Consider the following 144,179-nt stretch of genomic DNA (forward strand, 5'->3'; position numbering starts at 1 on the left):
CAGCCACTTTGTGCTCTCAGCTTCATGGTTGGGCAGGCATGAAATGAATTATTTGTTTCAGGTTTTCTAAATCTATTTTAATTTAGACAAGTCTGGCTTTGATGCTGATGCTCAGTTTGAAGATACTTTATTGAACATCTGATGAAAACACGCCAAAATGTGACCTTTGTGCAGCCCAGGAGTGTTTAATCTACTTGACAAGAGGAAAGGAGGCCTGCAGAGTGTAAGCTCTGGCTGATGGTGCCTCATCAGGATAGTAGGAGCAAGTAGATAAAAAGTAAACCAAAGAGAGACTTTTCAGCTACTCAGGAAAGTAAATTTGGAAACCTGTACAGTCACTAATACCATCAGGAGACTCGGAACGATGGTTAAAGAGACGCAAGCGAGGGGATGCACACTACTGGCTAGTATTCAAAGTAAAACTTGCACCAAGCTGTCAACTAACCTTTACTATGTTGTCTCAAGCGGTGTGCAACTAAAATAGTAATATATTTGAAGATTCTTATCTCCCTGCCAAACTGAATAATGATTTCTAACTTGGACACAAAAAAAGTTTGCCAGAGTCGAGACAGACAGCTCCCCGAGCCTGTCCCCAGTCCAAGAGAAGCATCCTTTATTGTCACTGGAGACCTGGTCTCTAAGAGGGGGCATAATGTGTCAGCAGCTCTTCAAACTTCAGACCATTTTCTTAGGAGAATCAGGGATCAGAAACTTTTTGGCATAAGGGGCAAGAGATGGAACAAAAGAGCGACAGACTCAAAAGAACCCAGCCTCCTTACGATGAATAAATAAGAAAAATAGGGACAGGAATTTTGCCAGAAGGGGACGATGAAGACTGACCCAAAAATCAAAATGGCGCAGAAGGAAGACCTGCTCAACAAAAGGCTTGGTGTATGACCACCTACCTCTAGCTGCCCCTCATCTGCAGCCTCATCCCCCCTTTTTTTTTTTTAAAAGACAAGGAGAAGAAATTCTAATCTTTGGATAGAAGATCAAGCCTAGTCGAAGTGCGATTGTGGCAGGAAAGGGTTGGCCACAGGAACGGTATTTAAATTAGAAGGCGAAAGGGTAATTTAGGCTTCTGGAAACAGAAAGTTAGGGAAACTTCTACCAGTCAGGGTGCTAGCACTCTGACGCTCAGTTGTACTGGCAAGAGGAAGGTGAGGAATTGCGCCCAAACAAATGCACTCAGACTTGTTAGTGTACAGTGAAACACTTGACCTGGGACAATGGAGGACCACGATAGAGTAGCCTTGACTAGAATCACCCGTCCCAAAAAAAAGTAAGCTTCCCCAAGGCAACCGAAAGTTAAGAAATTCCAATTGGGAAGACATAGGGAATCCCACACACAGTGTTGCTGTGGGCGTTCCACCACAACACCCACTGCTTTTTGACATTGCCCCAGATTTACAAGGCTTGGGCAGTGCCAAAATCTAAGGCCAGTGAAACCTGGTCTTAGTCTGGCAATAAGAGGAGAAATTATTAATTTTGCCTTGTATTTTCGTCTCAGTGTCCTGCATTCTGCAGCACACATAGGACCAGCAAATCGCCTTTAAAGATTGTTTATGTGCAGGAAGATGTCCCTTCCTGCACATAAACATTTCCCCCTGCAGCGCAGGCACTATGCAGGTTTTCGTTTTTTTAGCACCAGCGCTAGGGGAAATGGAGGGGTGCGCCGTATTTTTGCAAATACGGCACATCCTAGTGTTCTGAAAATGTCAGAGTGGTTCATTGTCAAATTTGGTGTTACATCGCGCTCTGACATTTTCTTGTACATATCCCCCCCAAGTCTCTGCAAAGAAGGCCTTTAAGGAGCTATGCTTAGAGGAATAGCAAGACGAGATCTTAGCCATCTTGCAATAAAAGAACATTTAGTCAGTGGATGCTCAGAGATTTTGACAATTAAAATGGAACCCAATGGGATATAGCACAGTTATGGAAGGGAACTTCTCCACCAACAATAGGAAAGTGGCGAAGAGAGCTAGACAAATGCATGGGCGCAGAGATGGCGGTATTTCAAGCGAGGGGCTTCCCCCCCCCCAAAACATAGAAAAATATGATCTTGATGGGCTACATACCGGGGCATCGACCTCCCTCCTCTTCCTTTGCAATCCCCGTAAAAGTAGCTCCTTGGTAGGTTTGGCGGGCCACAATGTATGATGTATTGTTTTATCTCTTTGGGTATTCATGTGTATTGAAATTTGCTTGCCAATGCAGGTGGGGTGGGAAAGTCTGCGTAAAGTTTTCAGTTCTTTCATTGTTATATATACGAATTGTACCCATTGCGATTTCCACGTCTGGTAACTGTTCAATATCTTGTCCCCATGTGGACTGTCGGGCTCTTGCCCAAGTGGTACTATAAAAACCTAATAAAATATGTTTAAAGTATCCAAAAAGCAATCAGATGGAGTAGAATCAAGCTTAACGTGAAACAGGCACTGCCAGCAGCTTAACCCTGGTTGCAGTATTCACGCGGTCTACTGGCGGGATGACTGAAAAAAACACACCAGGGATGCACCTGAAAAGTCCCTGAGAATGCCAGAATGTTTCAGGAACGAGGTCCTAGATATCACATTCTCAGCCGAAATTTCAAATTTGCTGCTGCGAAACGTGCCTCTGCATTGGCTTTTCAGAGGTGCAGAGTAGCAATCATTTCCTTAATCTGCCAAGATGGACGACCTCTTTCCTAATCTCGGGGTGGATCTGTGTGTGAAGTTGCAAAACCCACAGTAGTCTGAGCATCATCCACTTAATTTCCAAAGCTTTGTGCATGACTGACCTTGGGAAAAAAAAGGGTTGTCCAAATTGTAATGAGTGTAATCAATCCCTCCTGCATAAGAAGCTTCAGAGTGGGGCTGTAATCAACCTATGCCTTCTCCTTGTCCAGGAGAGACTGGTTGATCACTATTCTCCAAGCGTGGTCTACGTTGATCTCTAAGGCCATACAGAGGGAAAAGAAAGCGAGTGGAAAATAGGTGAGAGGGAGCTGGCACGCAAGAAAAATATCCTTCTTCACACAAGGGAATAGGAGCAGGTTACAAGGGCTCAGTTACCGAGTGGCAGCCCGGAGTTAAAATTGGAATAGGCATAACTGCTGAATACAGTCTTTAAAACATACTGATCGAAGGATACTCTGATGAGAATGGGGGCGCATCCATCCTCATCTGCGATAAAGAGGTGACCCGTGACCCAGACACCTCTAAGGAAGGAACTAACAGAGGAGAATAGACCAGTCTCGGAACAAAATCACCCAACCCATGGGCCTTTGGGGCAGATGCAGTTGCTCTAAGATTTAAATAAGAAGTTGGGCAATCTCATCTTACTACATTTCAAGCCGAATTATTCGATGTTCAGGGGGAGAAATTCATATTTTCCTCCCACCAAGAGTTATGGTAACAATGACCTAACGAAACGTTGTTCTTTCTGAAATGTCCCCTTCACCCACTCATAAGCTTTTAAAGTAGCCTGACCCAGAATAGCCTTTCTTAGCCACAGATTCAGAGCTTTCAGGAACATCCTTGTGGTTGTGAGAAAAGAGGACCCCGCAAACGGTATTCTTTGTACCTCTGGACTTGTCCTCATATTGACCTGCTGCGAATTTTGCGGAGCAGGTCCCTCTTTCCCTCAGGCCCTTCAGAAACCCACTCAGATTGGACACTTGTAGTTTTAGGACTTTGGAACACCTTAGCCCCAGAAAGAGGGTCAAGAGCTTTTCAGGCTAGCTTCAGGACTCATGTACCTTTTAGAGGGAGCCTCGGAGTCATCACCTCACCGTGGACTATACGATATGCCTACTATTCCTTTAGGGATATTACAGAACAAAGCCAAGGAGGCACACTTGACCTTGTTTGAGATGTCTGCCTCTCAGGGTCTATAGATAGTCCTTCTATAGTTACTCTGGCCACTCAAGCACTGTTTAGTGAGAAACAGTGTGAATGTGTGAGCTCAGAGAGCTCAATTCTTCTAAAGCCTGGTGTAAGGCCATATTCAAGTTCACAAAACAACCCCAGAGTTATTTTACAAGGACACCTAGTGAATAAGCCTGGAGTATGTGCAATGGACACTTAATTGGACCAAACTGATCTTCTGAGCTAAAAGCTGAGACACTGTAAAGACCTAGCCCAGTATCTTTAAATTAACCAAGTGGGAAAGCCTGGTGCAAAGCTAAGAGCACAGGTGGCAAAATAAGTACGATAAAGCAGTTTAAAGGTGTCCCTCAGTAGCCAAGCTGATGTAATGCTGCTTTGGGGACCTCCGGCAACAGCCCAGGGTAATGTTCTCAAAGGGCCATTAGGACTCAAGGAGGCTGACCCAAAAAAAATGATGGTGGAAAGTGGTAATTAATTCCTTTTGGAATGCTTTTAAGAAGACCGGAAAAGCGAAAGAACTTAAAAAACAGAATCCAAGAAATGAGACTGTATATTCAAAATGGAATGTCCAGCTGTGGAGCCTCAGAAGTATTCTGGCATATGCTTCTAACTCCACTCCTTATGACAAGTTTGTGACTTTTATAAATACTGATTATCCTGTGAGCCTTTCATGTTTGTTGCTCGAAAAATGGAAAGCGGGTAGATTCCGCCTTTCACTGTACTGACTGATTTTCATGCTTTGTCAGGGAGACAATTATCCAACCTTTTTATGCGTCAAAGAATAATAAAAATATAAGAGAACACAATGGACGTTTTAGACCTGGAAATTTATGACATTTGCTCAGAGGGTGAACTGCAGATTTTTGCAGGCGTTTGACACCCCAAAAGAGGTGCCCAGAAGAGGAAAATGCAACTCGCTGGGCAGGAGAGAAGCAAAGGCCAGAGGAAACAGTAGCCCCAAGATTTGCAACAAATCCTTAAACACAGGCTTTAATTGGGGAAAACCACAATAGGAAAATAAGCCAAACTAGTTGCACTCACTCAACAGAAACCCCCTACTCTCCATCAGCAGAGGGCTTTGAATGGGAGGAAGCTGTCAGGAAAATGAGCACAGGGACTGGGCATACTGAGGCTATGTCTGTGCCCAGACTTAAAAAGTTATACAATGTTAGGCCAAGCAAAAATGTTCTCCGGGCAAGAACTTGCAGTACAGACATCTTTAGGACGCAGGATGGACACATCAGTAGTGGTCTCTCTACACGCCACAAAACTTAACATTTCGTCCACAACATCGTTTGAATCTCCCATCTATAAAACAACCTACTTGAACATTATCCACCCCGGTCCAATGAGAAGGAACGGCTTTTAAAGATGGATGGTGTTGTAATTATGGAGGTGGAATAAAGACATTTCTTACCTGAACCTGGCGTCTTCATGATCTTTGTAACAGATGGTTTCCCTGTGGAGTTAACTACTCTGTGTGTGTTTGGTGCACAACTGATGTCTGTCAATGGGAACACATACAACCTTAACAATGAAAGATATTGCAGAATAATGCACGACAAACTCCAAAATGTTCAAACATATATTATCTTCCATGGACCACAGGACACTGACTAAAGAGTCACCAAGGCTGCACATCACATCGAAGTGTAATGTTCGAGGCATATGAGCTGCAGATTGCACACTTTTGCATAGATCGCCATATGGTGTTGGGCCCGGATGTTTGCAGTTGGTTTTTCCTCTTGGAAAGTCTTTGGAAGTCACGAGTTCGGTGACTCCTCCTTTGGATCGTATTGCGCATGGGCTTCGGCTCCATCCTCCGATTGTTTTTTCCCGCCATCGGGCTCGGATGTAATCTTCGCGCTCGGGTTCCGAACTGTTTCCAGTTCAACGATCGAAGCGGAATCCTCACCCCAAATCGCGGTATTGTTTCGATCGCGATCTCCTCAATCAATGCACCTTCTCATCGGCAAACCTTCGGTTCCAGTCGTCGACGGCGGCCTTCGGGCCTACCCAAGCTCTGGTCCGGGCTGATGGAAAGGACTCCATTCAAGAAGTGCCCTCGATGTGGGTCCAAATTCCCCCACACCGATCTTCATGGTATGCAACCTCTGCCTCTCCCCTGAACAAGAGGCTCGAGACTGTCCGGCCTGTAAGTCTTTCCGATCGAAAAAGACTATTCGGGACCGAAGAGCCAGAAGAAACATGCACACTCCTCGACCTCCGTTCCAGTCGATATCTTCGTAGACGACATCGAAGATCCGGGACAGCAGCGCACCGAAGAGGACCTCGTCAGTGCTTCCGAGGCCGACGAGTCAGATGTGGAAGACATCATTTCGGCGCAGAGGGTCGTGAGTACTATACCCCCCACCCCCCACACCCGCGCCAACACCCAAAAAGCCTTCGGTCACGCCTTCGCCTCCGGGCCTAGGCAAGACCAGAGACACTGCTTCACACACCCCACCTTCGGGCCCGGTGAAGAAGCCAAGTAAGCCTTCCTGCGGCTCGGGCTCGAGCCAGCCTACCAGCGGTGCCGAGAAACACACATCGGCACCGAAAAAGAAACCGGCCTCTACCTCGACACCGAAGCCCACGGGGTCGAAACCCAGCTCTTCCGTACCAACACCATCTTCGGTACCGACCAAACCCCATAAGGCCCTCGGCACCGACACTTCCAAGCCGAAGCCCATCTCGGCGCCGACCAAGAAATCGGAGGTTCCCAAGCCCGGCGCTAAGCAAACTGGCATGGAAAAGCATAAAAAGACATCGGCCCAGACGCCTTCGGCGCCGACGGACCAAACACTTTCACAGGAACTATTTACACCGGATCCCTTGCAAAAAACTCTCACCAAGGATCCAAAAACTGGATATCTGGCACTCTCTTCCAAAAAGAGACATTTGGATAAACCGGCTCCGCTTCCACCTCCAAAGAGGAAGGACTCTGCTACCTCTCCTTTCCGAATACCTTCCCCACCTCCTCCACCTCCGCCCCCTCCGCCTTCTCCACCCCCGCCTCATCGCTCTCCGACCCCGTCTCCAGACGACGATGATCAGGGGGACCCATATCAGGATATAGGGGATGTGCCCCAAGACCCCACCCCTACAGGATCCCCAGACCCATGGGACGACTACAATAACCCAGATATCCCCGACGTCCCACAAGATGACCTTTACACCCTTCCAGGCCATCTCCACCGGAAGACTCATTAGGGTTCCACCATCTACTTCAAAGGGCGGCACACTATCACGGGGTAGACTTGCACACTGACCCAGTGGAGGAGGATTTCCTCCTCGACACATTTGATACCACACATAGGTCTACCTCCATATTACCTATGCTTAAGGGGGTGGTAAAGCATGCGCCAGAGGTTTTTAAAGACCCAGTTAGGGCCAGGGTCATTAACCCACGCATAGACGAAAAAATACAAAGCTGCCCCCACAGATCCCTCCTATATCAAAGGGCCAGCGCCACTAGATTCCCTAGTGGTTTCCACTGCACGAAAAAGAACAAATTCCCAGGCGTCAGGCGAAGCACCACCACCTGACAGAGTCAAATCTACTGGACGCATCAGGAAAGCGCACTGCGTCACAGGCAGCCAATATATGGCGTATCGCCAACACCCAAGCGCTATTGGCCAGATATGATAGGGCACATTATGATGAATTAGAAAACATAATGCACCATCTCCCTGAAAAGTATAAAACTAGGGCCAATGAATTAATTCAAGAGGGTAAGACAATCACTAACACCTCTATACGCTGTGCCTTAGATGCAGCAGACACAGCCTCCAGGGCCATTAATACTAGCGTCCTCCTCCGTCGCCATGCTTGGCTAAGATTATCAGGATTTAAACCAGAGGTACGAGCCTCCATCCTTAATCATCCCTTTGACCAGGAACACCTATTTGGCCCAAAGGTAGATGAGGCCCTCGAAAAAATGAAGAAGGACACGGATACGGCGAAGTCCATGGGAGCCCTACAGTCGCACCCTCCTAGGCGCTCTTTTCGCCGCTCTTCCTTTCAGAGTACATCTAGAGGCTACTCCTCAGATAACGCGTCCACTTCTACAAATCCCCCACTCAGTCCACCTTCACAAGGGGCTATCAAAGAGGCGGCTATAGGGGCAACAATAATAAAGGCAGAGGCAAAACAAATACCGCCCGCCTTGCCACACCGCCTACCCAATGACTTTCCCCCGCTCTCTCCAGACCATCCCACTCCGGTCAGGGGCAGACTTCAAAATTTCCTTCATGTCTGGGAGATCATCACCTCAGACAAATGGGTGACCCAAATAATTCGGTCAGGATACTGCCTGGAATTAACATCTACCCCCCCCCCCAAACATTCCACCCAGGCAACGCCCAATGTCACAAGAACATTCCACATTACTAAAGCAGGAGGTAATCTCCCTCTTACAAAAACCGGCAATAGAACACGTTCCTGTCAATCAACAAAATTTAGGGGTCTGCTCCCTATATTTTCTAATACCAAAAAGGGACGAGACTCTACGACCTATTCTAGATCTCCGGCCCCTAAACACATACATACACTCAGACCATTTTCACATGGTAACGCTTCAGCAGGTACTTCCGCTCCTCTCCCAGAACGACTTTCTCACCACACTGGACTTGAAAGACGCATACTTCCACATTCCAGTACACCATGCTCACAGAAAGTACCTCAGATTTGTAGTGAACGGACAACACTACCAGTTCAAGGTGCTCCCATTCGGAGTCACAACAGCATCACGGGTATTCACCAAGTGCCTAGCGGTAGTGGCGGCACACCTCAGAAGACAGCACATTCACGTCTTCCCATACTTGGACGACAGGCTGATAAAAGCCACTTCATACAACCAATGTGTACACCACACCGCCACCACAATCCAACTACTTCACCAACTAGGCTTCACGGTGAACCACCAAAAGTCCCAGCTAACACCATCCCACATAAAACAATACCTCGGTGCCACCATAGACACCTCAAAAGCAATAGCCTACCCCAATCCGGCCAGGATTGCAAGCATTCAGGCTTTGCGACAAAAATTTGTACTTCAACACTCCCTTCCAACTGATGGGGATGATGGCCTCTTGCGTTTTCATAGTGCCTCACGCAAGACTCCAGATGCGTCCACTCCAAGAGTGCTTAGCGCGCCAATGGAACCAGGCCCAGGGGCAACTGACAGATCTGGTGTTGGTAGACGGCCGCACCCATCGCTCTCTGCAGTGGTGGAACACCACAAACCTTTCCAAAGGTCGACCGTTCCTGGACCCGGTTCCCCAAATAATACTAACAACGGACGCATCGCTCTCTGGCTGGGGAGCTCACCTATTACACCTCGCAGTGCAGGGCACATGGACGCCTCAACAAAAGTTACTCCATATCAACCATCTGGAGTTACTAGCAATCTTTCTAGCCCTAAAATCCTTTCAACCTCGGATTTCAGGCAAGGCAGTCCTCATTCGCACAGACAACATGACGGCCATGTATTATATTCAAAAACAAGGCGGCACACACTCTCCACAGCTCTCTCAATTAGCACAGAGCACATGGAGATGGGCAATTCCACACAAAATCTTTCTCCTAGCTCAACATGTCCCAGGAGTCCAAAACACCGTGGCAGATCTGCTCAGCAGACAGAAACAACAGATCCACGAGTGGGAACTTCACCCGCAGGTTCTTCATCCGTTCTTTCAAATGTGGGGGCATACACAGATAGACCTCGTCGCCACCCACGAAAACACAAAATGCCCAAGCTTCGCCGCCAGATACCCACACCCATTGTCCAAAGGAAATGCGATATGGATGAACTGGTCAGGCAAATTTGCGTACGCTTTTCCACCTCTCCCACTCATTCCATTAGTGGTGTGAAAGCTACAACAGCATTCCCTCACACTGATCCTAGTAGCTCCAACGTGGGCCAGACAACCGTGGTACACCACGCTGCTGGAACTCTCGGTAGTACCACACCAAAAGCTACACCTCTCACCATGCCTCCTAACCCAGAACCATGGAGAGATCAGGCACCCGGACCCAGCTCAGCTCAACCTTGCGATCTAGCTCCTGAAATCCTAGAATTCAGATACCTAAACCTTCCCCCTGACTGTATGAACGTCATCAAAGAAGCTAGACACCCTACCACTAGAGCCTGCTACGCTGCCAAGTGGAAAAGATTGGTTATTTATTGCCATAACAACACAATCAATCCTCTAGACGTGTCTATACAACACATCATATGCTACTTACTCCACCTAAAGGTGTAATCTAGCCTATACCTCCATTCAGCTACACCTCGCAGCAATTGCAGCTTACCTACAAAACAGGCAGCACCCATCACTTTTCACAGCACCTGCCATTAAAGCCTTCATGGAAGGCCTCAAAAGAATAATTCCCCCCAGAGTACCACCCTCACCTGTGTGGAACTTAAATATCGTTCTCACAAGGCTGATGGGGCCTCCCTTCGAACCTTTGCATAAATGCGAACTGCAATTCCTCACATGGAAAACAGCTTTCCTTGTAGCCATCACTTCCCTTAGAAGGGTCAGTGAGATACAAGCACTTACCATACAAGAACCTTTTCTTCAAATGCACCAGAACAAGGTTGTTCTCCGTACCAACCCAAAATTCCTACCTAAAGTAATTTCCCCTTTTCACCTAAACCAATCTGTAGAATTATCAATATTTTTCTCGCAACCTCAGACTGTTGCAGAAAGGGCTCTGCACACGCTAGATGTCAAACGAGCCTTACTTTACTATATCCAAAGAAAACAACCTTTCAGAAAGACCAAACACCTGTTTGTCTCTTTCTCCCCACCACACAACGGCAACCCCATCTCAAAATCAGGGATAGCTAGGTGGATTGTAAAATGCATCCAGATTTGCTACCACAAAGCAAAACGAACGCTATCCGTTCCCCCTAAAGCCCATTCTACACGAAAGATAGGAGCTTCCATGGCTTTCCTAGGGAACAAACCATTAGATGATATCTGCAAAGCAGCTACATGGTGAACACCGCACACTTTCACGAAACACTATTGTGTAGATGTGCAAACCAAGCAACAAGCTAGTGTGGGCCAGGCTGTACTAAAAACATTATTCCAAACCACTGCAACAGATACCGGTGGTCGCCGCTAAGGTTGGAAACTGCTGTATAGTCTATGCAAAAGTGTGTAATCTGCAGCTCATATGCCTCGAACGGAATATGCTACTTACCAGTATGCATCTGTTCTTGGCATGTAGAGCTGCAGATCTACACACGCCCACCCGCCTCCCCGGCTACCTGTATCTGTTCCAGTCTATCTTATTTAGATACAACACACATGGGTTTCTTCACTGTTGTTACTACGCTCCATCTTTCCCTGCTGGCGAAAAACAATCTGAGGATGGAGCCGAAGCCCATGCGCAATACGATCCAAAGGAGGAGTCACCGACCTCGTGACTTCCAAAGACTTTCCAAGAGGAAAAACAAACTGCAAACATCCGGGCCCAACACCAGATGGCGATCTATGCAAAAGTGTGTAGATCTGCAGCTCTACATGCCAAGAACAGATGCATACTGGTAAGAAGCATATTCCATATGACGAGCGATGAGAATTCTAACCATCATGTGCTGTGAAAGAAGAGCACTAAGACGAATATGATTCTGAGGCAACAGGTGCAAGCTTGGTGGTGAAATTAGGGTTGCGTTCCATGGCATAAGGTGCTGGCCTATAACCCAAATCCCTCCAGGTTTGTATGGCAATGCTATCAGTCCCAGGGCCCATGTTCCAGGATGGCAGGCATGCTGAAGGGTAGAATTCCACTGCAAAGCTCAGACCAGCACAAGGAAGGAGAGAATCACACCATAACAATGAGGGCAACAAAGGTGTAGGTTCATCTGGTTAGGGAAGGTGCTTGCCTGCTCTGTACCATACTTTTATTTAGAGAGTTTTATATATCGCTGACAAGACCCGAGGGTATCTGAGCGCTTTACAACATGTACACAGGTAAATAAGAAAGGGCAGACAGACAGAACATAATGGAGAGTCTTTTGTAAGGCACTACGGAGTATTGGTCCGAAGGTTAAAGGTGTTGAGCGAGGAGGAGATCCTTTAGTTTTTTTTTGTGAAGGTCACAAACAAGGGGTTAGTTCTGCGATCTGCTGGTAGGGAGTTCCAGATTTTAGGGGCATTTCCCGAAAAGGAGAGCACCAGGGCTTTTTGTTTGTGTCTCTTTGGGGGAATGAGAAGTAGGTTGTTGGTGCGCCTCAGGTTTTTTGCCTGGCCTGCCTTGGTGAGCTTGGCTGCCAGGTAGACTGGTTTACCAATGTGAAGGACTTTGTGGTGAGACAAGCTGTTTTGAATTGGCAGCGAGCTTCAATGGGGAGCCATTTGAGTTTTTTCGGGGAGGGTGGAGATATGATTGTGCCTTTTTGCTCCAGTGACCATCCTTACTGCTGCGCTTAAATTTGTTCTCATGTGGGCTAGGTGGCATTTTGCTGTGCCTGTGAGGGTAGTGTTTCCGTAGTCTAGTCTGGATAGAACCAAGGCTTGCGTTGTGGTCTTGAGATCCTTAGGCTGGAGGAGGGGCTTAATATTGTTGAATAGTTTTAATTTATAGTGGGCATTCCTTGCGGTAGCAAAGCCAAAGCACAGGTGCACCACTTAAGAACAACTTATATCACAAAGAAAAAGAGCAAATTTCACTTTCAAATCACGTTGATGAAGCACAGAGTTTAACACATAGAACAGCCGACGCGTTTCGTCCCCTTGCAGGACTTGTTCAGGGCGAATAGAGTAATTTGATTCAAGTTCTCTTCACGATGTATTATTTTAGTTAGGGGGTTTCCTTAGGGATAATGCTTCCCCATCCAATGGAGTTTTATGATAGATAGGGGCGATGTCGAAGTCACGACAACAGTTACTGAGTAAATGGAGCAAGCGAGTCCCCCTTTGATGTAAACACGCTCTATCACTATTTTTGCTATGTAGGTGCAGTATAAGACCTTTCCACAGTATTCAAACACCGGTATATATGATCTTGTTTATAATGATTCTATGCCAAGCAGACGTTCAAATGTGAACATGTTAAACATAGCACCCCAGTAAGGCAGAAAAACGACAACCACAATAAGGCTGTGACTGCTGGCATGTATTCAACAGTGCTTGTCAATAAACGAAACTGCAATGTGTCAATAATACTGCACCTACATAGCACAAATAGTGATAGAGCGTGTTTACATCAAAGGGGGACTAGCTTGCTCCATTTACTCAGTAACTGTTGTCGTGACTTCGACATCGCCCCTATTTATCATAAAACTCTATTGGATGGGGAAGCATTATCCTTAAGGAAACCCCCTAACTAAAATAATACATCGTGGAGAGAACTTGAATCAAATTACTCTATTCGCCCTGAAGAAGTCCTGCAAGGGGACGAAACGCGTCGGCTGTTCTATGTGTTAAAAGCTGTGCTTCATCAACGTGATTTGAAAGTGAAACATTAAAAGATAAAAAGAAAAATAAGAACAAGCTTAAGAACTTTCTTTGATTGACTTGGATGTACAACATTTGCTCTTTTTCTTTGTGATATAAATTGTTCTTAAGTGGTGCTTTATATCGTTGTAGTTTCTTGAGGAACAAGTACTGTGATGGTGGGTACTATCCAGTGTGCACACAAAGCCCATAGAGTATAGAGGGGACATTACATGAGGAGTGTTTAAAACAGGTTAGGTGCTGTAAGTTGAAGGTTCCACTATCAGTCTTGTTTTTTGTTATGTATTCCTTGCAGTAGCCTTTATGTGTGAGCTCATGTTCAGGTTAGGGTCCAGTAAGATGCCCAGTGACTTGGCGTAGCCGGTCAGGGTACGATGGAAGTTTAGGGAGTCCATAAGCGGAATACATTTTTGGACCTGGTGGGTTTGTCCGTCGTTAGAGAGGAGAAGGATTTCAGTCTTATCTTGGTTAAGTTTTAGGTGGTTGTGTGATAGCCAGTTTTGATTTTCTTTTAGAGTATCGTTGAGACAGCGCATGTCTTTTGGGGAGGAGCCTTCCAGGTAGAGCTGGGTGTCATCTGCGTATAAGTGCTAGGTGGTGATGGCTTGGTTGATTATGGTAGTGAGGGGCTCCATGTAGATATTGAAGAGAGTAGGTGAGAGGACTGAGCCCCGAGGGACACCTCTGGTTATGGTTGAGGTATCAGAGATTGCGTTGTTTATTTTGATTTGTTGAGAACGGTTGTGAAAGAAAGAGGTGAACCATTTCAGCACCATGCCGTCTGCTCCGATCCGTTGTTTTAGAGTGTTGAGAAGTTTATGGTCCACCGTGTCGAAGGCTGCAGATAGGTCTAGGAGGATGAGCAGGTAGCAGCACCCGGCATCCACACATTTGTAGATGTCGTCTGCTATATTTAGTAAGGCTGTTTCTGTGCTGCAGCCCTTTCAAAGCCTGATTGCCGAGAGTCCAAAGATTGTTGGTGTCGATGTGCTGGTTGAGTTGGAGTAGGACACCTTCCTCGAGGATTTTGGCCAGGAAGGGCAGGTTTGAGATTGGCCTGAAGTTGTTAAGGTCCTCAGCGTCTAAGCCTGGTTTTTTTTTTAGTAGTGGAGAGACTTGGCCAAGTTTTAGGCAGTCTGGTATGACCCCCTCGTTTAGCGAGCTGTTTATTATCATCGTCCAAAGGGGTGAAATGACGTGACTGATGTTTTTTGCCATGGAGGCCAAGAGCGGGTCTGTTAAGTGGGAGGAGGGTTTTGAATTCGCAATTAGTTTGGAGATGTCCATTTCTGAGAGTGGGTTAAATGCTTTCCAGCAATTAAGGGTAGAGGGGGATCCTAGGGTTTTGTTTCCCACCTTTGTCTCAAGGAGGGGGGAATCCCTACTTCGGAGTCAGGCGCTTGTGTGTGGCTTTCAAGGGAGGACTCGATCAACGTGATTTTCTCATCAAAGAATTTGGCAAATTTATCGCAGCGTTCTTTAGAGCCTTGGGGGGGGGCTTTAGCAGGAGGTTTCGAAGTCTGTTTTTTTATGATGTTGAAAATGTTTTTGGGACAATTTATTGCATTGTCAAGGGCGCTGCGGAAAAAGGCTGCTTTTTCTTTGATGATGTGATTTTTGTATGTTCTGCTCTGAGTCGATGGAGGGGAGTTGAGGAAGGGTTTACTCGCCAGAGTCTTTCTGCAGCTCTGAGTTGTCATCTTTCTGTGTTGAGGTCCTTGGTGAACCAGGATCTCAAAGAGGCGTCTCTAATTTGTTTTAGTTTGAGGGGCTACTTGGTCTAGGACGGCTGTCATCACAGAGTTAAAGTGGGTTATGAGTTTGATCGTTGAGCATTTGCCTGATTGTGGGGAAAGGCTAGAGATCATTTTTTTCCAGCTCAGCTAGGGGAACTTGGCTTAGGTTTCTGGACCACTAAAGGGTTTTCCTAGAATGGATGGGGTATGATTCTTCCAGGTGTAAGTGGAACAGGATGATGCGGTGGTCTGACCAATCAACTGGGAGGATGTTGTTGATGGTTATCGCCTTCTCCTGGGCTATGATGGCATCAAGGGTTGAGCCTCTGTTGTGGGCTTGTTCTTTGCTGTGTTGGACAAGGTTGTGCTCAAGTAAGAGTTCTTTTAAGGATTGGATTTGAGTGCTTTACTCGTCATTCCAGTAGAGGTTGAAGTCACCTAGGATTATGTTGTTGGCATCTGAGAGTGAGCAGTGTGTTACCAGGTCTGATAGGTGTTTGAGGAAGGGGTGAATGTTGCCTGGGGGTGGCAGTTTGTTGACTTATTATTTTTCAACCGTATAGAAGTGTTGAGATATTTAAAGGTCCTGTAAGTGGAGGAGACAGATTCCACCATCATGATGTTATTCTTGTGGATAATGGCTACGCCCCCGCTTTTTTGGTCGAATTTGTCTTTTTTGATGATTGAGAACTCAGGAGGAACTAGTAAGTCGAGGATCGGGTAGGATGATTCATTAAGCCAAGTCTCTGTGATGAATGCAATATCAATGTCATAGTTAAGGATGGTTTGCGCCAGTTCTGTAGCATGCTTGGAGGCAGATCTACAGTTTATAAGTAGACAGTTGGTATTACTAGAGTTGTTGTTGTGTTTCTGAGAGGTGGGTGCCCTGGGGATATCCGAGAGGTGTGCTGGCCGTTATCCTGGGTGGAACAGGGTTTCTCCCGATATCAGTGATCACCTGGATCTTGGAGGTGGGTTCTCTTTTTCTGGTTGGTGTCCATTTGTATGCTTTGGCCAGCTCTATCGCTTCGCTGTGTGACATCTTAGGAGTAGATCGGATCGGTCTGTGAGCGCCATCACTCATAGTGGTTTTCGTGTTGGTGGAGAGGTCACTATAGGTGCAAAATCACACCACGAGTCAGAGACATGATCCACACCCAAGCACTATAGCTTTTTGCACTATTTAAACATGCAGAGCCAAGCAAAGTTCGCCTGAAGGTAATTCAAACGAATCAGGCTAGGAAGGCAAAAATAGAGCAGATGACAAAAAAAAAAAAAAGACTTGCTCACCCTTTAAGAAGTTGAGTTTGAATGGTAAAAAAGTTCCTCTTTTGAAATTAATAACCCAAAATTGCTAGTTAAGATTTTCGATGCATGATTTGATTACAGTACACTTTCAGAAGGCCTCCCAATAACGCTCAAAAATAAAAGAAAAAATGTGCCAATGAAGACAGCCAAGGGTTGTAAGAGATTTAGCTCCACAGACAACACCTGGCATTCAATTAAAAGATCTGTTAGAGAGAAGAAAAATAATACTGATGAATTGGGCAGATTTCATTTCCCAAAGCAATAGCTTTTGAGGCAACAACCTAAAAAATAGCAGTGGATCAATACTCCAGGAATATCTGAGGAGAGTCAAAATACAAGACGCAAAATCTAAGCAGCAGTCTGAAATGGACTAAAAGAGAAGTTACTTAATTGTAAACCTAGTTCTCATTGATGTGAATCTATAAAGCATGCTGGCACATCTGGTAAGGGTAGACTAAAAGGAATAGCTAAATAAACCTCTGGAGGCAGCTGAATAATAAACTCTACTGTACCTTAAGTCAGGCAGATGTCCAATCTGAGAGTGTACTGCATTGGCAGTTCATAAACACGTGCCTATCCTAATGTTTTACTTGTAGATGGTTATTTTATTAATGCATTCCTTTATCCTCTTAGTTCACGTATATTCATGAACAATATGTAAAATAGCAAGATGAATCCCATTGTCTCAAGTAGAACAGAAAACCAGTTTAGTAGAAATAAAACAGGTGGCTAAATAGAAACAAGGTCTATTTGTGCATCCGTTCTGGAGACCAAATCTAGGCTTTCGGCAGCAAGTTATTACACAAGATTGAATTCAGCAGGTGACATACAACTTGTATTTCTCTAATCCTATACAATTGTACACCACAGTTAAACAACGGTTTACTTTTATGCACCTTCGCTTTACCCAGATAACATTGGTGAGTCAGCGGAATGATCTTTTTGCAAGCACCTGATGGAAGATATCTTACACTTGCATGCATGGGATGTCTAAAGAGGGAGCTTCAGAATGAGAATGTGATTGCCATGTGGAGGCAGTTCTGAATGTCCATAGAGGAGGAATTCACGAGTTAAGCTCAGCTACTGTAAATCATGGTGCAGGATTTTGGCTTGTGCTCTTGACAGATGTTTGTCTGAACAGCAGTCTCCTGTATGGTTACTCTCTATTCGATGCATAGCTGTGAACCCCCAGTAGAAAAGAAATTCTGGCACCATTAAGATCAGTTAAGTCTTGTGCAGTCTCGGCCCCATGATAACCCGTGACATCAAGGATATCAGTGGGAAAGCACAGAGAAACATTCAGTTCATCAAAATGCATCAATTCTGAATCTGTTCTCCAAACACCTGCACATAACAGGTATTATTTACAATGGTTGAACACAGGCTCTCACATGGTACTAAGTGATACACAGCATTGACTGAATTTACTACCATAAAATCCTGGAGCAGTGCAAAATTATACGGCGCCGCACAACGCTTAGTAAATCTAGTGGAAAGTCTTATAATTTTTCATTTTTGACCATGGCAAAAGTCCACCTGACATGTTTCTCTGTGATGGAAGACCTCACAAAGAGCCCCCTTGCAAATAACCCAACTGTGACTTTCTTTTATAATTCCTTAAAGATTGTCCGCATGTTCATATTGTACTAGCGCCTGTGAACTGTTGTTCTAGAGACCCAGACTAAGGAACTATGCAACAACAATCATTACTCAGACGTCCCCAGGCCGGCTGCTTATAAACATACACCTCAAGGCACCACAGCTCTCAAAAATTAAATTATGGAAAAAAAAACCTCTTCAAACACCGAGGACACTGCGAAACAGAAGGACAACCAGTGGACAAGGGTTCTCTCTAAAAGATCCCAAAAATATCTAAACAAGACCAAAGAACAAATGAACAACCACAAGTTGAATGAACAAGGCATCAAAGTTAGTGAGTCTAATAACCCTTTTAAAGACCAGAGGAACAGGAACGAACACTGCAGATCCACAGGAAACAACCCAACTTCCAGCTATTTCAGCTCTTGGATTCTCTTCAGTCGATCATGGAGCAGGTTCCCCAAAGTGCAAAGTCCATCAACAGAACCCTTTTTGCTGTATGCTCAATCCGCTCCTACACGACCAATTACTGCTGAATTCGCCAAATTCAGCAAATGCTCAGGATTGCAGCCAGACAACAAAAATGAGCAAACAAAATTAGGAACCTGCAAACACTATCATGTACTTTCAATAAAACAGGATAGTGACAGTCAACTCAGCTGTGCCCCCACTCCTAGTATCCCCTTAAATGAAGAAGCAACAGCAATCCAAACCTGCACCGATATACAACGGTGTAACCTGTAGTGAACCCAGCTCTACCAAACTAGTACTTACACCGCAATACTATTCAGAGGGTAATCACGACAGCCTTCACTGCTCTAACCGGTTTACGTCTTTTTAAAGTTATCCCAAACTTGATTAAAATAACTGCAGTGGATATTTTGAGTATAGAGTTCACTAAGAGAAGAGAGTCCACAATAATCACATTGAAATTGCTCGCATTGGCGGAAAAAATCATGAGCAATTAAACCACCTTTGAAGACTGGGGTATAAGGATTTCAAGACTCATGACACCCAAATATCTGTTTCCTCCGAAGCGCCAAAAAGAGCAACAAAATTCACAAACATCTACTTATAGTGTTTTAAGGGGTGCAGGGCACTCACAAACTACCTCACATCAATGTAAACGGAGTATTTCACAACAGTACATAAATACAGGGGGCCATATTAGAAATGTCACCATGGGACAAGCCGAGGGATCAGCACATCGGACTGGAGCTGGTTAGCTTCTACTGTCTAGCAACCTGCAAAACTGCTCCTAGCATTAGTAAACAACCTGCTAACTTTAATACAGAACTAAAGATATTTTCACGGAACGTAGCCGGATTGTCTAGAATACTTAAATCGCCCCTCACAAGAGCTTTGATTGCAACTTAAGACTTACTCTGTCTCCAGAAAACTTGGTCATTAAGTCCAACAATTATACCAGGCTTCCATGAAATCCATCATTCCGCAAACAAAAACAACAAATAAGGCCCTACGGTGGCCTTTTTATATACCTTACCATTGGCCTAGAGTTAAAAGTTTTTTTTAAAACTCCCGGCCAAAAACGGCAGGATTCAAGCCATCACACTGGAAGTTACAAAAATTAAGGATCGCAAGATAAGACTCCTATTGATCAACTTATATTTTAACAGCTTTGGTGCAGAACGGGCATAAATGATGACACGGTTATGCGACTCACTAGATGGTGATCTCTTTGACCATACCAACCACGAGATAATAATCTGTGGTGACTTTAACTTCCGTTATCTGGGGGCCCCAACGCCCAAACATACTCTAGTGAGTACGCCGCTAAACCAGTTATGGAGCCTGTTCAACAGATACACTCTTAAATCCATACAACATACACTAGAACATAGTACAGCAGATTTACAAGTTCCTAAAATTTTTAGAGGAGTAAGCACATTAGACTACGTGTTTACTACAGCCAATATCATGGAGCAGTTGATGAATTTCAAAATTCTCTTACTTCAAGACAGTGACAATTTCCCACTCTGCATGGAACTACAATTAAAAACAGTGAAGCATGACTACCAAAAAACAATTGGCACCTCAAAAGGAGGTGAAAAAACACAATTAATTCGCTGAATCAAATGTGGCCCAGCCCCCCATGAAAAAATAAAAATCTGTAAATTCACCAGTGGCTCGATGCTACAGTTGCCAATTGGAAAAAACCCAACTTGAATATTGGGACACCATCATTAATGACATCCACTTTAAAATAGGCCCTACAATTCTCCTCCACAGGCCTAAGGCAAGTCATCTTCATTAAAAGTGTCCTGCAAAGCAAGTAAGAGAAGATCGCCAGGACGCAGAAATTACTTAACAAGGCACATAATCAACAACTTAAGATTGACTTGTATCAAAAGTGGAAGGAACAACAACTAAAATCACACAAATGGCTGGTCTGGTCCATCAAGCGAGAAATAATGGAGAAAGAATGGCTACACGTATACTCTCTACTAGGCAAATGCAGCCATGCCGAGTTGTGGAGCTACATCAAAAATAAAATATCTCAAGATAGCGCATGTACCAACGCAATAGAAGAGGTGCAGTGGATACAGCATATAAACAAACTGCATGTAGCCAAAACACCCATCGCTCCGCTTAACTACAATCTTAGTACAGTCCCTGAGGCTTCTAACAAAGATGCAATTTTTACAGCAAAACTAATCCCAAAACTTTGACAAAAATCAGAACAACAGGAGCACCAGGCCCAAACGGCATCCCAGACCAACTTTTTAAAAATGAAATAGACCATTGGACTTCCATACTCCTCTGACTATACTATACATGTTCAGCTACTGGGCACATTCCAGAAAGTTGGAGGCTCTATACTACATCCAATATTTAAGATGGGTGATAGATTGGATACTGGCAATTACCGCCTTATCGCGCTTCTTGATATTAAAGCTATAGGGTTATGCCTCCATCCTCCAAAAAGATCTGGAGTCCTCGGTGGAAGAAAACAAACTGATCCTTCAAACAGGCTTTAGGATAAACTGATCGACTATTGACAATATCGTGGTCATATCTTTTCTAAATAAATAAACCCTAAGCCACATTTTTCATCCTTTAGACGCATGTTTTATTGATTACTCCTCCGCCTTTGATTCAGTGGACAGGAATAAATTGTGGCAGAAACTACAGAACTGGGGCATTCCAAATATCCTGCTGCGTGCAATAATTTCATTATGTACCTCGACTTGGGTGAAGATTAAGCTATCTGAAAAAGTCACTACAGGGAAAAGACCGACAGTGAATTAAAGTAAGGATGAGTTCTGGCCCCCCTTTTATTTAATCTGCAGCCAAGTTTTCTGCCTTAAAACACACAAATTTGATTCCACCAAAAATCGGGGCATCTAAGATCACATTACTACCATATGCTGACGATATAGTTTCATCAGACCACTCGCGAATGGGGATTAAAAAAGCCCTAAACGTCCTTCATAAATGTATTGAAGCAAACAAAATGACTGTCAACGAGACAAAGACAAAAGCTGTAGTTTTTGGACGAACAAACAATAAAGAAACACTGTCTGGAGACTGGGCCCCTTAAAAGTCCAAAGGACAACAGCCTATAATTATCTGGGTATGTGGCTGACAGCAAAGGGAGGAACCAAAACTAATTTGGGCCACCTGAAAACCAAGTCTGCACTAAGAATTTTCAGACTCCCATACCACACAAGAGGTTATAGGATCAGATTAGGACTGGGTTTGGAGGCGCAAATGTGGTCTAACATGGGTGTCTTCTTAACCTATTACTACAGGACTATTAAGGACCCACAGAACACCTTGAAATCAACCCTCCAACTGATCTTCATCCTAAAGATAAATCCTTGGTTGAATTATTTAAATAAATCAGAGGACACACTCCAAATAGACTTGTCAGTGCTAAACAACAAACTGCTTTCGCAATCATCACCAATTAAAAAATTCTTAAAAGGCAGATAAAAATGCAGTCAGTGCGCTCTGATTTGGCCAAATTAAAGTCAAAGAGCACTCTGGTATTTGAAGCAGTGGCCACATCATTCACCACCCACGAACAGCCTTATCTGAGACCACTGCCATACCTCCGGCGCTCGATCGGAAAGACATGTTTAAAATAAATTATGGCTGCAGGGTTGATGTGCCTAAAGACTAAAGAGATGAACCCAAAATGGCACTCCCTTCCATTGATAGTCAAGGCAGACTCTGCGGATATCAACAGGAAACGTTTAACCACCTTTTGTGCTGCTGCCCTGCACTCTTGAGTGCCCGCCGCACCTTGCTAAAAACCCTTGTTCCTAACACATTGGACACAAACCTTACCATAGTGGAGCCATGTGACTTGGCAAAATTCGGCAAATAGGTCAGCCTGTTATTTAAAGACATTAACAAGACTGATCATCGCTCTAAGATCAAAGAAAACAACTACATTTTAACATTTTGTATGATAGGATTTTAATATCCATTCGGATAGATGTTTTAAATGCTTTTACTAGCTGCTCTCCCAGTACATGATTAGACAACAATCTGCTTTATGGCTTCCAGATCGCATGCACTTTAGCGCACTGTTTTGCACACTTAAACTACTTTGCAGAGGATTGAGCGGATATTTACCCTCAGGTATATCTATGACTCCCAAACTTTCATGGCACTTATTTATAATTGATTTTATCCATGCTTGCGTCTAAGACGATATGCATTACATGTACGGTTTGAACAGCCACACCACTTTTGCACACTAATGATCTGGTTTTAGCCTTGGCACTGTCCACGAACTTGCAATTTTTATGGCATCTTTTTAAACGTGGCCTAGCATGTGCTATATCCCGGAGCTTATGTCCGTGATAGCAACTTTTACAGTTTACTCTCTTTCCCGATAAAACCGGGTTTATATTTAAGCTTTTGTACATATGTTGTAATGATTTTAATTTATTATGCTATAAAGGAATATTGACTATGCAACAACACTTGAGGGTCCTTGGTCTTGTCCTCTTTGCTTTTTCAGGTAGCACACTGTTTTGTCCACCGAATTGCCTCAATGCTGGTTAAAAGGATATTAAAAGTAGGGAAATAGTTTTGTGTTAAAAAATGTTTGTGCACGAGTCCTTATACAACCAAGCACCTCCCCGAATCTTAGATTTGCTGATGTGGGCTCTCCACCCTAAGAAGGAGCATTTGATCGATTGGAACTCCTCAAGTGTTCTTCCTTCACCTGCCACCAAATGATACATCGCTGCACCCAGCTGCAGAAGGTAGTCATCCTGATCCATTCAACAGGTCTTTTGTGCACTCATACAAAAGTCTCTTATAAAGTATCCTGGTCAGTACTATTAAGTTAAATGATGTCATTGAGCTGAGGGCTGTTGAGCTGTGGGATGAGGATTTAAATGAAGAAATCCATGCTCTGGCTAATGGAAAACTCTCCTGCGAAGGGTACACTTTTCCTTGATTTGCATCTAACAAAGTTCCTAAATAATTCATTCATTGTATCGAGGAAGATGAAAGCTTCTCAGGTTTGCAGTGGAAGCCCAGGCTTTGCATGATTGTCTCAGCTGTGAAAGTTCTACCGACCCTTGTAGTAGGCGTTTCCTGGTCAGTGATCCAGAAAAGTTAGAACACTCCTCTTGTGAGGAAAGACGCTACAACGTTCACACATTTTGAGAAAGCTGTTGGTGCAGACGTAAGACTGAACTGGAAGTCATCACTCTTCACCATGGACCTCATAAACGTTGTTTTCAAGGCAACTGGGATGTGGAAATTCTTCTCTATTAAATGTACGGCACGGGTCCAGTTCCCTTGTTAGATCGTCTGGAACATCTGCTGAAGTTTTAGCATCATTGATATACATATTTTATTTTAACCCATTGCTTTCCCAGATTCAGTAAGAGACTCTAGACTGTCTTCAAGCTTTTATTACAGACAAAGTAGTACCTTAAGTAGATACCATTGTTCGTGTGCGATCCAGGCACCTAATCTGATCAAACACCTCATTCTGCTGCTACAGACAATGTCTTGGAGCAACTGAAGGAGATAGTATTGTGCAGAAGATGTAGGTGGTATGTTAAATCTCAGTTCAGTATACAGCCACAACTTATAGAAACACACCATGTTTTTTTGTCTGATTTCCACTTAAAAAGCAGCGTTCCCATCCTTCCGGAGTGAGGACGGATTGAGGAAGTCATGGTTTAATCACAGCTAGGAAATTTACTGCAAATGCAGATATTTTTCCAGTCAACAGTCTCATCTGGTGATACAAAGGCCTTCGGGTTTTCTGCTGCTGGCATGGCTATTGCCAGAATGTCTGATAAATGTGGTGATGGCACTTTAGCCTTTCCAAATGCCTATTATCAGGTAATGGGCATTCCTACTTCTTCTCCAGGCCAACAGCTTCAGCCTTCGACATGCTGACGGGCAACTAAAAGTGTAGAACAAAGAAAGTACTGCCTGTGAAAGGGAGGGGGGGGGGGGGGGGGTAATGTTCTTCTGCTGCTCATCTGGCTTTAGACCCATCAATCTAAGCCACAACAATTGAGGCAATGAAAACTTGATGCATAGGCCTGTCTGTGGATATCAAACCTCTCCTGGATGAATAGAAGTAGGCCTCTTAATTCACCAGCACCATAAAATCTTGCCTCAACAAGGGATACATCAGATATCCCAAACAGAAGGGAGAAAGAAGCAATCAAAATATTAGCAAGTGAGACCTAAGCACGCCAGTACGCATAGCAGTCTCAGAAATATTTTTAAGAGACCCTCTCCCAGGAGTGTGCTCTAGTGGCATGCTTCATCATTGGGTCATCAGCCTCAACACCTAATGTGTCTGAGTGAAATGAAATTCATTTTTTTTAATAAAGCGCTAGATTGCCTGATGGAGTCTTGGCACTGCTATTGTAAGAAGGCATGACCCAAAGGGTCAGACTTAGTTAAAGAAGAGCCATGTTTTTAAAGCTTTTCTGAAGGGGCGAAGATTAGAGTTTTCTTTCAGATAAAAAGGAAGGGAGTTCCATAGTTTGGCCGTGCACGTTATGAAGCTACCGACACCCCAAGAGGCCCGTTTGTACTTGGGAACAACAATATACTTGGCTGTGGAAGAGCGTAGCGCTCTAAAAGGAGTATACCATGTAAACTTGCGTTTTAGGTATTCGGCCTTCCCTTCTGGTCTGTTACAGAGTCCTGATGAAGACCCGATGGTTGGATCAAGTATGTTAGAGTGTGTTTCAGCACTTTAGGGAGGGTAGACCTATTTGATAACCCGCTAACAATCTGTAGGAGGGATCTAAACTGGCTGAAAGAGGGTTTTCATAAAAGGCGTAACTGGGAAAGAGAGGAAGCAGAGTTGAGAAAGCAAAGTGTGCGTAAGTACATAATATTGAAAACAGTGCCATCTATTGAACCATATCTTTTATGGGTCAAAAGTAATTAGGATAGTTTTTTATTGATTAGATTTCAGCTCAATCCTTTTCATTATCTTTTGGCCTAACCACGCGGTGCCAATAGAGGCCAGTGTCTCATACCGCATGGCTGCGACGATCAGTCTCCACAGAATATGTTGCACTTTTTAATGTTTTGTAGTTTTTACAAGTTTCATAGAAGGTCTTTTATTGTTACTATTCTTAAGAAAGCATGTTTTAAGAGGGTTAGATCTACTTTTATTTTTGTACAACTTCCTTCAAGTAACTCGGGCTGTGACTAACCCTGATGGTGGGGCCTTCACTTTTAACCTTGTAACCATGGGCCTATAATGATCATACTGCACTGTTCATTGTATTTTGTTGGAGTTTATTGATGTCTGTTTTGATCCTGCGACTTTTATGGTTTTAATTGTAAAAAAACGAATACAGTATATATATTGATACGCTGTTGAGGCTCTAACTGGCCCTTCTCCCATTTATTGGGTCGAAATTTCATCAAGATTGGATTATTCTTCCATAAAAGGGGCAACTACAATTGCAACAATTACCCCTATACCATGAGATCATAATGATGATGTACAAATAAATGTAACTGACAGGCTTTTATGTAATGGCTCTGTTATGTCTTTTCATTTTCAAACCAAGATTTCCTACACAGGCACTCTTTTTGAGCACCTTCTCTCTCTTATCTTTCTATCTGTTGCTGTCGTATGTAAACCATGTAACTTACAATGCCAAGTTGCACGCACATATAAAAAAACTCATGCATTCAATTCTTTGTGTGTGAGATAAGTATTGGTATTATTGTATTCTCTTTTCCTTATTGGTAGAAGTAATTGCTTACCCCCTCCCTCAAAATTGAGGAGGTTGGTATAGACAAATGAAATTAGGATAAGCTAATTAGTTTAGTCTTGTCCTTTCTATTGGTCTCTCCAAATGGACCACCGTTGTGTATTATAATCTTTAGAGGGCAGGAGTCCAAAAAGGAGCCAGCTTTAATGGAATTAGCCAAGCATAGCACCTGTTTGGTGGTAAGCGAAGAGATAGAGCACAGTATGTCGGAGCACAGTATTTCGGAGCTATTGAATGGGATGTTATCCTCTAGACCAGGGGTCTTCAAACTGGGGAGCCTCAAGTGATCCCAGGGGGGGCACCAGGCTCTGGCCAAAAGAAGCATTGTACTGATGAGTGCTTTTTTCTTTTTTTTTTTTTTTTTAAAGATGGTACAAAATGAGCAGCACCAAGCAGCCCTGTAATGGGCTAACACTAACATCTTTTGGTATTTATATCCTGGCTGGGAGAAGGAGTCAAAAGGGAAGGGACTTCAAATATTCTTCGAACCTCCCACCCCCATCTTATAATAGTCACACTGTGGATACCTGCAGGTGTTAGTCAGGCCTGCCTGACCAGAATAGTATGTTTGGCAATCATTGATTTTATTGCAGTTTTAAAACAGTAACAGAACTTAACTGCAGTGTTTAAATATGTATAAACATGTTTAAACATGTTTAAACATTGTTAATTTAATAAAATAATTGTGAAAAATTCTGAGTGGGCCCGATGATTTTTTTTCCCCACTTGGGGGGGGGGGGGGGGGGGGGGCACGGCCTTAAAACTTAAAAAGTTTGAAGACCACTGCTCTAGATGTTCTAAGTCTGGGAACTTATTGGCAGTGAAAATGTTATAGACATCCTCCACTTTAGCCTGGAAGAAACCTGCCAGAGTGTTGCAGAAAGCTGGGTTACAATTGATATTATTTATCTCAGGAAGATTGGCAAGTTTCTTAACTGTCATACATAATTCTTTGGTGGAATTCTTAGATGTTGCACTCTTATGAGTGAAGTATTAGGTATTTTCCTTTAAAAATCAAGGCTTTGTAGTCACTAATTGTTTGTAAGTGTCTCTATCAAGGGGATTGCAGTTTTTTCTCCATTTACGTTCCTGTCTCCGGCAGAGTTGTTTCTGAACTCCAAATCTGCCAGATACCCAATGTATCTCCGGTTGGTATGTATTTTTTCCGGAGCAAGCGGATTTATCACTGAACCATGTAGACTCTAGATCTTTTGAGACACTGGATTTGTGCCAGGCTCAACCCTTTATCGCCCGGGTTGGTGGCTTGGTGGACTAATGCATCCCCACAGGGGCCTGTGTTCGTCCTGGTGGTCACAGGTTCGATTCCCTGGCAGGTCCACTCAGCCTTTCATCGTTTGAGGTCGATAAAATGAGTACCATTGAGTTGGGTAACAATAAACATCTGTATTCAGCGCCAAGATGCCCCTTTGGGGGTGAACGTGCGTTTTACAAATACACATGTTATGGCAATGGGGGAAGTGTTAACTGCAGAAGCATGACTGCTCTGTAATCTGACCAGGTCAGTGGTAGTAATGCAGTAAATTTAAGAGAATGGTTTTTAGAGAAAATGCCATCCAACGTGTGGCCCGCCACAAGAGTGGATGTCTCTACTAGTTGAGATAATCCCAAACAAGCTATAGTGTCAATTAAATATTCTGAGTCTCTATCAGCAGGGGTCTTCAAATAAAAGTTAAAGTCCCCCTAGGAATGTAAAATTTGGTGAATTTAAACTTTTTTATGTGTCGGGCTGAATAAAACGAGGATCTAGGGCCGCGGGGAATATAAAGGAGTAGGCCATTAAATGTGTGTTTTTTTGGTTAGCTTTACTTGAAACAGGAGCGCTTTGCATTCAAGATTTGTGGAAGCGGCAGAGAAGGAGCCCGTGGGCTGATCACAATACCCTCCACTTCTCTTACGGACTCTGTCCATTCTAAAAATAGAGTAACCCGCTGGGATAGCAGAGTCAGGGCCATGAGCAGTTTTTCGGCTATAAATGAGATATCTAGCTTGTTGGAGTCTAAAAAGTCAGCGTATTCAACTTTATTCTTTATTAGGCATCTGGCATTGAGTAGTGTACAAGAAATGATACTCTGTCTGGCCAGATAATTAGTTTCAACTAAACTGAACTATTGGAACCAATTTGGTTGTTCATGAGCATGAGGCTGCATTCTTGGCATTTCAAGGTGTCTAGGATGCAGTGAGGTTCAAGAATAATGCATCAAGGGTTTTTACTTGATGTGTTAAGTGCGAGAAGTGATTCCCTGGAATAACTTAAGTGGGGGGGGGGGGCAGATAGGACTGAAAACGAGCGTGGTGTCTGGTGCTAGGTGCGGTCTGGGCGCTGACGGGCTTGCCTTTGGTGCACCAGCGGCGTGTCTACACGGCAGACTCAAAGTGAAGATCACTTTGTAGCCTATTATCCAGGGGGCATGTCAGGGGGCATGGTGGATCAGCGCTACTCAGCGCGAGTCCGAAAAGGAGGTCAATTAAAATCTAAACTGGGGTCCAACAACCCCTCTGTCCTACCACAGGCTACCCTGCAGCCGAATAGGAAAGGTAAATAAACACAAACTAAAAGAAGCGGGTGAAAGTCAACACAAATGTAGATTTATAACAGGAGACAGCCTTTCCAATATGGCGCTAGGCACCTTCTGAAAAATGGCACACCAGTGCCTAATGCAAGATGCAGGTTTCTACCTTCAAAGCAGAAGTTGTGTGGATGTGCGGTGAGGCTCTCTTTGTAGCCCATCATCCAAGGGGTGTGTCAGGCTGGCTAAACCTCCAACAGGAGGGAGCACTTCTAAATTCTCATATATACTGGGTGGGATACGAAGTTAAATGAAATTAAAATATTACCCTCAACTCCTAATATTCTATTTTTAATACACTGTATGGGTTGGGATAAGAATAAAAACAAAGGAAGAGGTAAATTTGGGGATGGGTCAATGATCCCTTACATTCCATGAAAATCAGTCTACATGTTTCTACCAGTTCAGCTAAATAGTCATGTGGCTTTTGTCAGGACCTCAGAGAAAGATCCTCAGTCTAGAGATCAGGACAATTTCCTGTTGCCTTGATGAAAATATTATACTATTTTGCAAGCACAATTACTTACAGTTCCTCAGGGGTTTTGTTGCACACATTCTGAGAAAGAAGATATGCAACATGAAGATAACGCACAGTACACTTTTATACTGGATATCATATGTCGAGACCAGGTGTGCATCCCACCCTCTGTGCATCTCATCGTTTCGGTTTATCGTATAGACCAGTAGCTAAATGTTCTTTTTTTTAAAATTATTAATAAGACCAAACTGTGTGTTTTTTGAAAAGCTAGTGAACGTAGATGTACAAATTGTTACCATCTAGGACGGATGGTCATATTGGCAATTAGACTCCTTTTTAAGTACCAGTCAGTTCATATAGTGGTAGTGCAAGGATAACAAGAAAGATTGTGCTTAAACATAAAAACGGGTGACATATATAATGAAAGCAGTTGCTACCTTTTTAAGGGCCTCTTTTTTTGCCTCATTGGATACAGTGGAGGCGGGTGAACCCTAGTGACGCAATACAAACAGAACAAATCAAATATTATAACATGGTGCGGCAACTAGATATTGTGTCAACCTGACCCCTTCCCTCCTGTAGGCCAGATTACTCACTTATTCAAGGGAGCCGTCTGATGTTGTCACCTAACAAGACCTCCACGCCTTGCATGTTAAATCTGAGAGAAGCCACATGGGTTCGATGAGAGAATCTGGGAATTTCAGCATTTTCTCCCACAGGGATAAGTTATGTCTTTCTAGGAAAACAGTGTAACTTCCCACCTTTAGAACAGAGTCTGATGTGCCATTGATCTTTGAGGATCAAATCAAAGTATGGTTTCCTTGCTGTAGGCCAAGTCGTACAGTCAGCTTATGTGGAGCAAAAGTAGATAGCGCTCCAATTATTTATATTTTTTGACCAGTGAGAGTCACTTCGTCTTGGATCCCAACTTGGCTCAATCAAGCAAAGGACCGAATGCATTAGAGGCCTTGGCGGACCTCTATATTTAAAGATCTGAAGTACTATAGAGTATTTGGTTTCAGGGACAAAGAACATAATCTTTTGTTTCATCACCTCTCTTGCCAGTGCCATATGAAAGATCATCGCCGCTGACGATACTCTGGACTGTTTTCTCGAGAAGTAGAAGAGTAAGACATTCATTATGTCTACTATACTGCCTACATTCCAGGAGTTTATCATGTTCTCAGTACGGTGTCGGTTCCATTGGTGTTAGTCGGACTGGACTGCACCTCTTCTTTCTAGGCATTTCATGTGTGTCTTACTCTCGGGTGGCGTACTCCACCAAGTAGGTATATATATATAACCTCTCCCACCCGAACTTGCTCTTAAGAGTGATCAAGGAAGGGAGTTTTCCTCTTGACAGCGAAGAACACAATATTTAGTGTTTCAATGTTAAACAAATGGGAGTGTCTTCTTTGTTGAAGTTTAGTGTTTTGGCGGTGATGACTTGGATGTCATTCCCCTTGAAGTTTATCTGCAATGGCAGGAACATGGCAATCTGTGTGCTCTTCGTCGGTTTTTCTTTCACATTTCCTAGAGTGAAATATAGTCTCACAAACAGTATTGTGGAGAAAGTAGTAGGAACCCTACTGAAAGTAGCAGAGCAGTAGGAGATTCTCCTGGGATGTTTCCTACCTCTGAGCCAAACTCCCTGTGCCTTTCTATGTCGAAAGAACAAATGTTACTTACCTGTAAACTGTGGTTCTCCAGTATTGGTGTCTTTCATAGATTTACATGCTTGAATATTCCCCGTCGTCGAAGTGGGAGTCCCACGGTATATAAAAAGCAATAAGTATCATGTATATACATACATAACCACATAATAGCATTTACATATCCAAATAAACTTTATATATATATATATATATAATTCAAATAACATATCAAGTGAAAATACCATAGGATAGTATTGACACATAGGAAAGCATTGAGAAAAAGGAATCACTTAACTGACATATCCTTGTCGTTTTATAGTCCAAACTCTAGCCAATCCGGCGCAAGCACCCTCTAGAACCTTCTCCTCAGAGGCTCAGGCCCTCAGATTTTCGTAGCACAAGAGTGACAAAGAGTCTAATGAGGAGAAGAGAGCCTCTGAGGGGAGGAGGGTGGGTCGCATGTGAATCTATGAAAGACACCAATACTGGAGAACCACAGTTTACAGGTAAGTAACATTTGTTCTTCTCCAGTATTGGGGTGTCTTTCATAGATTCACATGCTTGAATAGAATAGTGATGAACACTAATGGAGGAGGGCTGGGAGCAGTTAAGCTGAGCCTATAGTATATAAACAAATGAAGTGCTAGAACTGCCCTTCTATTAAAGCTACCATATCATTCTGGGGTACACATTTGGAAAACGTGAAACAAAATGTGTCAGAAGAATAAATTCATTCTATTGTTTGATTGAATCAAAATTTTTATTAATCTAATTTGTAGGTCTTTGTAACCTTCCTATTGCCCAAGGGGCTAAATATTTAGAAAGAATAATTAATAGAATATTTACAACATTTGCACATTCAATCCTGACATATCACATACACATCTCATGCAATCACATCCATTCCTACTATCACACAGACTTAATTCACATTGAAGCACAATTTTAACAATCATAGGACCACAGAGTTAATTATAAGAGCGCCAAGTTTGATTTCTAACACTTCTTAATTTTCGGTATTTTAGCCTCTTGTGGTCACAGTATAAGGTCTACGCGTTTCGAGACCCATGGATCATCGGGTCTCTCTTCAGGACCTGTAAAGTGATAATAAACCTAAATCAGTTTGGGTACTTCCCCTTAACCTCTCACAGAAATCTTTGTGAAGGAGCTCAATTGATTTACCTTGTGTCAGATGGAGGCGGACGGGATTAGTCTAAACAAAGAAGAAATAGTGAAAGAGTGTAAGGACAACCATACCTAATTTAGAAAGAAAAGTGCATTCAGAAAATGAGTAAATTCGGGATTGACTTACAGTTGGGTGGATTTGCTAAACCAACGTGAGGAAATTTGTTTGTTTAACAGGAAAGCAGCTGGTTGGGCTGAACTTGGTTGAGAAATTGAGGAAGCAACAAACATGGCATCAGATGGAGCTTAATGCTTTGGAGGGAAACACCTGAGTGCGTCGCGTGTAAAAGCCAGGGTTTACCTTAAGAGGAAGTCTCTTGTGGTTGTAATTGAGTTTAGGCGTTCGCTGCGGGGACGCCGCTTTTCATCACAAATGGTGATGGTCAACTCTGTGAGAAATCGGTAAAATATATTAAGAAACGGAGAGGGGGAAATTAAACAAAGGACTGATTAGACCGTAGTCTCAATCTTCCGGCGTTTCATACCTGTCGAAGTCAGAGGGTTTTCGCAAGGTGTCCGTGCGTTTCCGTGTTTGCTCTGCCGATTATCGTCGCAATGATGGTCCCTTGTTGATGACGTTTTATGCGTCTGGTAGCTGGTTGGTGGAGGGATTGGGCATAGAAAGAGGACTGATCGAGGCGGATCGTTAGTGGTAGAATGTTATACGTGTATCCTTCATAGGATAGCGTTTCGCACAGAGTGGAAAAGTAGTCAAAAAGCGGTGATTCAAATTTAATTAGTTGCATTTAGTTGCGGTCTCCACAGAAGGATGATGAAACTCACGTACTAAATTCCAAGAGATTCAATTAAGTTGCAATACAACGTGGTCCGTGGGTTTGATGGTCCTTAAGCAGACATTTCAGATGTAATACTCAAAAAAAGAAGGGAGAAAGCAAGATCAATTTTGTTTATCTCTTTGGATGATGTGGTTGAAGGGTAACCGACCCGGTGAAGGTGGAGGGATGGTTCCTATGGTAGAAGTTGACGTGTCCTCATGGGTACTAGTTCAATGAGAAAGGAGGGCAGGATAAACTAGTTCAACTCGCATGACATCATATGTCAGTCCGTGGATATTGGTTATGGTAGTGTGTGTTATTTCGTGCAGGTTGGTTGTCCTTTTGACACTCATTCTCTTTAGATGGTGGATTGGAAATGATGGTACTTTAGTTTAGAAGTAATGCGGTGCTGGTATTCTGACCATGTACTAAGTTAGGTTGTATAGTTCAGAAAGTTCATTCAGGCCTTTGGTGGCAGAGTTGAATTTGAGAATGAGCATGGCTTCTGTTCTAGAGAGTTTCTGCTCCAGGTCGCCACCTCTTGTGTCTCTATTTACTTTGGCGATTACTGTCCATTTTAGATCTTTGATTTGGTGGCTGTTGGTTCGCCAATGGTTGACCAAAGGGGCTGATATAACATTGTTGTTGATCCTAGACTTATGTTGTGACATTCGGATTCGAATTTCTTGGCTAGTTTTGCCTATATAGACTAAATCACACGGACATCGTATGGCATATATCACTGATTTACTTCGACAGTTGGTAAATGATTCGTGTTTCCAGTAAATCTGATTGTGTTCAAAGAGATCGCCTTCGATAGTCGTGTCACAACATGCACATGAGCCACATTTGCGATGGCCCTGAATGGGTTGTAATCCTACATAATCCCGCACTGTTGGTGTTTTTCTTGGTGGCATGGCTGCTCGGATGATTTGATTGGCAATATTGCGATCTTTTTTGAATGCAAATAAAGGGTTTTGTTTCAGTGATACGTCTAGATTTTTTATTAGATGCCAGTTCTGTATAATACATTTTCTCATTAGATTGGAGTTAGGACAAAATGTCGAAACACAGACGATCCTTTCTAGTGGATGGCTCTCTCTCTTTTTTAGTAGATCTTCTCGGGATGACCACCAAGCTCTTTTCATTGATCGTTTTAGTAGTTTCGTGGGATATCCTCTCTTCTTTAGATTGTCACATAGTGTAGTCGCGTGGGCCATGTATTCATCCTTGAATTGACAGTTCCTTCGGATCCGTAGAAATTGTCCGAAAGGTAAATTGTCTCGTAAATTTCTCGGATGATACCTTGCACTATTCAAGTTATCATCCGAGAAATTTACGAGACAATTTACCTTTCGGACAATTTCTACGGATCCACTAGAAAGGATCGTCTGTGTTTCGACATTTTGTCCTAACTCCAATCTAATGAGAAAATGTATTATACAGAACTGGCATCTAATAAAAAATCTAGACGTATCACTGAAACAAAACCCTTTATTTGCATTCAAAAAAGATCGCAATATTGCCAATCAAATCATCCGAGCAGCCATGCCACCAAGAAAAACACCAACAGTGCGGGATTATGTAGGATTACAACCCATTCAGGGCCATCGCAAATGTGGCTCATGTGCATGTTGTGACACGACTATCGAAGGCGATCTCTTTGAACACAATCAGATTTACTGGAAACACGAATCATTTACCAACTGTCGAAGTAAATCAGTGATATATGCCATACGATGTCCGTGTGATTTAGTCTATATAGGCAAAACTAGCCAAGAAATTCGAATCCGAATGTCACAACATAAGTCTAGGATCAACAACAATGTTATATCAGCCCCTTTGGTCAACCATTGGCGAACCAACAGCCACCAAATCAAAGATCTAAAATGGACAGTAATCGCCAAAGTAAATAGAGACACAAGAGGTGGCGACCTGGAGCAGAAACTCTCTAGAACAGAAGCCATGCTCATTCTCAAATTCAACTCTGCCACCAAAGGCCTGAATGAACTTTCTGAACTATACAACCTAACTTAGTACATGGTCAGAATACCAGCACCGCATTACTTCTAAACTAAAGTACCATCATTTCCAATCCACCATCTAAAGAGAATGAGTGTCAAAAGGACAACCAACCTGCACGAAATAACACACACTACCATAACCAATATCCACGGACTGACATATGATGTCATGCGAGTTGAACTAGTTTATCCTGCCCTCCTTTCTCATTGAACTAGTACCCATGAGGACACGTCAACTTCTACCATAGGAACCATCCCTCCACCTTCACCGGGTCGGTTACCCTTCAACCACATCATCCAAAGAGATAAACAAAATTGATCTTGCTTTCTCCCTTCTTTTTTTGAGTATTACATCTGAAATGTCTGCTTAAGGACCATCAAACCCACGGACCACGTTGTATTGCAACTTAATTGAATCTCTTGGAATTTAGTACGTGAGTTTCATCATCCTTCTGTGGAGACCGCAACTAAATGCAACTAATTAAATTTGAATCACCGCTTTTTGACTACTTTTCCACTCTGTGCGAAACGCTATCCTATGAAGGATACACGTATAACATTCTACCACTAACGATCCGCCTCGATCAGTCCTCTTTCTATGCCCAATCCCTCCACCAACCAGCTACCAGACGCATAAAACGTCATCAACAAGGGACCATCATTGCGACGATAATCGGCAGAGCAAACACGGAAACGCACGGACACCTTGCGAAAACCCTCTGACTTCGACAGGTATGAAACGCCGGAAGATTGAGACTACGGTCTAATCAGTCCTTTGTTTAATTTCCCCCTCTCCGTTTCTTAATATATTTTACCGATTTCTCACAGAGTTGACCATCACCATTTTTGATGAAAAGCGGCGTCCCCGCAGCGAACGCCTAAACTCAATTACAACCACAAGAGACTTCCTCTTAAGGTAAACCCTGGCTTTTACACGCGACGCACCCAGGTGTTTCCCTCCAAAGCATTAAGCTCCATCTGATGCCATGTTTGTTGCTTCCTCAATTTCTCAACCAAGTTCAGCCCAACCAGCTGCTTTCCTGTTAAACAAACAAATTTCCTCACGTTGGTTTAGCAAATCCACCCAACTGTAAGTCAATCCCGAATTTACTCATTTTCTGAATGCACTTTTCTTTCTAAATTAGGTATGGTTGTCCTTACACTCTTTCACTATTTCTTCTTTGTTTAGACTAATCCCGTCCGCCTCCATCTGACACAAGGTAAATCAATTGAGCTCCTTCACAAAGATTTCTGTGAGAGGTTAAGGGGAAGTACCCAAACTGATTTAGGTTTATTATCACTTTACAGGTCCTGAAGAGAGACCCGATGATCCATGGGTCTCGAAACGCGTAGACCTTATACTGTGACCACAAGAGGCTAAAATACCGAAAATTAAGAAGTGTTAGAAATCAAACTTGGCGCTCTTATAATTAACTCTGTGGTCCTATGATTGTTAAAATTGTGCTTCAATGTGAATTAAGTCTGTGTGATAGTAGGAATGGATGTGATTGCATGAGATGTGTATGTGATATGTCAGGATTGAATGTGCAAATGTTGTAAATATTCTATTAATTATTCTTTCTAAATATTTAGCCCCTTGGGCAATAGGAAGGTTACAAAGACCTACAAATTAGATTAATAAAATTTTGATTCAATCAAACAATAGAATGAATTTATTCTTCTGACACATTTTGTTTCACGTTTTCCAAATGTGTACCCCAGAATGATATGGTAGCTTTAATAGAAGGGCAGTTCTAGCACTTCATTTGAATAGAATAGTGAGCAGTAAGCAGCAACCGGCTGACAAGGCCGTATTAATATTGCATTAAATACAATGACAATGTATTTAATACGCAATTGAGAATACCCAAGGAGGAGGGAAGTAGCAGAGGCTCACCTTATTTAAACAGATTCCGCAGAACTGCCTGTCCCACAGCCGTGTCCGCTTCATTAACCGACTCCAGGCAGTAGTGCTTCGTGAACGTGTGCCTGCTGGACCACGTAGCTGCCCGGCAAATCTGATGGATGGGTACACCAGCAAACAGGGCAGTGGAAGATGACATTGCACTCGTGGAATGAGCCCTTACTCCAGAAGAAAGAGGCTTGCCAGCCCTTTGATGGCAAAAGGAGATCGCTGAAGAAACCCAACGGGCAATCGTGGGCTTGGTAACCGACTGTCCTTTACAAGTGCGTCCCGTAGGCCACAAACAGCTGATCCGACTTGCGAAAGAATCGTGTTCTGCTGATGTAGAATTTAAGGCACCTCTTTAAGTCCAAAGAGTGTAGACTCTGTTCCGCTGGAGACTGCGGATGCGGGAAAAAGGTTTTCAAGATTACTGGTTCATTGAGATGGAAATCGGATGGTACTTTAGGCATGAAAGCCGGATTAGTGCGGAGAATTACACAGTCCGATCTGAATTGAAGAAACTGAGGTTGTACTGTAAAGGCGTGAATGTCACCGACTCTGCGGGAGGAAGTCAGTGCAAGGAGGAGGGCCACTTTCCAAGTTAAGAATTTGAAATCCGCCGAATGGATTGGCTCAAAGGACGCCTTCATGAGCTGAGCCAATACGATTTAAGACGCCACGTGGGTGGAGGACGCCGAATGGGCGGGAACATTCAGAAGAGACCCTTGAAAAATTGCTGTATTACTCTAGATGAATAGAGAGAGGATGAGCCGTCCTGCCGAAAGCGAGATATTGCCGCTAGAAAGACCTTTAAGGTAGAGTGTGACAGTCCAGACTGCGCTAACTGCAGGAAGAACGGCAGAATGTGTTCCGGGGAGGCGTGCACTGGATGTATGTGGACCGATGCACACCAAAGACAAAATCGCTTCCACTTTAGCTTATAAGTTCTCACTGTGGAGGGCGCCCTCGCCCTAGCTAACACCTCCCTGCAGGCTGGTGGAATGTTCAAATGAGCAAATTCAAGGTGCTCGGGTTCCAAGCCGACAAGCTGAGTGAACTGGGATTCGGATGGCATATCCGCCCGTCGTTCATTGTTAGAAGGTCCGGCCTCGGGTGAAGGATGGCTTCGCATTGGGAGAGGAGGAGCAACTCCAAGAACCATGCCTGCCGAGGCCACCGTGGAGCTATGAGGAGCATCTGGCACGGTTGTTGCCGCATCTTCCGCAACACTCGAGGAATCAGAGGGATCGGCGGAAAAGCGTACGCAAATATCCTGTACCAATTTATCGAAAGGGCATTTCCGCACGACCCTTTGTGGGGAAACCAGCTTGCGTAGGACTGGCATTTGCTGTTCTGTGGGGTTGCAAAAAGGTCGATAGTCGGGCGACCCCAAAGGCCAAAAACAAAGTCTAGAGTTGGCTGGTGCAATTCCCACTCGTGGGTCGATGACGTTGACCGACTGAGTGCATCCGCCAGAGTATTGGAAATGCCGGGCAGGTGAACTGCCAGGAGCGTAATCCGATGGACTATGGCCCAACTCCAAATCCTCTGAGCCAGTCGGGAAAGCAGCGGAGATCTTGTCCTGCCCTGCTTGTTCAGGTAGTGCATGCAGGTGGTGTTGTCCGTCTGAATGAGGACTGACTCCCCCTGGAGCTGGAGGCGGAAGGATTTCAACGCCAAGAAAATGGCCATCAGCTCCAATCTGATGATGTGCCAGGAACGCTGAACCATTGTCCACTTGCCCTTGACGGATAAATCTTGAAGATGTCCGCCCCATCCTTCCATGGATGCGTCCGTGGTAAGAACGAGCTCTGGGGCTGTCGTTAGAAAAGATGTTCCCGCTGCGATGTTGGAAGGACGAGTCCACCAATGCAGCGGGCTGTCACCACGAGCTGGTCGTTGAAGGAACCGGAGACCTGACGCCACTGCTTGTCCAATTCCTCCTGAATGGTACGACTCCTCAGTCTGCAATGTGGGATCAAAGCGATGCAGGAGGACGCCATCCCCAGAAAGGACTTTAATATGCGGACTGAAACTGACTGCTTTGCTGCGATGGAGCTTGCGAGCTGTCGAATCCGTGTTTGCCGCTCTGCAGAGGCAAAGGCCATAGCCCTGCTCGTATCGATGGTGGCGCCGAGAAAGGTCTTGTACAGAGCTGGCGTGAGCTGAGACTTTTGCAAGTTGATCGACAAGCCCAGAGACTGAAACAGAGTGAGACAGCGCTGAGTATCGAGGGCCGCTTGGTGGGAGGATTGAGATTTGATTAGACAATCGTCCAAATACGGAAATATTTGTATGCCCGTTAGTCTCAAATGGGCCACCACCGGAGCCAGGATCATTGTGAAGACCCGCGGAGCTGAGCAGAGGCCGAAGGGCAGGACCTTGAATTGGAAATCCCTGTGACCTACACGAAAACGTAAGTATTTCCTGTGGCGTGGAATTATTGGCACATGGAAGTAAGCATCCTGAAGGTCGATTGTCGTCATGAAATCGCCCTGAGAGAAGAATTGAAGGATGTCCTTTAGCGTGAGCATGCAGAATGATTGGTCCTTGAGAAATCTGGAGAGACCTTAGATAGAGGATGGGGCGCCACTCCCCAGATTTCTTTAGTATGAGGAAAAAACGGGAATAGAACCCCAACCCCTTTTGTGATTTCGGAACCACTTCGATGGCCCCTTTTTTGAGCAATATCTGGATTTGGTTGAAAAGTTCTTTGAGGTGAGCGGGAGGAGTTCCGGATGGAGCGGTGTTTGGGGGAACTTTTACAAACTCTAGGGCATGGCCCCTTGAAATAATGTCTAAAACCCAGCGGTCCGAAATGATTGAGGACCAATTCGAAAAAAACTGGGAGATTCGTCCTCCAACTGGAGAAAGGGAAAAACTGGGAAGAATGGACCCTTGATGTACACAGTCATTGTTTTTTGGAAGAGTTTCCCCTGTAATTAGATTTTCCTCTATAAGATTTGCCAGACTGCTGCCTGTAAGACTGCTGTGGCTGTGAGGAATAACGTTGTCCTTGGTTGTAGGAGTGGTACTGGGAAGAAGACCCACGAAAGGAGGAGGAGGTGCCGCGGCCGCTCGTACTCCGAAAGGGCTGCTTCCGGAACTGGAGAGTGCCGAGGGAGCGAGCCGTCTCCGTATCCTTCTTGATGGCTTGCAAAGCGTCCTCCACATGCTGGCCGAACAAAGATTCTCCGTCATACGGCATGTCCAGAATTTTGGCCTGGACCTCCTGACGGAACGAGGTGGAACGAAGCCAACCCTGTCTTAAAACAGCCGCTCCAGCCAATTGACGAAAACCCGTGGAGGCAATGTCGAAGGAGCAGTCGATTTCGGAGGATGCCCTCTCACCCTCTTGCAGGATCTTTAGAGCGTCCACTCTAGAGTCTTCCGGGATAAGCTTAACCAAAGCTGCCATGTCCGACCACATTTGTAGATCGTAACGACCGAGGATGGCCAAAGAATTTGCTGCTCGGACTGTTGTTGAAGCCATGGTCGAAAACTTTTTGCCAAAGGCATCCAGGCGGCGGCAGTCACGATCTGGAGGTGACGAAAGCGGAGACGATGGATTTTTGGAGCGGCGTTGCGCTGCCTGGTTGATCACCGAGTCTGGCTTAGGCTGAGACACTAAGCCCGCTGGAGAAGAGTCCGGGGCCTTGTACTTCTTATCCAGTCGCGGGAGCACTGCCGGGATGGAGTTAGGCGTTTATTAGCTTAATGCCCTCGTTCCAGATAAATAATGGGCACAGCCCGTACCTGTTTCTGCGGCTGGGACTTGAAGTCGTACAGAAAACAGTCCTCCCTAACCACCATGGGAAGGTGAAAACGTTGAGCCGCCCTTTCCATCAGTTGATGGAATCCTGTTATGTCGACAGGTGGTGAATTCACTGGCGATGTTGTAGGTGATGCGGGTGAATTGATTTGATAGTCATCCCAGTCCGCCATAGAGTCTTCATCATGAAGCTCTCCCTCCTCCGTATCCAGATTATCCCCAACGTCATCTGTTGCAGGGGGAACCAATGCAGGTGTGGATGGTGTCGGCATCGTTGGCAACACAGGAGTAGACGGAACGGCAGATGGCGTCTCACGTGGAGAACTACGAGAGGAAGCCGGAAAGCGACGATTGTAGTCTTCCAACATAAATTGAAGGTTGGAGATGAGCGATAAAGGGAGCTGCGCCATAGGAACTTGTGCAGGGGGATGTTGCTCCTGCTCCTGACAGTAATAGTCCTGCGAATAATCATCCTCCTCAAAATCTTGGCATTTTATATGAAGCTCAGAAGGACTACGAGCATCTCGAAAAGAGGACTGAACATCGTCATCAGAATCCGAAACTTCCTCATCAACCGAGGGGAAGAGCTGATGAGGTGGCCGAGTGACCGGTGGCATCATGACAGAGTCCAGCACAGCATGGCGACGCTGCATCAAGGAGTTGTCCACCTACCCTGGCGCTGGTGTAGACATTGGCACCAAAGGCATGGTTGCAAAATTTGACACCTCCGTCGTCGAGGCGATTGTCGACGAGGCCGCCGTCGACGAGGCTGCCGCCGCCGTCGACGAGGGTGCAGTCGACGAAGCTCGCGCCGACGAGACGGTCGCCGACGATGTCGACGATGCTGTGACCGTCGGCGGCGGCGACTTCTTCTTCTTTATGATCGTCGACGAAGCTGTAGGCGTCGACGGAAGCACCAGCTTCCTAGTCGTCGACGAAGAAGATAGTGGAATCGTCGACGAAATAGTCTTTAGGGAAACGCACACCACTGTTGACGGTGAAAACGTCGACAAAGTCGTCGTTGACGACGCAGGCAAAATCTGCTCGACACCGTCGTCACCGTTGTCAACGAGGTTGATGAAGTGGCAGATCTCGTCGACGGAGGGGCCGTCGACGGGCCCGTAGACGGCTTTGCGCGTTTTTGACTAGAAACATGCGCTGACGGAGTCCGAGACGCCTGAGAGCTAGGTCTCGGGGGCGCTGGCGTAGTAACAGACTTGGCCTGCAGACACTTCCTCAAGACGAAGTCTCTTCTTTTTCAAAAAGGGAGACGGCAAGTCCTGAACACTACTACGCTTGGAGGAGACTCCTGTCCGAACGGAGGCCACACTTTCCACCTCAGAAAGGGGGTTATCCGTATCCTTCAGTTTTTTAAGCCACAATAATAGGCGGCCCTCCCTGTCCTTCAAAGTCTTTTGAGAGAAAGTTCTACAAATTTTACAGTTGGCCACCTTATGGTCAGGGTAAAGACAATAGAGGGTCCTCAGAAAAAAGTCTTAACTTCCCACAAGATGAACAGGGACGGAAAAGAGACTTCTTACTTGAAGACATGATGAGAAAAACTCAAACCAGACCAAAGACTGAGCAGAGCTCAGGGAGACTCCCTTCACACGACGTGCGGTAGAAAATCTGAGGGTCTGAGCCTCTGAGGAGAAGGTTCTAGAGGGTGCTTGCGCCTGATTGGCTAGAGTTTGGACTATAAAACGACAAGGATATGTCAGTAAAGTGATTCTTTTTTCTCAATGCTTTCCTATGTGTCAATACTATCCTATGGTATTTTCACTTGATACGTTATGTGAATTATATATATATATATAAAGTTTATTTGGATATGTATATGCCATTATGTGGTTATGTATGTATATGTATATACATGATACTTATTGCTTTTTATATACCGTGGGACTCCCACTTCGACGACAGGGAATATTCAAGCATGTGAATCTATGAAAGACACCCCAATACTGGAGAACTGAACCTTCTTCAACAGTGCGACTCACTAAGGCACAAGATGCATAAAAATGTGGACCTCTCAGATTTATTTATTTCCCCAGTAGAGCATGTCGCAAACAGTGAACGTCTGATATTTGTGTGCAATAATAAAAAACAACATACAAGGCCTACATTCAAAGATGTCAAATTATGTGGAGTTTAAACTAAACCGACTTTAACCTAAATGTTCAGTGAACCAAGCTGCATGGTTCAGAAAAAGGAACTGGCCATCAATTGCCAATGTAGTGTCCTCTGGAATTGGAAATTAAGCCAGATTGGTGTAAAGGTGCAGTACAGTTTTTCTATATGTAAAGCTGTGCTACCTCTCCATATATGATATTCCATTTTGATAGAAGTATTAACTTTAGAGGATCATACTTTTAAAGAATCTTTTTAAAGGTTTACGCGGGTGCCTTACAAAACACTTTGCCTTCAGGAAAGCACATATTTATCTTGTCAATGTTTCAAGCATTCGTCCAACAGTCAGTACTGTACAGTCTTCATGAATATCAGTGAAGATCCTGTGACCAAGAACTCTGAATTTAGCTTGGAGTCACAATAACACATTAATATGTGTGGTCTAACACTACTTTGTGGCAAAACACTTAAAGTCTACACCACTACTGTTTGACTCCAATTTCAAGTGGTAAAAATAAACAAAAGTTGCGTTTTTTAAGCAAAAATGCATAATGCTAAATCCAACAAGAGCATTTCAGAGAACGAAACAATTCCAGTAGACCTGCACTTAATTCAAGTGAACATTTAAGAAACGCACATCTGGAAGCAAAAATGAAGCAGATTTCCCAAAAAGATCATGTGGGCTTAAGTTATGTGGACTGGATTAGAAACCAACGAAGAAGACAACACGCCCCTCAGCAAGATCACCAGGCCTTTTATTGATTCCATCCTTAGGCTCTGTGCAAGAAGTTATTTACATTTATACAAGGGGAAGGAGGAGAGATTTGGTGGGGGAGGAGCAAGGGCTGGGATGGAAGCACAGGACATGGCAGTGTGGCTTTGTTTAGTGTACCGCATCTGTAATGCGGAAAGGAATCCGCTTCCTCTGAACATGTAAAGCATTTAGTTTAAGGTGCAAAAACCAGCAGTTGAAGGCGCTGGAATACTGAGTTATAAAGTGGCAGAAGAAACGAGGTGGCACATTGTAAAAGGTCACATTGTGAATTGTGTACTGCTGCCCCTCTACTAATGAGGAGCTAACACAAATGTAGAGTGTCTGGGGAGAAGTCACACTTTTGTTGAAATACTTAAGACCACCTGGACCATAGCTCTCAATGCATAATTGGGCACCTTCAAGTAGAAGAGGTTAGAAAACGCCTGCGCCGTATAGGACCCGGCCATTGTGCATAGTTTCAAGGCGATAGCTGTCAGAAGGACTCCATCACACAGGTTTCAAAGATAAAAATGACACCAGAGCTGTCTCCTAGGTCACTGTGGGTTAATACAAAGTGAAAGTACATTTCCTCATGGGAACAGCTGAAGTTCAAACTTAGGAGCCCAGCCCAAAGCAGTCTTCATTACAGCAAGGGCCGCTGCCCCTAGTGCTACTGTGAGGCCCATCACTGCCAGCTTCACCAAGCGGGCGCTCTTCGGTTTGGTCATGACAGTCTTGGCATGGTTGTCTGTTGGAAGCAGTTCTTTGAAACGCCTACGTAGAACAGTGTCTGGGTGCTGCTGGACTGAAGCCAGTTCAAAGTCTTTAAAGGTGGAAGCCGCTGTCCTGCAGGGAGGGGAGGAGAAAATATAAAGGAGGAACAGGAATGTTAGAAGGAGATGGGCCAAACTAAATACTCAGCCCCCCCAACCCTGGCACATCAATAGCTCCTCACTACGCAGAAGGTGGTACACATCCGCAAACGAGCCATTCTGCCAAACAGAAATAACTACCCTCCCAAATGAGCATGTATACCCATCAACCAAATATTAAAACATTACTACGATCCCCCACATCAGCAACTATGTCTCTTCGCCAAAAACAAATGACAGCCTTCCTGATATCAGCAATTGCTACCTTTCCCTGCATCGGTAAGTATGCACCAACCCCTAAACACAAAAGACTACATCTTTTACCTGTTGATTTCTGTATTCAGACTTTAGAGATGCAAGGATCTCTCACCTGAAGCTGTTAATATCTATAATGCAGACCCTAATGGATTAAATAAACCATAGAGGTGAAGATAATCCATGTAGATTGTATGAAAACACAATCCTGCCACATAATAAAGTAAATGAGTACCCGCCCTATCACAAAGTATGCCCCTCCCCCAAACTACCTTCCGTAGATCAACAATAAGTATTTCCATTCCTCGATCAAATGACTACCCTCACCCACATCACAAAGTACGCCCCCACCACCAAACACTAATGGCTTCCCTCCCTCACATCACAAAGTATACCCCACCCGAACAAGACTACCTGCCTTAGATCAACGACTACACTTCCCCACATTAGGAATTATGAAATTTCTCCAAACACGACTGACCTCACCCACATTAGCAAATATGTGCTCCCCAAACACAAATTACCCCCACCCCTACCTTCATAGAATGAGAACTCCACCCTCCATTCAATAGGAAGCTCCTGTGTACAGGACACATCCATTTTTCCATGAATGGTGCAGTCTTCATGGCCGATAGTGGTGCCCCATATTCACAGCAGGCAGTCTCACACCTAAACCAGGCAGCCAAAACCTTCCACATACCCAAAGAAGGTGACCTATTATCCACCTATCCTAGAAGGCAGCCTAATCTGTTTCCCTCCCCATCGCTTCAAGCAGTCAGCCCTGACCCCGTGATACAGAAGTCAGCTGCAGTTACCTATGCCTATTCTTATAGATGGCAGCCCCACCACACATTTTCTACCATTCAAAACTTAAGGACTCCCACTGGAGGCATAGTGTGTCTAGGCACCCCTTCCCCAACAGTAGGCAGAGCCTGGCCCCCCTTCGAGGCCTGTAACAGTAGCGCCCTTCCCCATTCATGAAGAACTTTAAAGTAATAAACGCAATATTCAAGCGCGTCATAACATTACAGCCGGCAGCTCACCCCCACTTCTGCAGAAGACCGTTCTTCTGCCTCACGTGTAGAGCAGGATGCTTTTGTTTAACTCATACATATGGGAGCTTCCCTATTCCTTGCGGCAGAGAGATAAATACCCATGGATAGAATTAGACAAATTACCTGTATTAAGTCTACAGAGTCATACAACTGACTTTTGCACAAAAAAAAGTTTAGGAACCTAGTACAACATTGTAGTAGGAGCTGTGTGGTAGCGGCTTCATTCACCCATCTGAGAGTCTTTAATTTCAACAAATGAAAGAAATTGCATGACTTTTTCATGATAAGGCAGTGGATAGCACAGATCCGGGCTACACAGGTTCTACTGTCTGTGAGCTGCCTAAGATGCCATTTTATTTTGTGACAAAATTATCAAAAAACATTCAATTTGCCTATGTGTAAATAACAAAAAAGAAAAAAGAAAGAAAAGCGAACTAAGATAAATAAGAGGAACATGAACATGCATTGTTGTCCTTATTAACTTTGTAAAGCAATAGTTTGCCTTGAAATGTGCTCAGAGACTGTCCCTCTGTAGGACGGATAAGCCCAGGTTGTGGTCTTCAGCCTTCTCGTGGTACTGCTACTAATTTACATCGGGCATGTATGTATGCTACATCACGGAACAGCTACAGTTATTTCGTAGACACCCATCTCTTTTCTTCTGTGGCTAAGAACTGTTCTATGCAGCAATGCAGGGCCGAACTATATACCAGGGTTGATTGAATTTTTTCAGCATGGACAGGTCAATATGTAGCACCTTTTTTTATCTACCTAATTACATTTAATCACGCCAAAGAATTGATTAAAAATAGATCAAATTCTTTGGAAAAGCGTTAAAAAAAATAAATAAAAAAATAGCTAAAAATACTGTGGATAAACCTCTCTGACTATATGCAAGGCATCTGTATTTTAGTACCACTCTCCTGCAGTACAGCGGGGAGTTTTTGTGCTCACATCTACAGGGGGGCAGTAAATTATGCTCCACCGGTGGAGTTATGCCCACTCTGCGTTACGCTTGTAACGTAGAGTTCTGATAAAACTGCACGAACCGCCGCGTGACCGTTTTTTCACAAGCGCAGCTCGCCAACAGTAAGTTGGGAAGCGACAATTGGCGTCCCCTAGCACGATTTTCATGTGCTAGGATGACATCTGGCGGGATTTTCCCAACTTGGGCCGCTCGCGACCGTTCACACTGACAAAGCTGCCACTCAAGTAGAAAATCTGCTCGCGCGGCAGCAAAGAAGCAGCGCCCTCTGGCATGCCGCATGTTGTAGTTCGGCCGATTTTGCAGCGCAGAGACCAAGCTTGGCGCTACAAATCAGCGCAACGTGCCATTTCCGCCCTCGTGCGGAACTCCGTGGAATCGGAGTGTTCATGCAACTCCATGGAATTCAGCAGAGTGAAGCTCCACGAGTTCCACCAACTACTACTCACATCACAGGACTGCTGGATGCATTATTCTCTAAACCTAAAGGCAGGGCTGTGAAATGTCTGAGGATCTTATGAATCCAGATAGGCTCTACTGAATATCTACCCAATATTTTCAATATTCACTAAGACAGGACTGTGTTTTCATACAATCTACATTAATTATCTTCACTTCTATTGTTTATTTAATCCGTCGGGGTCTGAATTATAGATATTAACAGCATCAGGTGAGAGATTCTTGCATCTTTAAAGTCTGACTACAGAAATCAACAGGTAAAAGATGGTGAGGATACTTCTATAGTAAGGGCCTTTATTGCGTGCATGCAGCATTTTTGTATTTTGTTTCATTTTACGTAGAAAATAAATGGGGCGGAAACCAGAGAATTGGTCAAAAATAATATGAATTACTTGCACATGGCTAACTATACAGATTTTTTTGTGGCTAAAAACTGACCAACTTCAGTGGCATTAGGTAAGTAACATCAATGATTACATGGTACTGGTGATGTGAAAAACCAAAAATACATGCATTGGCTTAAACTCAAAAAGCATAGTACCGGTGAATCTGGAAACTCTAGGAGTTCTACAACACTTTAGAACTGCCTCTTCAAAACGTTCCCCAAAATGATGCATGCTGACAAGTACTGTGACAGCTCTGAGTCAAGTAGTGGAATGAGTCCTAGCACCCCAGCTGGTAGTCTGTTAAGAAACGAATGAATGGGCATGGAATCTAAATTCGTGAGCAGGTTTGATACACCCTGGCAGACAGTGTGCAAATCAGGCACTTGTGGGCAGGGTCTGAGCAGGTGTAGTACATACACATGCACGTGGGGTGGGAAGCAGGCATTGGTGGATGGTGGCTATGCAGGTTTGACACTCACTGGTTAGCAGGTTGGGAAGCAGGCATTGGTGGGCGGGGTCGGAGTAGGTCTGACGCTGACTGGTTAGCAGGTTGGAAAGCAGATATTGGTGGGTGGTATCTGAGCAGGTTTGACACTCACTGGTTAGCAGGTTGGGAAGCAGGCATTGGTGGGCAGTGTCTGAGCAGGTTTGACACTCATTGGTTAGCAGGTCGTGAAGCAGGCATTGGTGGGCGGTGTCGGAGTAGGTCTGACGCTAACTGGTTAGCAGGTTGGAAAGCAGATATTGGTGGGTAGTGTGAGTTGGTTTGACATGGACTGGTTAGCAGGTTGGGAATCAGGCATTGGTGGGCGGTGTCTAAGCAGATGTGACACCCACTGGTTAGCATTATGTGTAGCAGGCAATGGTGGGCGGTGTCTAAGCAGGTTTGACACCCACTGGTTAGCAGGGTGGGTAGCAGGTAGTGGTGGGCTCTGTCTGAGCAGGTTTGAACCACACCTTTTAGCAGATCGGGAAGCAAGATTTTCTGGGCCTCGTCTGAGCATGTTTGATATACACAGGTTGGCAGAGTTGGAAACAGGTATTGGTGGGCAGTGTGTGAAGCTGGCAGTGACCGGCATTGGTAGAGGTGGGCAAAGGAGAAGCTGAAGCAGGTGGGCTGTATGAAAAGCTCGTACTGCTGGGCAGTGGGACAAACTGGCAACAACTAAGAAGGTTGACCTGCAAGGGAGGGCTAAAGGCCCCAGTGCTCATAAGCCAGCATCCTTCTGCTGTGCTAAATCCACACCTTAAAGTTCGGTTGTGGACCAAGTTATACAAAACAAAAAAAGCCTCACCCCATGCACATCGTCCCCTCCTTCAGCACATTATTATATCAAAGGGCACAGGGACTATACAAAAAGCTCCATAACTCACAGAAAAGAGGTTACATACTCCGTCAAACGTAACCAAACCTAAGGGTGGGGGAGGGTTCCTCAACTCAGAAAAGTGCAATCGACTCCAGGCAGGCCCACATACCCCAGAATACAGCATCCTACAAACAAAGTCTCATGTACACAAACAGACCCTGACACAGATCCAGACTGACATTCACTCCTTTCCACAGGCCATCCCATAAGACCCCCAAATTGTATTTTATTTGGCATGTGCTTTAAACAACTGGCACTAGCATGGCGATGTGGCCCTCAGACTGTCCACTGAAATTACAGGTGGATAAGTATGTTTATATTGAGAAAGGTATGGTCGTGGGTTAACTAATGTGATAAGAGTTGGGTGACATGCATGAGTTCCTGACACATGGTCTGGTCGTGTTGCGGCAAATCAAACACAGCTGATATGCATGCCCATGGTTATGGGTTATGTGAGTAGTGTTAGATCACTCTTTATTCAGCTTTACTCAAATGCAATCAAACTGGGGAGTCAGTCAATGGAGGGAGCACTATCCTGCCATTCCCCTTAAGAATCAGTGGCTCACGCACATTGTCTTGGGGTTTGAGTGAGACTCCCTTAAAGGAGTAAAGACTTAAAGAGCAGTATCTTTATATAGCTAAGCCTGGTGGCTTTGCAGTATCTTTATCTGAATGCGGAGGGAGTTTCACAGTTTGACAGCTCTGATTACGAATAAGCAAACTCACAGCAGGGTTTTCTTGTGGCCCATTGATTGCAGAAGTGTGTTGTATGGGGTACTTATCAGGGTGGTGGACTTAAATGTTTTGTTGAAGGAATGTTAAGTTTGCATGCAGTGCTTGGTGTGTTATGCCCGCAGACTTCAATACGATGTGGCTAGACAGTGGAAGCCAGTGCAAAGTCTTGCGAGCGTGGGTAATGGTTTCATGCATCAAGGTACCTCAGTCGCTAAGCACCTTTTGTAGTCTGTTTAAAAGAAATTTATGAGCTCCTAGGTACAGACAGATTCCATACCCCAAGCGAAAAAGTACAAGCTTGGTTGTGGCTTCAACTCCTAGATAGCGGAAAAGCCATCTTAGGATTCTGAGCATGTTGACTGAATATTTCTCCATAGTCTATTTGTGGTTCAAGGGTAAGATATGCCTCTATGATGACTGAGATGGGTTTTGCTGTGTTTCTTGAGGCGGTGGATGGTCGTCCCAAATATGCAGGCCCAGCTGTAATCTCTTGTGCCAGTAGTCAGTTTCCACATCTGATAATTCTATCTTGTATGGTAATTGTGGGCCTAAAAGTCTTTCATAACATGACATGGCACCAACCTGGATTTCATGGTGTCATTGGGTTCTTGAACCTGAGAATGATTTGTGGGTCATCTGCATAGTTGAAACTAGACTGACCAAAGGCCGAAATCAGTCCAGGCAGACCACAGAGGTAGATGTTGAACAGAAAGGGAGACATGTTTGAGACTTAAGTACCATCAGCATGGAGGCGGTAGGGTTGTGACATATGCAGTGGTAGAAAGAAGATGTGCTTCCAGATTGATAGGTAGAAAAAATTCCAAATTAAGGCCTTTCGTTAAATATCCCCATTATGAAGTCTGGTTGTGGGCAGTATTAACTGTAGCAGACAGGGCCGGACTAGGAACACAAACCAGCCCAAGCAATCCAGCTGAACCTGCCAGGGGGGAGGGGGAAAGGGCATGGGGGTGTGGAGAATAGTGTGGAGCACTGCTGCCTCTTGTTACAGGGGGCCGATATTGCAGCACTGCTGCAAAACAAGCCCTCTGTAAGACAACCGGCCACCACCCTTCCAGCCCACCGTGAAAATGCCCAGTGCCCGCTAAGGCCAGTCCGGCCCTGGTAGCAAAGAAGGCCAGCATATCTGGGCCAGAGCCTCAGTTGAATCGGTCTGTGTTCTTAACTTATCCACTTTATAGATTAGGGTAGAGTCTGTCCTTCTGCAGCCAGCCTATGTTTTATTCCAGTACATTCCAGCATCCTGGTTTAGTGACATTTTTCAATAGTTTAGCCAAGAAGCATCAGTAGGATAGTGGACCCTTTGAAGACTGCCAGGTGGCACAGGTCAGCTGGTGATACAGATCTTTGAGAGAGATATTAGTTCTTTGGAGGACATGGGGGAGAAAGCCTTAATGGTGCTTTTTTCAGATGTATAGGTTTGGACATCTGATTGGTAGTGTTGCTACTTGGTGCCTGTGAGCTGAGGCGGGCCAGAATTTCAGTGTTTGGAAGGGAAATATTTTATTTGAGTAAAGCGATAGGGGTATGAAATCCAGGTATAATTTTTTTTTTGATAAACAAATTTGTATTGTGTTTTGCGGCATAAAGAACAGTATCAAGAATGATATACAGCAGTGCATTGAACAAGGCATCAGTAACTGCATTCGGATAAGCATCAATAAACCATTGCAAAGACCCTCCCACCCTCCCCCATCCTCCGTCCCCACCCTCTGCGTCCCCACCTTTCAAATCATGCCCCCCAGCCATTTCCCCCATATCTTGCGGAATTTTTTGGGGCAGCCCCGTGCAGCACACAACGACCGCTCCTGGGCCACACACCAATCCACCCCTCTACTCCAGGTAGCCACTCTGGGCGGGTCCGGTTGTGACCATACTGCCGCTATATCTCTCTTAGCCACCATAAGGGCAGTGGTGAGGAAGTACTTTTCGTTACGGGACCCGTCCATCCCGTCCATGATGCCCAGCAGGGCCATTCTAGGCTCATGGGGAACCTCCCAACCCAAGACCTCCGCTAGCTCAGTTTCGATCGCTGCCCAGTAATTGTCTAGACGGGAACAAGACCACACCATGTGGAAAAAATCTGCCGGAGCCACCCCACAACGGGTGCAGGAGGCGTCCACACGGAGGCCCGCCCGATACAGGCGGTCCGGAGTCAGATAGGCGGTGTGGAGGTAGTAGATTTGGATGAGCCGCAGCCTAGCGGAGGTGGTAAGCGACCGAGGGCCCATAAGGGCGTCCCTCCAGTCCGCCTCATCCAGGGGTCCCACCCAGGCCTCCCATCGCTGTTTGAGCCCGCTCCAGTCCACCGGGGTATTGTTAATCAGGGATTTGTAAATGCGGGATATACCCCCCTTTCCCAGATACCCCAGCATCACCTGAGCTTCAGGTGGGCTATGGGAAGGCAGTCTGGAGTCTAGAGGGACGTGAGCCCGGACCGCGTGGCGCAGTTGAAGGTAGCGGTAGAATTGGGAGGGCCGCAGCGAGAAGCGGGTCTGAAGCTCCTGGAAGGAACACATGCGGCTCCCACGCCATAAATCGCCCAGACAGGAGATACCAAGAAGATCCCACTGCCGAAAGCCCGCCAATCCCACCACCTCCCGCAGCCATGTCCCGTGCCAAAGCGGAGTGAGTTGCGTGGACGTCCCCGACCATCTAGTGTGCCGCAGTGCCGCGCGCCACGCGAGGAAGGGAGCCCGCACGACGTCGGGGAGTGATAGGGGGACCGTTGTGCCATAGAGCATGTTTTGGATGGAGGAGAACCCAAGGCATTGCACCTCGAGACGATAAGCCGGGTCGCCCCAGCCTCCCGAGAACCAGTCATGGATCACCAGTAACTGGGTGGCCAGATAATAAAGATATAGATTGGTCATGCTCAGGCCGCCATCATAGGAGGGGACCCTGCATCGATCCAAGGCCAGCCGAGGCCTTCCGCCGCCCCAAAGGAATTTGGTCACCATTTTATCCAGGTCTCGGAACCACGGGCGCGGAAAAGGGCATGGAGTATTTTGTAGTATGTAAAGAAATTTGGGGAGGATCATCATCTTGTATAGAGCGACTCTCCCTAGCGGATTCAATGGGAGGGACTGCCACCGGAGCATGTCTGACCTGGTTTTGTTGACTACTGGAGCCACATTAAGGGCCCAGCAGAGTTCCGGAAGGAGGGTGACCCAGATCCCCAGGTACTTAAAGGAGAGTCTCCGGAGGGGAATGTCCGACTGCCAGTCGAAACATTCCCGCGACGGGTGTAGCGGGACTAGAACGGATTTTTTTGGGGTTCAGGTGAAGACCCGACGCTTGGCCAAATCGATGGAGGATCCGACGGACCCGGGGTCCCGAGGTCGCTGGGTCCGAGAGATAGAGGAGGACGTCGTCCGCGTATAGGGCGATCTTGTCGGGGGCTACATCTGGCCATTCCCATCCTCGAAGAACGGGATCCGCGCGAATCAGCACCGCCAGGGGTTCCATCGCCAGAGCGAAAAGGAGGGGCGAGAGCGGACAACCCTGGCGCGTCCCCCGGCCTATGGGAAACGGGCGAGAGAGTGCCCCATTGACCAACACACGGGCCCGCGGGTGCGCATAGAGGACCATTACCATGGCTCGGAACCGGGGACCGAAGCCCATACGCTCCAGGACCTCACCCAAGTACGCCCATCCCACGGAATCAAAGGCTTTTTCAAAGTCGACCAAGAGGAGGGCCAGATAGGGGGAAAGGCGGCCGCGGTGCGCCATCGCGAGGTGGAGGCGCCGTAGACAGTGTCTGGTCCCCCGCTCCGGCATAAAGCCACATTGATCCGGATGGACCAGGGAGGCGAGCGATGGGCGTAACCGCTGTGCCAGGACCGTGGCATAGATTTTGAGTTCTGTGTTAATAAGGGATATCGGCCGGTAGTCGGAGCAGGACCGCGAGGGAGGCTGTGTCTTGGGGAGGGCAACTATGGTTGCTCTATCCGTTTCGGGCCGGAACGAACCCGTCTCCACCACGGCCGCAAAGAGGTCCCGAAGCCTCGGGGCCAGTGTCTCACGATAGTGAGCGTAGTATTCCTGGGGGAACCCGTCGGGTCCCGGGGTCTTCCCAGGTGCCAGGCGGCCGATCGCCTCTTCAATCTCCTGCAGCTCGATCGGCGAATCAAGGGTCTCAGAAATCTCAGGCTGCAGCCGCGCTAGTGTCGCCCCGTTTGTTCCCAGTAACTCCTTCAGGGAGAGCGTGGACGGTCGGAGACGGTATAGCCGGGAGTAATAGTCAGCGAATGCCTGGGCTATCGCCACTGAGACCGTGTGGACGCCACCTGCAGGGTCCGCGATGGCTGGAATGATCCTGCCCGCCCGGGGATAGGTCGCCAGGCGGTGGAGAAGAGTGCCGTTTTTGTCTCCCCAACCGTACACCCGGGCCACCGAGGAGCGCCATAGGATCTTCGCCGCTTCCAGGGAGTGCAGGCGAATCTCTTCCCGCAGGAAGGCCAAGCGACGAGACCGTGTGGCATCATCTAAGTCTCCCAGACTACGCTCCAGTTCTAAGGCCTGGGCCTCACATTCCGCGAGCTTCTGGGATTGAGCCCGTCGTTGACGTTGCAGGTGCCCTTTAGCGGCGCCCCGAACAGTCGCCTTGCCGGCCTCCCATAGGACGGCGGGGGAGACGACAGAGCCCTCATTATGAGAGTAGTAGTCGGCTATCTCGCCCCCGACCGCCTTCCGAAAAGCCTTGTCGTGAAGGAACCAGGCGTTCAGACGCCATATCGGACGGGCAGAGAGGGGGGGGGGGGCCGAGAGCGAGGAGCACCGGCGAGTGGTCCGAAAGGCCCCTCGGGAGAATGCGTACGTCCCGCACCCCCGCGCAGTCGGTAGAGGGCACGAAGATGAGGTCAATCCGGGCATGGGAGTGATGGGCCGCCGACGTGTGGGTGTATTGGCGCGGGTGCCAGATCCTCCAGACATCGCAAGATGAGAGCTGTTTTGCACGGGCGACGCGGGTCAAAGAGACCGGACCCGTCGAGTCCAGGTGGGGCGAGTAGACAGCGTTAAAGTCCCCGCCGAGTATCAGGGCACCTGCAGGAAGTGTCGGGAGGATATCCGCTGCGTGGGAAAGGGCCGACGGCAGGAGGGACGGCGCCGCGTAGAGGGACATCAGGGTAAGGGGTCGGCCCTCCAGAGTGCCACACACCACCAGTAGCATACCCTGGGGGTCCAAAAGCACCCGAGTCAGGACAAAGGGAAAGGACTTGCGAAGCAATATGGCCACCCCCCGGGATCCCCGAGCAAAACCTGAGTGCCATACCCTGTCATAACCGTAACGGCCAAGGAAGGGGCAGTTGTTACCCAACAAGTGAGTCTCCTGGAGGAGGAGTACATCGATCTCTGCCCGTTGTGCATATTTGAGGACCGCCATGCGTTTGAAACGATCCAGGAGGCCATTGACGTTCCAGGAAAGTATGCGCATGGCGGCCCTAGGGACAGGTGGGTCAGCCATAGTCGAGGACAGAAGAGTGGGCCAGTGGAGGCGCGTCTGAGCAGGTTCCTAGAGAGGAAGGACAGCGGAGCGTCGGGTGAGAGAGCGGGATAGACAGTACGTGATACCTTAGCACAACAGATAAGAGGGAGTCACCCCCCACCAACAAAATCCCCCCAACGAGGAAGAAACAACCCCAAACCAACCCCAACCCCCCACCCCCCGCCCTATACTTCAAAAACGGAAGCATCTGTCGCCCGAACCAAATGGAAGAACCACCAAACTAAAACGCTTGGGCTTGAGCGCTAGTGGACCCCTGATACATCAAAAGTCAAGCCTGATTTACCTGCCCTGGCCCAGAGCAACACTGACAACGGGGCGTTCCACCCCCGCCCAGGCATCTCCCACCCCCCCCACCCCAAAGGTAGGCAAAGAAGTCAAATGGTAGGGCTGCGAGAGAGGTCCGAAGTGTCCACCAACTCGACCGGGTGGGTCGCAGGGCCTGTGAGCCGAGGTGACGCGGCCCGCTGCCCATCCGCCACGGGACTGGTGTGTGCGGCTGATGAGGCCGAGGAGGTTCTCGATCTCTGGCTTGGCCGGCCCCCAGAGCGCGTGGTGATCGCCTCCCCCGTTGTGCGCTCCCGGGGCAATGTGCGATGCCGCCGGCGGGTCTTCGATGTCCGGGGTCTCCCCCGTCTCCCCCGTGGACCCAGAGGCGATCCGCGCCCAGAGCGCTGCAAGGGGTGCTCCTCCGCCAACCAGGTCCATGCCGCCCGCGGTGTATCGAAGAAGAGAGTCTTTTGCTGGAAGACGACCCGGAGGCGGGCCGGGAATTGGAGCTGGTATTGGAGTCCCAGGGAGCGCAGCTTTTGTTTCACTTCAGTGTAGGAGCGGCGCAGCTCCTGGACTTCGCGGGTGTAGTCCGGGAATACCATGATTCTGTGGTTCTGATAGTGGAGGGCATCCATGCGCCGGGCTTCACGGAGAATGGCATCTCGGTCACGGAAGTTCAAGAGCTTGAGGATGAACGGCCGGGGTGGAGCCCCTGGGGGCCTGGGGGCCAGGGAGCGGTGGGCTCTCTCCACCACGAACGAAGCCGACAGGCTGTCCGCCGGCATCCAGGATCGGAACCAGCGCTCTATGAAGTCGTCCGCCCGGCCCGATTCAACTCCCTCCGGGAAACCCACTAAGCGCAGGTTGCTGCGTCGAGCGCGGTTTTCTGCATCCTCGACCCGGCGGTGCAACTCCTTAGAGTGGGTGGTCAGCTCCCGCACCTGATCTTGCAGATGGCGGATGTCGTCCTCGGCCGTGGATATCCGGGACTCTGCTTCCGAAATGCGGGCGGTGGCATTCCTCAGATCTTGCCGGAGAAGAGCGACGTCCACTTTGACCTCTCCCACCATGCCCTCGAGCGAGGCGCGGGACGAGTTGATGGCCTGCAGGATGGCAGCCAGGTCTGCAGCGGGGGCCGGGGCCTGTTCGCCCGTGGGGCCGGGCCCCTTGTCGGAGGTTGTGAATTTGTCCATCCTGGTTTGGGTGGCCCCGGACGCCGGCTTGGCGGCCCTGTCCTTACCCATTTCTGGGCCGTCCGTCAGCGAAGGAGGGCAACTAGCCGGTGATACACCTGCGGGACGGCAACGGGCAGCCGGGCTGTCGCGGGACCAACAGGAGGCCCGTCCGGGAGGACCACCGGCCGGGAACGGCTGGGTAGCACCAGCCTCAGCGGTCAAGCCCCGCCGGGCATCTCAGCAAAGCGGGGTCCAGCAATGTAGGTCCCAGTTCCAGGCCCCCGGCCGCCACTCGGGGGCCCCCCAGCCGGCAGTCGCAGGGCCGCAACCTCCGGCGCAGCCCAGGTCTCCAAGGGAACAGTTAGCCAGGTCTCCCCTCAGTCCCCAGGGGGGGCACGGTGTCACTCGTCAGGGTCCGCAGCCGGGAGTCCAAGTGATGGGGGGGGGGGGAAGAGGGGGGGGGGGACAGCACGTACACCCCCCCGGCCGCCGGTATGCGGCCCGAATCAGCGAGGGCCCCCCCGCACCCGGAGTCCGCAGTCAGTCTGGGGCCGATGGAGCCGGTTCCGCGCTGCAACCAGGAGGAGAAGGGAAGGAGAAGGGGGGGGGAGCCGGGGGCCCGGGCCCCCCGGCCGCCGACACACGGCCCGATGGGGGGGGGGCTCCCCCGCACAGCCAACCCCACAGTTGCCCCGGTGAAGCGGTCGCGGCCAGCCCCACTCACCGCCTGACTTGCCGCTCTGCGCCACGCGGGGGGGTCCGATCCAGCACCCCCGGGGCTCCGGATAGCGTCAGCGGAGCAGGGCAGCACCTGGCCAGTGCCAGCAGCACCCGCGGCAGCCCCGCGGCCACCGCGTCCTCCAGTCCAGCAGTTTCAGGCCTGCACCCCTCGTGGGCGCCGCGGGCTAAATTTCTCAGCGTGCCCGAGCCGCGGTTCCACAGCCGCCACTTCACGCCGTCGGTCTGGTTCCGCGACGGCTAGGGAGGCTCCCAGAGCCCGCAGCGCCCCAGGATTCGGTGCGGGGCGGCAGGGCAGCTTCGCGGACCCCCGCACTCCGAGTGAGCCGGCCAGGGCAGTCCAGTAGAGGAGTCAGCAGGATTTGCGGGGACCGATGCCGGGAGCCTTAGTGAAAGGCGTCCATGCCGGTCAGGCGCCACCTAGCGCTCCCCGAAATCCAGGTATAATTAACTTGTTTTGTGGGGCATGATGCAAAGGAGAGGGACGAGGAGTAGTATTTTGGTTTTCTTTTCTGTTGATGTGTAGTTGCCTGGTTTACTGAATTGTACTGTTGATGTCTAGGTGTAGCCTCCATATGTGTTTGAATATTCAGTCGGTACTTTGAGTGCTGCAGCTCCTTGGTGAACCACTTGCTGCATCAGGGTCAAATTGAGAATGGATGTTTTTCCTGGGACATGATTGTGTTAATTACTTAAGAGGGCCATTAATTGAATTTTTGAACCACATTTGCTGAGCAGTGAAAGTGTGGGAGCATGTTTTGAGGTGGTCATTACAGTTTTCAGAATATCCATTTTCAAATTCTTTCAGGCATGATCTAGAATTATTGCACACAGTTGTCTGGTCATTGTATGTCAAGGATAGAGGTTTACATGTAGTTACCGGCGCTGTTGAAATGGTCAACCTCGGTGTGTCTCCTACAGAGTGTGCAGGATCAGTAATTAGTTGTGCAAGTTCAAACGCTCTAAGCCCAGACATCATTCCTTTCATCAAAGGTCAATATGGTTTTGAGCCACATACTAGAATAATGAGGTTTTGATGGTTGAGATTAAGGTGGCAACAGAATCACAGTTTTTTTTCTTCTGCAAAACACGTGTTTAAGGTTGGAGACAGTAAATTAGCAGGAAACGGTTAGCGTCATTAGGGGATGTGTCATGTTGGACAGAACAGATTTGCATTCCGAAGCTGAGAAGTTGTACAAGTGCAAGGTGTTTCAGCACTGCTTTTGGACAACTGCAAATCATGCCATCCTTTTATTCAGACAGGTTCTCATGCCAGTTTTATGGTGGTTTTGTTTTATGCAAGCTAATGGCTGTGTCATCTTCTGGTGAGGTTTTGGTAATGACTCTTCTAGCTACATTGTTCACGATTCAGTAGTTCATGAAATGTCTGTTTTTCGATACAGAGCCCGCATTGAGAAGCATGCATTTTTGGTTGATTGTTTCTAACAGAAGGTTGAATGGTAGTGATCTCCTGCGTATGGGTTACGGCTATGTTTCAGTTGTATTAGCCAAGGGTACAGTCATTTCCTCTATGTGGCTGTAGTCTCAAATTATGCCAGGTAGGACAATGGCCATTTGTAGCATAATCTCATTCTTGTTGAGCACATTTAGGAGTGATTTGGGGATTATGCATTTCATAAAAGTGGATGGAGACAGATCTTACAGGAGGGTGAACTTATCTTTGCCAAATAGCACCAGAGAGCCATCTTGATATCTGCAAGATTTTCTTCTTTATTTAGGGCAAACAAAGCCACTCCTCATCCTCAGAACTATCCAATGGGCTCTCTCCAGTCTGTTCGCCACTCCCCACTCAGCAAAACAGTGCTTGAACATTTCATCTGCTGCCTGTCCCTTCACTGTCTTCAGATGCATTGTTAATTCTGTTGTTTTTCCTTCATGCACTACTTTATATGTCTTCACAAATTAAAAACATCCACCTAGCTGTCAAGAGACCCAATTTTGCACAGAGTCCATTAACCAGGCAAAAGTTCTGTTGCTGTGCTCTCTCTCTCTCGACCACCCACTCTCCAAGGCGGTCAACATCATCAAATATATTCAATTGCTGTATTCAGACTCTTGACATTTTCTGGCTCGTAGTGCAGGCCTACCTTCCATTCTTTAATTAACTCTTGCAGGTAGGACTTAAGGTTGTTTTTTGTGAGTCTTGTATCGTCTTCCTTCACCACTGTCGATTCCGTTTGAGGTTCTCCGTCAGGAGCACCGCACACTTCAAGCAGGTCTCCCTGACACCCCCCTGGCAGCTTCTCCCCTGATCCAGCACCCAAGCCTATAGTTCTTCTCCCAGTTTTAAAATACTGGCACGACCAGTGGGGCGGACAATTACCAGATCATCATAAAGGAGCGGTTTATTTTCCTTTCTAGCCTGATCTCTTCAAAGTGGCCCTTACATGCTCTTCTAGGTGTGTCTAACACACCTCCACCTGGGCCCTGTAATGGTGCATGCCATTCTTACGGTGGTCTCAGTCTCTTGTGTCATGCCAAGACGGGCAGCTCAGTCTCAGTTCAGAGGAAATTGTGCTCCAGAAGGGTTCTGTTCAAAACAGAGAACAGTCTGGATTTTACATTTGAAATGGTCTCATAGGCAAGTTGAATCCTAGGCGATGGCAATAAGTAGCAGCAAAGTCTCCCAAACAGTGATAGAGGTTTTGACTGACTGCCTTATGCAGTAGGTATAGTATCCTGAACTATATAATTGCCACTTCCAACCAGTGGAACGATCTCTGAGCAGCTGAAATCGGACTGTTTTTCCTTAGGCTACATACAAAGCAAAGAACATTTTGAACTTGCTGAAAATGAATGTATGAGCACAAAGAGAGTAGGCCAAACCCAACCGAGAATTAATTAGAGATCCTATTACAATGAACGGAACACACTTTAGCATGTGTGGTAAATGGGACAAATCGCCTTCGTTAAAAAAAAAAAAAACATTTTATTGATTTTCCGATTGTTTCCAGCATTTGCATTTCGAACATTATTATAATTATTATAATACATTTTAATCCAGATTTGATGTTACACAGCATTTGTAAATGTATAGGTATTTATATAGCGCCGATCACCACTATGGGTATCTCAGCGCTGTACTCATACCGCTGAAGGAACCCTTCCTGGCTTTCCATGTGAGGTGTCCACTCCTGGGCACCCCCATGGTGAGGCCAGGCATCCCAGCGCTGTTGGGGCCATTGTGGAGATTAAGCAAGCTATTGCCCAGAGTTGCAGCGTGGGACCCATGATTAGAATAGGCACTGAGGCGAGAATATCCGGTCCGCGGAATTTATAGGCCAGAGACCCAGCCGCGATGGAAATCGTACCCTGGTCCCGGACCAGTGCTCTGCATCGAGGTCTGCCGCTCTAACCATTGAGCCACACTTCTCCACACTTTGATTACATATATATTATCAGTTACTGGATTGTTGCATATGTCATTTATGTATACCATACATTTCTGTGGTTACATTATTGTCCAGAGCTTAAATGCAAACATTAACTAATAAACTAACCTTCCCCCCACACACTTCACGCTTACAACCTGGCAAACATTTGTCCATATGTTGCTATTTTGCACTCTGAACTATCGGTATGAGGATTTTTAGGTCTCGCCTAGTGTTGGAGCGCGCATGCGCTACTCGCTCTGCGAGACATATTGTGGTAGAGGAGATTTCAGAATGGGACTTGAAGCCCCGCCCATTATTTTCATTGGCTGGCGCCTCAGATTGGAAATGAGGTTTCTTTGTTTCCGCTGTCGTGAGGGTATTTCTTATCTTTAGGAGGCATGTAATGACGGATCATGTTTCCGAAGTCTTGTTTTTTTCCTCTAAATGTACCTGCCTGAAGCAATTGGACGGCGTGCTTTTCAGATGGAGCGTACGCCATGTTGCGTCAAGCATACCCAGAGATTAGCGGCAAGAAGGGAGGGAGCGCAGTAAGCAAAGGCAGTATTTAATCACAGTGAAACCCAGAGCTCCAAAAGGTACATGGTTACCACCCCGCCCCTATTTCTGATAATCACATTGTGAAAATTTCCAGGGAGGGCACTTTTTTTTTTGCTTCTAAACACTTGGGGAGGGGGCGGGCATTAACAAGCTTGAATACCACTGCTGTACCCACTGAAATAAACTATTGGATGCTGCATTTAATGAAAACCGACTGTGCAAAGCCAGTTTCCCACACCTCGACTGAAGCCTAAAGTCTGAAATTCGACCGAGCATCTGGTCGATGCTGTAGTTCGAAAACATCCTTAACTTCCATTTGTTTTCACAGAACATACATGTATTTGGTTTTCAAAGGAAAGGAGGCAGAGTCCAATGACTTTACTGTGGCTACCGTTTCCACAAAAAACCATGGTGCTCTGCAGGCTGCAAGGATGGGTCATTTTCCTGCATCGTGGATGAGCAGAAGGAGGGGCACTACGGCTCTGGAGTAGTTTTATTGAAGGTGGGGGTGGAGCAGGAATGCGCTGCCACGTATGTGCCCTTTTCACGGTAGCGGGCATATCCACCTGCCCTCCGGGTCTTCAAGGACTGCGTGTAAAATTGCATGTGTAGCTGGAATAGTCACACCATAAATGCAAATGTATTTTTAAAAAGCTGAAAATGACTGCCTAAATCTCCAGTAACACTGTTTACATCTCAAGAAATGACGTTGGCAAAACAAGTGCACCTTTCCATGTCTACAGTTACACTAAAATTGCATAAACGAAGCCAACAATACATAGATCAACCGAACTGTTTATAAAGACTAAAACCAAGCAGCACTCTTGACTGACATTGTGAAACCCTTCCCACTATCCTTCTTTATACGTCAAACGCATCCAAAAACCTCAATTGAGTTAAACTTCTAAGCAAACCTATGTCATCCTCAGTGCAGGATTTCCCTATATTCACTATAATGTGATCGGCCAACTAGAACTGCTCTTACGCCTTTTACTTCAAATGGATTGATAACTCGCTTAACTCACAGGAATTCCGTTTGACTGTGAAGGGGGGGGGATATGTAAAGAAATGTATGTAGGAGAGGATGTGGCGTTACGCTAAAACTGCCGACCCTGGAACTCGTCGGCTCAACAATAACTGGTACTCTCGTACAGCGCTCCAATAACTTTGTGTCGAGTTCGCGCTTTATAAAACTGCAAAAAACAACAAAAGTGGGGCAGCTTTCAGAAATTAGGTCAGACTTAATTTTGAGCTAGAAAGCGGCAACGTGCAAATTCTTTCTACACATAAAACTTACACGAATGTCCAGGTGACCTGCGCAGTGGATGCTAAATGAGGTGAGGGATTCGTGGACATATAATTACTGAGGGGGAGGGGTTGCATAGTTTAACCTATTGGCATTGTAAATAACAATGCCTTTTATGTTTTAAAAACCAACAAGTGAAATGAAATGAAATGAAATGAAAAATTATATTTATATAGCGCATAGACTACCCGGAGGCCTCGCAGCGCTTTAATTGATCACTGTGGCGGGCCGCAGGGTGAGACTAGCACGTTTTTGCAAACAGGTGGGTTTTCAAAGCTTTCCTAAAAGCCAGCCGGTTATTATTTTCTCTGAGGGCTAAGGGGAGGGAGTTCCAAAGTCTCGCAGCAGTATGGGAGAAGGAACGGCCGCCCCAACGTGCTTTGTTGATTTTAGAAGTGGTAACTAGGTGCAATGATCCCGAGCGAAGGGCTCTGGATGGAGCGTAGGGCACAACTAAGGGGGACAGGATGGCAGGGCCTGTTCGATGGAAAGATTTGTGCACAATGCACATAGCCTTAAACTGTGCTCTAGCAGCCATCGGGAGCCAGTGCAATTCTTTTAGAGCTTTCTTGGCTGACTGCCAGCGGGGGATGTTGAATAATAATCGGGCGGCGCAGTTTTGCGTGACTTGGAGCCTGTTGGTCACTGAAGCCGGGGCACCCAGATATAGCGCGTTTCCATAGTCCAGGCGGGAGAGTATCAGGGCCTGAACCATGATTCTCCTCGCCTGGAAAGGAAGCAGAGGGAGTACTTTGCGAAGCATTTTCATTAGGCCGACACACGTGGAGGCAGTTTTGGTAGCCTGGACCGAGAAGTCCAGCGCTTTATCGAGCCAGATTCCCAGACTCTTTATCTGCGGTTTGGGAGGGGGGGGAGCACCAAGGCAGGTGGGCCAAATTGATGTCAAAATGGACGGAGAAGGGTTACCCAATAGCATAATCTCTGTCTTCTCCCCGTTAAGTTTGAGACAGGACGATTGCATCCACTTAGCAACGGCCTCTAGACAGAGGCCCAGGGTGTTGGACAGCTCCTCAGTGTGGTCCAGAGAGACCACCAACTGGGTGTCGTCCGCGTAGGTGACAATACGCACGCCAAAGGGCGGGACTATCTCCGCTAGAGGTTGCATATAGACATTAAAAAGTGTGGGGCTCAGGGAGGAGCCCTGAGGAACCCCACATCTAAGTGGTTGCTTAGGGAAGACTGCTTTGCCCTCAAACACCTGGAAGAAGCGCTCGTCCAGGAAGGAGGTCAGCCACTCCAGGGCCGCGCCCGACACGCCCATGCCTTTCAGACGGTGTAGCAGTGTGGCATGGTTGACAGTGTCGAACGCGGCACTGAGGTCGAGTAGTAGGATGGCTGCTTTTCCTCCCCGGTCCAGCACCAATCTAGTTTCTTCCGTCACTGCTAGGAGAGCAGTTTCAGTTCCATGCTGCGGGCGGAAACCCGTCTGAGAGGCGCATAGCAGACTATTTGATTCTAAGTAGTCCACTAAGATATTATTGATGTGCCTTTCAAGCAGTTTGCTCATCCAGGGAAGTAGGGAAATGGGGCGGAAATTGGCCAAGTTGTTCTGGTCCAAGGTGGGTTTTTTCAAAAGGGCCCTAACCATCGCACATTTCCATGGTGCTGGGACGGAGTTAGAGGAGATGGAAGCATTAAGGACATCCAGAATGACAGGGCGGATGATGTCCATCACCTTATTGAGAGTTTGCGGGGGTGCTGGGTCATTGGGGGATCCCGAGATGACTAAGAAGCATTCTGTCTAAAGTGTCGGAATCTAGGAGGGGGAATTCATCCAGTGAGCTGGGGGCTAAGAAGTCAGAATCTGTAGTGGTGGTGTGGTCCATGTCACCACTGCCAGTAGAAAATGAAGAATAGATGGCCTGGATCTTCTGGGAGAAGAAAGTGGCTAAGTTATTGCAACGGGTTTGCGCGCCGTCAGGTGACAGACGCTCGAGGGGAGAGGGAGAAATTAAAGATTTGGCTATTTTATAAATTTCTTTGGGGGAGTTTGCAGCTAGATTGATTTTGGCTTCATAAAAATGGGCTTGCGCAGATTTTATTTGATTTTTATAGAGCTTTATTGCGGCTCTATACTCAACTTGCTTTGATTGTGAGTAATCTTGTCTCCAGGCTCTCTCTAGTTTGCGGCAAGATTGCTTCATAGTCCTGAGAGTCGGGGAGTACCAGGGGGCCACTTTGGCTCTGTTTATTAAGTGCAAAGATTCCTCTGGTAGGACTAGGTCAAGGGGAATGGAGATCCAGTTATCAAAATTGACAATGGCTGTATTGGGATTGGTCACATTTGGGGGTAGGTGTTCTATAAGAGCCAGTTTCCACTTAGAAAGTGGGAGGAAGGCCCATTTTCTTCCCCGCTGCTTATTGTGATTTTGTGAGATGGGGGGGGGAGCAAGTGGACCATGTAAAAGGTACTAAAAAATGATCGGTCCAGGATAGTGGTACTGGAGCCTCGACGGTTAAGCTATCTAGATTGCTGTAGATGTGATCTAGGAGATGTCCCTTAACATGCGTTGATTGAAAGCCTTTCTGAGCCAGGTCAATGGACTGAAAGTTTGTTCGAAGACTATTGGCTGTTGAATCAAGTGGCTCATCTAGGTGTAAATTAAGATCGCCCAGCAGGGTGAAATTTGCCGAGGTGAGCACTAGGTTGGCAGCTAAATCCGTCATGTTAGTGATAAAGTTGTTGAGGGTGCCAGGTGGTCGATAGACTAGGATACCGGAGAAAGTAGTGGATGGGGAGAACTCAAGAGTGAAATGTAGGTTCTCACAGGCTGGCATGGGGGAGGGAGTGATGCGGCATCTAAAGTTGTCCCTATAGATAATAGCCAGCCCTCCACCTCTGCCAGTCTTGCGATCCAAATGTTTAATAGTATAGCCTTGGGGGGTGGCCCATGCTATTGCAGGATCAGTTTCTAGCTGAAGCCATGTCTCTGTTAGAAAGAGGGCGTCTGGATTGAGCTCCTCTATCAGCATGGCCAGTTCAGTATGGTGTTTGGGCAGGGAACGGCAGTTAAGAAGGAACATCCTCCATTTCTGCTTGGAGGGGTTTTTCACAACATTTGGAGTAGTTATGCCCCAATCACAAGTTTTGCAGTGGGCCTTCGGGTGTAAGGGAAGGACTGAATGCAAACATAGTGGGTTGACCGAAGGACGCAATGCATATAGTGAGGAAGTGCTGTATGTGAGGAGATTTCCTACCATGATGACAGCTGGGTCCGGAGACTAGAAGCGTCTGGACGCGGACTGGGGCAAACTGGCTTCTCTTTGGCGCCTCTTCGGCGCGTCTAAGGCGCTACCGCTGCGCGTGCCGCTGCGCGGGGCGAAGGAAGTTAATATAGATTGGGCTCAGGGAACACTGGAGCGTCAGCCCACTAAAATGGCCGCCAAGAAATGGCACTACCAGGAAGTAGGAGCGCTCTGTTCTCCCTCCACAACAATCAGCCCGAGTAGCTGCGGTGGACCGGGGAGTCAGTGCACAATTCGAATCACATTAGCAACAGCAGTTTGCATGTAAAAATGATTTTCTCTTTTTAAGAAAACAATTTTCTCCTTTTAAAAAAACGATTTTCTCTTTTTAAGAAAACAATTTTCTCCTTTTAAAAAAACGATTTTCTCTTTTTAAAAAAACGATTTTCTCTTTTTAAAAAAACGATTTTCTCTTTTTAAAAAAACACATTCAACAGAACAGCAAAGGTGCTATCACCTAGAGCGCTGGCGCAGGAGTGATCAGTTCAGGTTTTACTCGAGCGTGTCAGCGCTGGGAGCCTAAGTAGTCAGGGCTCAGGGAACACTGGAGCGTCAACCCACTAAAATGGCCGCCAAGAAATGGCACTACCAGGAAGTAGGAGCGCTCTGTTCTCCCTCCACAACAAGTAAATGGCAATGCTTTTTATTTACAATACCAATAGCTCAAAATCATGTGAATGCGAGACCTATTGCATTGCAAATGCTTGCCTAACAATGTTGTTTGTGTGCTCTAGTTGTCCTTCACTACAGACTACGTCTCTGTGTATTACAGCTATGCTACAGCCTTCTAATCTTTCGGGGTGATAGTTATAGGGTCAGGTTCTATGCCTTTGAAAGCTTCTAACATCATATCCCACTCCATGGATATCTGCTTTTTCTGCAGCCCCCGAGCCTCTTCTCTACGGATTGCAGCACTTTCAGCCCCTCCCCAACGTATCATTGTTGGGGGTTTTGCTGACTTCCATCTCATGGTTAAGGACCGCTTGGCCAGGATGAGGGCAAGGTCTAGGAATCGGAGCTGAACTTTCTTTGGGGCAAGCATCTGCAGACTCCTATTAGGCATTCCACTATTGAATCTTCGATGTGTAGGTGTGTAGCTGTCTTTGTGCTGCTTCCAACCTCCACCCTCTCAAGCGCGGACAGTCCCATAACATGTGGGCGCTGACTGCTTCGACTAGTTGTCATCGGGGGCAGTGGTGTTGCGTGTTTTGGAACAGCCGCTGTAAGTTGCGTAGAGTTAAATAAGCCCTGTGAAGCACCAAGCATTGTATAAATTAGAATTTTGCGTTTCGGGTTACTTTTTTGAGGTATTCCAGGATATGGGACATATCACCTTAAGCTCAAAAACAGCAGACTTTACTACACTCTGAAAAACTGTAGATGGAATTAACAAATACCCTACATTTTAAACAAGAAATAAATGAAGACTGTCTGGATTAAATAAGCGATCTGTGCCTCTTGCAAACAACAGCTTCGCTTTGGTTAAATTGGAGGCACCGGTTTGCTGACAAGAATAAAAGCCAGCAATATCATTAGCCTATGAATGAAAAAGTATACAATAACTGCCCAGTGGATGGAAATTATTATTATTAAGTAGCAAAGGTGAAATTGTGGCAGCCTGTCTGAAAACATCATAGAGTTGATTAGGGAGGCAAAATGTGCGTACCAGAATTCGGTGAGCCAGTGCGTGTACGAAATTATTAAACAAAGGTAGGGATGACTCACAGATCCTCGACACGGCAGTTAGATGGCATAACAAAAGGTCATTATCCAAAGGTATCAAAGGTGGCAAAGAGTCCTAGAACAAAAGAGTACAAAAAAGTGATGTGCGGACTGCTTGAATCTCAGTCACTGATACCCAACTCGGGCCTCATCCCAGGCCATCGTTATTTTGTACACTATTCCACCTCAGTTTGGGTCCAGCCATATGCAAATCAGTCTAAACTCTGCTCCAAAAGGAAAAGCACTCCCTGAACTGCCAGGCAAGGTCCTCCCTGAACAGAAACAAAAGCAACCCAAGACAGGTTTCACACTGAACTCTTGTGCTCGTGCCAGGCATATATGAGGGTTGAATCATCTACTCATCCTTGTATTTTGTGAAGCAATTTTATCCCCATGCAATGTTCTGGTCTTTTTTCCCATCTTGTGCAGAAAGATAAGTACAGTTAAATGTGTTGCCAACAAATGCAGCACAGCAGTGTGTACAGAACATCAAGGTGACTACAGTTGAGAGTCATGTTAACAAAAATGGCATGGACAAGAAGTTGGACGTTGGACCGGAGGTCATGGGGACATTTGGGATGGTCACTAGGACATATGAACACAGCAAGTGAGTATGGCATAGAGAGAGCATCCACCATGTAACAGTGCTTAGAGATAGGGGTTGCAGATATACCACATATGGTGCCAAAGCGGCATAAATGCAGCAAACTTCAATGTGACCCAGTTTCCACAGAAAATGAAGCATTTGTTTTGAAGGGTTTTTTACCTGTTTTAACTGAAAAACAGAAACCCTATTAATTGATGTCTTAACACCCCATAGTCGTTGGGTGAGGATCTTCTTTATTACCGCAGGACATGTGGATAGAGACTTTGTATAGTGGAGCAACGGGGCCACTAGGATAGGAGTTGCACATCAGTAACACACTAGCGAACAGTCCAGAGTGGTCCATGGTCCACTGGCCATGCCAGTGTAATAAACAGAAAAGAACTTGGGTGAACCATAACAGAGCCTGATCCATATTCCTTTGCTTCTTGTGTTGATACCCTGACAATTTACCATTTAAGTAAAGAAGGCACCATAAAAAATCCTGTCTTGTCAGTATCAATGGAGAGAACTTCTGTTTTCAGCATCAGTGCCTCAAAACAGAAGTGTTGAGACAATCAACTACAGAGATACCAACGTGCTTAGTCTAAGTTGAAAATATATTTGCCTTAGACAGAGTGGCTATGGCACTGCCTGCCTGCTGCGATAAGTTACACTTGGATGGCCTGTAACCCTGCGTGACACTGCTCCGAAATAAAAGCCAGAAACCTAAATGTCTGGCTGCCTGGCATGAATGGACCTCACTGCCACTGAATATTGTCAAGCCAGTTGTAGAAGGAAACATCTGGGGCCATATTATAAGATGGGGAGCATTTTCCTGGATTGCGCTGGGTGCACCTTTCAAAAGGTGCGCCCAGCGCAATCCAGGAAAATGCACTGCATTATGGTGAAAGCGCTGCCCCCAGGGTAGCCGCGAACTCGCGCTGCCCCCAGGGCAGGGCATTCAGGTGAAAAAAGAAGCGGCTGCTTTAAAGCCAGTCTCTGTTTTCACAGTGTAGGCGGCAACCTGCCTGCACTTTTAAAGGGGATTATACCCTTTGCAGCCGGGAGCAGCAAGGGGATGTCTGGGGGTCCATGGGACCCCCTTTCCCTTCACCAGAGGGCTGCTCTCAGGTGGCGCACTGTCAATGCGCCTCTTGAGGGTTTCTTTGCCTCTGCGCCCAAGTCTATAATGCGGCACAGGCACAGAGGCAAAGGGAGTCCCTCATTTGCATGGGGGCACGCCCCCTTGTGCACTAATGTTATCAATATCGCATTAGGGCCGCACAAGCGTCTGTGGCCCCTTCTGTAATTTCAAAGTGCCCGGGTGGCTCACAAAGCGGGTGCACACACCCGCTGCTCCCCCGGGGCACCTTGTGTAATACAGCCCCTGACATCGTTAACAGAAATATGATCGAAATAGCTGAAAACAGTACAGTTCCTAATTCCACAGTCAGCAGCTCAGACAACATTCAGACCTGTTCACTCTCTGGAACAGTTCCCCCATACATAATATGCTTGAACACCTGCCAAACAAACAAAAAGGTTTAAAAAACATAAGGGCATTGCCAAATGTCAGACTTGAAATTCGGCAAAGAAATCGCAGGAAAAAGGTGAGATCTAGGCATTACGAACAATACTCTTTCTGCATCACAAAACTACCCAGCATCAATAGGAAGGTTTGTGCAACTCAAGACAATAACTAAAAAGGTCAAAAGACTTCAACAGAAAAGAACTCACTCTACCTGCCCCAGCTTTCACCTGTGCCTTTTCTGAGAGAAAGCAAAAAACTTCAAAGGAGGTAAGCTCTAAGGAGGTGTGCGTGGTGAGAATGAAGAATGAGAAAGGGGGAATTATGATTGTAGACTAAAGAAGATTCCACCCTTCACCCTGCGCCATCCATCCCTTTGTTTTTGGTTCAGTGCGCCGATTGATTCCAACACAGCTGCATAACAAAAAAAACTCACCTCTCTGCCTGCTGCTGCTGGGCTGCCTCTCTTGCAAGTTCTGATGGTGGAAATTGTACAAAAAGGTCTCCTGCTCGGCTGATGAGGGTCTCGTAGGGCAGGTCCTGTGGAATCTGCGACAGAAGGTGGTGGACAGATGCCATATCACATTCACTTTCCAGAACTTCCTCCTCCCGGTACAGGACAATCTGTGGTAACACAAGGAGCAAATCACTTAGTGCAGAACTCCAACAAAAGAATATGCAGGAGAGCAGCATTCAGCCCCAAACCTTCACACCTTAAGCCACAGAACAGGTAAACAGCACCAGGATCAAACATAAAACCAAGTGCTCATACATCAGGCCGCTGACAGGAGACACTTCATAAAGAAAGTCACTGAATAGGCAGACTAAATCATAAAACAACATCTTATAACATAGACTTCAAAAGCGTAGGCCAAAGAAAGTCATTATACACCAGGAACAAGCACCTATGAATCAAGCAGGTATTGATGTGGGCCACAGACGGGGATAACATTACTCCATGGTCATGCATCTTAAACTAAAATTGCTATATATAAAACAAAGAAAGTTAATACACTAAGCACAATATTTTTCAGTCTGAGCTGTCACTAGGTAGTGTCACGAGAAGGCGTGCCCTGTATCAAGAACAAGTTTGCCTGCACCATGCATTATTAATGTAGGCCATAGACCATCTAGGGACACAGTGAATAATGTGTGCCACAGACAAGGCACACTACACCACAAACAACCATTTCTAAACCAAATGTTTATACAACTGGTCATGGGGAAAAAAAAGTCAGGCCCAAGCATTTCACAATCAAACATTTATGCCGTGTACCACATAAATGAATAAGATGGAACACAAATGAACAAGATGGAAAACAGGGCCAGCACCAATGGAGCCCACGGTGGGGTTACAATATTCAAAAGAGGCTGTAGTATTGCTTTATGAAATCCATTCTGTTTGTTTAAAAACTTTACACAGAAGGCATATAGGCCAGAACAATTTAATAAATCAGAAAATAATTTCAGCATCAAACAAATAAGGCAAGAAAATCTGCACAAACAATTTTAAAGTCCCACCTTTAAGAAGAAAGTGGTGCCCTTAAAAACTGAAAAAATATACATCAGTGAAGGTTTTCTTTCAGTTCAGTCCAATAGGTCAAGCATTTCAAGATTGATATCAGCCTAAATTATGTATGCTAATAAATCACCAATCTAAAAAAAAAAAATATGAATGCTTGGAGTCAGAGGCACCCCTTCCACCACCTTCTCTATTAGAATTTGAGACAAGAAAAAAACCGATAATATTAATAGAGTTGATCTGCTTTAATTTTTTACAGTAGTTTCTCTCAGGAGTAAAGGCTTTCACCTTATATTGTCCACCCTTTGACTGGACAACCTGAAAGTCCATTGGATGAGATCCATGCTTTTCCCATGTTTGACAGTACAGTTGAGGCTCTAGTGGTTAGAGTGCATCCAAAGGGTACCTCCACCCGAAGCCTAGAGTGGCTACTGTCCCCTCATACCAGCTAAGGAAAGTCTGACAGATGGTGGCAGAGGAATATAGTCAGCATGCACAGGATTCTAAAACAGACTCAGGTTTGGTTTAGGAACCACCACCTTTCTCAAGTAACATCCAATTTGCCCTCCAAGGTCCAAGCATTCCCCATAGGGGTTGGTGTGCAGTGATATGTTATATGGGCATTTGGTGTGTGGTGGAACAGGTGGCTGAGATGAGTGAAGGGTGCTATTGCAGCCACAGCTTGTCAGACTACACGGTCCACACAGGTATGGGGGCTGCTGGACAGCAGGAGGGTCCCCTGTACTCCCCTCCCCCTGCCAGACTACAGAAACACTCTAAAAACATCCAAGTGATCGGAGGTCGAAACGCCATAGACTATAAGACGGCCTAGACTTTCACCAGGACTCCTTCTATACAAATAACTCCAGAAGACAATCGTCATACGACTTTTCTTCTTATTTTGATACATCATATCAAAAGTTTATTCTTGGTTTTAATGGACTGTGTGAATAAACTGCATTTAATACAACTAACTTATGGTTGGTTCTTTTATATATACCATATTCTTGGGTAGGTAAAAAAACTGATAACTTTCTTTTTCTGTAACAAAGCAACATTGTGGAGATTTACAGAATCCACATTATTTATGCAAATATTTAATTGAAATACGTTTACTGTAACGAAATGGGCTTGGGAAAACTTCTCGAATGAACAATGACAAAAGCCCTTTTACCCTTGCTAAAGACCTAAAGTCTTTAAAATCCTTTCTTATAATAATGCAAATCTGTGACCTGATCAACTCCATTTTCCTACACAATCCCTAGAGAGCTGACATCCTACATATCCCACGTGGAAAAAAGAAAGGGACGTAATGAAAGAAAGGGAAGTAATGATCTTTGAAACACTATGGCTGTAGTTTAGAGCTCAGTCTGGCAAACCATGCAGTGGATTTTAAGCCTCTAACTGGAAACAAAATGTGGACAAGAGGTTTACAGTCAGTGAGCAACTTGAACTTTTTTCCCTGGATAAAAAAATTGGAAATAATGGAGTACCCAAACACAGGACAATGTTCCCTCTCGATGACGGCATATCTCGGCACCATAAAATCAAGGGTCCTGGAGGCACAAAGTACAACCTGTTCTTCGCTCCCATGTTTATTTTTTAAAAGACAGCTCCTAAGCCATATGAGCTGGCACCCACTGGGAGAGTGCATAGTCTTTTATACAAAACTGTTTAAAAACTGGAACAATAGCAATTTTAACCTTTACAGCTTTCAATACTATTTGCTGATCTTTTCTCCACATAAAACATTCATCTTTTTTTAGTAGTTTGCACAAGGGTTCCATGAGAGTGGCAAAGCTTTCTATAAATTTATAGTAGTATTCACACAACACCGAGAACATCTTGGTCTGTGGGTGGTGGCAGATTCTGGATATCCTTAACCAGGGATGATTTTGTTACTAAACCTTGTGCAGAAACCGAGTGTCCTAAGTACTCCACATGCTGTTTGAATAACTTACATTTTTCAGATACAAAGTCAGACCTTTCATCAGTTATCTTGAGCAAACTTCACAGACCGCTTAATGCTGTTCTTCATTTTGGTGAAGACAAAAATTTCACCCTTGAAGCATTTGACATTTTTGTTCGTGCCTTTGAAGAAGTGAAACATGAGAACCTGAAACATGGATGCTAGTGATGCTTGTCCTAACAGCATCCTACAGTATCGAAATAGTGTAAACGGTGGGAGTAAGGCAGGGAGGGACTGACTTCTCTGCATGTTCAACCTGATGAAAGGCTTGTCTGAGATCAAGGGTGGAAAATACCATAGCGCTCTCCAGGAGCGCAAGTAGTTCTTTTATTCTAGGTAAGGGATGGCTACCATTAAAAAAAATAAAGCATCTAGGGCACGAAAATCAACAGATGCAAGCTGCCATCCGTTTTGGCAAAGACTATTGTGGATACCCAATCCAAAGATTTGGTTTTCTCTACGAGCATATCTTTCTTGAGCTCATATAAATGTTTTTGTAGATTACCCTTCACAGAAAGAAGTACAGCCCCTTAACTTTTGCTTGACTAGGTGGCTTCCTTCTCGAAGCTTAAAGCAGTGAAAGTATCCTTTAGGCTCATCCACTTTGTTGTTGAAAGTTTGTGGAAGTGCGTGGATGTTCTGAAGTCCTGGGTCAGATTAGTGGATTGCTATTACTGGTTCAGCAGTACAGGTATTAAAGATAATTTAGAGTAAATTCTTATCTTTCCATTCAAGGACACACGCCCCTTTAGGAGGTTAATTGTACCCGTGTGATTCTTGAAAACTACAATGCAGGAGAAATAGCCTATATGTCTATTTTCCGACCATCAAAGATGACAGCCTTGATGTCAGGTCTCAAGAAACCCAACTTGGACCCATCCGAGCCCAAAATCGATCGACCCATTTCCTTGCTACCTGTTCCCACCAAGATTTTAGAAAAGCACCTATATACTCAGCTAAACACCTACTATGAGCAACAGCATTTGCTTGACCCCTCCCAATACGGATTTAAGGCAGGCCACATATCTGAGACTGCATTAACAGCATTCGTACCCAGGTTGATGTTGGATACACTACATTGCTGATACTGTTAGACCTATCAGCGGGCTTCGACACCATCTCCTCGGCAAGGCTGACTGATAGTCTTCAGGAAATCGGGGTGTCAGACTCTGCCTTAGAGCTCTTGGTTTTGTTCCTTGCAGACAGGTCACAGAAAGTAAAGATGGCAAATTCTATTCTGATCCTATATCTACTTTCTGTGGAGTCCCGCAAGGCTTTTCCTTAAGTCCCACCCTGTTCAATATATATGGTTCTCCCCTAGCCAAGGTGATTCAAGCCTTTGGTTTGGAGGCCCTACCTTATGCTGACGACACACAAATAATTGTGTCCATTACAAAACATTAAGAGGCTTCAGCAGTTAGTTTTAACAGCTGCAGGCACGTTGTTGCCTCCTGGATGGCAAACAACTTTCTCCGACTTAATGGGGACAACAACTAGGTTCTGGTCTTCCGCCACCAACAAAATATATGAACCCACTCATGGTGGCCAGAAATGCTTGGATCATTCCCTCACCCTGTTGCTTCGGCAAAGAATCTTGGGGTCATAATTGACAACAAGCTTTCTTTCGACCCTCAGGTGAACAGAACGGTATCATCCCGTTTTCGGGTTATTGGGACCCTGAGGAAGATCTTTCCTTCTTCAGCTCTTCCATTGCGGAAACCCGCAGCGGTTGCCCTGATCCTGTCCAGATTGTATCATTGCAATGCCCTTTATCTGGACATTAACAATAGATCGAGTCATAAGTTGCAGCTTGTCCTGAATGCTGCAGTGAGACTGATTTTAGATCTTCCGAAATTTCATTCGGTTTTTTGGTGTTTTTTTTCCTTTGTGAGTGCATCCTTGTCCTTCGACCATCTTTTCTCTATTCTGCTAATGAAATTGTAATTGCCACTGGGGGTTCCATAAATCTAGCTCTAGATGGAAACTAAACTACTCCTCAAATGCAAGGTGAAACATTAGTGGCTACCAGATTTATGGCTGCCCTGGCAGCTGATGCAAGTAATGTAAACTCATAGGTCTGGAGGACAAACTCAGTGGGCCTTAACCATAATATAGATCGAGGGTTTATGTTCGATGTCAGCAAGGACATGTGAACACTCCTGCCTTGTTCAGTCTGCAATGATTGCTCCATGGTCAACTTGTGTCTATTGTAAGTTGGGCTGGAGCTGCAGCCCTCGTCCCAGTTGGTAGCATACCGACATGTGTATACACTTTGAAAGTACTATAATATCTTCCCCTCAACTTACACGATGAATTGAGGTTGCTAGTGACACCTTTGGTAGGCTTGACAACAATCGTACTGGCCACAGGCAATGTGTGAAGTTTTATCAATTTCCTCAGTTTCTTTACTTCTATTAATTTCTAGCTCTTCTTTATCCTAGACAAGTGTACTTGAAGTAGATGGCCCCCAGGACTACATTACGGGGATTTGGAGGGTGTCTTCCTTGTAGGCCCTATAAAGTGGGGCATCAGTTTTAAGGAGCGAAAGTGGACCACAACTGGCCTCCTCTGGGTGGGGTTCTGCTCTTCTGGATCATTATAATTGACTGCAGGACCTGAGGAAGTTTGATCAGTTTGTTAAGTATTTCTGAGCGGGTTCACGTCTTGTTGGGGATGGGCGAAAAGGACAGTGTTTGCTACCACTAACTCCATTATTTTCAGCCTTCTGGCTAAATCAGCTATGCGTTCTACCATTTCCAGCACAATGAAGATATGATGGTGTAACTTGGAAGACTGGCAATATTAAAGCCCTCACAGTGACATCAAAACTTTGCAAATTGTTTTCGTAAAGGATAGGAAACGATGGGTAGATAGAATTTCAAATGGTGATTCTTTCACAAGATATATGCGGCAAGACCAGCTACCTTATCCATTACTAGCCTTCCCTTTGAAATCCAGGATATTTTTCACCTGCTCTACTTAGAATGGACATTTAGGCACAGATCTCTGTACTTGAGCTTGACATTATTCAGCATTATGTCCATCATTTGTTCCTTTTGCATTTGTTGCCCTAAGTGGGACGGGTATGCCCAGACGTGGGCCCCGTGCTTCCCATGCCACCAGACCAAGCTATCCTGGCTGATGAGGGGGGTGATACCCTGATACTGGTCCTAGAATGCTCTTTTCCAGTCTGGGAAGAACCTGGACTGGCAGTTCGGGCTGGCCTGTTCCCAAGGCTACTCAAGCCTGATTTGCATATGGCTGGGTCCAACCTGGGGTGGTGTGGTGAGCAAAAAGAAAATGATGTATTTATGCCCAGATCTCGGTACTGGGGGGTGAGTGTGACATTATTCAACATTCCGTCCATCATTTGTTCTTTTTGCAATAGCGAATCGTGGCATAGGCGACCTCTATAAATTCCGCTTGTGATGGAGGGTGTAGCAGCCCCTAGATCAGGCTTTTCCAATGAGTAGCTCGTGAGCTACCGGTAGCTCTCCAGCTACCTGTAAGTAGCTCACCTGTGTTCAGCACAATTAAATAAATTAGAAGCTTTTGTTTGGTTGAATGAAATATATGTTTGCAAAAATTGAAAAGCGTGCATTTGAAACAAAAATGAGTGCATGTTCAGAATTCATGAACTGAGGTTTGTAAAAAAATGGCTGAATTTACTAAATATATTTAAAGCTGGTAAATATCAAACAATGTTGGGGAGACTGTTACTAATATTATTAATGTGCTGCTAGCCACACTTTGCCATGGGTGTAGCGGCATCCCACATCTACAAAACATTTTTTTACATTACTGCTGGCAACCATCCCTAAACCACAGAGGTGATCACTGCACAAAATCTTGCATATGGTGGCCACTAATATAATCATGTCAAATGTAATTACTACTGTATCTCTAATATTATTAGCTCAAAGAGATTTCCATTGAACTCAAGTAGCTCTTGCTACAGAAAAGGTTGGAGACCCCTGCCCTAGATATATAGGGTCCATTACAAAACTTTTTCTACGGACGACGTTATTTGAACATTAAGAAACTATAGTCATACTTACACTAATAAATGCACTTTTATTGCATCCTGGCTCTTATTTGGATAGCTTTCCCCAGCTTATGTTATCCTGACCAGAAGCCCTGAGGAAGTGCTTTGTTTTTGTTTTTTTCACGAAACAAGTGTTGGCTGCACGGCTGCATGATCCCTCCTACTGTGTATTTGTTTGTGTTTAACTGCCCAGCAGTTTCTATTCTGGCATTCCAATGCCAGGATTTTGGACTTGTATTATATATTCCCTGTTCGTAGGATTAGTCGGTTATATTTCCTGTGATGGAAGGTTACAATTCCATGTATACTGAAAAATTATTTTTTAAAAAGTAGTATTTTCTGTATGAAGTACATGAAAGTAATAAATTTTGATACTCTTTAAGTTACCAAACTCTTTACTATTTCCATTTAACCATCTATGTTGAATTTGCTTTTGGTGGTGTGCTCAAGTAGAATATTAGTGAAAGATGAATTTGTCATCTTTATTAAAAAAGGATAGATCAACAGCCATGGTGCTGATCAGGCTTCGCTCTTTAACTGACACCTGACTGGGGAGGTCGCTTCTGATTCAAGGTTGGCTTTACCTGTACGTACATGGGGCTCCTCGGTGAAGTACGAACAGAGACCGAGGGGGCTGGGTGTAGCCGGATCACTGGAGGGTTGACCAGTCACAGCAGCAAAACTAAAGGAAAACTGACCAGAACTTCATGCATCTCTACCAATATACAGTTACAGTTTTGTGGGTCTTACCAATTCATGGTTACAGTGTTTATTGGGTCCGGTAAGGACAATCTTTGTGCCTGCCTCTGTATGAGAGTAATCATTACTATTAATGGTTTTGAGGGCCCTGGCTGTATCATGAAAGTCAGTCTCAGTGACTAACTGTACAACATTTCACCTCTTCTTTGCAGGATTCTCACAGGTGAAGTAGTTTGTTTTTTGTTCACTTTAAAGCTAGGAGATGACAGCAAACCCTAGCTCTGCATAATCTCCTAGATATCTGTGATTTCCCTCAGTTGTAATACTGGGGGATAAAGTGAAGTCAGATCACATTGCTTATTACATGACGAGCCCACCTTCCCTGGGCCTCCCGACCACCCACCCACACCAACATTCAGAGCTAAGCAGGAGTTTATTGATAAATCCTCTGCTTGGGCCTTCAACTTGACAGATTAGAATTCTGCTGGTTTTACAATCTTCCCTGAAGCTTTGTAAGTCTTAAATCGTGTTTGCAGGTTTTGGTCACATGTCACTGTGTGTTAGAGTAAAAGACACACAAATGATGGACGGAATGCAGAGCACATCAAACATTTAACCCCAGTAAACAGATCTGGGTTAAATCCATTGTTCTTTTGCTCACCATGCCACCCCAGTTTATACCCAGCCATATGCAAATCAGTCTTGACCATGTTTGAGCTGGACTGTTCCCATGAGGAACAGGGTCAAGACTGATTTGCATATGGCTGGGTAGAAACTGGGGTGGCGTAGTGAGCAAAAGAACAATGGATCTAACCAAGATCTCTTGACTGGGGGTGTATGTTTGATTTATTCAGCATTCCGTTCATTTATTGCTGCAGCACTGTGTGTTAGGGTGGCAGATTGTTTGAGAATGTTTCTGTTCCTTACAGGGTCTCTATTGAAATACGATAGGATGGAGGAGTGCTGCCCTATCAGCTTGGGTTTCCAGGAAAGTTATCAGGCTGGTCGTCCAGCAGTCCAAAAATGACTGAAGTAACTTATGTAGGCAAGGTCTTCTTCCTATCTTGCTCCTGTCTCTTGGAACCAACTTCCCTTGAATCTACGTACTATCCCAGATCACAACTGCTTTCGCAAAAAGTTGAAGTCATGGCTATTTGACGACTACACGAGTAGTCTATCAGAGCCGTCTGCAAGCGCCATGAGACTTCCGAGTGAAATGTGCGCTGTACAAATGTCCCTGATTTGATTTGAATAGTGATAAAGTGCAGGTGATATATTAGGGATATATAGACAATATTGCCTAAATAGGACTTGGTGAATTATGCAGCATGTAAGGTATAAAGGGCCTCATGTCAGAAACCCTTCTCCTCCACAGCTGGATCGTCCAGCTAGTTCACCCAACCTGACACTCATCTGGGCTTACCTGCCTCCTGGACGCTTGCTCATTTGGGTTGAGATTATCAAGTAACTTAGCTGCCAGCTGCACAATTCTATACCCTCCACTCAGAGTTATTAAAATCTCATATTATGATCTGGGTGGCAATGGGAAATATATCTGTTGATTGTTGAAACAAGTATAAATTGTTGTGCTAAATGTCTGTAGTAGGGCCTCAGTCCATAGCCTTCTCTCTTCACATGGAGGAATGGGCGGAAGGAGGGCCTGCTGACCCCAAGCAGCTCACCAGACTCTCAGCCCATTTTTAGCTCGCTCAGTATTTATTGATGGGTCTTCTATATTTGCCTCTCTGGACCCTTGGAGCATCCATAGGAGGCCACTGATCTAGAAGAGAGTGCAGCACATGGCTTCCTTCCACTCTACTACCTCACAGCAGAAGCTAGCGAGGCTAACAGGGGCTCGGCAGGTGGTTTCCAACAGGATCAGTAGGGTTCAGTCGCGCCGCCTGTTGTTCAATAATTCAGCAATCCTAGCTCCTAACAGAAGAGCAACAGGACAGGCAGCGGGTGGCAGCAGGACAGAAAACAAAAATTATGGCAAAGCAGACAGTGGCTAAGCAGCAAGGCTTAAGGATTCACAGGTTGCCATTGAATTTGGCAGAGTTGGCATCAGCTTGATGCTAGTGGGCAGGGACCAAAGGAATTAGCAAAACAGGGCAGTAGAGGCGAACAGCAACTCAGAAAGGTGGGCAAAGTGGTCGGTAACTGAATCCATTCACAGGTGTATTTTAAAGGACGCGGATTTACTACTTTTTGACAAATATGGCTCATGGTTTGTTACAAGGAACACTGCAGTACACAAAAATGAAACGTACACTTCTCTTAATACTGCATATGAAATTGTCAATGTTATTCATCTCCCTGCTTCACTACAAGGAGGATTGTGGGATTTGAAATAAGGATTACTTCTTTCTGCACGTTTGCTCCATATTTTCTGTCATAAGCATATGACTTACTTTTTCAGTTATCGTGGTTATCAATTAAACATTAGTCTTTCCATTCTCTTCAAATTTGTGTACATTTATTGTACTATTTCATTAACTAATTTTAAAGTGTTTTAGCGACAGCACAATATATATTTAAATCGGTTAACAATATGGCCATTTGAAGTTTAGTTTGGAATCCTGCAACACTGAATTGAGGGCAATCTATGACATGACTTTGATAAAAAGGAAGTACATCTTTGGGGCAAGTCTGTTATATGTTCACTTTCATTACTGTGTTATTTACATATAATAATGCAGACGTTTACAACACGCCTGGTTACACATCAATTCCATGCGCCTGGGAGTCGCTTCTCATCCCATGCACATGCATCCCAACTCCTTTCCTTCCCTGCACTCCCTTTGATGCTTCTTGCAACCGGAAAACAAACTACTTACCACAGCAGCAAAGTAAATGGGCATCAGTGGATGGCAAGCCAGGAAGAAGTCATATAACCGCAAGACATGCCGGAAGTCTGACAGCACGTGTCCAAACCATGTGATCAGCCAGCTGAGAGCAAAGATGGTGCCAACCTCTGCCCTGTGCCATACAACAAAACAAGTGTTAGTAGCTCTTTCTATTTCAGGCATTTTCTTCATCTCTTGGATGGGGCACACTAAAGGAGATCACAATTGGAAAATAGGGTTCTTTTAACTGTGAAGAAGATCAAGTCAGACACTGGATCAGGCTGGTGAGTGTGTTGCTGCTCCTTAAGATGGGTCAGGAGTGTGGAAGGAGTATCAGTTTGACCTCTACTAACACTTATGCACTTCCTGTACAGCCTAGTGAAGGCCGCAAGGCAGCCATGTTGCCAGTGGCAGTGAGAGCTACGCAAACAGCCATAACTGGGCATTCCTGCTGCCACTACTGCTCAAGCATAGACATAGGTACCTGCAATGGGATTCAACCTTGAGATACTTCCATTCCTTCCATGTTGCCCTTTTTTTATGCTCCAATGAGGTTATTGAGTTTTAGGGTTATACAAAAAAGGCATACAGAAACAAAATATAAATGCATCGTAATGTCAGGAGCTTAAGAGCACGATTTTACAAAGCAATCACCAGCCAAACAGTGAAACTGCTAAGAATGGTGGAAGAGAATAAAATAAATGTAACATAAGTATCATTAGAAATAGCACAGAACCCTATAGCTGTTAAGCTCACTATGCATTCAAATGAAAGACGACTAAAATTAGGGGTAGAGTCCAAGAGAATGCATAAATCGTAACGTCTTAATACACTAACCATGTAAGATAATGAACAAAAGAGAAGGAGAAGAAAGAAAAGAGGAAAGAAAGCAAAGGAGAGAGCCATGTGAACAAGCAAGGAGGATCTCAAGCCCAACCTGAAACGCGTATGGAAGGCAGAGATGCTGGGCTTTGAAAGGACAATAGGGTCTACTGGGTGTTGTGTATGAAGGTGTCCAATGCTCTCCATAGGTATTGTGAGGTAATGGATTACCCACGGATTTTAACTGAGCAGTGTGTGTGCTTCTAAAGTAGGTGGGCCAGACGAGACGTTGTTAGTGGACTTCCAATCTAATAAGATGACCTTAAGGGCAGTGGTAATAAGTAAGTCAAGTAGAGCAAATCCAAATATGGGAGCACAATTGGAGACACAGATGCATATGGACCCAGAATAATAGTTGGAAAATCCAATGAGATGGACGTGTTAAAATATTTGCCCAATTGGGAGGTAATATCTTCCCAATAAGAAGCTAGCAAATTAAGTAGGAAATACATAGGTTCTACATCTCCACGCACTGATTTGCATGACCGGCAATTGTCAGAGTCCATTCGTTTTAGTTTGAAGAGTCTACTGGAGGTGATACAAGAATTTTTTTTGTGTTAACGATGGAATACATTTGCTTTTAAGTAAAAGGGAGCTACTCTTTGGCCAGGTTCCATCTGAAGGAGGCGATTTACCCACGCCAGAAAAGCAGGTAGACCATTTACTCCGCAAGACTGGGTTGAATTGGCTGGGGGCACATAATTTTAGATCTTGGATGCCACATGGCCTCCTGCATGCATGCGTTAGAGAGAGGAGAATTAGGATGTTTTTAAAAGAGGTCCTGATTTGGAAATCTGCCCTTTAATGTTTAGGAAATCATAGAAATCCAAGTTGAAAGGGGCATGTCTCATTGAGAGCAGCAAAGCATAAGGGTTTGATTGCTGCAAAAAGATTTGCCACTAGGGAGATGCCTTTGCTAGCCTATTTTGGTTCGATTGTGGAGGAAATTGTTGTTTGAAGCTTCTTTTTATTTCATAGAGAAATGGAGTAGGATTTGTTGATTTTAAGGAAAGAGCCTTATCCACCATTAGTAGAGATTTAATTGTGTCTTTAAATATGATGCTCGAGTGGGCAAAGGTGTGATGAAGCATAGTCAAATTCACAATTAGTGGAAATGGGTGGCTGATATCGTTCAATACTAAGCCAAGCAGGCATCCTGATGGGATCCGCTTTCAGCCATCGCGCCCTGCGCCGTCAGGAACACCATCTGGCAATTATGATATGTTATTAATACTTGTAGAGCGCACATTCACCAAAGGCTTCTTGGATCTTAATAGCTGGAACGATTAAGGCCTAATTAGGACTTACTTAATATCATAAACCGGTTTGAATAACCATGTTTTCAACATTCCACTAAATGTCCCAAGTTCCTGTTGAACCAGATGGGTAGATTGCAGTCACCTTCTTTGAAAGTAAACCTAAGCTTTTAAAGACTTATTTTGGGTTTCTTCATGCACCAGAGAAAATCAGGGGTCAATTTTTATGTTTAAGATAAAAGAGTGGGAGAGGTGGACAGGGAGCATGCTTACCAGGAAATTGATTAATGTGGGTCACCAACATCTTCAGCGTTTCTAATCTGCCTCACCAAGGTATGCTTAGGTGACCACTGAGTCAATGAATACTTAATTCTATCAATTATTACATGTTCGTTCTGTGATATGGATTTTGCCAGGTTATTAGAAAACCAAAACCAAAGAGCCTGATATGGATCTTGACGAACGGGTTACTCCATCACAATAGTGACTGATATCCCGTCCGCCGAAATATACATTTCATTATATCCCAAGGGATTTATATTTTGGCGGATGGGATATGCATAACCGTTGTGCCGGATTAACCCTTCTGCCAAGATCTAACTCCGGTCCTAAGTGTTGGATTAACTTAGATTGCACCTGGAAATTTGGGTTCCGGACAAAGGAAGGGTAACAGTGGATATTTAGAGGTAAGACTTCAGTTTTATCCTTGTTCCAGGAGTACCAGGAGAAGCCAGAAAATGTATTAATAATGTTTACAGTAAAAGGCATAGCGATAGCAGGGGATTCTGTGAAGATTAAAATATCGTTAGCATAGGCAGCCATTTTGAAGTCCATATGCCCGTATTTTAGGGTTGCAATTTCAATAGATTTGTCTGGCATGAACAGTTAATAGATCTATCGCTAGAAGAAATTACAGACAGGAGAGTGGTTCAGCCTTGACAGGTGCCTTGTTGCAAGGCCAAAGGAGCCGACATAGCTCCAATGATTTTAATTCTCGCAGAATGGTTAGAATACAGGGACATGACCATTTTAATGTAGAGTTCGCCTAGGTTAAACCTAAATAAGGCGACTGCCAGGTACAGTCAAGAAACCTTGCTTTCTCTGCATCCATCTTTATAGTGGCAGCTGCAAGAGAATGCAGAAGAGATGGTCTACCCTTGATAAGACCTGTCTGAGTAACATGGACTAACTTGGTGATCAAGGGTGCTGCTAAGCACGTAGCTAGAATTTTAGCACAGATTTTGGTCTCCATACTAATTAAGAAGATTAATCTGAAATTCTGTGGTTCGGAATGACCATCCTGTCCTTTGGTATGAACACATTTGTGGCCTCAGCTGTAGTACCCAAGACTTCCTTGGATGAGGCAAAGTAGTTCAGAACAGATTCCAATGGGTCTATTATCATAGAGGCAAATGTGTTATAGAAATTGATGGGTAGACCATCCGCACCCGGGGCATCGCCAGATTGAATGAGGTTAATTGCCCCCTGAATCTCACTTCTCTCTATCAGCCTGTTGAGAGTTAGATTATATGAGGCAGAGATGGTTTTCATTGGAAGAGTCTGGAGGAATTTTAGGCATACCTCTTTGGGAGTGGTTATCGAGGGAGTTCATAGCTTAGAGTAGCATTTCTGAAACAACCTTGAGCATATCAACCATTTGGTCTTTACTGTTCCCTGCCGGTCTTTAATCCTCAAAATTAGGGTTTAGGGGAGAGGATGCAGCTTTACAGCTAGAGCGGTCGACCTCGAAGCTGGGGAACCGTGTTAGAGTCTCGGCAAGGACGCTCAACATCCTGCGATTCTGGGCAAATCACTTAATCTCCCTGTGCCGATCCCCAAAAAAAATAATGTGTCCATATACTGGTGCTCATGTCAATCGCTCCGATACCCGATGGCTCGGGTCTAGTTCACGCTATATAAAACAAAAAAAGTGCAATTTATTTTAAATGTTAAGTAGGCTGCTAGTGATTTACCAGCTTTATTCAGGCATATTTTTTTTACCTTCCTGGCCGTGAACCCATAAGTGGGCACGATTACTAATTTTCTTTTTGTATTCATATTTAAGCCCTTTAAGTGCTGCTAAGGCTGAGGACTCTTTAGAGTGCCTGTATAAAATTTCTTTGATTTTAATACCAGCCGTTAACCTGTCCAAGGAGGATTTTATTTTTATATTTTTCTTAACATGTAACTTATTGATCACTTGGCCTCTAAAGAAACATTTCAAAGTGTCCCATAGCGTTATTATGTAGATCTTGCACATCTGATTTGTTCTCTAGAACCTCTGATCATATGCCATGTAAGAAATTCAATTGAGGTGGGTGGGGAGCGTTACAGGAGTTGGAGCCTTAATAAAAATAAAAATGGCAGCATGGTCAGAAATTGTGATGGGTTCAACCGTGGAGGATAAGGTGTCCTGTAGGAGAGAAGTGTCTACTAGTGTGTAGTCAATTCTCAAAAGACTGTTGTGTGGGGGTGAGAAAAACAGTGAAGTTGTTACCGTTGGTTGTCGTCATACTATGAGGCCATGAGATGTACACAGAGATCGCATTGCTTTTTATGCTTTAGGATTTATATATATTTGAAGGCGGAGTTTCTGTCTAAGATAACATCCATCAGTAAATTGAAGTCACCTCCAAGAACAATTCGAGCATTAGGTGGCACTAGTGCTGGTTTAGCCGACAGAGTGGAACACAATTGTGGATCATCACAGTTAAGAGCATAGATATTTACAGCATATAGTTCAGCATCACTGCATTGAAGCAGAGTAATCAGCCACCTTCCATTATCATTCTGCCCAGAGGCAATCATGGACAGGACAGAATTTTTTTTTAGATTAAGATGAGCACATTATTTTTCTTAGAGATTGCCACCGAGCAGGATAGATCATTCACCCATCCGCTGCGCATGGATAATGCCTCTTTATTAGCAATACTGATTTCTTGGAGAAACACAAGGTCTCCTTTAAGTGAGTGGCAGGAGTCAGTAACCTTTTTGTGCTTCACAGGGTGGTTAAGGCCTTTGATGTTGAGATGACTTTCAATGCGGCCATGTGTTGGTCGGGCATAGCAATGAGGAACAACTGCTTGGTGTAAGGTGCAGTAGAGAATTTCTCAGCAGGTTGAAGGGCTGCCACATAGTACAGAGGAAAAACTGAAAATACCTAGTTAGATTGAAGAGGGAGTAGACAAACACTAAATAACCAAAAATGAATGTTCTCCCTTGAAGCAGGAAGATGAGCCTCAATGAGACGAAGTGCAGTGAATCGAGCAGTGGAGATTTCATGCAGGGGGCGGGAGGGGAGAAAACCCTCTACACCTGAAGTAAAATAAATAGGAGTAGGAAACAGCCTACATATATAGGTAGAGTAAGATATCTGGGTTGTAAGAAATTACTGTTTCAATGACAAAATAGAATACTGAACATCAGAAATACGAAATATCCTTTATAACACAAAAGGCAACCATAGAGCTACATTAGTATCAGGGAGGGCATGGAGAACTGTATTAGTGTGTTGTATACGCAGCTTCAATAGGGACCAACCACAGACAGCAGATAAACTAAAACGCTTAGGTTACGAGTTGGGCAGCTACGTCAACCCAGCAGTCAGGGTAGCTAAAAGTATGAAGTTTAACATTTTATTATTCAAAGATATGCAACAATAAGTGGTAAACCCTGCTTTGTCACCTTAAACCCGCAAAAGAGCGATCATTACTTTAGCAACAGAACAGTGGAGTCAGAGTGCCAGGAGGCGAGACAAAGTAGTTGGAAGAACTCAGTATGTTGACCAGGTAATATGGTGGGCTAAAAATGTTCATAGACTGATGAAATAACCAACATATAGTGATATAATTGTTAGTGGGCACTGGTACATGGAACCTGGGGAACCACATGTTACACCTTTAGAAAGGACATATCAGTTTTGATGAAGATAATTACATCATATGTCATATTGTCATAACTCAGGTAGGTGGAGAAAAAAAGGTTTTATTATACAACACTGAAGATGCTCAAAGAGAGTACGAGGTTGAATGATGTACTATTAGCTGCCTAGAAGCCTATCTAGGATTGTAGTTGCTATAATCCATGCACGATTCAAATGTTTTATCCCAGGAAAGTCTGCAGATCAGATGGTTCGGAGAAGACATGTATTTGGCCTTTGCAGGCAATCTTAAATTTGGATGGACCAATGAAGAGGTGCTGAATCACTCTGTCGCATAGGTTTTTCCTGAGGGCCAGAAAACCTTTCTTCTTATGACTGTAGTCCTGGGAAAGGCTTGGGAGAGGGAGACTCTGGAGCTTTGCCATAAGAAAGACTTCAGTTCTTGAAAAATCTACTTACCCACTCGCTATGGTGAGTCAGATTTTATCAGGTCGAGCTATTTAAGACTTACTGGTCTATTCTGGTGAGTGAACTTAAGCTAGACCGGAACATTTGTTCTGTTCATTCAGCAAGTAAATGAACAATAATACCTATAAATCTTGTTTTCATCTTGACACATTTGCTGTCTCGTTAAGGACAGAGGTCAAATGTCAGTTTTTCTTTTTAGGTCTCACCTAGGCATTCTTCGAGACCTGCTGTATTCAGGGTATGGGCATAAAGCTCTGCCCACTTTCCGCCCATCTTTTAATTGGCTCCTGTCCCTGTCCTTTGTAAATGGTGGGTTTTCATTAGTCAATAGGCTTAGTAGTTCCTCCTTAGTACCGCCTTGTCTCTTCTTGTAACCTCCCATGAGGACACCCTCTGTTACATGTGTTACTCTCCAGGTTTTAATTACAGCCTCAAAGCACTATTTCCTTAAATGGCTTCAGGCAGGACACACACTTGGTCCTAAGCTAGGCTGGCAGTGGTTACTTCACTCACTAGAAAATCTCACATTTATATGAGACAGTCTATAAATTTCCCTTCATCCGCTCCACACAGAGTACAGCCTAATCCGATATTAATGTAATAATTATGTTGTCACATTTCAAAGCTACTAATTGTATATATGGACATAGCTATTTGAATGTACTCATAGTACTGTCTTGCATGCAGTGCATTATGGGAAGGGTGGATTTACCATATAATCTGCAGGGTGCCGTACCATATGTGACCAAAAGAGGTCCCCTTTTGGACACATGATTCTGCACCCTGCAACATGGCTAGGTAAAAAAACATTGCCATTTATAATGCCAATAACTCCAGCTTTGTAGACATACAGTGCTGGTGCCTTGCTCTCTAGGGACCTCTAGGAGCAGCTTACGGTACTGCACCTAGACATGCAGTGCTGATGCCTAGCTCACTAGGGACCACTGGGAGCAGCTTGCGGTACTGCACTGAGACATGCAATGCTGGTTCCTGGCTCACTACGGAAGCATTTCCAATGCACTAGGTCTTGCATTACTGAAAGTATGAGTTATTGATGTTGCATTATTACTTGCAACGCCAATACCTCAAACTATCAGTAATGCAAGACCTATTGCATTGCAAATGCTTGTTACTAATTGATTCTAATCTGGTTTACTTTTATTTCTCTTACTACAGTCAGATGATTTTGTCAAGTGAGCTGTCTGAATCTATGTGAAACAAATGTCTAACGTTGTCAGTTTCTTTCTAACTGAAAACCTTTAAATAGCTTGTAAATGAATAGTACAAATATTTCAAAATATATCAGGAATTATGAAGGCACATTTTTAATGGAATTCAGAAGCGTGATGCAAACAAAGATTTAAACTGGAGAAAAACAAAATAGGAAAACTACTTGGTGGTGTGCAAATGACAAATATTTGCAAAAACTCGATTTCCAAACATTACTGTTTGTACACTATATAGTTGTATAATTAAAACCACGTCACTTGGAACTTTTGTGGCTATTTCAATGGAAAAAGTGCAAATTACAAATGACTTACCATTTCATGCTTTAGTTATATATTTATTAAAAGTAATCGTTTTGAAACATGATTTGAGAAACATTCTTGCCCCCGCCTTGATAACAATGCTGTTCATGAACTAAGAGGCAAGCCAGGGATCATGTGTATCATATATGTGGCTAGATTTGGATTATATATAGAGAAATAGTTTAGTCTATTAAATCAAACAATAGAGGTTTTTTTTTATATACAGCAGACATGCTCAACTCGCATCTTTGAAGGTGCTCTCATATGTGATAATGAAACAATCGGCGGCTCAGAAAATTAAAATATTTGCCCAGGATCGCATAATTTGAAACCAGTTTATGGGTCAAGCGCATTACAGTTAGGTCGAGTAGATTATTCAAGTCACTGGACCTGCAAAAATGTTATGATTTTTTTTAAGCCTGGACTTGATTTTCCTCATGTGTGCTGGGTTGAGCTCAGAGTGTTGATGACCAAGTGGTTTGAAAATTAGCACTCATTGAGATGTAGAATTTTCGGTTTAAAGGTAGGTATCTGGTGGGCACGTTTTAGAGAATGTAATGCCGAGCATTGAGGAGATCCCAGATTCAAGAAACGCAATCATTGAAGAAGTTTTGTCTTCAATGCCCTCAAGTAGGCTGAAAATGCTAAAGATTGCTTCCAGCTCGGGGATTTCACGTTTGAGTGATGTTATTAACGAGTCTGTTTTAAGCAAGTGTTTTTATTGAGCACAGACACAGTCTTCAGTCATGCGAATTCCACCCTCAACATGTGACATTCGATGGTTGAGCTCTTTACGGTCCTTCCTGATTCCGGAAACCTCAACTTGTAAGAGGTCCGTATTTATTTTTGTGCTTTGAGCTATTTTGTGTATGTTGTTTAGTGTTTGGCAATTCCTTTGAGTGTGGTCTTGTTTTCATTGATTGGGAAGTCAGGAATCGTAAGTTCTTTATTTGATCTCTTAAAATTAACTTTCCCATCTTTATACTTGTGGTCTTTTGACTCTGCCATATTAAGTAGCAGCATAATAGGGAACAAAACACTTGGGCTATGGAGCACTTCAGCACTGACATTTGATACGCAAGACCCAAAGGTGCATAAGCTGCTTGATCTTGAGACCTGGGTACATCCAAGAAGCCCCAGTATGGTTGATCGCTTATTTGGTGACAAAATGTGGTATTTCCAAGATATGGTTCAGATTGTTGTAGAGTGTGTTCAGGTTATGGCTTAAGGTGCTCTAGACGGAATACAGCAGCTAACATTCGGATTAGCTAGACAGAGGCAGTATTGTGGAAAGTAGTGACTCTTAGTGCCAATGTGGCCAGTGTGGTCAGGTGCTGCTAAGTGACAGTGTTGAGAGGGGACGGTGCTGTACAATCAATGAAGGCCACTGTGATAGGTCAAAATAATTGATGGGACAATGGAGCACTCAACTAATTGCGAAAGGAGTGTTTGGGAGATGGATTGAAGTGCTCTGTACAGAGGAGGTGCTGTCTGCTCCAACGAGAATGCAGTTGCGTCTCCTCTATCCTCAGCTCGGGGTTAACCGTATCTGGGTGGAAGGGGAATACACAAGATTTTATCCAGTTGACCCTCAATCCCGACATATCTGCGTAGTGTGTCAGGGTAGCGTTTATCATGTTAGGGACATAATGCATGTCCCGTAAATACAGCAACATGTCATCAGCATACAGTGAGATGGCATGCAGTCCATCGCCCAAGGAAATGCCCCACAGTGCACCCTGTTTACGAAGCACCAGGGCCAGAGGTTCGATGGCCAGCGAGAATAATAATGGAGACAGTGGGCAGCCCCAACGTGTACCTCTGTGTATCGGGATAGCCACCGACAGCAGGGGTCCTGTTTTAACTCTAATGAGTGGGTTGTCAGTTATTTCACCATCCTCAAGAATAGAGTGCCAATTCCAAACCGGGTGAGTGTTGCAAACAGAAAGCTCCATTCTAACAAATCAAAAGCTTTCTCAAGGTCCAGTTCTAAACACCCAACACAGGGCCACTTGGTAGGAGCATATTTAAGGGCCCTAAAAAGCGACGTAGGTTGAGAGAGGTGTTTCGTGTGGGGACAAATCCATTTTGGTCTGGGTGTACCAAACCTTGTACCAATGGTGCTTAAAGGTCCGCAAGTATTTTTGCTAAGATTTTGTAGCTGGTATTCAGGAGAGCCAGTGGGCCATACGAGCCGGGGAGTACAGGGTTTTTATGGGGTTTGGGCAAAGATATAACCATCACCGTCCACTGGGACTCTGAAAGCGTCCCCAAAGATTAAGCTTCATCATATAACTTAAGTGTGGGGCGCAGGCTTTGTAGAATTCGGAGGCCAAACCGTCTGGGCCCGGTGCCTTGCCATTGCAAACTTTGGATATAGTTAGTGGTTGGTCTAGTTCCAACCTTGCGTCCAATGTAATAGGTACTGGTAAGTCAGAAAAAACATCCCATACCTGTTGGGGTCTGGGAGTGAGTGATATATAGCAGTGTAGTGACGGGTTAGCTTGTTGTGAATGGCAGCTTGTGTATAAAGGAGGGTCCAGTCTCTGAGAGCAGCACTGTTATAGGTTTGTGGGGAGGATCCCGTTGGATCAGCCAAGCCAGTAGACACCCAGATTTTTCCGCCTTGTCATGTGTGCATGCTGAGTGTGCCGCACAAATGAGACAACGCACTTGTTCTACTAGTGTCACTAGTTCACGCCTCGCGTTGGCCAATGTGTCAAGAGTCATCCAGCCTCTCAGCTGCTTGATTCTCAAGCCCCTGCAGTTTGCATTTTAGATTTGTGATGTTTCTAGTGAGTCTGTGTCTTAGGTTACACTGTGCCCCTAGGCAGTGGCCTTTTAATGTCACCTTGAAGGCGTCCCACTCAATCAGGCCATGTGAGGCCGTGCCTGTGTTGTGCTGAAAGTGGTCGCCCAGCATGGAACTCACTGAGGCCCGAAAATGTGGGTCCTCCAAGATTGCTGGTTGTAACCACCATGTGGGTATGGGAGTAATGATAGCTTCCCACTGCATCTGTAGGATTTGGGGGTTATGATCGGAGTGTGTGCGTCCTAGATAGTCGGGAGGAGCGAGCGTGTGGCCACCACTCCATTTATACAGGAGTGCAGTTGATGAGGAACAGAGTAAAATGAGTAGACCTTCAACAGTGGGTTGCGGCTGCGCCATGCGTCTTCTAGATGCCATTGTCGCAGCCAATTAGTTAACATGCAATCATTGATGGTGGCAAGCGTACGCGGCAACAGAGGGAAGGAGCAGTCAAGGAAAGTGTCCAACACACTATTAGATTCCCCCCCCCCCCCCAAGCACCCACAGAATCCCTTCCCTCCGTGAAAGGATATGTGATAGTGCGTGTAGATAGAGGGCTTGGTCTGTATTTGGTGCGTAGAGAGATCCCAGCAGAATAGGGCACCCATCCAGATGACCCATCACCAATACAGAATTGCCTTGGGTGTCTATAATCGATTCCTCTGTGACAAATGAAGTGCCAGGCTTGATCCATATAAGGGCCCCTGTGGCATACACCTGTCCCCTCCATATTGGCCATGACTGATATATGGTGGGCATCATGGCCATTATGGTGAGCAGGATTGGCACAATAGTGCTCCTGGTATAATGGTGGGCATTACTGACATATCAGACATCATCGATCTTACAGTGAGCATCTATAATTTAGGATTGTAATACCTGGGGATTTGAAACTTAAGCTATCCAGGTCAGGCATTTTCACATGCGAGCACTCAATAAAACTAATGAGCGAATGCCTAGGGACAGGATTTACTGAAAAAGACAAAGGTTAGTTTAAAGGCAAAAATCATATTTTTACAGAAAACGTTTTTGCTCTGGACAATTGAGCTTGTTTGTCCAAAATAGAAAGCGATACTGGATAGAAACGTGTATTTTCAAAAACCAGTATGCTGATGTAGACAAATAGTTGCAATTTCAAAACACATTTGAAGTTGATAGTTCAATGATAATTCAAGCCAAGCTTGGGAGGCCTATACTGTGGCATGTGATGCTTTGGTTGTTATTTCATTAGTCAGTTGGAGACATTTAATACTAATCTAATCTAATCCAATCTAATCTAATCCTGCTGATGTCGGACGTTTCTGCTGAGAACAGTCTGAAAAGCTTGGGTGCCCGCTAACGATAATCCTGCTTAGGTTGTTCATAGTGTCATGATAACATTTGTGGTCACTATTTTACAGTGATAAAATCTGCTCTTAGCTCTGGAGAACTTCCTTGAGCAGAAGTTGCTCTCGCTGCAGAAAAGGCTTGAGAACCCAGAGCGAATCACCCTATAGATAGTTCAAAGAAGAGCTCACTGCACTGATAATCATCAGCTCATAACTCAAAGGAGTGGCTGTTGTGGAAAGTAAACACACACATCCGTTACACTCGCAAACCTAACACAGAAGCCAGGAGGACATGTCACTTATCATAGAATTAAAGTGAAGCAGGCCCATAATTAGCCACAAGTGTTTAGCGAATATGGACAAGGCCACTGATTCACAAGGATGAGGCAGGACTGAATGACTTAAAACTACTGGTGGTCACGTAAGGGTAATGCTACATTAATTCAATCTTGGTTTTTTTCTGGGGCACATGACCTCCATCTAAGGGAGAAGTGATTCGGGGCATGTGGGGAGTTCAACATTAAAGAAATGCTCTACTGCTAACAAGGTAACTAGCTGTGCACCGGTCTGTCATTCAGTGTAACAAAGCGGAGTGGGGATCAGCAGCATGTTCCTCTTCACAAAAGACACAGCAGCACTCCCATTTCACACATTAAACTCACTACTGTCTGCCACTCAAACCCAACAGTGATACTAGGACAATAGTGCACGTCCACTCACCGTTGCATAAAGTCGTGCAGCTCTGGGTTCACTTGATCAATGATAGGCATCAAGTAATTTAGAATGTGTTTGGTGTTGTCCATTGTAGGGTCCATGAAATCCCTGAAACCAAACAGATGTGAAGCTGAGAACGTGTGAAAATTCCTCATCTAACTGCTGTGTACTTTGCACCTATTTCACGCATCCATATCACAGGCTTTCCTCACCGAAATTGCAGTCAGACCCAATTATTAGATTTAATGCACCCTAAACCAATCTGCCACTAAAAAACATTAGTAAAAGTTAATTCTTGTACTCTTCCCACAAACCCTTGCAGGCAAACCTTCATGGTGGTCTCTTCTAGCTTTGCCCTACTCCTGTGTTCATAGTGCTGACTTCTCCGGTGAGTTCCCTTGCATCGTTTAGCCCTTTCTCCCCAACCAGACTGTTTCACTACACATTTATGAGTAAAGACCTGTAAATCTTGCTCAGTCCCCCCCATTCCCCACACGTGTAGGGTGATGAGTGATGCCCACCTGAGGTGATGGGTTGATAATTTCTCCACGAGTGCTGTTGCCATTGTCTTTCCCACCACAAGCAGGAATGTCACTACAATGTCGTGGTACCCTTGGTAGTAGTGCAGTTGGGGATTACGTTGCAGCACTTGCAGGATGATGTCAATCAGTTCTTCCTGAAGTCCAGATCGTTGTTCATCTGGCATGCCTACAGAAGGAAGAAGCATCAAAGTGACCTATGATTGGTTCTCATTCCTTGAAACAAAGATTTCAACTCATCAATCTCAATTCTACCAGCGTGACGTTCGAACCTCATTGCATGGTTATTTCTAACCTGGCATACTTACCTTGGGAGGGGAAAATGAACCTTCAGAGAGACTCTAGGATCACATTCCTTTCTCAAGACCAGAGTCTTCATCTTACAAAGTTAAGCCCCAGCACTCAGCAGCCACAACCCACTTCGACTGCCACAAACTTATCATCCTCACAAACCATCTACAACACATTTGACTTTGAGGAATCCCCCTGCATCCTCAGATTTCCAGAAAAAGTTGTTTAGTATCGAGACTTAAAGCAGGTCTCCTCCCACCCCAACCGCTGAATGTGGCCTCAACTCAGCCCATGCAATCCAAGCTTATTATCGATCACAGTTGTCTCCAACTCGTCTGAACTCAACCTATACTATTCATGTTTAATGTTGATTAGACAGGTCTCTAACAGGTTCACCACCACCCATCCCTTAAATACTTCGTGGTAGTAGCATCTTTACTCCCATGCAGTCAGTACAAGGCTCTGCACAGGTCACAGCTCCCCTTCTGCACTGACTGTATCAAAACACATTCTATTAGAATTCTGCTCCATTCACCTGTCACTTTGATGCCTAAACCATTTTTGCTACCCATTTTTTTTTTTTAATGAAAGAACCTCGTCTGAATTTCACAAAGGAGGTTTTACATGTAGGGAAGCAGACCTTGGTGGAAGTTCTTTTTGATTCTATTAAAAACATCCCAGGCAGCAGCCCCAGAATGCCTATGTCCCTGTGAGCCTCAGCATAAGCAAAATGTCGTCTGTGTACTAAAAATGGAGAGTTGTGCTCCCTTAAAAGGCAGTTTAATACTTCAAAACCATGAAAACATCAATAGGCAAACCCCTGACATAACCAAAGACTATCAGTAAATCCACATTTTCATGGTCACCTTTATTTTATATGAAAAGTCATCCACATTGACCAATACAGCCTAGAATACTTAAGACCAGAAAATGTCCTTATCCTCTATGAATCACCAAAGACGTGTTGGCACTGGATGTTAGCAATAGCAGAACAGTACAAAAGATGATCAACAACAGCATGAGACAAAATGCTGGGATCCTGGAAAACTCACCTGGCGGAAAGCGGCGGAGAGAACGGCGGACATCCATTAACACCTGGTCATAATCCTTGTTATTCATTCGAAGGTCCTCACCTGACAGTGAAATAAAATAACTTAGCTGCTAATAGTTTTATGCCATGAGGGGCATAGTTTGACCACATTTCCTGTATTATTCTACATAAAATGCCCTTAACATACCAAAGCAAGGCACACCTGTACATCTTCCTTTCTCACTGAGGCAGACCCCGTGGGTGCATGTAAGAATCAAAACATGCCCTCTCAAATATTACCTTAGCACCAAATAATCATCCACACTCTTCAAGTACTGCGGGGGCACAAAGCCCATATCTTGCAATGATCTAGCATCAAACTCCAATCTGTCCCCTCACACAGTACAGTTGCACCCAAACACCCATACCTGGAACCATTCATGTCCCTCACAGACATGGCAGCACCAAGTATTTGCCCATTTAGTACATAAAGAGATCCTCATCTACCGCACTACCCAAACTGTGATAACCTCATGCACCTGCCCCTCCACTCAGATATTTGCAGGAGAAAATCTTTCACTAACCTGGTGTAGGAGGCAGATCATGTATGTTCACATTAAGGAGCTTTGGCCAAACCTGGCATCGGATTTCATCTGTCAGAAGTCCGCCTTCACTGATTGCCATACGCCTGAGAACCGCAACGTCGCTGGGCACTCGGCGGATAGCTTGATGGATCTCTGCCTCCTTCCTTCTCCTTTTGAAATTAGGGTCTGTAAAATCGTAACAATTCAGGCACAAAATATTAAAACTCAATAGAAGCAAAGGCGCTAATTGTCCCACCTCCTGCCACAGAGAGCAACAACTTCTTACTCCTCCAGTAGAGCCAGAGTGGTTACTGCTTAATTCTCTGGTCTTCTCAGGAAGAAAATTGACAAAAGATTCAGAGCTGTCCAAAAAGCAAGATAGGTCTCATCATCACACTATCATATTGTTGTCTTCTAGCTCCTGTCTCTAACTCTAACCTTCATAAATGTTCCCCTTTCCATCTATAAACGCTTTCTCAATAGCACCGTAGCCTTATCTGTAATGCTTCTGCTATTGGCATCGTCTATGCTGCCCACAAAGATCTTCATTGTTCTTAGATCACCAGAAGAGCACGGTGTTCAAACAAATATGCCGAGTAAATTTCAGCCAAGAGAGCATTAAAAGGAACAGGAAGATGATGGTCTTTGTCCAACCTTTTTACCAGGAGTCCAATCCTACACACCTGCTCACCAATGCCTAATTCTGGGTCTATGTTTCTATCTCCCAAACTTCTCACTTTCGAATGTTACACCAAAGTGCACGGTATACAACCAAACTATCGAATTAGAAATGAATTTCTACCAAAATATTGTAGCTATAATATAAACTACCAAAATATTATGAACAAAATTATAGATTCACTATTCTTAATGCCACAGGTAAAGATATACTATTTTAACTCGATACAAGTACTTTGATTATATGCATATCTTAAAGGTGCATGGATGTGGGCTTAAGAATTCTAGACATCGCAATTAGAATTAGGTTATTCTGTGCTCCTATCGTTTTCATATCATTTTGAATTTGCCACCCTCGCCACATATTACATTGCCTGTTGCATAATTAGCAAATTTAACAAATACATTTTCTTGTTCAAACAAATCAAACTCTTCTAAAAGAAATGCAGTGCACGTGGTGCAACACAGTTGCAGACTCTTTCAAAAGTTATCTGATCAATTGTAGAGTGCAGAATTGAGGGATTAAACTGGTAGCAATGAGGTTCACCCTTTGTCGAGATGGTGCTAATGTATCAAACTGATGGGACTGGGGAGGAGCTTTTGTCTTCAGCATTAAAACATTCCATTAATTTTTACATTTAATTTAACTAGGGTAAAAACAAAGAACACTTGTTTGTCGTGAAATGTTTTGTTTGTGCAAATATATTTTACACAACGAACACTGCCTCGAAGCAGCAGTTATCTTAAAAGATCATTGGGAATGCAGAAAAATCCCAAACTTCTTATTTTATTTTTTAAGGTCTAATGTCTTGAATCTTACAGTGCCTCCTAGTGAAAATCTTACAATATACATATGTAATGTACAATAATGTTCAGCATAGCACAAGAAATCAAAACTGAATACAAGTTCGAAAACAAAACTTCTCTTCTGTATGAATGTTAAATGTTTTACTCCCTGGAGTTGGAAGGAAAGGGGTCAATAAAGTGGTGCTTCCTTTCTTCTATAGACAGCAACAACGTTTTTGTTGGGGAATAACATTTTTATTGGATCTTGCATTATGATGAGTCAGATTGAATGACTGATGTAGACTAGCAAGGGAGCTGTGTGTGGGTCAGGATCAATGTGGGGTAAGCAATCTTGTAGAGAATCCCTATGCCATGTCAGTTGATAACATCAATGTGTAACTGTGGTGTTTCAATAGGCCTATGGAACTGGGCATCCCTCAATATTATTGCATATTGTCCAGCAGTTTTAGTTACACAATTTGTAAATTAAATAGAGATATTTTCCAAATAATTATTAACATGTTCCACAAAGGGCAGACTGCATTAAAAAGGGACAGCCCCAAATCCCTCTCTATGATGGTCTGGCACATGAAGTAACCAGGCAGAGATGAGTGGTGCTCAGCAGAACAAAGGGATAAAGTTTACCTTTTCGAAACGAGGGGCATCAATGACATACATCAGCGTGATGAATGCACACTGCCTTGAAACTCAACCGCTTTATTCTAGAAAGAGGGTGCAAGTTACTAAAACTTTATCTTGATCATAGCAATTAAGCTGAGATCACATTGCAGATCTCTGCACCTGACGAAGATCGTAGAAAAGGGGGAGCAAAGTAAAGTTGAAAGTCACTTGGCTTAGTGTCAGGGTGACAACCTGCTCATTACACATTTCTGGAAATCCTGTATACAGGACTCTTAGTGCTCTACAAGATTATGGCATGCTGCTCACCAACAGAGCGCTAGACCGGGTTGGGTTACTGGGGGATCAAGAGTGCTTAATTTGTAATAAGTTCAGGAGCACAAAGTTAGTCTTAAGAGCCAGATACAAAATGCTGGTGGTGTTGCTGAACACAGACTGCCTAATCTTCACTCTACACTCCCAGTCTTTACCTACTCAGGCAAGTTCCTTTTTTTATCCTGGTTTTCTATTAGTCTCTTTCTCCTTTTTCTTCCTTTCTCTCTCTTCCTCTGGGCCAAAGTCAGATACAAGAATCTAAGTCCTGGTCACCAAATGAGGACTGCTGCCCACCACCTGCAAACACCGGAAGAATTGAAGCAGTGCAGATTCCCCAGCGTAGGGTACAACTGTCCCAATGATCAATCTATTACACTTATGATTGATGTTGTAGGTCCTAGCAATAGACTAACGCGTTTTTATTTTTACTGGACCCCAGTCAGGAATGTGCCTACATGCCTCTCCCTGGGAAATCCATGCAGTGTGTTATAGCTGTATTCCGTACGATTCTATTTGAAGTCTAAGTGGATGTGCGTGTATAAGCTTGAGTAACATGAGGTGGTGTATTCATGTTGGAATCATCTTTGAATGTATATAAACACTGTAGGGTGTTCCAGCAGGTTAATTGCAGCCAGGTGTGGTGCCTTTCTTGAACCTGCATGCCGTCCTGCTCTGCTCCTTAAGATTCCCACCTCCCATATGAAGTCACTGCAAAATGCAATGCTAGCTTTGAATCATTTTCCCCAGCAGATATCATTTGTTGTAAATAACTGAAACTGAACCAGCACCAAAGGTCAAGGTGTGATTTGGACAGAGTGGAACACACGCTTTAAAGAAAAATTGCCTGCCTGCCCCTTCCCCACATGATATGCTTTGTGCACGGAGTGGAACTGCCTACATGGAACCCACACAAGGGAAAGTAACCGTTTTACCGCCAAACGGTTTCAACGCAGGGTTACTGCAATCAATGGTGCAGAGGGAGCAGTGACAATGGGTCCCAGGATTATGAGTGGCCTACAGCAACTCCAATGGCAGCAGTTTTTTAGTTCCAAACAGAAAACGTGGCCCCATCTTCTTGACTTGCATTGGGGCGATGATGCCCCTGAGAAGTACCTATTGCCTCAGAGCATGCCAACTAAACAGATAATGCATTTCCCCCCATGATTCATTATCTGGAAAGGGTTATTGTGAACTTTCAACTTAACTGGACATTTGGAAAAATGAGTGGTCTCCAGGATTGGAAGTAATCTAGCCGCTTAAACCCAGTATTCCCCTTTTTACTCAGAGCTCTGCACAACAGTGTAGAGCACGGTGAGAACCAGAGGAAAGATTTTGACCATCTCCCTTTTTGGAGTAAGGATTATATCCCACTGCTAAGAAAAAACTCTGCTGCACTTAAAGCATTTACGTCGTAGAAATTCTGGAGTGGAGAGAATCTATCTGTTCAGCGTGAGCTTCTTGCCATGATTAATTCAGAGAAGCAGATCCTGCCAAGACTAGGAGCTACGGCCAATCTGCGACACCGCGATGTCAACATCCTGTTTTGCACCAGATTACCATAAACGGCCACTGCACCTGAACCCTACATTGCCACATCATGTTCGGAGCCCAATAACTACAAGAGGCCTCTGCACCTGAACCCAGAATAGCTGCATCCTCTTCCTCACCAGATGATCATGGAAGTCATGTGCACCGGAATCCTGCATTGCTGTTAATTCAACTGGCTGATTATCCTGTGTGGGTAGTATGCCCAGCCATTGTAAGCAGCATCATTTCCTAAAGTAAGAGTCAAGCGTGCACTGCTTCAGCACCCACCTCAGATGGTGAGTTCAAAGGATGGGCTTGTGTACCTGCCTGTCTGGTCACCCGTGGAACAAAGGACACGGGCAACCTCAGTCAACAGCATGGCACCACCCACACAAATGGGAAAAAAAGAACACATCTAGGCCTGGACTGCACATGACCATATTCAGGGTATAAGATCGGAGTATGTAAACTCTACTATACGTTATGTCTAGAGCTCACTTCAGTTGCAGAGTACCTTAAGAAACAAAGTCAAACAAAACAGTTGTTGCTGCACAACTTATTCAAGTTAAGTATATTTACCAAACAGAATAAAAAGATATTTTTTCTAAAATAACAAATCTATTTATTGTAAGGTATAAATGTGCAGCCAGAACTAGACGAACACCCCACACCAACCTCCAAGACAACGCTTCGACTGTTTGCCCGTGTTGACCAGTGAAAGGCAGCTTAAAAGGAGGCTCTTGGCATTTCAGCGAGCTTGCAGTAGTATCTGGTTTCTGCTTTTCCGGAACAGCAGCAATATACATAGGATTTCCTATCTGTCTCCAAGTTGTGCAGGCCACAGATAACTGGCCCGACACAAAGCAACTGATAACCCTAATGGAGGACCTTTTGTGTTGTTCACAAGCATGTAGACGAAAGCCATCTCTATTCAAGAACATGAGCAAAACACAAACTGCAGAAAAGAAGGGCTAGAAGTACAAATACGAATGACAGACAACTTTATTTTGCTGGACCCACTAAAGAAATAATTCTAATGTTTATTCAAAAATACTCCAAAACATTTCCACAAGCTCGGAGATCCAGTGATCTAATGACCCCAACAATGATCTCAGAGGAGCCAAAAGTGTTGCTTTTCAGCTCAATTCACACCTCTCATGTGGCTCATCTCTCAAGAGACTTGTTAAATCTACAAAAATGTAGTACCTTCTACCCCATGAAGGTACATTGAGTAGTATAAAGCCTACCTATCTCATGCAACACCATCTTAACTGGGGCCACGGTCACTCCTCAGGCTCCACTAATAGTAGCTTTTAACTCAACAACACACCTCATATTTGGACCCGGATGTTATGATCCAGTGTTTAAGTAACAACAACACTGACTCTCATTGGAAACGATAACGCAGTTTACAAAGCACCTTCTATCCACATCTTCACTGCTTTCCTGAATACCTCTAGAGGAACAAGAAGTCTGAGAAGCCCGTCTAAGGCTCAATGGGTAACTGGAATGATGCATTGTATGGAGTCGGAGATAGTGGTCCATGAAGCAAGAGGCTGCTCTGTGAAGTTCCAGAAGGTGTGAGGACCATGGGGATCTTATTATGGCCTAGACTGGGAGCCCATACTCACCCAGCACACTCCCTCACTGGACAGACATAGTCTAACACTCAACACTGGCCCAGGAACAGGAATGCATCTAGAGTAGACACTACATGTAGTGAAGGGGACCGAGGGGAGAGAGAGGCCCAGCCGCTCAGTCCTGTAACCAATGCTGTTGAAGAGTTGTACAGATGAAGCATGACCTGGATGAATTGATGGATACACTTATTGTAATGTATGAAATGGAGGTCGTTTTTGCTGATGTTCTGCATAAATCAATAAAGATATATTTTTTTTAATTCTAAGAAGTCAATGCATTGCAATATCGGAGACTCACAAATTCAGGACTAAATAAGCCATCAAGTGATCACTTACTTTTAACATCCTCTAGTCAAACTATTCCCCATCAGAAATTTAAATTCAATCAATTCTCATCTCATTCTATTATCACTGAAAAACGTACACACTGCATCTTTCCCAGCAAATAATTCTCACTTGCTCTGTAAACAGTCTTCTTGGTCGGCACTGAACTCTTTTTTTACCAGTGAATTAGCTGCAACTAGACTGGTTTTGACTCCTCTCTCCTCAACCCAAATGACTTTGTTAATAAAATAATTCCTAAATTGTGCATGTATGGACTGCCTGTTCCCAACGTGCCTGAGAGGATGCTAAAACTGAGGAGCGGTCAGTCAGGTACATGTAAAGTAGCTCCACGTGAAGGGCATACCCACAGTCAGACTTGTTTTTGCATACATCGCTTCTCATGCTGACACATAACAGAACCACTATATAATGGAAGGTCAGACGCGTATTTACTGAGTAAATCCCTGCATCACTAAATTCAGACAGAAATGATTAAAGATTAAATTTATAGGCCGATTTGATTCCTTGTCTGGACCTGGAAAAAAGCACAACTAAAATTAGGTCATGCCGAGGCCCCTGACTGCTGGGTTTCAAAGGCTCCAGCCCTACAGAATTTCCAGCGGTTCAGAGGGATTCTAAGTTCATCTTCACATGGTAGAAGACAGAGATAATTGGCTGAAAACTAAAAAAAGAAAAAAGTCCCAGAAGACACGAGCACTGCATCACGTGCAATGGAGCAACTTGGCACCACTACTATAGTCTCATGTCAGGATCACAAGGCAGGCAGATTTGGATCCGTTGATCTAATTTAAGCATTACCCCGAAAAGCAAGCAGACCTGAGGAATAATCGCTCACATGTCAAGAGGTCAGTATCGCAGGACAAGGTAGACCTTGAAAGGTCTTCTTGCTCGCTAACAAAGGCAAGGAAGATTTACCTAGGGCTGGTGCTTTGACTGCTTCACTGGAGCCAACTGGTGAGGAAATTCATTTGCCGGTCAGTGTCCCTTTAAACTTATAAAAACTTCTGCAGGCCACGCAATGTTGGCAGCCAGCTGCCTATGACCCGACACTGACACTGTGCGTTTAATTCATGTGTTCAGAAGAAATCAAATCACTCCAAGGATCTAAGCAGGGACATGCCAAGCGCACTCTTGCTAATTATGGGCAATTGTACGTGTCCTTGCGTCTACTTAACCATCACGTATGCCACTTCTCTTGCTAAAAACACAGCTTCTATTTCATGGCTTGCATGAATTCCTCTATTTAGTGTACTTTTGAAAGGTTAGTAACATTGGGGTGCAGTCAAACATGTACTTGCTTAGCAGCGCATGCCAAGTCCTAAATCTGGAGCCAGCTTATCAGTAAAAGTCGTTTTGCATGCTATGACTTGGGCACCCACACCTGTACAGGAAGACGCACAGTCCAAAAAGCAGGTACTGCTGGCTACAAAGTCAGACTGGCTGAAGGTGTCACACATTACATGGAGTCACCGGTCAGGATCATTTCTGAAAAGCAAGCAGACAGAGTGGAGTATATGACATGTCAGCATTACCACTGACAAGACTCTGGAAAAATAGGTCAGATCACCTGCACAAGGCCAGTAAGGATGGGTAAAAGTCAGTCACGTGACTGACTTCTTTCAAAGGCTTCTAGAAATGGTGAAGATTCAGTCAAGACATTGACAAATTAGAAGAGCGGTTCACAGTCGCATGCTGCGCACATCTCCAAAAGGCTACATCAGGACCCTTCTGGCTTCGGAGTGAAACAGCGCACTCTCACACTAAACCAACTTCAATCTACTTTGCCAGGTTGGGCCTCACTGCCACTTGCCAACTCATCGCCATAAGCCTCTTGGCTACATCAATGCTAGATCAGCCACCTTGCTGGCAGATTTCTCAATGTTGGGGCAGCGAAGGAAGCTCAGCAAGCAGACCTCTTGGTCCCACTCTATCGGTCATCCTGTGGTCCGATTCACTATTCAGTAGTATTTCCTCTCAGTAGGTCCTCATTCTGGAGTTATCACAGACCATACATATTGTGAAAGGATGAGTTTGCTTTCCCACATCTGGCCATACTGCAGTTATAACTTTGTTAGTTTTAGTAATCTTTCGATCTGTAATGTGGCTCCATGTATGGAAATAAACAACATGCTTTTTAAAATGGAACCCTTGGTGCATTGCTCCAAATACTATCTCATTCCCGATCTTCTATATGGTGGCCCAATCAGCCTCACATTTTTCTCTCCGCTTTCTAGAGAGCATTTCAAGATGTCAATGAACGCACAGTATAGTAAAGACGCTATCTTGACCCCTCTGTCAAAGTACACATCATGTGTGGCCCTTTTGTGCGTTTCAGACTCCTCGTTTCTGTCCCTGAACATTTGTATTACTGTCACTACCAGCGATCGGTGAAGGAGAAATTGCCCTGCTGACCGATCTTATAACGTATCTGGTCCTGAAATGGTTTGAGAGTCCCACCTTTGTGTAAGTCACCACCTGTCTCAAGCCCTTCTCCCCTTGGTGCTATCTTGGTGGGCTTATATCAGGCTGTGTACACCTAATGCAGCATGTCCAATAGCTCGGAAAATAGCTTTTGATTAAAGTAATGTTCTCTTTTTGACCTTAGAGGCAAGTAGGATGCTGAGCATGTTCTCTGTTGATTGGGCATCTGAACTACTCTCCTAGCTTGTGCTTCGAGCCATTCAGCCTTCCCGCTGACCCCAACAAATTTCCAGCTAGATAATACAGCTCATAGTCCGGGGCAACTAAACCACCCTCTACTGTTGGTAGTCTCAAACTTCGTCAGTGCCACTCCGCACCATCCTTGGCCCCACATCAAGTCTACCAGCACTGCATCCAATTCTCTGAAAAAGACAAGGGATGCAAATCTGCAAGGTTGCAAAGTAATGTATAAAAATAACATGGTAGTATCAGGTAGAGGGCAATGGGAAGCGTTGGTAGTGGAGCTCCAGGGGCTGATGTCTGAGGTGGAAGAAGAGGGGAGCGCTTCGGATCGGCGTGAGGCGAGGGGAACTGGGGATTGAGTTAGACAGGAGATGAGAGCGGTCCCCTGACTAAGGCCAGAGGCCTGGCTACGAGGGACGATTTGCTTACGTAGAGAGGAGGTGAGCAACTGTAATTGAATTCCAGGGTTGGGGGGGCACATCGAGGGTGAACTGGGGGACAAGGGCACACTGACATAGGGGTGGGAGGGGGGGGACGAGTTGGGATTGGGAGGGGAGCTGATCTTCCGACACGAGGGAACCCGTGCTGTAATGAACAGTTGTTATTGATTTGGAAACTAATAAAAATGTTTCAACAAAAAAAAAAAAAAAAAAATCAGGTAGAGGGCAAACCTTCCGACTATGGATAGTGGCATTATAGATAGTGGCAGGGTTCTCCAAAGGAAATGTTTCCAGTCGTTCCTGCTAGTGTTGACCTGATATTCTGGTCTAGAAAATCAGTCTCATTGCGATACATTCGTACTCTTGATATTTAAGCGAGGCTGCGGCCCATCTTGAACCCTGGCAAGCTATGGGAACATTTACTCCACTAAAGTCTAGATGTACTGAGAATATGCTTAATTTCTTTTGGTTAGCCTGCAGTCCGGGAGCCTGCCAAATTCTTCTAGTGCCGTCATAGTTTTGACTGCTTCCTACCTAATATCCTGTAGGAACAGCAGCATAACAAGTGCTACATACCACTACTAGTGACACCTTTATTTTAGCATCCCTGTCTAAACACACATGCAAAAGGTCCCATAGCCACTGCAAATTTAAATGGGGACAGAGGCATCTCGCTTGTTCTCCTTTTAATGTCAGGTGAAGGCGATATGACAGATCCCGTTGTAAATCTCGCTGTGGAATTTGCATATGTAAAGAGGTCCACTTAAGGAAACTCGCTCCACGATCCAATTTCTCCAAATCAGAAAATAGAAATTTCTAGCTCTGTGCATCAAATGCTTTTTTAAGACATCTATTGCCAACACCACGGCTCTCGGAGTAGGGTTGCTGACTTATCCAACAATCAGATCAAATCTCTTATATCCACCACCCTGTTACTACATGAGATAAACCCACCTTGATCCGGGTGTCTCAATCGAGACTAGTGGGAGAAATCAGCTAACCAATACTTTACTTAGAATTTTGTAGTCCGTGTTGAAAACCTCATGTACTCCATCGGGTCTCAACCAGGGTTAGGAATGGGCACTATTAGTGCTTCGAGAGCATGCTCTTGCAGTATTGTTCAGAGTGACTAATCTTTGCACCAGAAAATCTATAAACGTGGGTAGGATTCTGTCCTGCAGCTGTCAAACCCTGTGGCTTTATCCCTGGCCATTCCTGTAAAAGCCATTTTCATTTCAGTCTCTGATACGTCCATCCATAAATCGTCAGCTGTATCCAGCGGAAGTGCCTCGAGTCTCGATCTCAATATGATTCCTCTAGCTCCCTGTCAGCCACCACCTTGTGCAATTTATATAGGTTTGAATAATACTCTACAAATGCATTATTAATTTCAAGCTGTAAATGGATCATAACATCCTTGACCATGCATACTCCCGCTGCTTAAGCCCCTCCTAAGTAAGATTTCAAAAGCCAGGCCAGCACGCATCCCGCCTTATTACCCTCACTTTGTGATCTGGTTTGATGTGCCCTGAAGTAAAACTTTGTGATCTGGTTTGATGTGCCCTGAAGTAAAAGCATGTAAGCTTTTCGGTGAGCTGTGCAAGTATATCCCTTTCTTCTAGTACTGCAACACAGATATGTAGTTGCAGGCTTTATCTCAAGCTCACAAACTTTTCGCTCCTGATCTTTTAGTTCTGTTAACAGAATCGGTCTAACTCCATGAATGTTTTTACACGGAGCCCATGTACTATTACTGTCTTGAAGGCACTTCATTCTACCAATGCACTGGAGACGGATGCCTCACTATTGCTAAAATACTGTTGTAACTCGACTCAAACTGTGTCCCTGAAAGAGGCGCTACAGTGCAGTGACCTGTAGTCCCTATGTAGGGATCACCACCCTCCGTTTTCCCCACTGTATGGCTAGCAACAGGGCTTGTGATCCAACAGAGTCTTACATAAGTATTCTACTTGGGTCACTGCAGATTATTCTGCCTAGCCTAACTTGTAAATTGAGTGTTGGTGAGTAAAAGGAGTACTTTCTATCAGTAAGGATGAATGTCCTACCATGAATCCGTTAGTCCCCAGTGGTGCAGCTATCGGCGAGTGCCAGAGCACCTGTTAGTACTATCTCAGTGGACCGGAGTCTGTTGTGCGATCGATCCAAGTTCATGTCTATCACACTGTTAAAAAACCCCTAACATCACCATTAGGTAGTTAGAATACACTTTATTTCACACTCTGCAGAAAAATCACACATCAAGCTTAATACAGCATTCTACCAATTCAGTTTGCAGCAGATAACACATGTTAGTGTTCTGAATCCAAATGTGTAGGCCATAGATGGCAAGTAATAGAGCTCATTATGTTGGCCACCTGCTGCTACAATCTGGATTTAGGAATTTCAAAATCTGAAGTGGCAACTACACCCTTCATTCTTAAAAGTTTCTTAATTAATTTACTAATTTAAAATGTTATATCAAAACAATAATCAATATATCATAAATACTTAGTGTCAAAAGCCTTACAAGTTGAATCGAACATATTTAGATACTAGTTTAATACCTTATTACATACTCCACTAGAGTAGGGCAAAGTTGTCTTCAAGAATGAATCACCCTTTATAGATAACAAAATCAATATTCTGTGTAGTAATTTCTAAAATACATTAAAGCCCAGTAAACCTTGTTTACTTTTGTCCTCAGTCTACAAGATTCTATCCTAGTTTAGCATCAGTGGAGTCCAGTGTCTTCCTTCTTTCCTCTGCCAGAACCCACTCACTTAGATCATTGCGCAACCTCAGGTCTATCCCACTGCAACCAGTGCATCGTAATACACCTCTGCGGAAGAATCATGCACAGCGCAAAAAATCTCTAGCTCAGTACTCTTTTTTTTTTTGGAAACATTTTATTATCAGTAACAAAAATAAAATAATACAAAAGAAATAGCTGGGTACATTAGGCATTGCCTACATCATATGAGTCCAGTGCGGGTCAGTTACACAGGTATAATAATATCACAAAGTGTTGTAAGTTACATATTAAGATATAGCAAGAGAAACATTTTCAGAGCGCCGATCCCGGCCTTTGCTTCGCCTCCTTGTTGGACCCCTTGGGTTAATCGCTCAGGTCAAGGTCCGAGTCTGGTGTTGGAGGGGCACAGATGTTACCACGGAATGAGTTCCATCTACCCCATACCCGTGCCCACTTTTGGGGACACCCTCTGCGTATGAAGACTGCTTTTTCGGCCAGCATTGAGCTATCCATGTCCCGACACCATCGTCCCCTCTGGGGAGCCGTCGGTACCCCCCAGTGTTGTGCAATATTACGTTTTGCCAGCATGATCCCCAAAGTTGCCCAGTCTTGTGCTGCATGATTCAGGTCAGTCGGTTCCCATATATTGAGGAGACACCACTTTGGTTCGGGAGGAACTGGGAAACCACTCACACTCGTAATTGTGTCCATTACCTCCTCCCAAAAAAATGCTATGTGCGGGCATTCCCAGAATGTATGGTAGAATGTACCCCTTGCCCCACAGCCGCGCAGACAAAGTGGTGTTGTAGCTCGACCGATTTTGTGGAGCATAGCCCTAGTGTAGTATGTCCTGTGTAGGACCTTCAGCTGTACCAGCCATAGCCGGGACGTAAGAAGACGGTACTCGAGCGGGGACGATTCAGGAAGAGCCGTGCCTCTAGGTATTGCCCTTGTGAGTGCATGCTTAATTTGTGTATAACGGAAGAGTTCTGTATCGGCCATTTGATATGTCGTCTGTAGTGGAGTAAAAGTCACGTCTCCTTTTTTCCACAGGTCCCCAACTCTGGAGATTCCGATCAAGTCCCATTGTGCAAACCCCTTGCTATTGCGGAGTGTACCCAGTTTTGGTGTATCCCACAATGGTGTGTGTTGTGTCATTACTCCTTCCCACCCGAGCGCTCGACTCGTTACGCTATGAACCATGTGTGTATTGTGTGCGCGGTTGGACCCCTCCATATATCTTTTTTGTTCCTGTGGTAAAGGGCCCTTAGCGGTCCCCCAGTCCCAAAAGCATGCCGGTCGAGCCGGAGAGACGGCTCATCCCGAGGGGCGTGAAGCCATTGGTTTACTATAATAAGTTGTGAGGCCCAGTAGTACTGTCGTATACTAGGCAAGGCTATTCCACCGTCGTACCAGCTCCTTGTAAGTTTGGATAAAGCTATGCGGGGGGGTTTTCCACCCCAGAGGAGCCGTCCCACCTCCGCCTCGACCGCCCTAAAATAGGAATCAGGGACCGAGGTAGGTGTATTTTGCAGGGCGTATAGGAATCTCGGGAGAGCCATGATTTTGTATAGGGCTGCCCGGCCCAGGAGTGTAAGGGGTAGTGTATGCCAATGCTTCACGTCTTTAAATCTCCTGAGTGGGGGCTGGAGGTTTTTCTCATAAAATAAAGTAGGATCTGGAGTAATGTGAATACCCAGGTACTTAAAGCCGTCTCTCCCCAGCTGTATCGACACTCCCCCTGGTAGACGTGGAGGGAAGCCGTGGAGAGGAAACAGAACCGATTTCGCCCAGTTAATCGCGTAGCCCGAATACCTGCCATAGGCAGCACATATGTCTAGTAGACAGTTGATGGAGCGGCTGGGGGAGGCCACATATAGTAATATATCGTCTGCGTACAGTGATATACGGTCCTCCCACCCCTCCGCCCATCGCAGCCCTCGTATCACTGGGTCATTTCGTATCCAGGCCGCCAGGGGCTCGAGTACCAGGGCGAATAGAAGCGGGGACAGAGGACATCCTTGTCTGGTCCCACGCCCCAGAGGGAAGTCCTCTGAGATGCGCCTATTGACCACAACATGCGCCAGGGGTTGTGTGTACAGCAATTGGATCCAAGCACGAAAGTTGGGCCCAAAGCGTTGGAGCACTGCGAACATAAAGGGCCACTCCACCCGGTCAAAAGCCATGCTGGCATCCAACGAAAGAATAACTGCGTCCTCGCGGATAGTAGACATTCGAGCCAATACCCCGTGGAGCCTTCGTAAGTTCATTGCCGTGTTGCGGCCAGGCATAAACCCTGACTGATCCGGGTGGATAAGTGACGCGAGGTGTGGCTGAAGCCTATTGGCCAGCACTTTTGCTAAGATTTTTGCCTCTGCATTGAGGAGTGAGATGGGACGGTATGAGGCACACTCGTGAGGGGGTTTGCCGGGTTTTGGGATCGTCACTAGGGTTGCTGTCCTTTGATCTTTTGGCAGTATTCCCTTATCTAGGCTATCTTCGTACATTTTCAGTAGGTGGGGTCCCAGTCTTTCTCCCTCTGTTTTATACATTTTTACGGAAATGCCGTTGGGACCAAGGGCTTTGCCCGATTGGAGACCTCTAATTGCGTCGATGATTTCATCCGCCGTAAAGGGCTCGTCTAGTACTCTTTCTTAAGTCTAGGATGCAGGTTTGGAGTGCAATGTCCCAACACACTATCAATCGAATTCCCCACAACCAGCTGAAAACTTTTAACTAGAGTTTACCAGAAACTAGCCACTAATGCATGCTTCCACACCATATGCATCAGATCTGCTCTAACGCAAATCACATCTAGGAAATGTATCTGGCAGTTGTGGGTAAATTTAGAGTAAAATAGCCAGCTTGTAATAATAGTCTGTATACATACTTACATCAAATTAAATAGTTATTGCATAACAGTCAGGGCTGTAATATAAAACAACTCCTGCTGGAAAAAAGATTCTTCAGGCACCACTGTGCACAGCACAACCTTTGTAGGGCTGGAGCGCCACCCAAGGGCAGAGAAACCGGGATTCTCCATGTTCGCAATCAGCAATATGTTGCAGCAATCGCTCATACTCAACCCCTCTTTGTAGAAATTTTGGCTGGAATGCAAAACTTCTGTTCACACAACATTATTCACCAGCAACCGGACACTACAACCCAACTAAAGTGCATCATTCTCTTTCTCACGCCACACACCACTTACCATCATGTGAACAATCACATGCACTCTCCATATGCTGTGTAAACATTCATGTGTACCTCGTGTAACCCAGTTTCTACAAGTATGCATAATATGTATTCTGTGAGGAGCTCTGGTACTCCTTCTCCCAAGGACTTCATTATATAAATACAGTGGTTCGGTTGTATGTCGTTACAACGCATTCCGTTGCAACGCATGCCTTTACCACACATGCGTTACAATGGAATACTATTTCCATGTACAACCTTAACCACGAATATTCCTTTCCAACGCATACTTGCATGGTAATTGAATACTCTTGGTAAAGGTTATACCCCTCCCCTGTACCCTTACGTGACCACCCAATGATTATTTTTACCCTCAATCTATATGTATATATATTCGTAATACTTTTATTCTCCTTACCTCTTCACGTCTTCTCCTCGATCTTCTTTGCTTACGTCCTACATCGAAAAGAGGAAGCGTCATTCCGTTTCCTCTAAAACGACGCAGTTTGTCACCACATCCCTTCGTTTTCACATGTTCTTTTTTGGGGGGGGGATCCCCCCCAAGGCCCCCTTTTTTTGCATGCTTTTATTTTTGGGGGGAGACCCCCCAAGCCCACTCTTTCTATTTTTACTTTTGAACACACGTCTTCACTGACATCAAAAACGGACTGAACCGGACGAAGATGAACAGGTTCCAGTGCAGCTTGCGTGGTAAAGACGGTCGTGGAAGGCATACGCGTGGTAAAGACGTTTACGTGGTAAGTGTACCATTGTAAACGTAACGCGTAGAAAAGCCTTCGTGGTTAAGGATGTTTCCCCAGTGGTTCTAAGTCTCTTAGTCCGATTTATGGATTTTTTTCCATTTTAAGGACAAATGAATGGTAAAATCTAATCTGTATAAGAAAGAAAAGACTAGCCGCCTTCCGTTTTGTAGTCTTTCCTTTTTTGGAATTTGAGAAATTGGTTTAAAGACTGTCAATTGGAGTGTAAACTATTTACCGTGATCTTGCCTCTGGAATAGTGGAACGAAAATGAAAGTGACACGAATACCAAGGGATTGTGACAGGGGTTAATAAGTTTCTGTTTCACTTAGGAGTCTGATTTTACATTTAATAGACAGATTATGTGCAAGAGAAGAGGTGCTAAAGTCTCAAATGAAACCTCCTTTTAAGATGGGCACAGTTGAGAGATTTTCAAAATGGCTCTCGCTCTCAGACTCAAAGACCTGAAGGTAGACATGACATTGTAGTGGTGTGAACATAGTATCTGCAATGGCAATGGGGGTCAAGAACAATTCTATCATCAGAATGAAACAGATCATCATGCTTATAAGCAAGTGATGTGAGTAGCACCACACAATAACTATTTATGGCTATATAATATAACAGTTCTTCTTGATGAACCAGATACTCTCAAGGAGGAAGGGCTAAGATAGTCCTTTCAGAATTCTTTCCCATGACGGCAGATCACAAAACTGATCGCAGCAACCACTGCTCATCAACTCATTTCCAGATCAGTATACACATCATCTCCAGCCTTTAATGCCTCCTTTTGATCTGTGGGCTCACCCCCACTTGAAAGCTCATAATTTGCAGCTTTAAAACCCAGTCATCCCCCAAAATGTCTCTCATGCTTTTTGCAGTGACGTTAGTGACCAGACTCTTAACAGACAAGCTCAGTCTTACTGTTAATTTATTACAGTAGGCCTTTAAGCAGACTGGAAAGAAATTAAAACTTTTTACGCAGTTTTTTGTGTACTGAATATATCTTCGTCTTTGTTCCTTTACAGTGCTTTGCTGCCCTCCAGCTAAGTTTGCGCTATTCAAATAGTGCATACATTGTGTTGTGGAAACCAAATGGTTTATGAAAGGTTCTGTTGAAAAACTCATGCCGCTGAGCTGCATAATGAGAACAGTAAGTCACTGTTACACAAGTGTAATACATTTTACATGAGGTATTCTTTTTGTGGGTAGTACATTAAAGTGGCAAATAAAAGGCATACGCGGAAACTGAATTGGTTTATAGTAAAAAAAAAAAAAAATTGCATTTCATAATTTTAATATATGTATTTGCACCATATTAACAACACTGCTCTCCATCCTCCCCCGCATACTATACCCTCTTGTATCGTGCACCTCATTTTCTCCATAACTCATTCCATAATGTACATCTACTTATCACAATATGTGCGCCTCTTGCCCAAACTAAAGACCTCTCCAATGCCGTCAGCCCCTTGACGTACTGCATCCACCGTTTACTGAATCCACACTGCAATTAAGTGTATTGCCCAGTTGATTTTTGCTCAGGTGAAAAAGCTTGGATGAACTCAGATATATAAATCACAAAACCAGCATGTTGGCCATTAGGCCACGCAACAATACATACGGATCTCGATTCACCTACTTTTGGACAATTCTCCCTGAAATAAAGGCCATTCCGGAACATACTGGTGAACACCAAACTTTAATCCCTGTGCACAGTGCTGCTAATCTAAATATTAGGGTCTCAGATTAGAATCTGACAAAATTCACTAGAAAAGTTACTGGCCTACCGGAAGGATCAGAGTGAAATGAATGCATACCTGATTTGAAGCCCCTTTTATCTGACTTTTTATACTAAAGCTTTAAACTCATTAATCAGCAATTATGCTCATAGAATATTGTCAAGATATTTTCCCTGATCGCTCTATATCTATGCAATGAATTTTAAACTCGTGAGACACCCACATATGGCTCAGATGTGTAAAGCAGCAACATAGCTACATTGTTGCGACAGACGACATACATCAAGATTTTGCAGATATATTGACATACGTAAAAAACTCCTTGTGATTTATACCAGACGAAAAATTGTAAACAAAAAATATAATCGGTATGACTCAGGTAACACAAGCATTTCCAAAGTTAATGTTTTGAACTAAATTTCTAACTGAAGTTATTTAACAGGCTTACATATTTAAACCAAAGTCATAAGTCACTGATTTGATTTTCTTTCTTCTTTCTACTGCCTTTTGAAGGTAGCATCGCAGGTGTGCTGTATTTTTCTTATGTATTCTTTTTCTTAAAAATGTGCATTGCCTGTGATGGGGAACACGGTGGTCAAAAGTCACCGGCCACGTCTCGGTATCTCCCGTTAGAGGGTATGTCATGTTCTTGATCTATTATTGTTTGCTGTATTCTATATCTGTTAACCTCTGTATCCCCGCTTTTTTAAAAAAAAATTAATAAGTATTAGAAAGAGCTAATCATCACCTACGTCACTTCTGAACTCTGAGAAAATGTGTATATTTTTGTTGAATATATCTTACCAACTAATGCCGAAATCTCCTCTGTAGTCTTCTGGACGATTCCACCCAGGCCTGCCCATGTGATGGGTCGTCCACCCAGGTTTTGTTCCACTGTTTTTTTGCAGATTTTACAGACCCCCTCTTCTTATTCTACATTAAGACAACTTTAATCTAGAGTAGATGTAGAGATGTGCCCACACAGATGTAGAGATGCGCTAATCTATCTGCAGCTACTAGGCAGTTCTGACATTTGTTACAGTCTGCTCCTTTCTTAAAGCGGCAGGTAGATGTAGAAAAATTAATTGAGAATTGAGTACTGGATTAATTGTTCTTTTGTGTGAGTTTTAGGTGTAACTGGTAAAAAAGCATTTATTTAGACTCCACTGGCTCCCGGTAGAAGCCAGAATAAAATTCAAGGCACTGGTTATTATTCATAGAGCACGGCATAATAGAGGCCCAAAAAAAGTTAGGAGGCTGATCTCTCCCTACATCCCAAAGAGGCAGTTGCGATCCAGCACGGAAGAACGCCTAAAACAGACAAAGGTTAGGAGAGAGAAATGGGGAGGAAGATCTTTCTCCCATCTAGCCCCCAAACTTTGGAACTTCTTGCCGTTAGAACACAGATTGATAGACCGAGAACTAGAGTTTGGCAGAGAGATCAAGACTTGGCTGTTAAAGCAATACATTCAAGACATGGTTGGCCCGTATTCAGTACCTGACCGCGCAGCGTTGGGAAGCCTTAGGTCAGCTATGCGCTTTACAAATCCCATTAATAAAACACCAGATTTGTTTTATTTTTTATACTGCGGGTTTTAGTCAGCATATTTAACTATATGTGTGCACAACATCATATAACAATGTGTATCTGGGGTTTTCTCCCTTTTTTATTTGTGATATTTTTATGGCTTTTCTCTCCTTTTTATTTGTGAAATTTTTATGGCTAGGCCGCAAATATTCTTTTTGATTTTGTTAGGTTGCTAGTACCACTATAAAACCAAAACCTTTATTTTGATCTGTAAATAAGTTATTAGGTATTTGTACGCACTTTAGCAGCCTGTTTTACAATTTCTGCATGATTATGGTAATAGGAAATGGCCAAGTAGGAGTTTAGTGCCCTCTCTTTAGGGCTTCGGGATGTTATGCACTTTCTTTTATGATGCGGTGGAATAAGTGTTCCCTGTATGATTGTTGATGTTGCTAATTATGTATTGTAATGCTTTTATAGTATTTTCTCTAAAAATGTTGATTGGACTTTGAAATCCCCCAAATGTTTTTCAATATTAAACTAAACATGCACATTATAAATAATATTAACGTTGTCTAGCTTAAAGTCAAGATTTACATTGGATGAAATGGAAAACATCACAAAAATAATCTACGTTAAATGCAATAGTTTTTGATGCAACAGGCAGGTTAGTGACGTTGACATGAACAACATGAAAATAACACGTTATGCACATAAAATTACATCTTATATCAATTAATGGGAAGTAAAGAACATGCCACCATATCCTTTTCTAACGCCGCTTATGAGGGAGAAAGCGCTATGTAACTATCAGAATAATATATCAGACTTCGCTTGAAACTAACTACAACTTATTTACAATCGCGATTTGGTTGGTTTTCCTTTTCCTGAATGCTCAACATAATAACCAATTACAGTAGCAGGATAATTTTAATAGAAAAGCTATTATCTAGCTACATAGGGAAACTCCTGAGCTGGGGCAGGATGTCCCAGTAGCTGGAGTGGGAGCAAAAATAGGTAAACATAGTTGCTAAGTGGCCACTTGTGCTGCCTTTTAAGAAAAGAGTATTTAACATGCTGGGATTATTGAACCCGTACTTACATTGTTAAAAGTGAAACAACAAGTACTGGATGCAGCATCGTTAAGCCAAACAACAGAGTACTCTTTGAAGGTGCCACATATGACATGGGACCATTTTCGAGTACAACTCTTGGGTACAGTACCAAAACTTGTCTACAGATCTCAATGAATGGTCCTGCTTGGCCAAGGACTCGAGCAGCCTACTCGAACACAAGTGGGAGGGCTAGACCACAGTATCCGATGTTACAGCGTCAACCCTGTGCGAAAGAAATGTATAGTTCTAACAGAGAGGTAGAATTTGTTAAGAGGGATGTACTTTTACATCCCGCTCTGTTGGTAGATCTCCCGAATATGTGACTTTCCTCCTCTACTCAACATCCCTTCTCCATACAGCAGCTCAGCAATACCCAGACTTTACCTTCATATATCAAACACGCCCACCGGTCGAAAGCATGTCGAGGCAAACTTTAAGATACACCTGCACTCCAGTGTCATCACAAGGTTGGGAGATGGAGAAGGTAGCGCTCTATGCAACATCTCCTCGTCATAAAGGCTCTCTTCTTCGCTCCATAAGACCCCCACTCTAGAACCTTTAGTTCCCTTCTGTTCTACAATACTGAGCTCTACTCCGCTCAGCAATATAATTACCTCGCTTGCAGTGACCGGTGAGCTGGGGGCCGGAACCGGCGCTCCGAGACTTCCTCATGTTCCCGGGGGCCGGCACATCCCGGGCCGAGGTTAAGGGTCAGATACTCCAGTTACCGGAGTCTGACGTCACTACTCCGCTAACGAGAACATCAGCAGTGCGGGGCCCCCAGCAGCTAGCGCCTCGCCCTTCCACCGTGCGGACACTCCTCCCATTGGCCACGGAAGGCGGAGCCATGCGTTCCAAGTCTCTCTCTGGCGACCATCACCAGCTTCCGGGTTCTGTGAGCATTTTATTGGTAGGTAATTGATTGTTACGCCTTATGTTACCCCGATTGGACCAAAAAGTGAGAGTTGCGCGTCCCCATGGTAACGCGTCGTCCTTCGTTCATTTCAATCCAGGAAGTTATTGGACAACACAGCCCTTCGAGGAAACCATCTTGAGAGGGGCGAGGCACGTCAGCCTCATTCAGCACTAGCAGTTGAAAAAGATTTCCATTCTTAAGTATTTTCTTAGACTGTTCCGTCTTCACGAACCTGGTACCGACTAGGCATGTATCACTTGCTGCCGAGTTGTGATTCGAGATCGGCCGTCTGTGCCACCCACACAAAAACAGTGTAGTTTCATACTTCCAGTGAAAGAATGGGATTAGAAACAAGCGTTGACAAAGTCAAATGGTCTGGTGTTTATTACTACCCCTGAGGCGCTTCATGGAGGGTAGCATTCTACTCCAGAACCCCGTGTTTATTTAAATTTTCAAGTGTTTATTTATGCATTTTTGTACAGTGCGTATTTTGCCCAAAGGTACTAAAGTACTTTACAATAGACATAAGTCGTTACATGTATAATTACATAAAGTACAAAAGTTTAAAATATCGTTATAATAAGTTCCAGAATATCAAAATAGTAACTCATTACCAAAGGCACAGAATTACAACTGTTCAAGATGTAGGTAGAATGAATTGCAGCTGGGAATACGTTGTTTACTGGTGCCATATTCTGGGAAGCGTCTGGTGAAATGTACGGCAGGGCTACCCAGTGCAGTTGGGGTATCCCTCTAGCACGGCCTAATCACTGCAGCGTAATGCATGCACACACAGTGAGGGTACGGGCAGAAGGCCACGTACATCCACGCCCCTTTATTATATAACCTCTGGCCACGCTTGGTCAGAGGATGTACAAGGTGCATTTCCGGGGCAGTGAGCTACTAGAGGGGTGGTCTGGGTGGCTCACTACATCCCTTCCCAACCTGGCGTTGAACTTGGCAATGCAAAGTCTTTGAGCGCGGATTGGGCCTGAGATTGTACCGCTGGTGGAGTGAGCAGCCCATTGTCTCTTCGGTGCTCAGGCTGCTGCGTGGGTCTTCACCACTGCGCACCAGTTAGTTCCAGAGACTTGTCGATTGGAGTGACAGTGCCAGGACCCTCGTGCCAGGGCATGCCTTCCAACGTAGCGTCGTCCACCTCTGCCTCCAGCTCCAGTTGGCTGGGAAGGTCTACCTTCCAAAACCATGAGATGTTCCTGGCGACTGTCTCACTGCCTTTGCGTGCTGTGGCCATGGTACCATCAACACGGATCACAGTCCACACTCAGGTTTTGAAAGGTGTACTGATCTTCCACCCGGGCTTTCGGTCTTTAATTATCACGTTGTCACCTGGCATAGCATCATCATGGCAAGAGACCCCCCCCCACCCCCACAAAGCAAGAATGCCCGCAAATGAAACACACCACAAAAGTTATACTTGGGAAAAAACTGCTGCAGGTTTATTACATACAACGTTATGTAATCTGGTGGGTTAGCTTACGGGCGATCCAAGGACAGGCAGCCTTCTCGCCACCTGCCCGCCTGATGAGCCGCTGCCTAGCAGCACTGTGGCGAACCACTTAGTACTGCACCTTCTGGTGATCCCCTTCCCGGATCACCTGACCACCCTAGGTCCATTATACTCACGCCCTTCTGGGCGGAGCGTAGCTAGGCAAGCCCCCGGTTGCTCAGGCCCACAACCGCCCGAAGGACTAACGGGGCGCCGACATAGTATCTGTGAATCTCCCATGAGGCTCCTGGGGCTCGTCTCTGGCACCACCATGTGCCGCGCAGCGGTACCGTTCTGTACCCGTATGCATCCAGATCGCCCAGTAACTCCGCCACAGCTCCGGAGGCGGCCAACCGTCGCCGCCAGGGCACCCCACCAACTGCTCTAGTCTATTACCTGCAACCTTTATGTGCTAGTGCCTCCTCCAAGTCTAGCAGGAACAAGTCCATCCCCACTGGAGTGAGGTGTACCCCGTCGGACTCGAAGTATCCTTTGACCTTTTCCTTAATCATTTCGTGTTTGATAAAACCCAGGCTCCTCTGCTGAGTGAACTTGCGCATGGAGCTGTTGACACGTTTCCTGGACCACTCCACTGCCTCGCCAGACTTAGCACCCTGCCAAACCCTCCGAGGCAAAATCTCTGACCACCAGAGCTCGCACAGACCTAAGCGTTTGCTCAGTTCCCCCAGGTCAGTCTTCATGGCATGCAGCAGCAGGGTCCTCCCCGAGGCAGTCAAGTCATTGCCCCCCAGGTGGATCACCAAATAATTGGGCGGGGAACCCAACGTGGCTAGTGAGTGCTCCAGTCTGTTCATGATGCAACACCATCTCATCCCTGGAAAACCCAACCACTTATCTCGAAACTTATTTTTTGGCCACACTGATGAACACACTACCAGCGGATACGGTCATTTCGGTACGAATTCTCTGGGCCCGGCCTGCAATCACACGCCTCCCAAAATTATGCAGATATATATGGCGCGAACTCGACCCGTAGGTATTCGGAGCACATAGCATTAGCACCGGTTCATTGCACAAGGACACAGTCAGGCACAGGGGGTTTAAGTGATTTGCCCAGAAACACAGGATGAGACGCGAAACCGAGGCACGAACCTTGGTTTCCAGCACCAAAGTCAGCAGGCTAGCCGACAGACCAAATCCTCCCCCCATATTCTCAGCGGTGTAGTCCTTTCGAGCAGGCCCCTCCCACACAGCCCCGAGCCACTCCCAGGGGCGGGCGGCACAAGACAGAGGCCTGGGCGCCCCGCGCGAGCCCCGACCCCCCCGATCAACGCACAGACAGGAGTCCTCGCAGCTGCGCCCGGACACCACCCAGCAGAGCAGGCAGCTCGCCAGCGGAGGAAGCAACCGAGCAGCAGCGCCATGACATCCCTGGAGCGGGACCGGCCCCCAGAGCCCCCGCCGGCCAGAGGCGCAAAACTCCGGGGAGGGAGGGAGGGAGCGGGGCTGGCCCCACCGCTCCCGGAGCAGCCCTACACAAACCCTGCACCAACCTGGGCTGCGGGTACGAGGCAGGCGCCAGGTAAGCTCTTGCCCTAAAATTGGTTTGGGGGCGAGCCCGGACACGACCGCCAGGGCAGGGTCCACAAAGGGCATGGTGGCGACCCCACGGAGCGTGGTACCGGGCACCGCAAGCCCCAGCGGCCGGGGGGCAGGTCCCCGAGGCAGGCCCGAGGGCATGCTGGCTACGGCCAGACGAGTCCCTTGGCACACTGCGAGCCCTCGAGCGCCCCCGGAGCAGTGCGGCCCACACCGAGGCACAGCCCGCGGGCACACCCGGTCAAGAGGTGCCAGCCCCAGACCCACGCACAAACCCCCAAGGCAGAAGCCAGCTCCCCCCGACCCACGCAGCCAACCAACCTAGGCTGGGCCATCCCGCCATACTGCAACCCCAGATGGGGAGCTCAGGTATGGGGTGGAAGCGTGGTGTCCGCGGCGCGTCCGGTGCAAAAGAGGCCGAGAAGGGGGTGGGGGATACCTATGTACCCCTCACCTTGCCTCGTGCACCGGACGTGACGCGGGATCCCCCAGGAGAAGGGGGGGGAGAAAGGGGTGGGGGGTGGATGCCCAATGCCACTACAGGGCCGCCCTCTTGAGTGGCCCCCTGTGGTTGCCTCGGGCAGCCGCAAGATCAGCTGGGTTGCAGCTCGCTGCCTCAGACTTGCACGCACGTTGTGCTGCATGCATCGCGCTTGGATGTTCACAGGGTCATGAGGTGATGGGAGTCCAGTTTGGGTGGACCGGGATGGTGTCAAGTCTGGGTCCTTTGGGCATCAGAGACCACGAGGGCATTGTGGGGTGAAATGCAGAGTTCGCCGATGCTCTCGCAAGAATCTTTTGAGGCTGAGTTAGGGGTTGATTCCTTCCATTGTGGCTATTCTGAGAGCTCTGTTTAGTGTGCACATAAAGTGCTCAGCCTTGCCAAGGCCTGTAGCCACTGGGGCGTGATGCAGCAATGTCTTATCCCTAGGTGCTCCAGCAGCTCTTTGAATTCTGACCCCTGGAAGGGTGGCCCATTGTCCATATTAATCTTCTCTGGGTGGCCGCATAGTGCAAAGGTTTTTTCCAGCACTACTGCAAGATTATCAAAGGCTGTCGGTCGACAAAATCGACGATTGGATACTTCGAATTACTGTTCACTAGAACTACTGTCACGCTTACAAAATCCAAACTCACTTTGGGCCACGGGGCTGTGCAGGGTTCTTCTGTAATGATTGGTGCAGGGGCTTCCTGGGAGCTGGCGAGTTGGCATGAGGGACATCGCTGCACCATCTCGTTTACTGCAGCTACAAGGTTTGGGAACCACACTTTTTCTTGCATGTGCAACTTCATCCTTACAGTCCTATGATCCCTGCCATGGGCCAACGCCTTCACCTGGTGTTGTAGGCTCTCATGGATTACTAGCCATCAACCCCCAAGTATGAGGCTGTCTCGAGTGGCGCTGAGTTCATTGCGCTTTCTCAACATATTCGTGAGCCTCTCCTTATCTGGGCCATGCCATCTATCGGCATCATGGAGGAAGTTCTGCCACAAGCCTCTCTGCAAGGCATCTGTCACCTTCGCTAGCATGGTGTTTTTCTTGGTGGCCTCTTCAATTTCTCATGGGGTGAGTGCCTTTGGGCTGGCTCCTTGTGACACCATGCTGACATTCTCTTCAGTCGCCTCCACATTGTCATCATTTTCATCTGCAAGTTGGGGCGGAGGACATGAGAGGAAGTCTGCCAGGTTCTTGGACCCTTGTCGGTAAACCACCTCCACGTGGTAGTGCTGCAGCTGGATGGCTCAGCACTCTATTTGCAGCTCTTGGTTAGGCGCCATTCCTCAGAACAAGGGGACAAGTGGTAGATGTTCAGTAACTATCCTAAACTCCCTCCGGCAGAGGTACAGCTGGAAGTGTCCGCATGCCCATTTGATGTTTGTCTTTGAAAGAGCGAAGAAAGTTGTACGACAAGTAAGTGGGATATCTATCTCCCAAAAGTATGGTTGTGGCGTCCAGTTTCAGACCCCACAACCAAACTTACTTGTCGTACAACTTTCCTCGCTCTTTCAAAGACAAACATCAAGAATCTGTGGAACTTTGTTTCTACTTGCTAAGCCCTGACAAAGTCCTGAGAGTGACTAAACACGTCGGCTGTCAAATGTGTGCTGTGATGTAAAAGAATTGCCACTGAATAAAAGAATAAAGAATAAAAAATAAAAATAACTTATTTTTCCAGCAAAGACGCCTAACAACGTGTTTCATTTGGGAGATACCACTCTATCCTTATGTGCGATGGACTATGGACACTAATATCCATTTATAAAGCATCTTTATGTTTAGTTGAGTGCAGAGCCATTCATGTTTAAGGTTGGTGATGTGTATAGGTATTTGCGGGAGTGGAGTAGGGTATTACAGGAGGGTTTCCATTGTGTGGGGTGAATGTTCTATGTGTGTGAGGTCGAGAAGGGGTGTAAGTTTGCGTAAGAAGGCATGGCATAATAAAGTGGGTTATCTGTGTGTGTTCTGGATGGGTGGAGGCAAGCCAGTGGGTGTGGTTGAGGGGTGTAGCAGTTTCTGAGATGTCCCAGCATGGTACATTGGGGGTTGGATATCAGTGCTAGCTAGTTGTGATGAAGACTTGAGTGGAAGTACTATGTTGGGGGACAGAAAGTATGCTTGCAAAGGTGGAGTAGGCGATAAGAGGTATGCTTGGGAAGGTGAGAGCACCTTGTTGGGGGTCAGATTCATAACCTAATGAGTGCGGGTTAGTTGGGGTACAGGGTTATGGAAGCGGGGGTTGAAAGAGCATGTGAGGTCAGGTAGTATGTCGGGGAGAGTCAAAGGGAACTTGTGATAGGGCACTGAGCAGAATTGGAAAAAGGTGCTCAAATAAGGAATGGCTAATGCATAGTCCAGTGTTTTGGGGTATTTGGAACAATGTTGGTTATTACATTGAAACCATTTGATGCATTTTCTCAGGTGCCTTTGTGGTAGAATAAATCAGTAGGATCTAGATGTGAACATTAATATGTGTTCATGCAAATGATTGGTGGGATGAATTGATAATCTAGACGTGATTAGCAAATGTTAGCTTGTACGATTATGGTTTTGTTTCAACAAAGGTGAGGCTGTGGTCTACGACATGAGATGTGGCAATCTGCAGAAATACAATAATAGAAAGTAAGGCAACCAGGTATGTGAGTTAGCGGGCGCTGCACTCAGAGCAAGGTATGCATAGAATGGAAGGTACCGAGAGGGACATTCAACAGAAAGGAGAGAGCTCAATTGCTTATCTAAAGCCATGGTAAATTGTCATGTGGGATTTTAGAAATATAGTGGAAGGAGGCATTTTCAAGTAGCATGCAAACTGAGGATTTAAAACAGTAGAAACAAACAACTTTATTTGCATGCAAGATACAATACTGTACTGTCACTTTCACATTGCACCCACAGCCCCTTTGTGGGGTGCCCAAGCACCCATCCACACCAACAGCACATCACATCAAGATATGCAAAATAATGGAGACAACTGCCTGCCCCTTGGCGAAAGCATACATGTAATCTTGCACAAACCCTTACTTTTACTTGGACATGTAAGGAAAGGAATGAAAATACAATGTATTATTGAAGAAATAAGACGGGGTAGGTATTGTTGCTAGATGCATACTTTCATTTTTGAATGGTGATAAAGGCAGACTGCGGGTCATTTCTCGCAATGGGAAGACTCAGCAGATTGGACCCATTGGCTAGAATTCCGCAAGGCTACTGAAAATTAAGAAAAAAAAGGGACACCAAACATCAATCCTGTCCAAAAAGATCCCCCTTTTCAAGCGGAACAATTTTACTTATAGCTTGTCTAATTTCCTCAGGGCTAAAGCCCACATCACCCGATTGGTCGCTCGGCAATGAAGTGGGCTCTATCCCCTGTTGGGTGACTGTTGATACATGAGTTACTTAGTACCTGCACTGGGGCTTCATTCTGTTCAGCAGTAAAGGACAATTTTGAAAAGTGAGCAACCAAATCAGACATCGAAATGAAATTTTCGATGGAACAGAGACCTTCGACACTGCCTGTAGAGGCAATGTTCCAAAAAGAAGGATGGCCGCCTCTTCTTGCTTCAGCTAACAAGCCCTCCTATTTCCTGAGCTCCCATTCTCTCTTTGCTTGCTGAATGGCGTCTTTATACGCCTCCCGTCTTACTTGTATCACTGGCCTATCCAGCTGTTTGATGGCACCAGTAAGGGCCATTCTAGCTCTGCTGCACTGACTGTTGTACCTGGTAGGTGGAGTATGTTTTTTAATTGACTGTGTAATTTCCACATAAAAAAAATATTTAAGTCTCACAAACAACTGATTGTGGAGGGTATTAATGTCCATCAGGACCTCCCCCTTCTCCAATGGCAGTTCTAGTAGCGACATCAACCCCCCCCCCTATACCATCAGCAACTAATCTATATAGTATTTCAACTGATTCCTTAGATTGAGACAAAGCACACCATTTGACCCTGCGCCTATTAGGGGTCATGGTTAACATTCTATCAAAGGGCTTATCATGATTAGCCAGAGCAACATGGACCAATGATCTCATATTTAGGGCTAGAACATTGTGGTCACTGTCTTGCTGGGCTATAATGACCACATCAATTAATTTCGGCCAATGCCGAACATCACCCAAAAAATAATCTGAGGCTTGTGCTCTACGGGCGATTAAATAAATGGTTGCCATCCCGATCAGATTTAGATCTGTCATTACAGGCTCTTAGGCCCTGGTTCAGCGTGAATGCGTTAAGTTGTTTAGCCAGTGGAGACCATTTGTTTTCAGAGGTGTCTCTAACTCCAGAATGGACCATAGGAGATCTTTCTTAGTTGTGTAGTGGTTCCATAATAGGGTCATACTAGAAGTTCAAATCGCCAATTGAGGTCACCTTCCAAGATTTTTAAAACCTCAGCTGGGAGTGCTGCTAGGTGCAAGGACAACACCTCAATTACCTTTGCCTCTGCTTTGTTGCCTACAGATCTACAATAAACATTACAGATATTACAAACACCATTATGCTGAAGAGCCATGCTAACACGGCTGAGTTAATCTTAAATGCTAAGGCAAGAAAACTCCACGATTCTTTTATGTACAGTGTATGCAACACTATACTCTCTGCAATACTATATGCACTGACTTTCCAGCACTGTCTTCGTTTTTTCAGTACAGTTGCATCACATCCATTGTCACTCTTCTGAATTTCCAGCTCTGTATTTGCAATTTAATTGCATTATATAGAATGTCTGCCATACTGTCCTTCCTCGTCTGTATTTGCTCTCTCAAAATGATTTATTAGATATATAACATGTCTATCATATTGTCAGACTCCAGATCTGTCTTTTGTCTCACAGAATGGTAGTATTAGATATATACCTTGTCCATAATATTGTCCACTCTAGTCAGTCTCAGGTTCTGTTTTTGCTCTCGCAGTAGAATTATATTACATATACAATGTGTCTATAATATTGTCACCTCTAGCCAGTCTCCAGCTCTGTCTTCAGTCTCGCAAAATTATTGCATTATAAATATAGTGTGTCTAGAACACTGTCAACTGTAGTCATGTATATAAAGTGTCCATGATACGGTTCACTCTAGTCAGTCTTCAGCTTGGTCTTTGCTGTCGCAGTGTAATATTCCTGTAAGTATATAACATGTTTGTAGTGGTGTCCACTCTAGTCAGTCTTCAGCTTGGTCTTTGCTGTCGCAGTGTAATATTCCTGTAAGTATATAACATGTTTGTAGTGGTGTCCACTCTAGTCAGTCTTCAGCTTGGTCTTTGCTGTTGCAGTGTAATATTGCTGTAAGTATATAACATGTTCATAGAAGTGTCTACTCTAATCATTCTTCAGCTTGGTCTTTGCTGTTGCAGTGTAATATTGCTGTAAGTATATAACATGTTCATAGAAGTGTCTACTCTAATCATTCTTCAGCTTGGTCTTTGCTGTCGCAGTGTAATATTGCTGTAAGTATATAACATGTATAGAGTAGTGTCCACTCTAGTCAGTCTTCAGCTTGGTCTAGGCTGTTGCAGTATAATATTGCTGTAATAATAGAACATGTTTATATTAGTCTCCACTCTAGTCAGTCTTTAGCTTGGTATCTGCTGTTGATGCAGTGTAATATTGCTGTAAGTATATAAGGTGTCCATGATACTGTCCACTCTAGTCAGTCTTCAGCTTGGTCTCTGCTGTCGCAGTGTAATATTGCTGTAAGTATATAACGTGTCCATGATACTGTCCAGTCTAGTCAGTCTTCAGCTTGTTCTCTGCTGTCGCAGTGTTATTACTGTAAGTATATAACATGTTTATAGTAGTGTCCACTCTAGTTAGTCGTCAGCTTGGTCTTTGCTGTCGCAGTGTAATATTGCTGTAAGTATACAACATGTTTATAGTAGTGTCCACTCTAGTCAGTCTTCAACTTGCTCTCTGCTGTCGCAGTGTAATATTGCTGTAATAATATAACATGATTATATTAGTGTCCACTCTAGTCAGTCTTTAGCGTGGTCTCTGCTGTCGCAGTGTAATATTGCTGTAAGTATATAACATGTCCATGATACTGTCCAGTCTAGTCAGTCTTTAGCTTGTTTTCTACTGTCGTAGTGTAATTACTGTAAGTATAGAACATGTTTATAGTAGTGTCCACTCTGATCAGTCTTCAGGTTGGTCTCTGGTGTCACAGTGTAATATTGCTGTAAGTATATAACATATTTATATTAGTGTCCACTCTAATCATTCTTCAGCTTCGTCTCTGCTGTCGCAATGTAATAGTACTGTAAGTATATAACATGTTTATTGCAGTGTCCACTCTAGTCAGTTTTCAGCTTGGACTCTGCTGTCGCAGTGTAATATTGCTGTAAGTATATAACATGTTTATATTAGTGTCCACTCTAGTCAGTCTTCCGCTTGGTTTCTGCTGTCGCAGTGTAATATTGCTGTAATAATATAACATGTTTATAGTAGTGTCCACTCTAGTCAGTCTTCGGCTTGGTCTTTGCTGACGCAGTGTAATATTGCTGTAAGTATATAACATGTTTATAGTAATGTCCACTCTAGTCAGTCTTCAGCTTGGTCTTTGCTGTTGCAGTGTAATATTTCTGTAAGTACATAACATGTTCATAGTAGTGTTTACTCTAGTCAGTCTTTACCTTGGTCTTTGCTGTCGCAGTGTAATATTGCTATAAGTATATAACATGTTTATAGTAGTGTCCACTTTAGTCAGGCTAGAGCTTTTTTTTTTATCTCGCAATATCATTGCAATAGATGTACAATACATGGAATCCTGCAATGCCTGTATAAAACCTGTCTCTAATTTCTTTATAATCTGTGACTTGTGACGCACCTAGGTGCCGATCATAATGAAATGGCGTCAGAACTCAACTGTAATGGCTTATCACAGTAGAGTTCTTACATCACTGTAAAAACTTTTTACAGTTGATTTCTGATGTCACTAGAGATTCTATTTTTATTCCTCGTGTTTGCAAACACGCTCTCTCTTTCATATGAAAGAGTTACACAGCAAGGATATTGCAAGTTACCTCAGAGTTCCATAACTGTAAAAGGAACTTGGCCTTCACCCTCGTTCCTCTGTAATGGAATTTCTCAGTAGCTTGCAATATTTTTATAATGTACGGCACAGGTACTTCATCCCATATATAATACATGGGATTTTGTAATTACTGTATAAAAATGTGTCTCTAATTTCTTTATAATAGGCGACTTGTGACGCACCCTGTCGCCTATTATAAAGAAATGGCGTAGCTGCTCAACTGTAATAACAGTTGAGCTCTGATGTCACAATGCCTACTATCAGATCCAGCAGCCTCAGGGCAAGGCAGGTCACATCATGGAGCATAATTAAAGCAGCTGTTTAAAGAACAATGAAACGTTAATTTCATTTCTTCTGGTCTGTTTTTATAGCTGTACAGTGACAGGCAGAAAGGGTATATTTATGACAACTTGTTTATTTTTTGCACTCCTTAGGTCATTATACAAAAGTTAGTATCTTTCTGCATGTTTCTACACATTCAGAGCTACGGCACGTTTTTTTGTTTAAAAACTGACTTGTGTTAAAGTGATTCTAATATCTTATTGCAACAAATACCTAACAGGTGATGTTTTTTATGTTTGCACTAGAGATTCTGTTTTTATTCTCCATGTTTACAAACATGCTCTCTCTTTCAAATCAAAGAGCACCGCAACAAGGATTTAGGTGACTTGTGGGATAGGTGATGGTGTGACCATGGATTATAAGGAATAAAGTACTCCCCGCCAATCATAATAAGGATCTTACAAGTCAACTTTGAGTTTTATAACCTTATCAAGGAACTCGGTCTTCAACCTTGTTACTCTGTATGGTCATGGAATACTTTGATGACTTGCAATATCCTTATAATGTACATAAGAGAGTACTTTATCCCATATATAACATGTCCATAATATTGTCCACTTTTGTCAGTGTGCAGCTCTGTCTTTGCTCGGAGTATGATTGCATCACATATATAGCGTGTTTATAACATGGTGCACTCTAATGAGTTTCCTGCACTGTCTTCAGTCTCGCTGTATGACTACATGATGTAGATAGTGTGTGCCTTGAATATAATTCATATAGGTCGGTCTCCACCTCTGATTTCAGCCGTGCAGTGTGATATTGCTGCTTATATATAGATATAAGGTGTCTGCCCCACCAAAGACTCTATTAAGTCTTGAGTTCTGGCTTCAATCTTGCAATATTCTTTTCTTACATGAAGTTACTGGACACTGTACCTTCCACTGATTCTTTAGCTGTCTTTGCTCATTATGAATGCCTTGTACATAGTGCTGTACACACTACTGAGCCATCAGCTTTTTCGGCCTAATACGATTCCATCATTTGAAGTTTAAGCAGAGCTGTACCTTCTCTAATATTTTGCACTCTTTAAGTCTCCAGCTCTGTCTTCAGCATTACAATATGATTCAATATTGTTTGACATCACGAAGGATTAAATTGGCTAAAACGGGGGGCGTGGCCAAGATGGCGGCGAAGTAGGACGTGTAGCTTGAAGCACCTACCTGCCGCCCGCCGATAACAGCCCTCCCGGACACCTCCAGAACACAAACAGCCTGAATAGCCACCGGAGGGTCTCTGACGAGGGACTTCCTGAGCGGTCCTCGAAGCCCCTCTGCGGATGCCGAGGGCTGCGGCATCACCGAGACCGCGTGGGATGCGACACGGCCCTCTCCTTGTGAACGCCTGTGGGCGGCCTCAACAAAGCGGTGGCCCGGAGTCCCGGGCCATCGGGCCAGCTGCCTATCACCCAGCCGCCCCGCCGGCGATCCAGAGGACACGCGGGTTGCCCATGGCATTGCCCGGTCGTTGGTGACTCTGATCCGCCACGGAAGGTGCCGGGCCTTGGACCGGGTAGTATGCCCCGCACGGACAGCTGCTGGGACATCGGGGCGACTGCGGCTCGAGGGAGCTGCCCTCGGCCATATCGGAGCACTTCGGGGCCCTGGTGGGTGTCTCCGGCTGCTGACGGAGAGGAGACTGCCTGGCCTGAGCACTACGCAGATAGTAGCGGGTGGCCTGCTGGGCCGCGTGATCCCTGGCCCTCGCTTCAGAGCTGCCCACAGAGAGAACGGGCGGCCCAGGCGATGCGGGTGAGGGCCCTGAAGTTCCGAGCGGGCTGAAAGACTGTGGCCGTGCTTGCTTGTGCCCTCAGAGGAGCGGTGGTGACCCACGGAGCTCTCCCTGTAGCTGCGGACCTCGCCGGCTTAGTGGCTGCGGATGCTCCCGGAGATCGGTTCCTACATTGGCGGTGATACTCATCCCCCGCACACCCGGTGAGTGAGGAGACAGCAGTGGAGGAAAGCGCGGGGCCCTGGGAGAGGAGGGAGCCGGCGACACTGCCCCGCTCCACTGTGCCACCTGGGGGCCCAGAGCAACGTGTCGAAGATTGAGGGAGTGAGCCCAGCATCGGCTCCGGGGGAAGCCCTGGCTCTGCAGCACCCAGTGGTCGGCACCTCCGGTGGCCGGGCCCGGGCCCTAGGCCCCAGGGTGCTTCCTGGACTGCAGACTGTCAGCAGGGATGCCTGGCCACCACGGGATGCGTGGGATGTCATCATCTGCTGCACACAACCTCCTGAGCGTGGCTCCTGGTACTGTCGGGCCTGAACACCAGCAATACCTACATTCCATTTGGGTTCACGAGCGCACTAGAGCCCGACGATCCCCGGCCTCGATTTCGGATGCCCCTAGGGGAGAGTGCAGGGATGCCTGGGCACCTCTGCGACTTCCCTGGCTGGGCTCCCTCTGGTTGGGTAGCGATGGACTTTGGGCCTGCACAGGGGATATCTACACGCAACACAGACCACATCACCCATCTGTCTCACTGAACTAGCCCACTGTTGTGGTCAACGAGACTCATGGTAAGAGTGTCCTGTGGATGACTGTGCGAGGGTGGAGCCTTTGTCCTGAGTGGAGGTAGAATCTATAGCACACACAGCGCAAAGACCCCATGAACTTTGAGAGAACCTGGGAGGACCCTGCCTGCCCAGACTGCGCTGATCTCTGACTCTCCCTCTGGTTTGGGCCTACTGTCTGATGTCCCGATCCTCGCCCCCTGAAGCAGCTGTTTGTCCGTTGTCTCCACCGACAACTCCACGAGGCCCTGGTGCTCTGAAGAGGTGGCGGGAGGGGTGGTGTCTATTTCACCCCCACTTGGAGACATTTACTCTAGAGCGGAGGCAGACGGGCCGGGGGTGATCGCCAGGGACAGACGCAGCCTGCACCGTGCACCTGCCGCATCGCTTGCTCGACGCCTGGTTGGATAGGCAGGGGCTCCTCTACCACCCGCTCCCTTCAGCAACAGGCCTGGGACAACAAAAGGGCATGTCCACGTCTAGGACACGAAAGGGGAAACCTCTGAAGGACATTTTTGGTCGTTCGCTATCCAACCCCAACATGGCGACCGCAGCCCCCGAGAACGAGGACTTTAAATCCTCCGCATCATCTGGTGATGAACCGATAACAAAAGCCTTTCTGGAGTCGCTGTTCCTTAGCCTCCGGGAACATATACAGTCAGTTAAAACTGAATTCGCAACGGAGGTCAAGGAGATGCGGAGGGACCTGGATGCGGTGGGAGAACGAGTGGCCACTTTGGAGGAGAAGAGCAACACTGCGGCAACCGAGATGACAATGCTTCAACAGGAAGTGATTAGGGTGCAGGACCAGTACGTGGACATCCAATCACATCTAGAGGACTCGGAAAATATGTCCCGCAGACATAATATCCGGATCCGTGGGGTGAAAGCCGCAGAAGACACCAAAGATCGGGCCGCCCGAGCACCTAATGCCTCTCCAGCAGACATCCTAGTGTGCGTGCAGGACTTCAGGATCAAGGAAGCCATCCTCACCAGGGCGAGATCTCTACACCCAATCTCCTTCCGGGGCCACTGTCCGGTGTTGTACCAGGACTTAGCCTTGATCACTCTTCAACGTCATCGGAAATTCCGTCCTGTGACCGAACACCTTCGGCAGCAGGGGATTCCGTACTCATGGGGTCACCCATTCCGATTAATCTTCGGCTACAATGGCAAACTCCATCAACTTCGCTCCCTTATAGACTCCTGCCGACTGCTAGGCCTCGCCCTACCGAGCGAAGACGACGACGATGAACGCAGCACTGGGTCGGGGCTCGAGATATCCCCTTCGGGATGGCAACGGCAAGGCAGGCGGCGACGCTCCCGGAAACCACTCAAATCTGAAATAGCCAGGAGCCAGCAGGCAGCCCTTACTGCTGTAGCGGAGGCCCTCACAGGAGAGGGCTCCAACACCAAATGAAACTTCGGGGTCTCTGGAGCTTCTGCATGCTCCCTTACTGGACCTAGGGGGGCGGCGGGTGGGGTGGCACTCCCCTATTGGTCACAAAACGGACCCCCCCTTGTCTGGACGGTCATCTCGAGATGGACAATGTTTTCTGACCTTGACTGTTCAAACAGTCCCCAGTCGGATGTTGTTTTGGGGCTTTGTTTTTTTTTGGGCTGGGTCCCCTCGTCCATCTATTCCCTCTGCGTCAGCTACCATTCACTAATATGGGTTGCCTTATAACAATTACCCATGCCTTAGCCTGTCCCACCGCTCCCGACGCGACAGAGCTTGCACTCCCTGTTTACCTAGATGCCACAAAAACCTATTAGAATTCTTACACTCAATGTACGTGGCTTAAACAACCCGATTAAGCGCAGGGCAGTTCTTCACTACTTGGAACAATCCAAAGCTGACAAAGCTGACATATGCCTTCTGCAGTAGACACATCTTATCCCCAAAGACCACCATAGGATGAAATCACGCGCCTTTCCCACGCAGATGTTCTCCTCCAATCCTACTAAATCAGCCGGGGTTGCCATTCTTGGTTCCCACTCCTGCCAGGGTAAGGTGCTCCAGAAAGAGGCAGAGATCAGGGGCCGCCTCCTCACATATCAGTTTCTCGTAGCTGGAGTTTCCTTTATTGTGGGATCCTTATATGCCCCTAATGAAGGACAAGAAACATTTTTTCACGACGCACTTACTGAGGCGACGGCTAACTTGGAGCGGCGCCTGCTGCTGGGTGGGGACATGAATTTAGTATTTGATAACATCCTTGACCGCTCATGTCAGCGAACAAGCCAGGCCGGTGCTCTCTCCCCAACAGGGTTGGTGCGTCTCCAAGAATTAGGTATTGTCGATTTATGGCGCCACTTCCAGCCCCACAGCCGGACATACACTTTCTACTCGGGAGCTCATACAACATATGCCAGACTAGACTATTACTTAGCTCCGTTCCCCTACAAGCGCTTGCAACTGACTCCAAGATCCTGACGGCGTCCCTTTTAGATCCCCAGTCATTGCCTCCGTTCAGTTCCCTCCTACACGACAGCCACTGAGACACTGGCGAATACGCAACGCATTGCTACACCGGGCCTCCACAGTTGACCAAGTTACGGCTGCTATCACGAATTACCTTGGCCTCAACGCGAATCCAGACACCTCTCTAGCGACGCAATAGACAGCCCTCAAGGCGTTGTTGCGAGGGGAATTTATAGCCATATCCACAGCCGAAAACTTGGAGCATAGTCGCAAACGAGCTGAGCTTACTCAACGTGTAGCTGAGTTAGAGTAGATGCACCAGCGCACTGGAGCTGCCAGAGCCTGGCGTCAACTTTGGTTGGAACGGAAACAGCTTGTGGCACTTGACCAGGACAAGGCCGAATACGCGGCTCTCCGTCTCCGCCACTCCTACTACACTGGGGGTGATAAATGTGGTCACCTCTTAGCTCACAAACTGCGGGAAACCAGGCAGCGACAGGGCGTGCAGACCATTCGCACTAAGGGGGGGGGGGGAGCTCACCACAGATGACACGGCAATTGCGGAAGCCTTCCGTGACTTCTACGCGATGCTCTACTCAGGCGACACTTTAGGTGCACAATATAGCACTGATTACATAGCGGCAGCGCAGATACCCGCTCTCAACACAACTCAGGATGACTATCTGGACAGGGACATAGGTACGGAGGAGGTTATCGCAGCGATCTCTCGCCTTAAGCTTGGCAAATCACCTGGGCCAGATGGCTACACAGCGGCCTTTTATAAAAACCTCTTGCACCCAAGTCGCTCCTATATTACGTGACTTATTTAATACCTTCGCACAGGCTGGGGCCATCCCGGAGGAGATGCTAGAAGCATCACTAGTGGGCATCCCAGGAAAGACAGAATACAATGCAGCGCGTATACACCGATCTCCCTCTTGAATATCGACATTAAACTTTACACTAGCATCCTCGCTACTCGTCTCGCACCATATATGACCCAATTAGTAGAACCGGACCAGGCCGGCTTCATTCCGCAAAGGCAAACGAGCGATAACACTATGAGAATTCTCCACCTGATAGAGAAAGCATTCCGCACTGGAGGGGGGGGGGGGTTACATGTTGCTGGCCATCGACGGGGAAAAGGCCTTCGACAGGGTACACTGGCCCTACCTGGAGCAGGTTCTGCAACAATTTGGCCTTGGCGAAAAACTACGCACTCGGATCCTTAACTGTTATCGCTTACCCAAAGCAACGGTTCGGGTGAATGGCCAGACGTCCTCACGCTTTTCTATAGGCTGAGGCACTAGGCAGGGGTGCCCTCTCTCTCCCTTTTTATTTGCGCTCTATATGGAGCCGCTGGCCCTACGGGTCAGAAGCCACCCCCTCATTGCGGGAATTAAATTTGGAGGGGATACTCATACCATCAGCCTCTACGCTGACGATATCCTGTTTTCCCTGTCTAACCCGATCCCCGTGATGTGCGCCCATTTTATAGAACTACACTGCTTTTCACAAGCTTCCAGCTTTAAGGTTAACATAGATAAGTCCATTGCGCTAGACATTTCTCTCTCCACTGCCACGTTAGCTCACCTGCAGGACGAACACACTCTTCAGTGGTCAACCTCCTCGATTTCCTATCTGGGAATTCAGCTCGGGCCCACCATACCAGCTACCATTGACCTCAACTACTCCAAACTCCGTACACACATTCGCAAGGAGCTGGGGCAATGGAAATACCACACCCTATCCTGGTTAGGCAGAATAGCAGCCACCAAAATGACCGTTCTTCCTCAGATCCTGTATCTCTTCCAGACCCTTCCCCTCCCCCTCGCCCCCCAGGCTGGATCCAACAAACACTTCCTTCGTAAGGCAGATAGGCCACCCAATCTCTATGCGTCATATATCACGAGCACGATCATGGAGGCTTGGGACCGCACTAACACTGCCCACGATCTGACCTCCTTTCCCTCCCCCATGATGCCCCTATTTAACAATCCGGAATTTCATCCAGGCATCGATCCCAAGGCCTTCGCAGCATGGCATCCCACCGAGTGTCGATCCCTCGGCCATCTCTTTGACCTGGAAGGGATTATTCCATTCCCACAACTCAAGACACACTATGGCATCCCTGAATCGGAACGCCTACCCTACCTCCAACTCAGGCACTCGGCACTTCAGCCGCACATCAAACCAGGCGCTCAGCGCCTTTTAACCCCCTACGTAAAATGGCTCGTCCGATAAAAAAATCATCTCCGACCTATATAAACAGCTATTATTGACTTCCACCCTCACCTACAACGCTGGGCGAATGCGATGGGAGCGGGAACTGGGGCGAACACTTAGCCATAAGGAGTGGGAGGGCATCTACCATAGAGCGCGGCACTCAGCATACCACATGGGACTCACAGAGACTCTGACTAAGGTGGCCACCTATTGGTACTACACACCGGAATGCCTCCACCGCTTTGATAGCCGACAGAGTGCCTTATGCTGGAGAGGCTGTGGGGAAGTGGGTACCCTCACACATGTTCTCTGGAGCTGCGTTCGCATCCAACCAAATTGGTCTCACATACTAGACGAGATAGACAGCCATTTGGCACAAAACTCCCGCGATTCCCTGCATACATTCTCCTGGGACTACCTAATCCTATAAAATATCCCTGCTGGGAATGGAAAAGCTCACTCTTACTTTAGCTGGCAAAGGGTCTGAATTCCCAGAGTTGTGGTGGCCCTTCTTGACCTTGCTTACGGCGGAATTCCGAAAATTGACATGCTCCGATACCTCAGACTTCTTCACCTTGCTGATACACAAATCCCGCAGGCTAGGTCCTCGCGGAATCCCAAGCAGCCACGTTGATCTCCTGAGCACTCTTTTTTCCCCCTTTTTTCTTTTCAGTGGACCGGGGGGGGCGGGCGGAGGGAGGTAGAGTTGGGTTCAATTGTTTGTTCTGTTTTTTCCATCCCACTTATTGTTTTTTCCCACAGACCCGCTCCGCTCAGCTTACTTTAGTAATGTTACCTATTGCGACTCTTTATGTCTTCATTGCACTGTCCTCAGGGAGCTGGGGGTCTTTTTGTCTCTTGCTCAAAATCAATAAAAGATTTAAACCATAAATTGGCTAAAACAGATAATAAATTCAATGCGGTTCCGAATGGTGGGCCCCAAAATATATGTCTTGCTCTGGGTCCTAAAAATCCTTAAACTGGCACTGCTTGGGAAGACGTCTACAGCTGCATTGTCCGTAGGTGTTTGGATATTTTGAGAAGCATTTTGTAGACAGTGTCTCTGGGAATGGAGTGATTAAGGGACAAAGTGGCAAGAAGGGGAATTTGTTTGTGTACTGATAGTGTCTGGGAGACTGAATATATGGGCAGTATTAGTAATGGCACCAGAATGGTTAAGGACAGCCCTAAATAAGAGATAAGCAAGCCAGTGTGTTCAACCGGGGGCTGGTAATGTGGTATGAGCACTCGGAACCAAAGAGATGGTACAGTCACCACCTGTCCACTTCTTACGCAGACCATCGGTGAATCTAGATTCATGCCCATCGTCTGTAGCTCTGTCAACGCTTGTAAACCCGGGCATTCATAAATAGTTCTTACAAGCATTTCATGCACAAATGCTGTTTATTACATTAAACCCTAACCTATTGGCTTTGCCAGTGCTGGAGAAAAGGTAGTTAAAAGGATTGCTTGTAATGGACTATATAAGAGACATATAATTTCAGATATGAAATTGTCCCTCAGACATTTATAGGTTAAAATCCTAATATAGAACAGTGATCAATTAACTGTTATCAAAGAGCTGTATGCAAACTGCAAGGTATATATTAGTGCTATATGTTTTTTTGGCCCAGTCTTTCATTATCCTAACGTTAAAAAAAGGGTTCATTTGGGTAGGAATCAATTCTTCTTATTAAAGAGAACCCCTAACAGTGGTGTTACGTTTCAAATTCTGAATGTGTGCTTTTCCAAACCAAGGACTCTTAAACTGTACTGCCTACAAGTATGGATGACATGTGACTCCTACACCTAGTAGTGCTCTGTCTTATGTAACATTTCATATACACTGATGTATACACGTATGATTGTCTCTGTGCAATATGTGTGTGAAGTAAAATGCTTTGACACCTTACACTGGTTTGAGTGGCGCTATAAAACTAAATGAATCTGAGAGAGAGTGGTTATGGAGACTTGAGGGGCACTGTGAAAGGATGGTAGTGAGGGAATCCATGGCAGAGGTGGTCATTGGGGGGCGCCAACAAGCATTGTCACACAGGGCGCCACAAGTGCTAAAGCCGGCCCTGACAATACTCATGCAGACAGCTCTAGTGTTCTAACTTCCTGAGACTCGTTCTGCACATATAGCAATATTTGAAGCATATCAGACAGAGCATTTTGATGATGAAATTCAGAGGAATTTACATTATCATCAACTTGCACTGAAGTGAAATATTATTTAACAGGAGAAAGTGTTTAAAAGCCATTTTAGGCTTAAAAATGGGAGCTGTCTGCACGACTGGGACCAAATGTGACATGCTTATTGCTTTGTTTTGGTTGAAAATGCAAAATAAAAATATTTATAACATTTTTTTAAAAAATGGGAGCTAACTAGCCCATCTTTTAATGGATAGGACGGGCAATCAGGACAACAAAGAAGGTATACAGCACCACCAAACGAAACAAAAATGCTCCTGGTGATGCACAGAGCATGGCTGATGGTGAGTTGCGTATGATGAAGGAAAGGGAGAGGAAGTGTGGTCCAGGCAGTGGACCATTTTTCAGACTCATACATGGACAAATGTATCTGTTTAGAATATTCCTAATTGAGTGTCACCTTATACATGGGGTAGCTGGCATGAGCAATGCAGATATCAATTTGATGGCATGTATATTGCGCTGGAGGCCACTAGAAAATGATTAATTACTAATTTGGCAAGTCACAAATGTATTTCATACCCCTTTACCAGTGAGGTGGCCTTCTCCCTCCAGGTCGTTAAGGACACTGTACTCAGTCCTAGAATTTTATAGCTTGGTGCATTCTGGGTGTTGACATTTTGTTTTGCTTGTATTGGGCCAACTTTGTTGGTGAGAAGTTCAGGACTAGAGACAGTGTCCGTAAACAGCTGGAGTGTGGTGGTCATCCGGTTTGCTAGTAGTAGTAGACGTCTACCTTTCAAAGTTTATTTTTAATGAGGGACCGCTCCTCTGGCCCTAAAGTGCTGGTAACACTTGAGCCATCTCGTGAAATGCTTTAAACTGAATGCCAAATTTGTCGAGAAATAGCAGATAAGTAGCCATTGTGTTATGCAAAAATGGTGCACTTTTTTGTTAAAAGAAACTATAACCCTATGAGCTTTCTTAACAGCAGTATCTGCTGGCAGACATATTAGCTGATAAGAACACTTACTGGGCTATGGCACCCTCTTCGAAGTTCTGTATAATCAACAAGTTTGGGAATTTGTGAAGGATTTAGGAAGCATGCAAATACCTCAAAAGGTGTCTGTAGCACGGAAAGGCAAGAACACTGAGACACTAAGGATAAAGCCATTGAAAAGAGCAACGTGTTTAGTGCTTTACGTAAAGGCACAGGTTTGTTGGGGCCGTAAGTGAATCAGGTAACGAATTCCAGATTTTAGCAGCCGTGAAGGAGAGGTAGTGGCCACTCACCCATAGGTAAAGACATCTAGGAACAAGAAGACGAGCTGCTGAAGATCGAAGAGAGCTGGTGGGGCAGTATTGGCAACATTTCTGCTGGAGCTAAAGAGGACCACATCGGTGGTAAGCATGAAACATAATTCAGAGAGATGTTACAATTATCCTATCCACCACTGGTAACCAATTGGATTTTAGCACTTCAGACGATGATGGCACGGGAAGTTTGAGGGCGAGTGCGGTAAGCCCAATAGCTTATTTGTTTCATTTCCCAGGTGTGTTATTGTGTCCATTACTATGCATTTTGGTCACCACATGCCACTGAAACGATCAGCGCTGGAGTTTCTTCGGGTTCTGTTCTGGGCACTTGCTGAGAGTGGCTTGCGGTGACCAGCCCGCTCTCCAGCCCCGGGCCCTATAGCTTGTAAAATACACTTCAATTACAACTTACCAGCTTGTCTGTGATCCTTGGAATGCTACATATGTTGCCAATGAGGGAGGGATGAAAGATGTTTTGGGCCACCGAGGTTGTGCTGCATGACCTCGAAGGAAGTTTGTGGAGACTTTCTTGCCCCTCTTGTTTGTGAGGAAGGGCGCCATGACGCACTTTCCGGTGCGCCGCCTGCAGCGGCTGACACAGGCCGCCGTTGAGGACTGGAGCTTTCGCTATTTACTTGACAATTGTGTGCAGATCTCTGCTTGAAGTGATACTTGTAGCGGTCTAGTTGTTATCGCGTCACGTTGACGTGACGCAGGCGGCCATGCTGGCGCCGGGGTGCGCGCGCAGATTAGCGCGCCGGGCAGCCAGAGCGGGAGTGCCGGCCGACGCTCCTCGGTACATGTTCATTTGAATGCTAAATAAATATAGCGATAGCCCAACACGTGCCTCGTGTGATTATTGAGCAACTTTACAGTGGCGACGAGCGCGGGATAGAGACCTGACCGACGCGGGAGCACAGGAGAGGGCAACACTCCACGTGGCCCCCACGAGGCGAAGGAAGACACGCAAACAGGGCACCAGGCCTAAAACGGAACACCAGACAGGCCTGCCTGGAGCGGTGGAGTCACGGAAAACGTCCTAGTCAACCACGTCGGACGATCCGAGGTACGGAGCAACCGAGGAGCGTGGCAGTGCCACAGTACAGCACACGAACTGCATATAGGCCACAGAGACGACGCTATCCACAAACGGCCAAGAGCACACGCGCCACCTTCACACATAGCCACGTACAGGGAGCGCTGCGCTGGCTACCAAGGGGGAGGAAGTGGGGTCTAGTAACAAGAGCCCCCAGAGAATCAAGCACACAGGGAACAACAACAACACCCCAGGCAGCCCCCCGAGCAAAGCCACCGACGGAACGAGCGCCAAGGAAGTGAAGATGAGTACCCCGGCAGGGTATGCGATTGCACCCGTGCAATTCCTAACGAAACCCGGAGACCCACTGATGAAATGGGAGGACTGGAAGGAATACATAGACAATTTCATAGGGGTTCTGGAGGACGAAAATGAAGAGCAGTTCACTCCTCAGAGAAAAAAACGCATCCTGCTACTAAATCTGGGCCCAGAAGGACTGAGAATATACAAGAGTCTGGTACCAACGAAGAGAGAAGACACAGACGACGATGTGTATGCGCATGCAGTGGAGGCCCTAGATGAGCGATACCGCCCCACCATCTGTGTTTCAGTGGATAGATATAACTTCCAGCAAAGGAAACAAAGGGTGGGGGAATCCATCGAAGAGTATGTAGCAGCGTTGAGAAAGCTAGCAGCCCCGTGTAAGTACGCACTGTGGGAAGATGAATTCATAAAAGACCAGGTGATCATGCACACCACCAGTGCAAACGTGCAAGACAAGCTGTGGGCGAGTGGGGACACCACACTCAAGGAAGTAATGGTCATCGTGAAGAGGGCAGAACTCTCGAAGAGGTGCGCCGACGCTACTAAAAAAGAGGCGGTCACCCCAACAATGGTGAACAGGATACAGGAGGGAGATCACCGCAAGGACCAGAAAAATAAACAACCCATGGCCAAAGGGACTAGCAGATGGCAAGGGAAACAAGCGGACAGTGAGAACAAGAAAACGTGCTACAGGTGTGGAAGTTGGTCCCACGGAGCCCACGACAGACGTTGCCCGGCGTTCCGAGCCAAATGCCTGCACTGCGGTATCATGGGTCACTACGAGAAGGTGTGTCGGAAGAAACAACAGAAAGGAGTGGTGAAATATGTTGACCAAAGCGCAGAAGACCTGGAGGAAGCCGCAGAGGAAGAAGTGGTCACCGTCTTATGTATATACGATCAGGTATTGAGCGTGGACGCCAAGAGATCAACCAAACCCGTCCTAGAGATGTCCATGGGCGGCATCACCATTTCAGTAGTGGCAGACACCGGTTCCCCATTTACCATTATACAGAGAGCAGTGTGGGAAGAGCAGTTCCAATCCAAGTTGGGCCCTGAACTGGAGAAACTAGACATACGACCAGTTACCTATAATGGGGATCGCATTCCCATGCTGGGTTTCCGACGTCTACTGTTCGAGTTCAGAGGCCGATCCGCGTGGTGTAAACTGTATGTGGCCGAGAAAGGACCCTCCGTCCTAGGATGGTTAGACCAGGGCGACCTAGGCATAAAACTCGACCCAGGAGGAAAGGAACAAATTCTGCTCACAGAACAGGAGGAATGGCCGGACATGGACAGATGGAAGAAGAACTATCCAAAAGTGTTCGGGGGCACTGTAGGGAAAATGGAGAAATTTCAACATAAAATAGTGCTCAAGGACGGAGCCACGCCAGTGGCACATAAAGTGAGGAATGTGCCCATTGCAGTAAGGGAAGCCGTCCAGACAGAACTCCAAGATCTGGAGAAGAAGGGCATCATAGAACCCATTACATGTGCCGAATGGCTGGCGCCCTTGGTGGTCGTGAGGAAACCCAACGGGAAGGTCCGGCTCTGTGTGGACCTGAGAGAACTCAATAAAAACATTGTGGTGGAGAAATTTCCCCTTCCCAAGATAGAGGAGATGTTGGCAAAAACCAGAGGAGTTCAGTGGTACTCCACAATTGACCTTACATCAGCTTACCACCAGGTAGCTCTACACCCGGACAGCAAAAGCCTGACATCGTTCATCACCCCGTTCGGGTGCTACAGATTTTGTCGCATGCCGTTCGGGCTAGCCTCGGCGGCAGCTGTCTTTCAGAAGATGATGCACCAATTGTTCAGAGACTGCGAAGATGTACAGTACTTCCAGGACGATATCCTAGTGATGGGGAGAGATAGGAGAGATCATGACCGGAAACTAGAAAAAGTACTACGAACACTAGAAGCCAAAGGTCTCACGGCAGAATGGTCGAAATGTCGGTTGGGACTGCAATCGGTAACCTATTTAGGCCATGAAATTGGGCGACAGGGGATCACACCCAAGGCGGGGAACGTGAAAGCCATTGCGGAAGCACCGCCCCCCAAGAACAAGGAGGAGGTCAGATCGTTCCTGGGGATGGCGGAGTACTATAGCAAATTCGTGGTACATTTCGCATCCAAGACCTACAACATGAGGAGGCTGACAAGAGAGAGCACAGTGTTCCAGTGGACACCGGAAGCCCAAGTGGAATTCGAAGTCATCAAAAAGGGAATCCTAGAAGCCATACCACTCAAGGGGTACGACCCACAAGGCGCCACCATACTCATCACCGACGCCAGCGACAAGGGGTTAGGCGCTGTACTCATGCAAGACCGAGGAAGAGGGGACACGGAGACAATCAGCTTCGCCTCCAGAGCACTGACGGAGACAGAAGGCAAGTACAGCGTCATCGAGAAGGAGATGTTAGCGGTAGTGTGGGCCATGACGAGATTCCGGCAGTTCCTATGGGGTACCCGATTCCTGCTCAAGACGGACCACAAGCCGTTAGTGAAGGTGTTAACATCGAGCGGGCACGCCAGTGCCACACCCCGGATATCGAAGATGTCCTTAAAACTGTTGGAATTCAGATATGATGTGGAGTACATTCCTGGAAACAAGAACCGAGTGGCGGACTACTTGAGTCGAGCGGCGGCCATGGAGCCGGGAGAAGAAGACCCAGCGGACAAAGGAGAGATGGTAGCTCTCATAGAGGACCAAGAGAAGATAATCAGCATACAAGAGTGGACGGAAGCCTATGAAGAAGACTCTGACCTTATGGAAGTAAAAGCGCACATCACACAAGGGTGGCCTGATAAGAAAAAGGTGAAAACCAGCCTCAAACCATTTTATGAAGTGAAAGAAGAGCTGACAGTAGGAGACAAGGGCATATTCATCTACCGGGGAGACAGAGTAATTCCCCCCACGAATCTCATCAACAAGCTGCTGGACTTATTACACGAAGGCCACCTTGGCATTGGGAAACTCAAGGCCAGATCGAAACAGAACTACTGGTGGCCAGGTATGGACGTAAGAGCAGAGAGGCATGTCAGGGAGTGCCCCCAATGTCAAGGGGCCGACAAAACACTGAGACCACTACGTCCAGCTCTCGGAAAATTCGACACTCCCTCAAACCCGTGGGAAGAGTTGTCAATAGACATTCTAGGACCGGTGCTGGATGACCAGAGCATACAGAAATACGTGTGTGTCCTCATCGACCGTTATTCTAAATGGCCAGAAATAAAGGTGAGCGAATCCATGGACACGGAGAACATCCTGGAGTTTCTATCGGAAACATTCACCCGAGAAGGAATTCCCAAGTCCATCTTAAGTGACAATGGACCACAGTTCACGTCGGAAAGATGGAAACAATTCATGGGAAGAAATGGCATCTCTGTAAAGCACACGGCCATATACCATCCGGCAGGCAACGGTCTGGTGGAACGATTTAACAGAGTGGTGATGGGGGCCATACAAGCGGCCATCACCTGTAATAAAGACTGGAAGAAAGCGTTGGAGAACATGGTATGGGCCTACAGAATAACGCCCACAAGCACGGGGTATAGCCCGTTTCAAATTTTGAGAGGACGTGAACCCTTCACGCACGACAACAGAATCTGGAAGGAGAAGGTGGTGACCAGCGAATGGTCCCCGGCGGTAGTGAGAGCGAATCTGGAGAGAGCACAAGCCACCTACACCAACAACTACAACAAGAGGAGGAACGTGAAGGACACTCATTTGGAGAGGGGAGAATGGGTGAGAGTAAAGCTGGCGACCCTACAAAGAAAGGGAGACAGCAAGTACAGCAAGCCGATGCAGGTTAAGGAAGTTTATGATCGAGCTGCCCTGCTCAGTGATGGGAACGTGTGGTCGCAGGACCGCATGGCCCGGTGCAACAAGATATTGAGATGGGAACAGTGGGATCCGGAAGGTGAGGACACGGAAGACGGGGATGAAGAGAACAAGGAAGGCGGAAGTGAACAAAGGGAAGAAGCAGGTGCAGGAGAGGAGCAAGAAGGTGTGTTAAGGGGTGAGGCCCCAGTGGTAGAGATGGACAGGCCGAGAGGCAATATGAACAGCGAAGGAGCGATGAGTGGAGGGACAGAAATCGAGGAAACGCAGAGCCAAGGG

General features: G+C 45.7%; 1 protein-coding gene across 2 annotated transcripts; it reads right to left on the bottom strand.

Annotated features, from left to right (window-relative positions):
- Positions 1-43,492: 43,492 nt before the first annotated feature.
- Positions 43,493-117,090, bottom strand: TBC1D20 (TBC1 domain family member 20). 2 transcript variants are annotated; one of them, XM_085619550.1, is made up of 8 exons: positions 116,827-117,090; positions 96,086-96,271; positions 95,524-95,604; positions 94,163-94,349; positions 93,648-93,749; positions 80,767-80,908; positions 70,131-70,318; positions 43,493-44,354 (listed from the first exon to the last, which is right to left on the bottom strand). In XM_085619550.1, the coding sequence occupies exons 1-8, from the start codon at positions 116,882-116,884 to the stop codon at positions 44,099-44,101; spliced, it is 1,200 nt and encodes a 399-aa protein (XP_085475676.1). In that variant the 5' UTR covers positions 116,885-117,090; the 3' UTR covers positions 43,493-44,098. The 2 variants fall into 2 exon arrangements, with proteins under 2 accessions (XP_085475676.1, XP_085475677.1); XM_085619551.1 differs by having other exon boundaries at positions 116,597-117,020.
- Positions 117,091-144,179: the final 27,089 nt, after the last annotated feature.

The sequence above is a fragment of the Triturus cristatus genome, chromosome 7, assembly GCF_964204655.1.
Source record: "Triturus cristatus chromosome 7, aTriCri1.1, whole genome shotgun sequence".
Lineage (NCBI taxonomy): Eukaryota > Metazoa > Chordata > Amphibia > Caudata > Salamandridae > Triturus > Triturus cristatus.

What these genes read in the sequence shown, in the direction of transcription:
- TBC1D20 (XM_085619550.1), bottom strand. Translation starts at nt 116,884, where the DNA reads ATGAGGAAGTCTCGGAGCGCCGGTTCCGGCCCCCAGCTCACCGGTCAC. An exon ending in TTATCAACCCATCACCTCAG is followed by an intron (nt 93,750 to 94,162) that starts GTGGGCATCACT and finishes GTTTGGTTTCAG; the next exon opens with GGATTTCATGGACCCTACAA. An exon ending in CAGCAGCAGCAGGCAGAGAG is followed by an intron (nt 44,355 to 70,130) that starts GTGAGTTTTTTT and finishes CCCTCCCTGCAG; the next exon opens with GACAGCGGCTTCCACCTTTA.